Source organism: Hypomesus nipponensis, chromosome 3, assembly GCF_054491055.1.
Source record: "Hypomesus nipponensis isolate SF chromosome 3, ASM5449105v1, whole genome shotgun sequence".
In the NCBI taxonomy this organism is placed as follows: domain Eukaryota; kingdom Metazoa; phylum Chordata; class Actinopteri; order Osmeriformes; family Osmeridae; genus Hypomesus; species Hypomesus nipponensis.
The window spans coordinates 2,030,001-2,160,000 of NC_140363.1; the positions used below are offsets into that span (position 1 = coordinate 2,030,001).

Genomic DNA, 130,000 nt, shown 5'->3' on the forward strand with positions numbered 1-130,000 from the left:
GAGCCCCATGTCAGACAGCTCCTCCAGACCATTATCTCTGTTCCACAACCCTAATGAGCCGGGGGGGCCCGGCCCCCCAGCTTTGATCTGCCAGGGAGGGACTGGCCCTCCGGAGGGGCAGGAGGGGAGAGGGAGAGAGGAGAAGAGAGGGGAGGCGATAGAGGATAATGTCAAGCAGAGTGGAGCGGACCCAAGAGGGGATAGAATGAGAGAGAGAGAGAGAGAGAGAGAGAGAGAGAGAGAGAGAGAGAGAGAGAGAGTGAGAGAGAGTGAGAGAGAGAGAGAGAGAGAGAGAGAGAGAGAGAGAGAGAGAGAGAGAGAGAGAGAGAGAGAGAGAGAGAGAGAGAGAGAGAGAGAGAGAGAGAGAGAGAGAGAGAGAGAGAGAGAGAGAGAGAGAGAGAGAGAGAGAGAGAGAGAGAGAGAGAGAGAGAGAGAGAGAGAGAGAGAGAGAGAGAGAGAGAGAGAGAGAGAGAGAGAGAGAGAGAGAGAGAGAGAGAGAGAGAGAGAGAGAGAGAGAGAGAGAGAGAGAGAGAGAGAGAGAGAGGATGAATGGACGGCACAAACAGAAAGGAGGCCTTTAGTCCTGGCGGCAGACAGGAATGTGAGTCCCGGGAGGTGAAAAAGAACGAGATTTACCAGAAAAAAAGGGGGGGGGGGGGGGCGGGAAGGAGAAGAACCGGAACGCGGTGAGAAAAGAGCAAAGCGAAAAAAGCGAGAGAGCGAGCGGGGGATGCCGAAGGAGGGATGTAGAGACTGACCTTGAAGAGTTTGAGAGCCTCCGTCTGCAAGGCCTCAGAGGGGAGGGTGGTGAGGGGGGAGCCCAGACCCTTCTTACAGAAACACAAGGCCTCACTCCGCCACAGCGCACAGTCTGGGGAGGCAACACACACACATCCATAGATTCACACACACACACAAACACACACATCCATACACACACACATCCATAGATTCACACACACACATATATACATACACACATACACACAGGCACAAACGTACATGCACACACACACACACACATGTACACAAACACACACAAACACACGCACACATCCATAGATGCAAACAGGCACAAACATATATACACACATACACACAGGCACAAACGTACACGCACACACACACACGCGCGCACACATGCAGAAACAGTCAGATTGGGTTACGAACTCAAGTAGCACAACAGCTGAGAAATGGCCAAACAGACATACAGACGGGTCATAAACACTGTCTGCTGGCTGGATTAAGCCTTTAAGTGGTCAGTCCTGCTCGGAAATAACATTGTCAGCTACTGTCTAAATCTGCCGCCTTGGCTCCGGATAGTTCCGTTTACACAGACAGAGCAGTCATTAGTTAGTATACTGGTCTACTGGTCTGTCTACTGGACTACTGGTCTGTCTACTGGTCTACTGGTCTGTCAACTGGTCTGTCTACTGGTCTACTAGTCTGATGGACTACTAGTCTCTGTCTACTGGTTTACTAGTCTACTGGTCTGTACTCGTCCACTAGTCTGTCTACTGGTAAATGGTCACATGGTAAATAGATTGAATTTATTTGCACATTTTAGCAGCACAACCCAGGCACTTTACATATTTGCCTGTCATTCACTCACACACACACACACCGACAGCAGCAGAGCCGGTCTGTCCTGCCACGCAGGGCACTGGAGTATTGTGGAAGAAATTGCGATTTCCTGTGTGCTTACATTATTCACTAATCAATAGAACTAGTCATTGGATACTAGTTAGTATGTTCTCATGTAAGCTTGCTATTAATAAGAGTAGATTGTGTCTATGTGTCAGGGTTAATAGATGTTCGGGGTCAGGAGAAAGTGCTGGCTAAATGTTCCTTGTTATGGCTACAAGGAGAGCTCCAACTATGAACTCTCTAGGCTGAGTGGTCATGTGTTGGGAGCTGTGAATCTTTTCCTCTGAGACTGTTGTAAAGTCATTACTGCCTGACTGTCACTATCTATGTTTACATTCTTGTGCCCTATAAAAGATGGTCCTCCAGCCTTCAGGGCTGAGAGAGACATGATTGAGACCTAAGCCTGGTGTTGTGTTGTCATTTATGGTCAGAGGTCCGATTTTCTCTCCCAATCTGCAGATTGATAATACTTATTGAAATCCAGAACTCAACTGAACTTAGTCACTCCGTTTATGAAGAGACGGACAAAACACTTTCTTCATCAGTATCCATCAGGAGCAACACTGGCTCCAGCGTCTTGCTCAACACTGAAGGCACATGGCCAGGAGCAGGTGGGGACATGGAGTCACAAACCTCTCCATTAGTGGAGGAGCTTCTCTACCCCCTGCACCACAGACTGCCATGCCATGTTCACTGTTCTACTGGGCTATGGTCTAATAATATGCTGCTCTGTCTGCTGCTCCATTGGTCTGTTGGGCTGATTGACTACTGGCTGCTTGTGTCCTGTGGTGACAGGAAGCTTGATGGGAGAGGAGACACACCGGACCTGTCTGGCTGGGACAGGACACCTGTCCTGGAAGGAGTCTATTACATAGACCCATAGGTGTGTGTGTGTGTGTGACAGAAAGACAACATGGGGAGAGAGAGGGAGGGAGGGGGAGAGGGAGGGGGAGAGAGAGGGAGGGAGAGAAGGAGGGAGGGGGAGAGAGAGGGAGGGAGAGAGAGAAGGAGGGAGGGGGAGAGACAACAAGAGAAAGTGGGAGACAGACAGTGAGAGAGCGCATGAGACAGAGGGAGAGACAGCGATAGAGAGAGGGAGGGAGAGAGAGAGACAGCGATAGAGAGACAATGAGAGAGAGACAGCGAGAGAGTGAGGGAGAGAGAGAGACAGCGATAGAGAGACGGCGAGAGAGACGGTGAGAGACAGCGAGAGAGAGCGCGAGAGAGATCTGTGAGGACGTCTCACCTAGGTCTCCCTCTACGTCCAGCAGTTTGCCAATCAGCCTCTCGTACTCGGTGCCCACCTTGAAGCTGGCACTGCTGCCCGCTGCCACAGTCAGGTGGTACAGCCAAGTGTCCTGGCAGGAGAGAGAGAGTTAGTCTGGGTTAGTGTAGGGGGCCTGAGGTCAGCGTTAGGTGTGGGTACCTTCTCCTGCTTGGTGCCAATCAGCAGGTAGGTGGGGCTCTGCTCGCGGGGGTGGATCAGCACGGTGCGGTGGGAGGACAGGAAGCCCCGCCCCCCAGCCTCGTAGTCCTCATCAGAGTCACATGACCTGTCCACCTCCTCCACCACCGCGTCTCGCACACGCAGCTGGCCCAGAGGGAACTGGCACACACACACATACACACACACACACATCATTAGAAATGGCTGCTACAGCTCTGAGCTACATTGTATCAACCCTCAGGGTGAATAGAGACGCAGACAGGAGAGAGATGAACCTTGTCTTCCTGGTTGCGGTAGTAGTAGAAGATTCTGCCAACCAGGGAGCACCACACCAACTTGGAGTGACCATGCTTCACCTGAGAAACAGAGAGAGAGACAGAGAGAAAGAGAGAGACAGAGAGAGAGAGGGAGACAGAGAGAGAGAGAGAGACAGAGAGAGAGAGAGAGAGAGAGAGACAGAGAGAGAGAGGGAGACAGAGAGAAAGAGAGAGACAGAGAGAGAGAGGGAGACAGAGAGAGAGAGAGAGAGAGAGAGACAGAGAGAGAGAGAGAGAGAGAGAGAGAGAGAGACAGAGAGAGAGAGAGACAGAGAGAGAGAGAGAGAGAGAGAGAGAGAGAGAGAGAGAGAGAGAGAGAGAGAGAGAGAGAGAAGAGCAGAGAAACAAGGAAAACAAAGTCAGGGAAGCAGATACGCCATAATCATCAAAATTCCTTATTTAAGCACATGCAACTGTGTGTGTGTGTGTGTGTGTGTGTGTGCATCGGTCCGTTTGTGAGTGTGTGTGTGTGTGTGTACGCGTGTGTGTGTGTCTCCCAGGCAGGGTGGACAGGGTCAGCTGTGAGGAGAGGTGGAGAGTGGGATGTGATAGGACTCTGAGGTGTCATGTCACAGTGGAGATCAAAGGCAACAGGCTGGGGGGTGGGGGTGGGTGGGGTCATCACTCGGCGAGAGTGTGTGTGTGTGTCTCAGCCATCAGGACCACCTCACACACACCCTATGTGTGAGAGAGAGAAGGGAGAGAGAGAAGGGAGAGAAGAGTGGAGAGACGAGGGAAGGAGAGAGAGCGAGCGCAAAAGGAAGAAAGAGAGCAAAGGGGTGAGAAGGGTGAGTGAGAGAGGGGAGAGAGAGAGAGAGAGAAAGAGAGAGAGGGAGAGAGAGAGAGAGAGAGAGAGAGAGAGAGAGAGAGAGAGAGAGAGAGAGAGAGAGAGAGAGAGAGAGAGAGAGAGAGGGGAGAGAGAGGAGGCGAGCGGAAGAGGGAGAAAGACAGGAGGGAAGAGAGTACGGAAGGAGAGAAGAGAGAAAGCAACAGGAGGAAGTCAGGTGGCTGAGCGGTTAGGGAATCGGGCTGGTAATCAGAAGGTTGCTGGTTCTATTCCCTGCCGTGCCAAATGACGTTGTGTCCCTTGGCAAGGCACTTCACCCCACTTGTCTCGGGGGAATGTCCCTGTACTGTGAGTCGCTCTGGCCAAGAGCGTCTGCTAAATGACTAAATGTAAATGTGTGGAAGAGAGAGAGGATGAGGGAGAGAGCATATCACAGGCAGGGGGTTTGACTCCAGCATTCCAGCAGCCCTGACCCCAACACCCAGTTAACAGGCTGACCGGTGAACTCTGACCTTGGTCAGCCAGCCCTTCACAGCCGGCTTGGCCGTGGTCTCCATGGCGACGGGGCTGCTGGCCTGGACCTTGAGAATGTTCTGGAGAACCCGGATCCACTCCTCCAGGATGTTAGGAGAATCAGCCGTCAGGTAGAAGGTCTTCTTCTCAGAAATCAGCTGATGACAGAGCAGGGAGACGAGTCAGAACTGGGCGCTGAGAGATGACATCATAGGAGAGGAGAACCAGCTGGCTTTGGTGAACATTCCAGAACAGTCCTCTACTCAGGTGTGCCGAGTAACAAGACATGCTCTGACACACTTCCGAGTACATTTCGGAGTCGGGGTTTGTGTGTGTGTGAGGTGCGTATTTGTGTGTGTGTGTGCACGTGAATGTACGTATGTGTAGGTGCAAGTGTGTGTGTGCATGTGTGTGCATGTGTGTGTGCATGAATGTGTGAGTATATGTGTGTGCGCGAATGAGTGTGTGTGTGTGTGGTCTGTGTGTGTGGTGTGTGTGGTCGGTGTGTGTATGTGCTCGTGTCAGCCTCTTCCACCTGGAAGGTCTGGGCTCCTTCTCCGCGGGCGATACAACAGAAAGAGGTCAGCTCCATCTGTCCTTGAGGCTTCCTGATCACGTCACTCTGAACACACACACACACAACGTTACATTCCCGTCACACGACAACACGCTACGACAGTGCCGAGTGATAGCGTGGAGGTGCGAGCTCACAGGAGACTTGTAGTACAGGATCTCTCCGTTCCTCAGGACGAACCAGCGACGCTTCCAACCCTTCACCTGACTGCCCATCTTCAGCAGGTAGCCCGACTTCTCCAGCATCTCCTGGTCACACACACACACACACACAACAAAGTCTTCATAGCCACAGAACCAACACTCCTGGGAGTAAATGAGAGAAGAAAGAGAAGGAGAGAGGAGGAACGAAGGAGAGAGGAGGGAGGAGTGGAGAGGAGAGTGGAGAGAAGGAGAGAGGAGAGTGAAGGACAGAAGGAAAGTAGGAAAGAAAGGACAGAGAAGGAGAGGAGGAGAGAGAAGGAGAGAGCAGAGAGAAGGAGAGAGTAGGAGAGAGCAGAGAGAAGGAGAGAGCATAGAGAAGGGGACAGCAGAGAGAAGGAGAGAGCAGAGAGAAGGAGAGAGAAGGAGAGAGCAGAGAGAAGGAGAGAGTAGAGGAAAGGAGAAAGGAGAGAGAGCAGAGAGAAGGAGAGAGTAGGAGAGAGCAGAGAGAAGAAGAGAGCAGAGAGGAGAGAGAAGGAGAAAGGAGAGAGAAGGAGAGAGCAGTGAAAAGGAGAGAACAGAGAGGAGAGAGCAGACAGGAGAGAGGAGACACAAGGAGAGAGCAGAGAGCAGAGGGGAGAGAGAAGGAGAGAGCACAGAGGAAAGAGAAGGAGAGAGCAGAGAGAAAGAGAGAGCAGAGAGAAGGAGAAAGCAGGGAGCAGAGAGGAGGATCCTCACAGGGGCCGTGCTCTCGCAGGAGTAGGAGGATGTGCGCTGGACTTTGTGCTCTGGCTCAGAGTAGTCGCTGTCCAGAGAGTAGGCGTCCGGAGGGATGGCATAGTCACTCTCAGAGCTGACCGAGGACATGGACACCCCTGGAGGACCACGGGACAGCAGAAGAAGAACAAGCTGGATACACATCCTGTGACAACATACACACTCCACAGCCTGCCAACACATGACTGCTCATGTGTGTGTGTGTGTGTGTGTGTGTGTGTGTGTGTTTTCGGACCATAAAAACTGAACAGCACGGGGGTTGTTTTAGGATGAAAACGCTTCTACATTTAAACACATAACTTGGTCTAGTAGGGTTCAGAGTTTGTGTATTTACAGAGGAGCTTACCAGCCCTGCTCCTGGAGAGTTAACTTTCTGCAGGCCTTCACCCCAACCCCATCTGGAACTAACTTCATTCATCTTATCCACAGCAAGGTGAACTTGATAGAAGATAGAACTTCCGGAAAAAGTTGGAGAACCCTGATGTACTCTAACTCCCACGGCCCCCTCATCACCCCCCCCCCCACACACACACACCCATTACCCCTCTCCATGGCTTTCACAGACACCCCCCACCCCCTCCAGCTGATTGGAAGATGGGGGGAGGTAGATTGGAGCTGGAGCTGGCCCTGAGCAGCTTTCCAGGAACAAAGCTGAACTGGAACAGGAAGTTGAAGAGCTGCAGGGCTTCACTGGATCTCCTGAACCATTTAATTAGGCTTTGTTTTCACTGTGTGTCTCTCTTCCCTTCACGCCTTTCAGAGACCCCAGGGGCAATCAGACCCCTCACCCCCCATTTCCACCCCCACCCCTCCTAGTTACCCCTCCTCGTTACCCCTCTTGAAGGCCCAGGGGCTCGCGGCCCCTCATCTCTAGCCGCTACCCCCCCATCTCCACCCCCCCCCCTAGTCACCCCTCCTAGTCACCCCCCCAGTCACCCCTCCTAGTTACCCCTCCTAGTCACCCCTCCTAGTTACCCCCCCTAGTCACCCCTCCTAGTCACCCCTCCTAGTCACCCCCCCAGTCACCCCTCCTAGTCACCCCTCCTAGTTACCCCCCCTAGTCACCCCTCCTAGTCACCCCCCCTAGTCACCCCTCCTAGTTACCCTTCCTAGTCACCCCTCCTAGTTACCCCTCCTAGTCACCCCTCCTAGTCACCCCCCCTAGTCACCCCTCCTAGTCACCCCTCCTAGTCACCCCTCCTAGTCACCCCTCCTAGTCACCCCCCCAGTCACCCCTCCTAGTTACCCCTCCTAGTCACCCCTCCTAGTCACCCCGCCTAGTTACCCCTCCTAGTCACCCCTCCTAGTCACCCCTCCTAGTCACCCCCCCAGTCACCCCTCCTAGTTACCCCTCCTAGTTACCCCTCCTAGTCACCCCTCCTAGTCACCCCTCCTTGTCACCCCTCCTAGTTACCCCTCCTAGTTACCCCTCCTAGTCACCTCTCCTAGTTACCCCTCCTAGTCACCCCTCCTAGTCACCCCTCCTAGTCACCCCCCCTAGTCACCCCTCCTAGTCACCCCCCCTAGTCACCCCTCCTAGTCCCCCCCCCTAGTTACCCCTCTTGGCAGCACGGGGGCTGCCCGGGGTGCTGCCCTTCCTCTCAGGGCTGAGGGTGGAGGTCCGCAGGCTGGTCAGGGAGCCACTGTCGTCCTCCGACCCCGAGTCCTCGTCAGGCAGGGGAACGCTGCTGATCTGGGTGGCTTTCTGAGGCACACACACGCGCACGCACGCACGCACACACACACACGCACGCACACGTACACACACACACACACACACACACATAGGCATACGCATATAGGCACACACACAGACACAAACACAGAACAGATGTTCAGACATCCCTTGAGCATGATGCATGATGTGACATGGTAGTCTTGGTGGACAGTACTGACCCCTTTGAGTGTGGTATAAACAGGAACATTGATGTTCTTGTAGATCAGATTTGTGAGGGGACCTGTGGCTGGATACTGGGGCAAGCTGGACCCTGTAACACATACACATCAAAAATGTTATGGACACTTGTATTATGGAAAATGTATTATCAATTACATTTTTGGATTAATGAGTAAAATTCAGTCTTGGTTGGGTCACCACTAACAGCCTGTGAGACATCCAGTCAGCTGACAAGGTCCCTGTTCTCCCTCTGTGTCTCTGTGTCTCTCTGTCTCTCCGTCTCTCCGTCTCTCCGTCTCTCCGTCTCTCCGTCCCTCCGTCTCTGTCTCTCTGTCTCTCTGTCTCTCTGTCTCTCTGTCTCTCTGTCTCTCTGTCTCTCTGTCTCTCTGTCTCTCTGTCTCTCTCTACCCCAGCCCCCTCCCTCCCTCACTCCCTCTCCCTCCTCGCTCGTTCCACCACAGAGAGCAGGGGAAGGCAGCTCCTTCACCTGCCCAGGTGTCTGCAGCCTCAGGTGGGAGGAAGTGACATCAAACGCAGCGCTGACAGACCTCTCTGTGGGAGGAGCAGAGCGGCACCCTGCCCCCCACAGCTGAGCCAGCCCTGAGCGCACAGAGCAGGTTCCACACCGGCCTACAACATGTCACATCGCGCACGCTCAGCGGAAGTGACATCACGTCCTCCTCCGTGACCTCATGCAGGGTCGGGCTTCTGAACGGAAAGATGACTGATGGTGACTGCAGTCTGAGGCAAGAGGAAGTGACATCGTACCTCTTCCGGAGCCTCTCGTCCCCGGGCTGGCCTCGGACACGCGCATCCCTGACTTGGCCACGGCGTAGATACGGCTCTCCTGTTAGGGAGCAAGGCATTGTGGGATCTGTGGTCTGTGTGTGAGGGAGCGAGCGAGAGATGGAGTGTGTGCGTGTGTGTGTGAGTGCTGTGTTGGAGGTGAGCCCCAGTCTTACCCAGGAGGGGAAGCGGTGCAGGGGGGGAGTGGGGGGCTTCAGCAGCTCCACCTCCTCTGCCAGCCCCACGAAGGACACCCCATCCTGGGGGCTCGCCTCTGCCAGCACCCCCGCCCCCTCCACCACCCCCTCCATGCCGTCCGGGGGACCATCGATGTCCGTCTCCTCCAGGACGTGGCTGCAGGGCGGTGCTGGGGGGCAAGAGGAAGGGGCGCCGCGCAGAGGGGAGGGGGAGGAGGGCGAGGGGGAGGAGGGGGAGGAGGAGGGGGCCACGATGTCTATGTTGACGTTGAGGTGGTGCAGCCTGTCCAGGCTGGGCTGAGGCTGGCTGTAGTGCTTCTTCACCAGCTGAAGGCTGTCTCTGGGGGTGAGGGGGGTCCGCGCCTTGGGCAGGGTCATGCTGGCACCCGAGGCCAGGGCCAGGGGCTGGGGGCCCGGGTGGAAGGGGCGGGAGGCGGACGGGGAGCGGGACAGGAGGGGGCTCCGGGGCGTGGTGGTGGGGGTGCTGTCGGGGGTGCTGGGGCCCTGTGTCTCGTAGGCCGAGGAGGAGGAGGAGGAAGAGGAGGAGGATGAGGAGGAGGAAGAGGAGGAAGAGCGGAGGCGCTGGGAGCGGAACTTGCTGTTGAGTTCCTCCGAGGAGTGGTCTCTGTCGGCGCCTGAGGGGGGAGGGGCGGGGGCCCCTGGCAGGTCAGGGCCCCCGGGGGCCACAGGGCTACCCGGCCCGTCCCTGGCCCGGCTCTGGGGAGGCGGCTCTGACAGGGAGCCTGAGGCGTAGGCTGGGGGGTCAGCACGCTCAACGCCCGGCCTGGAGCCCTGCTCTGGACTCTTCACATCTGGAGAAGAAAGATGTTCCTCGGTTCTTTACATTCACAATGTGGTACGGAACATTCTGGAGTGCTACAGTTGACAGCCAGCAATTGTCATCCAGCAAACTGACATACAGACAGGTCCTCGACTTGAACAGTTGGAACGGTGCCCTTCTGACCCTTCTGCTGCCGGCCGCTTTGGAGAAAAGCACACGCTCATGAAACAAAATCAAAAGAAAGCTAGATAACTAGGGCTCAGACCTGCAGTGGAGGTGGGGGGGCCACTGGTGGGGGTGCAGGGGCCGGGCTGCCTCCAGGCCTCCTCCTGGGCCAGGGCTGGGGGCGTGCAGGGGGAGTGGGGCGGGCACAGAGGACTGGTGGTCACCGGGTGGGCATCGGCCCCATGGGAGGTGAGGGGCCCTGGGCTGTCCAGCAGGGCTAGGCAGGGAGAGGAGAGTTAGTACTTTGGATGGACCACTGACTGTGCGAGGAAGTGAGTTGAGGATGTTGAGGATGTTCACCTTGAACTTTGTCCCTCAGCACTGTGACCTGCTCAGCCTGCTTCAGGTTGGTCATCTTCAGCTGCTGGTTCTCCTGCTCCATCTGCCCACCAACACACACACACACACACACACACGTAGGCACAGACACACACCAACAAACATTAGCAATGGAGGAAGCTGTCTCCATTTTAGGGCTACAACTACCGAGTATTTGATTGGTTGATACAAGTATCAATCAGTAGTTACTGATTGTAATCATCTTTTGATACTGTACATGTACAATTCTTGTGTTTTTATACCAACTTTACATTACATTTACATTTATTCATTTAGCAGACGCTTTTATCCAAAGCGACTTCCAAGACAGAGCTTTACAAAGTGCATAGGTCGATGATCATAAACAAGGAGCCCCAAGCATGAAGCATACATTGTGAAAAGCAAATAAGTGCCAATGGGAAGAAGCACAAGAACATTTAGTTAAACAAGTTACAATTAAACAACATGAACCTCAAAAAGTGCAAGAGTGTACCTGTAGGAAAGCAAGCAACAATAATATAATTCACGAGTACAAGAAGTTAAATCAGTTACAACTAATCAACAAGAGCAACTAGTCCCTCAATAAGAGTCATTGTGTTCCTGAAGGAAACTGGACTCAGGTCCAGCAAGTCATTCCTAAGTACCGTTGTACTCCCGGAACAAGGGCGTCTTTAGCATTTTCCTGTGTCCCTGATGGAGGTGGGGAGGTGATTCCACCATTGGGGGGCCAGACAGGAGAAGAGCTTGGGTTGGGAGTAGGGATGGGCGTGGTTAATCGAATATCCGGATATCCTAATGTAAGTTAGTATTCAAATACTTTTTTCGAATACTTATGAGCGTAGTTTGATTAAAAAAAAAAAAAATATATTGAAAAACCGTCGCGTCATGTTGTGAATTCTAATAGTTGTGACGTTAGAAAATGATGAAAACCATCAAAAAAGGTAGGCTACGCCTGCGTTCTGCAGCGAGTCTCCTTTCATTTCATTTGGCGCTACAAGAAGCATAGTGTCCTGGCTAAGCAGTACCACGCAACAACCTCAGTTCCTGCAGTCTTTTCTACGCCGGCCTGCTCGTAAATCGACTCCGTACTAGCCTCTCCCCTGAGCATGTTTACATGCTAATTCTCCGGAATAAAAATGCGTATGGCTGATGCAGTTGTGGCTTATTTATTTTCTTACCAGTAGCCATGTAGAGCTAGCGTAATCGTCTGTTTATGTTCGCAATGTGTGGTGGCGCACCGTATCCTAGGATTCCGGTTCCAAGTTAATATCCAAGTTAATATGCAATATTTCTCCGTGTGTCTTTCGTTTTTATGGAGGATAGCCTACCCAATGTGTTTAATTTAGTCCAATGTAGCCTACTTTTTATTTCACATAATAATAGGCTAATCGCTTTTCCGCCAAATTAAGAGCCTACGTCTGAAGATGCAGCGTTTTTTCAAGTTCATTGTCTTTTCGTCATGTTAATAAATTGATCTTTCATTTGTTTTCTTTCTTTCAACCCTTATTTAATCTAATAGTTTAACAGTCCCAATTATTGCCAGAATGTGTGGTGGTTCATGTGTTTACTGTATGCTTTGCGTCACGTCAGGCTAATTACATAACGGAACCACATTAATAAAATAGATTATCCGGATATTCGAAAATAATTTCGGATACTATTCGAATAGTGAAATCAGTTCAAATCTCCATCCCTAGTTGGGAGTGGGTGCTCTTAAGCGATGGGACCACCAGGCGGTTCTCTGAAGAAGACCGTAGGTGGCGGGTGGGGGTGTAAGGCTGCAGGAGAGACTTGATCTGCTGCTGGCAGGTTGCGCATGCTGGGAGACCGGCGAGCAGCGAGTTGCAGTAGTCCAACTTGGAGAGGACAAGTGCTTGGACTAGCAGGTGGGTGGAACGCTCGGACAGGTATCTCCCGATCTTCCGGATGTTGTAGAGGATGAATCTACACAACCGGGAGACCGCAGCAATGTGGGCCGTGAGGGAGAGCTCGTCAACCAGGTTCCTGGCCGAGGATGAAGGGGTCACCGTCGCAGATCCCAGGGTGATTGAGAGATCGTGGGAGATGGAGGGTTTGGCCGGGATGATGAGGAGTTCTGTTCTAAGCCTGATGTTTCAGAGTGCATAAAGCTAAAACATAACATGAAACTGAGTCGAAGCGGTCCAGGTTTGTACGGCGTGTGTGGAACTGTACCTCTCTCAGCTTCACCGTGACCCAGTCTTTAATCTTGGCAGCCTTCTCTTCAATCACCTTGGCCTCCTGAGCCCTGGCTAAGACCTGCAGAAAACACCAAGAATCCTGCGGGATCACAACACAGCATTTCATGAACAGAAATGGACATCTGGACTCTTATCTGCCAGGAGCCTACCTGTTTATCCAGCTGAGTCTCCAGCCTCTTTATCACAACATCCTTTTCGTGCACCTGATTGGCCAGCTCCTGATACTTTCTGTACAAGGAGTTCTCTGATTCGCTGGTCTTCACATTGGAGGTTTTCAGCTTCTCCTCCATGACATGGACCTGGAACACATCATGTTTATTGTAGACTCAAATAGCACAGCCTAACTGTCTGCCATGAAAGAGAGAGAGGAGGGGGGAGCGGAGAGAGAAAGAGAGATAAACAGAGAGATGCACACAGAGACAGAGAGAGAAACACAGAGAGGGAGAGAAAGAGAGAGGTAAACAAAACGATGAGAAACAGAGGGAAAGAAAGAAGGATAAATACAGAGAGAGAGAGAGAGGGGGAAGGGGGGGACTGGAGTAGTGTTGTGTTGATGGGGCCAGTCTGTTAGAGGGAAGGCATCGTCAGCTGAGAAGCTGTGGGGAAAACATCACCTAATGAGCCCCTTGGAGCAGCACCTGGAACAGGCCGTAATGACTGTAAATGAGTGATTACCGCCAGCGGAACAATACAAAGAGTCGGTGAGAGGGAAAGGGGCGGGGAGGGTAGGGGGGGGGGAGGGAAGGGGGGGGGTGGTAGGGAGGGTCCTCATCCTCGGCCTCTGAGAGCAAAAAAAAACATTTTCAAACTCCTCGCCCTCTCTCCCACCCTCTCTCCCCTTCTCTCACACATAAGACTAAGGCCGAATCCCAATTCTCTGTCTTACCCCTACCCCTTAGTGTTGCGTGTTCACGTGAGAGTAAGGGGTGTCCCAATACTTGTTTTGATCGAGGGGTAGGCTTAAGCGGTAGGGGTACATACCCCATAAAACCAAGTGTTTTTGGCAGCTTACATGAAACCGAGGGGTATTTGAATACTGCGCAACCGGCAACAATGACGGCCAGTTTCTCCAGAGAGTCCCATAAATGTATATTAAAATGTGTATGTGAAGGTGACGGAGGTGGTTTTCTGCCAGGACTCTACCTGTTTCTCTGCTCTCTCTGCCCGCTGCTCCGCCTCCATCACTCTCTGCTCCAGCTCCTGCATCTGACCGGCGGGTACAAAAGAGGTAGCCATGGTTACTTGCACGGGTCAGTTAGCCCTGTATGGGGCCACTGGGAGTAGGGAGGGGTGGGGGGAGGGGGGTGGGGAGGTCGCGGGAAAAAAACTGAGTTACCCCCCCCCCCCAACCCTCCACCCCCTCTCCCCTCACCAACCTCCTTCACAATAGTTACATCTAATTACTATCTGGCTCTAACGCCGGCTCTGGTTCAAACAGGACACGTTCAGGCAAGACCATCCTGTAGGTTGACACACACAGCACACACACACTCTCTCTAATACCCTCTGACAATAGTTCTTAGAGGTCTTCTCCCTCCAAAGCCGTTTCAAAGGTAGGTGGAGCAAGAGGGAGTACAAGACAGAAGCAGAAACACAAGCAGAAGTTCCCAATGAGAAGGAGCCTGCTGAAGACTCAGAGAGAGACATCAGCAGGGAGAGGGCGTGGGGGAACCTGCCGGAGAGAGCTAGTTTACCAGGGTACATAGTTAGGTGACCAGGGTAGAGAGCTGGGTTAGCAGGATTTACATTTATTTATTTCACAGATGCTTTTATCCAAAGCGACTTCCAAGAGAGAGCTTTACAAAGTGCATAGGTCACTGATAATAACAACAAGATAGCCCCAAAGCATTGCGGTTAGCCAAAACAAGAAGCACACATTGTGAACAACCAAAAAATAAGTGCCAAAGGGAAGAACCATAAGAGCATGTAGTTAAGCAAGTTACAATTAAACAACATGAATCTCTAACTGCATGAATCTTCAGGCCACTGTAGCGAGTAGTACGCTGGGTGAGATAGCTAGAGTGATGGCTAGTGTCTGGTAAGAACAAATGTTTAACATTTTAGCACAATTCCAGAACCTAGAACTGACAGTTCGAACACTGGTCTAGCTAGCTAACAGCAGGGGAGGGGCCCTTTCACACTGTCGTTCTGATCTCACTTGACTAGAGAGACCCCACGATAGAAGAATACCGCTACCGCTGTGTTAGCACACCCCAGCATCTACACAAGGGTCCTAAAGACACGCACGCATGAACACACACGTACACGCACTCACTCAATCACTCACACACGCACACAAACACACCCAGCACAGTTTGACACGGGATGCCCTTTCTCGAGTGCAGTGACCCTGCTGGAAGGAGGACAAACACCCTAATGGATTCCCCTCTGCTCCAGAGAGAGCCATCTGAATTCCTTTGTTTTCACCCCTTTGTTGGTCGTTCGGTCTTCAGACGCCCTCTGCCAGCATCAACCGCTCCTTCAGTCCAAAGGCCACTGGTTCCTGGAATCCACCCGCACCAGTTGGACCCTAGCCCCCCCTCCGGCCAGATAAACCGCCATTAAAGATAGGGAGTGGTGTTGGGGGCAGGGGGTGGAAGTGTCTGGGAGGCGAGGGGATGGTGGACGAGTCGTCGGATGACTCCTCACCTCAAGGTCAAGAGCCTGCAGAATGACTCAAGCGCTTCACGCCACCGCTAGGCTGGAGAGGAGCAGACAGCTTCAGACGTCACGTGCCAGCTTTTATGAACAAATGCTGGGAGCAGGGGACAGAGTCTACATGGGTTACTCTAACAGGCCCAACGCGCCAACTGGACCTCATAATGTCTGTCAGCCGGGGGACAGCCTACACCACCATTCAAAACAAAAGGAAGGGAACAAAGAAAGGGAGGTGGGGGGGTTGTGTCAGAGGTGAAGGAGGTGTAGGCAGGAACCTGAGTCAGGCGATAGAGAGGTGAATGTCTTCAGACCCTAGCTGAAGCAGCAAGAGGGAGTATAAGTGTGTGTGTGTGTGTGTGTGGGGGGGGGGAGGGGTAGCTGTCCCCAGTTATTCTCTTGTTACGCTCAGCCCTAACAGGTGAGGTCACAGCCCTAGCCCCAGCTGGCCACCTATAAGCCCAACTATGTCAACCATCCAGCATGTGTTGATCTCCAGCGAGCTAGCCACTGTAGCACACTGGGCTAGAGCATTTTCATCTTTAGCCAGCTAGCTACCAGAAACATGATTGGTCTAAGGTTTCACCCAGCCACACACCAACCAACCACAAGATGCATCATGGCATTCTGATCTACACCATCAGCTCAGACAGCAAATTGTTGCTATGTTAACCAGCTTTTTGTTGGTGCAACCTTAACGCCAACATACTGTAGTGCAGGTAAAGGTATGGTAACGTGGTAACATCGTGCTCATGTATCCTGGAGTTCTCACACAGGGGTTACAAACTGTGGTGTCAGCCTGAGTCTCAGGTGAATGTCATTATCAGCAGGGGTCAGCAGGGGTCAGCAACAGACCTGGGAGAGGGGAGGTTCAGGTGGGACAGGGGAGGTTCAGGTGGGACAGGGGAGAGGGGAGGTGAGACAGGGGAGGTTCAGGTGGGACAGGGGAGGTTCAGGTGGGACAGGGGAGAGGGGAGGTTCAGGTGGGACAGGGGAGGTTCAGGTGGGACAGGGGAGAGGGGAGGTGGGACAGGGGAGATTCAGGTGGGACAGGGGAGGTTCAGGTGGGACAGGGGAGGTTCAGGTGGGACAGGGGAGAGGGGAGGTGAGACAGGGGAGGTTCAGGTGGGACAGGGGAGGTTCAGGTGGGACAAGGGAGGTTCAGGTGGGACAGGGGAGAGGGGAGGTGAGACAGGGGAGGTTCAGGTGGGACAGGGGAGGTTCAGGTGGGACAGGGGAGAGGGGAGGTGAAGGGCATGGGGGGTAAGAGGGGACCTGGATTTGAGGGGATGGTAGAGGAGAGATGGGGGGATAACAGTAGTGGAGAAGAGAGAGGGGAGGTGGAGGGTCAGTCGGAGGATGAGAGGGAGGGGAGAGGAGAGGAGAGAACGTGGATAGGAAGGGAGAGGCAGTGATAGTCTACAGGATTCCAGAGTTTCCAAACAGGCAGGAGCACAGATAAGAGAACATTCAGCAGCAGATCATCTCCTCCACACACAACAACCACAGACATACAAAACAAGAAACAGGAAGGAGAATAAAGTGTGTTTGATCCGGCACTGTGACTAGGATGCTCAGTAAATGACAAATTTAGCTTCACTTTCTCTACTCACCTACTGGAGTAAGACGTTTTAGATAAAAGTATGTCCTAATGACTCAAATGTGAAAGAAGTCCAAACCAGAATAACGTCACACCTGGCTCAAATTCAATGAACTAGGTCACATACACAGTATTACTTCCAATGCCATATACACAGTATTACATTTACATTTAGTTATTTAGCAGATGCTCTTATCCAGAGCAACTTACAGTAAGTACAGAGACATTCCCCCCCGAGGAAAGTAGGGTGAAGTGCCTTGTCCAAGGACACAACCTCATTTGGCACGGCGGGGAATCGATCCTGCAACCTGATTCAGATTACTAGCCCGACTCCCTCACCGCTCAGCCATCAGACTATTAGTATTACTACTAATACCATCTACAAAGCAGTACTACCTTTACACAGTAGTACTACTAGTGCAGTACACTAACAAGAAATCAAAAGAAGCTAAATTTAGCAGTACTACCTAGTATTGGAACAGATATTTGTAGAGGCCGTTGGTGTGTCTGTGGCTATAATCATTAACCCTGGGTCTGTGTCTGGTGATGGTTAGTCAACCTGGGGGTCAACCATTCATAGTTAATCCACAGGTCAAGACAGGACCACGGGGGAAACAGAGGGAGAGAGGGAGGGAGGGGGGAGGGAGGGAGGGAGGGAGGGAGGGAGGGAGGGAGGGAGGGAGGGAGGGAGGGAGGGAGGAAAGGAAGGAGGGAGGGAGGGAGGGAGGGAGGGAGGGAGGGAGGGAGGGAGGGAGGGAGGGAGGGAGGGAGGGAGGGAGGGAGGGAGGGAGGGAGGGAGGGAGGGAGGGAGGGAGGGCCCTCTCTGTTGGTTGGACTTTGCTCTAACTAAAGATTTCCACCCAAAACAAATGTAAAAGCTAGTTCTAGAGAAAAGGATCATTTGGAGTAAGTCAACTTTACTGTAAAATAAAAGAAGGTTCTATTCTACACATGGTAAGTGGGGCATCTTCTCTCTCTCTCCCCTGTCTCCCTTTCTACTCCCTTCTTTCCCTCTCTCTGCTGTTCACAGATTTAAGCCATGTCACAGACAACCACGTCAACCTTTTCATGTTTTTCCACACCAAAGTGGGTCAATGTGTAAAACACTCCTAACTTGGCAAGGAGGGAGAGGAGAAGCGTGAAGCAATCTTTCCAAACAGCAATAACATGACCAGTTCTCAGACACACCCCCCCTCTTACCCCCACGCTCATCTACCCCCTCCCACCCTCTCAGACACCCCTTCCCTCTCCCCATACTCAGCCGCCCCCTCCCACCCACAGCTCTTAGACCCCCCCCTCCCCGGCCTGAATACGATTTAAGATTAGAAACAACTGCAGTTAGCACAAACAACTTTAACTCTAACCAGGGCTAACTCCACCAGGACCTGGGATAAGTACCAGGACCTAGGATAACTCCACCAGGACCTAGGATAACTCAACCAGGACCTGGGATAACTCCACCAGGAACTGGGATAACTCCACCAGGACCTAGGATAACTCCACCAGGACCTGGGATAACTCCACCAGGACCTGGGATAACTCCACCAGGACCTAGGATAACTCCACCAGGACCTGGGATAACTCCACCAGGACCTAGGATAACTCCACCAGGACCTAGGATAACTCCACCAGGACCTGGGATAACTCCACCAGGACCTAGGATAACTCCACCAGGACCTAGGATAACTCCACCAGGACCTAGGATAACTCCACCAGGACCTGGGATAACTCCACCAGGACCTGGGCTGACTAAGAACCATCCACCCTGCCGTTCTTCCTAACAAAAACATCTCACTGTTCCTAGTTTTACTAGCCAATAAAGTTGAAACCCTGCATATGGAAAATAGCTTTTAGTTTTCCAAGCTGAAAGACACCCTGAAGAAGATGTGTTTTTGGTTTCGAAAATGTCCATAGATGCTTTTATTTTGAGAAATCAATTTGGTTATTAAGGAACTTTGACTAAATCTATCAAACATAGTGTAAGAGGATGTTAGAGACTCAACAATGGCAAGCCTCTCCCCCCCCCCCCCTTTCTCTCTCTTTCTCTCACTCTCTGTCTCTCGCTTGTCTCTGTTTCATGAAAGCACACCCTACTCAACCTTCTCACTCAAGTACTTCTTCTTACGAGTCAGCAGTTTCCTGCAGCGTCATGCAGGGCATCCAGCCAAGGCCTACTGTTAACCTGGAGCTGCAACACAGAACTCACTGCGGCATGACAGTCAACACACTGAGTCCTGAGAAGGAGAGTAGAAGGGAGGGGGAGGAGAGAGTGGGGGGAGGGATAAGGAGAGAGAGACGAGGGAAGGCAGGAGAGAGAGACAAGGAGGCCGAGAGAGATACTGAGAGGACAGGAGAGAGAGAGTGCTGCGGAGAGAAAGGGAGGGAGGGAAACACAGAAAGAAAGGAATAGAGAGGGAGAGCCAAAACGAGCGAGATACATATACAGAGAGAAAGAAAGAGACAAAGTGAGAGAAGGAGGGGGAGAGCGATAAAAAGGAGGGGAGGGAGATACTGAGACAAAGGAGGAGAAGGAGGGAAAAAGAGAAGGAGGGAGAGAGATATGAAGAGAAAGGGAGAGAGATACAGAGAGAAAAGAAGAGAGAGATAAAGGAAAGGAAAGAGAGAGATTCAGAGAGAACGAGAGAGAGAGAAAGAGAGAGAGAGACAGAGGGATAGAGGGAGGGAGGGAGGGAGGGAACGGGAGGAGGAGAGGTATCAGGGTTTGTGGGGGGAGGATTATGTGAATGTCTGGCTGCATAAACCCACCAGTCTATGTGATTGTGGCAAGAGAGAGACAGAGAGAGACAGAGAGAGAGAGAGAGAGAGAGAGAGAGAGAGGGAGAGACACAGAGAGAGACACAGAGAGAGACACAGAGAGAGACAGAGAGAGAGAGAGAGAGAGAGAGAGAGAGAGGGAGAGACACAGAGAGAGACACAGAGAGAGACACAGAGAGAGACAGAGAGAGAGAGAGAGAGAGAGAGAGAGAGAGGGAGAGACACAGAGAGAGACACAGAGAGAGACACAGAGAGAGACAGAGAGAGAGAGAGAGAGAGAGAGAGAGAGAGGGAGAGACACAGAGAGAGACACAGAGAGAGACACAGAGAGAGAGAGAGAGAGAGAGAGAGAGAGAGAGAGAGAGAGAGAGAGAGAGAGACCACTGAAGAGCCACTAAACCAGCCCGCCACATCATCACAGCGTCCACAGTGTGGAGGCCGGTTCCCACAGAGACTTTACAGTACTTCATGTTAGATACAGATCATAGATTTAGGTGCGGCGCAAATCATTCATGCGTGGCAGGTCAATGTCATGCCTCAGGGGCTGGCGTGCACGAGAAGGCCAGCTGGCCAAATCCCAAATGTGTGTGCAGCCAGACTGAGAGCATTTCCCACTTCCTCGATGGACTACATTACCCATCATGCCCCCTGGTCTCACCTTCTCTGCCAGGAGTTCGCGGATCTTCCCTGCTTGCAGACGGAATCTCAGCAGCTGCATCTCCAAGGCGATGCAACGCTTCTGCCAATCCACATTGCCCGCTCCGACGGCTCCCGCCCCTCCCCCGCTCTCCAGGACGTCTGCCATGGCGACCGCTGCTTGCACACCCCCTCAGACCTTTGGAACAGGAAGTTACACGCATTTACATTTACATGTATTCATTTAGCAGACACTTTTATCCAAAGCTTTACAAATGTGCATAGGTCAATGATCATAAACAAGGACATAGCCCCAAAAACCTTGTGGGTAGATAAAACATGACGCATACATTGTGAAAAGCAAAGCAAATAAGTGCCAATGGGAAGAAATATGCATGTAGTTAAACAAGCTACAATTAAACACAGCGTTTAACACACAGTTGGTCAAGCCAGACCAGAGCGCAGATTGACTACATTACCCATGATGCACACCCTTACAGCTAGTCAGACCAGAGCACAAACACACACCAGAGCACAGATATCTAGTCAGAAATGTGCTTAGACGAGATCATGAAACCATGGGTGATTTCAATGCAACATTACTGGTTTCATTTAAGGTGGTGAGATGATGGGTTGTGGTGAGACCACTTCCCATGAGTCAACATGGAGAAAATCAACAAATCCACAATGACTCCATCGTGACCCAGCTCAACGAGAGCTTTTTTTCTCTCTCTGAAAACACAGCTCGCTCACTCCCTCACACTCACACACACACACACACTCCGATCCCTAGTCCCTCTCATAGTCATCCAAAGCTCCCTCAGTCTACACACACACACACCAAACCCATCGCCCCCCCCGCCTCCCCGCACGGCCAGGCAATCCCTTCTTAATTACAGGGCAGGAGTGAAACGCGATCCAGAGCAGGACAATGATGTCTTTCTGCATGACAGTCCCATCAAGGCCCAAGCGGGGGGGAGACAGACAGACAGACAGACAGACAGACAGACAGACAGACAGACAGACAGACAGACAGACAGACAGACAGACAGACAGGGGGGAGGGGGGGGGGATGTGTGAGAGTGGAGAGAGTGAATGGGACCAGCGCTGGATGTGTGAGGCTGGGGCGGCCAGGGTTCTTTGTGTACCTGTGAGAGGTTGCCAGGCCGCCAGCTTGCTCAGCAGGATCCTCTCACTCACACAGGCCCCGCCCTGCTGAGGCCACACCCTCACACCCAGCCAGTCCTGCCTCTCACTCACACAGGCCCCGCCCTGCTGAGGCCACACCCCCACACCCAGCCAGTCCTGCAGCAGCGCAGCCATGAACTCAGAGTACAACATGATATCCTCCTGGTGATGGCTTTAATATTTGTAGTGATGGATAAATAACTATATAGATCTATAAACACCAAAATAATGCTACATTTCGTTTAAAAGTTGGATCGATATTTGCCCAGGTGTAGCGCAGCGGTGAGACAAACCCACATGCAGACAGGCAGACAGACAGGCAGACAGGCAGACAGGCAGAAAGACAGGCAGACAGGCAGACAGGCAGACAGGCAGACAGGCAGAAAGACAGGCAGACAGGCAGACAGGCAGACAGACAGACAGACAGACAGACAGACAGGCAGGCAGGCAGGCAGGCAGGCAGGCAGGCAGGCAGGCAGGCAGGCAGGCAGGCAGGCAGGCAGGCAGGCAGGCACTCAGGCACTCTGCCTGGAGATCTACAATTAGCCTGCTAATAAACCCATACTGGCAGGCTGATTACAGATGCCTCACAGCACAGGCTGGACTGGATGACCACGGGGACAGAGCAAGGGGCAAGAGGAGGAGATACCAGGAGGGGAAGGGGCAAGGGGCAAGAGGACCTGGACTATCCTGGACTATCTGACACTATCCTAAACAGTCCTAGGTTGGTCTGTCCTGATTTAACCTGGGTCGAGCCTACCCTTGCTTCCTCCCCTATAGGACTGTTTAGGATAGTGTCTGATAGTCCAGGATAGGGAAACCCAGGCCAAACCAAGGCCAAACCAGCTCAAACCCAGGCCAAATCCAGGGCTGCCCAAACCCAGGACCAGGCCGACCCCCCTTCAGAAGTAACAGCAGCTAAGACAGAGCGTAAACAAACCATTTGCTGGTTAAACACCTTCAGCGCCCCTGTGCTAATTCACCCCAGAAACCTCTCTTCAGACCCCTGGCTTGTTGACCTGTGAGGGGGAGTCACCTCACAACAGCCACCTCTACAAGCACCAGAGCAGCCATCGCAAAGACCGCAGAGGCTCGAGAAGCAACTCATGAGCTTCTGTCCACCAACAGCCGCACCTTCCGGCCCCTGGACTGAAAGCGTCGCGTCGTGTTTAACCCATTAAAAATACACGTTACTGGACTGTGAGAGTCAAAGGGCTAGAGTGTCTGGATTGTCATCTGACCTCAGGTGAAGTACGCAAATTACAAACAGATTATTCTTTCTCTCTCCTCTTCTCTCCTCTCAGTTTTTCTCCTCCATTCTCTTCTTATCTCTCCTCTCTCCTCTCCTCACCTCTCCTCTGTGTGAGCTTTGTAAATCAGAGTTATGACCTGGTGGTGACTTGGCGGGTTCAGGAGGAGGGCACCAAAACCAAGACAACAAACAGAGACTCACACCCTCAGAGCTGTGAACCCAGTAAGTGCAGGCCACCCAGCCTGCACCAGCACCAGGCAGGGACCAGGCAGGGGGCTAGGGCCCAGGTTTTAGCCCTGTATGGTGACTCTTCTCCAGGCAGCAAGCAGGGGACTAAGGGCCTACGTTCTAGTCCAGTATAGTGAAATAACCTACAGGCCCTCCCCTGGGCAGGAACCCAGCCCGGAAACTTCTCTCGTCAAGAGAACCCTGAGGTCACAGGAGACCTGGCTAGTTAAGCGACTCTGTACCTGAAGTAGGATAACATTGATCACTGAATAGACATTTGATACTGTGACCTGGAAGAATAGTTTTAATAAGCTGTCCCTTCAAAGTTACAGAATGTGTCAATGGGAACTATTCTTTTCCAACTATGGGGCTGGTGTGCAGCTGTGCGGCAGTGAGACAGCCAGGCCAGAGGGTGTGTGTGTTCTCCTGGTAGCAGTGAACACACACTGAACACAGCGCCTCAGTCTGAACACCCTGGATCACCACACACACACTTAAACACACACTGGGAAAAACACACACACTCCTAAAACAGACACTGCCACATGTTCACTCCTAATAGCTCACACACACACACTGCCAAACACACAATCCTGAACACACTCCTGAACACACACTCCCAATAACGCACGTGTAACCGGTGTGAACTGGTGAAACTCACTCCTCAGGTATGTAATGGGCCACCCCTGGCACTGAGGAGCTAGCTTTTCTTTAGCGTAGTTGGTAGTGGTTGCGTTTGGAAGTCGAGAGGTGGCAGGTTCGACTCCCCGTGGGGGTGAACATTGGCCAGATACCTCTGACAGAGCTTGCAAGACCACGTCCGTTCCATACCCGTTACACACGCTCATGAAAAGATACTCCCTGTCCATCATTCACACACACACATCCTTCCACCCACCACACACACACACACACACAGACAGACATCCACCCACCACACACACATCCTTCCACCCACCACACACACACATTCACCCTTCCACCCACATAAACACAGACACAGGCAGTTGAGCATGCAGCTGTGGTGATGTAAGTGATTAGGATATCTATGATATCACTCCTGCAGCAGAGGAATCTCCGCTGTTCTCGTCTCTCTGCAGATCCCCCTGGCGTCCCTGGAGCTTGGCATCTCCCCAGCCCACTCCAACCAGAGGACGCCATCAAACCTCAATCTGGGTCACTGTGTGTGTGTGTGGGGGGGGGGGGGGAGATGTGAAAGCATATGTATTTGAAAAACAAGACGTCAAGCGTGGTGTCCGTGTCAGATGTCCTATTCTCTGTCTGGCTCCACGGTGGAGGGATAGAGGAGGGCCCCCCCTAGCCCAGCGTCACATGCACTCTGGATTCAAGCACTGACTCACTGTTTTGGTCTCAGTGGCCCAATTTAAATGATCCTTTTAGAGAGAGAGAGAAAGAGGGGGGGGGGGGGGGGGAAGAGGTATCTCTCGCTCACTGAGTTTCGTGCCCTTTGACCTGCGTTTGAAGTGCTTATTACACATTATGTAAAAGGTTTCTAAGTAGGTTTATTCATATTAGCCATGTCAATTTAAATATTGGAACAGTATGAATATTGACTTCCAGTGATATGACTTAGCCTGAATAATACTGATGTTACGTAAAGTTATGCTGACAGACTTATCAGCAGTGATTTTGCTAATGGGTATATATCAATACATATGTCAACATATAAACATGCGTATCAACTATGGTTTATGTACTCAAAAATCTATTCTCCTTTTCTGGGTACTGACCCTCTGTCCTTTTATTCTCTGTCTCTTGTTCTCCTTAATGGTTTTGGTCCCTCCTCTCCTCTCTTCCTCTTCTTCCTCTCCTCTCTTCTCTGCTCTTCTCCCCTTGTCTCCTCTCCTCGCCTCCTCCCCCTCTCCCTCTCCTACCTTCCACCAGAGGAAGTCGAGTGAGTAGGGCAGGCTAATGACAAGCCTGTAAACTGACCACATCATCCTCCTCAGGCTTCAACACAGCTCCTGACATTCCTCTGCTGTGAGGTGGACCCATCTGTACACATCACCCCCCCCCCCACACACACACACACACACACACTCATTGCAGGCCCCCACTTAGACACTCACTGCACACCCCACACACACAGTTAGGCGCCAGACACACTCTCACACACAAACACACACTGCTAAACACCACATACTCTCTCTCTCTCTCTCTCTCTCTCTCTCTCTCTCTCTCTCTCTCTCTCTCACACACACACAGCCACACATACACACACACTGCCGGACATTACAGAGACACTGCTGCCCACTACTCACACACAGACACGTGTCTTGCCTCCACACACACACACACACACACACAGTCCTGGCCACTACAGACACACAGACACATTTCTTTCCACCACACATACACATACACACACACACACACACACACACTGCGGGTACACACACACTCACACTGTACTCCGGGGGTACAATACACACTTTACTCCACCACACACATACACTCTTGGCCACCCATACACACACTGTCGGCAACCACACACACTATTTCTCTCTCTCTCCAACTCTCTCTCTCTCACACACACTGCTGAGTCACCACACTCACACTGCATGCCTGGCCACCTCACAAGGACCAGCTAGAGGAGCCACCATGAGCAGCACACATGCTGAACTCTAAAGTAATAGACCCTCGAGTCACATAGGGTTAGGGTTGAGCCACTCTGTTTGAGTTATTTAGACAGTACTCATCTTATACAACGTAATTTTAGACAATATCAGTTCTCTTTAGAAGTTTAGGGTTAGAATACAGTATTAGACCGTTTTTGCCATATAGGGCCTACATCTATCAACCTCCGTAAATTAAATTAGCCATTATCAGACTGACATAGATATCTGAGATATCTGGTATTATTTGGTGGATATAAGTATTTTTTAGACTTAGAGCTTTTTATTTCTTACTGGATTGACTGGAAAAATACATAATACCGTATGCTATATCATGCAGGGTTTACTACTGTCAAACCTGATGGTCAGATTTACAACCCAGCTCAAACTATGGCTTTGCGGCTCATCATATAAAGGGCTGCAGTCGACAAATTCACAGACCGTACTATTATTGCAGTAATAGACCCTACAGGTGGACGAATAGACAGATACATAGACTGCCCCCCCAAACACACACACACACACACACACACACGCACACACACACACACACACACACAAACACTCCTTTCGAAACTGTATTCACAACTGTGGCTTTGTTTGATAATGATTTGCAGTGAGTTGCAACTTAATCGAACGGCTGTTTATCAGTGTCCACCAAACAAGCGTATAGCTAGGCGATTGCTTCTAAAATAAATTACGAAGTGTATAGTAAGTAAGTAAATACATATTCGAATAACTGCAACCATAAAGCTGGTTTCCACATTGTCCAAAAATGGTCACAAGGCACAGGTGTGCAAGACACCGGACTACCGACCGTAAAGCGACGGTCAGCAGAGCCGGAGCTCACATCCCAACCAAAATCCGCAGGACTCGGGTGGCACTTTTAGAGGTTTTACCTCAGAATTAACTACGAATATAGGCAACTTCTTTGGAGTTCATAACAGGCCATTGATGTGACTAAATAACAGAGCAAGAGTGAAGTCAACAGAGCATGTAGAGAACGAAAAAAAATCTTTACGCAGAACTCTTCATATAGTTTACCTTGTGACTTTGAAGTGAGCCTCTCAATAGTGTTTCTCGCCGCATGTAGTACACCTTCCCCGGCTAATCATATTCCGATTAGATCTCATTCATTGACTCTCTGCCTAAGTATGGAACTATATCACCTCCTCTAACTATTCATGCCTCGTCGTCCGGTTGTCCTTCCGTTTCTTTGGACTTGTCCGTAAAGTTGAGTGGACGGCCGCTGATCCCATTGACTCGGCTCATCCCATATTCCTTTAAAGGGGCAAACGTAGGATCAGATTTCGCCGGGAGTCAAGCCCCCTTGTGTAGGAATCCTGAATAGGACCTATTGCACCAGAGCTCAAATTTAAATTCCTAATCCAAAATTATTTGACAGTAACAATATTCGATTGTGCAAAATATATTTTTGCACTTTACCGTATTCATGTCAGAACCATTAATTCACGTTACAGACTATTTCATCTAACATGCACGACTACGTTTGAGTTCACAGTTTCTTAGTAACGGTTGGCTCAGTAGTGCCTAGTACAATTTTACAACGACAAAAAGTAGTTGGAGCATGGTGTGAAAGTTTGCAACTGTTAATGTATCCTTAGTTGGGCTGTAAAAGTTTTGTGAGGGGATAATGAGACTGAGTCTACCTACAAAACAGATCCTTTATATTCTCAGTTTGATAGAGAGACAAAGAGAGAGATAACGAGAAAGAGAGTTCATAAAGACTCATTGTCTCAAAATGAGAGAAATGTATACATTCAGAATTAATCTAATCAGAAAATGTGTCTGGTGACAAAATATCAGGTCAGGGACATACTGTGTGTGTGTGTGTTGGGGGGGGGGGGGGCAGGGGGGGGGGCGGGCTTGACTCGCTGCTTCATCTCGACTACACTCCCCCTACCTCCCCCATCGTCCCCTGTGACAAGAGCAACAGGAGACCTCCATCTGGAACACTTTACTGCATCTCCACGTTCATGCTGTTGCCTGTGAGATACACCCAAATAAATAATTCCCAGTTCAGCTGCCAGAGTAGAAAACACAAGTGGAACACGCACACGCCTGAAACCAGCCCCCACAGAGAAGAATAGGACACGCATGCTTTAATACTTACATACTCCGGGTTGGAACAGTCTGGTGTTTACATGAGTGTTTTATGAGTGTGTGTCTTTCTGTTCAACACAAAGTAATGGCCCACACCCGACAGTACACACATGCACACAGAAACACACACGCAAACACTCCCACATATACACACACACAATCAGCCCTAAAATCGAGTCCGCTGGGGTTTTTGACTGCAGCTGAAGCAGTACGTGGAGGACCAGCTCCGGTGAACAAAGGCTATGATGCCGCTCATGTGAAGGGAACGTGTCAAGGGTTCTAGCGGAACCTACAGCGTGGGGAATGTGTGTAGCTGTGGTTCTCGGTGTGTACACGGCCGTGTGTGTCTGCTGTAGCCTAATGTAGCCACTCCTGGGCTACCGTAAACACTCCCCACTCCCCCCCAGCACCCAGCCAACAGCCAGCCAACAGACAGCCAGCCAACAGACAGCCAGCCAACAGCCAGCCAGCCAACAGCCAGCCAGCCAACAGACAGCCAGCCAACAGCCAGCCAACAGACAGCCAGCCAACAGACAGCCAGCCAACAGCCAGCCAGCCAACAGCCATCCAGCCAACAGACAGCCAGCCAACAGACAGCCAGCCAACAGACAGCCAGCCAGCCAACAGACAGCTAGCCAACAGACAGCCAGCCAACAGACAGCCAGCCAGCCGCCTCTCCATCTCTCTCTTCCTCCTTCTCCCTGTCCTGCTCTCTCTCTCTTTTTCCATCTCTCTCTTTCTCACTCTCTCTCTCAGTCCAGTCCAGTCTAGGTACTGTACAGTTGCTATAATTCACCGGGCCTTTACAATTAAGGAGCACTTTTTGTGAGACTGTTCCAATGCCAGTGAGTGCGAGGTTCGTTTCTTTGGTTCAGACCCAGCGCTGTGGAGCTAGCGAAGGCACCAGTGGAGACTACTGTATGGGGGAGAGCAGGCTGGCTGTACATAGCTAGACTGGCCTGGCCCAGTATGGCCTTACACTGCACAATGAATCAGTGGCTCAGTGCTCCCAGTCAAAACAACTGGTGTCAGGACTACATGGTTGGCATGCCTGCTGTGCTACGGAGAGGCAGAGCCGGGCCAGGCTGGGGCGGGGGGTGGGGTGGGGGCGAGTCAGGAAGAGGGGGCTTACCATAAAGCCTGCTACACCAGGCCTCTCCCCCCTCCCCCTTGCTGGAGAGCTCTGTAGCTGCACTTTAGTCTCCGGTCCCAGTTGTCAAGCAGGTCAGCTTGACAACCAGCTGACAGGATGTGCATAAGGAGCAGCAAGCTCGTTCACCCGGATCCCACTGTGGACACATCCGTCCACGATGGATCCTTCCAATCTGAAGACCATCAGTAGAGACACAGCTCCAGACCCACTTGTCGACCAGCCGACTGGATGTGTAGATCCGAAGAGCAGCTCACATAGAGCAGAAAACCCATTCACTTAGCCTATTCTGTAGTCAACGAAACGTAAGTGACCCGGGATTGATTGTTTAGCTTGGGTTAACGCTACGAGGTAAGTGTTGCCATTGACGATTGATGACTCTGAAGGATACGTGACATGTCCTGCTGCAGAGCCTGGGGTCGTTCCTTCAGGGCAGTGTGACAGGGCCGGCGGAGCAGAGCAGTGTGACAGGGCCGGCGGAGCAGTGTGACAGGGCCGGCAGAGCAGTGTGACAGGGCTGGCGGAGCAGAGCAGTGTGACAGGGCCGGCGGAGCAGTGTGACAGGGCTGGCGGAGCAGAGCAGTGTGACAGGGCCGGCGGAGCAGAGCAGTGTGACAGGGCCGGCAGAGCAGTGTGACAGGGCCGGCGGAGCAGAGCAGTGTGACAGGGCCGGCGGAGCAGAGCAGTGTGACAGGGCCGGCGGAGCAGAGCAGTGTGACAGGGCCGGCAGAGCAGTGTGACAGGGCCGGCGGAGCAGAGCAGTGTGACAGGGCTGGCGGAGCAGAGCAGTGTGACAGGGCCGGCGGAGCAGAGCAGTGTGACAGGGCCGGCAGAGCAGTGTGACAGGGCCGGCAGAGCAGTGTGACAGGGCTGGCGGAGCAGAGCAGTGTGACAGGGCTGGCGGAGCAGAGCAGTGTGACAGGGCCGGCGGAGCAGAGCAGTGTGACAGGGCCGGCAGAGCAGTGTGACAGGGCCGGCAGAGCAGTGTGACAGGGCCGGCAGAGCAGTGTGACATGGCCGGCAGAGCAGAGCAGTGTGACAGGGCCGGCGGAGCAGTGTGACAGGGCCGGCGGAGCAGAGCAGTGTGACAGGGCCGGCGGAGCAGAGCAGTGTGACAGGGCCGGCGGAGCAGAGCAGTGTGACAGGGCCGGCGGAGCAGAGCAGTGTGACAGGGCCGGCGGAGCAGAGCGCTCGTTTTGGGGCCAGACGGTGTTGTCAGGCCAACCATAGGGCTGGTTTGCTCTCTGAAGTCTCCTGAACGGTTTACACACGCTTGGCTCGACTCTCTGGAACCACAGAGGGAGTGGAACATAACAGAAAAACTCCATATAAAAAGGAAAGAAGCCAAACTGACTTTAACAGCTACAGTGTGTGAAGAGTGCTGATGGGGACGTCTCGCCGGGCCTGGACAACAGTTGAGCTCCACACAAATGGGAGACAAGCATCTGTGATGTGGTTTTCTGGTGGAAAGTTTTTTTTCCACTGAGTTACAGTTATGGCTCCCCTAGACTTTCTCTACCTGTCTGCCTGCCTGTCTGCCTGCCTGTCTGTCTGTCTGTCTGTCTGTCTGTCTGTCTGTCTGTCTGTCTGTCTGTCTGTCTGTCTGTCTGTCTCTCTCTCTCTCTCTCTCTCTCTCTCTCTCTCTCTCTCTCTCTCTCTCTCTCTCTCTCTCTCTGTCTCTCTCTGTCTCTCTCTGTCTCTCTCTGTCTTTCTCTCTCTCTCTGTCTCTCTCTGTCTTTCTCTCTCTCTCTATCTCTCGCCCCCTCCCACCAGAACCACACAAGACAAAACTTCTCTCTCTGCCAGTCTCACACACACAACCCAAAAGCTGTCATTTGTATCAGGCATTACAGCAACAACGTTTTTAGCTGGCAACGTGGACATGTTCAAGATCTTCCGGCAGCAGGGAAATGTGTCGTGGCGGCTTAGATGGAAGACCTGCCCTGGTGGCAGTGGCTTTGGACCCAGACGCCGTGCTTGTCGCCACAGTGTGATCCCCAAACCACAGAGGCAGACTGATGGTTGTTTATCCCCTTTCCACAAACATGGCTTTCAAGACAGTCTTCATTTTCATAAATCCCATACAGCTTGTTGTGTGTGTGATGTGTTTGTGTGTGTGTGCGTGGCCGTGTGTGTCTGTGTGTGTCTTTTTGCTTTGTCTCCAGGTCTGCTCACTTGCTGATTACAGTGCAAGTATCTAAATTACAATGAAGCATCTTCTGGATGTGCTTTGTGGAGAGGTGCTTTGTGGGGAGCTACCGTACAGGAGATGGCCAGGGCCGGAGCTTTCCGTCAGACTGATTCACTTCAGACAGCCCCACCGCAACGCCTGGGTCAAGCTAGCGCGGTGGGCGGTTTGTTACAAACCATTGCTACAGACTCATTCCGTTCTAAACCGGGTGAAACTTTGACTCAATTGAACCAAATTGAATCGAATCGAATCAAACCCCTAAAACAGTTGTTGTTTATAGACTGTAAACACTACAAGAGGGAGAAAGAAAAGTGAAAGTGTCCGGTTGCACACTTCTCAGGCCCCAGGAGATCCCCATCTCTCACGGCCTCTTCCAGAGATACAACAGTGTGAAACCTCCCAACCGATCCTGAGGACAGATGAGATATGCCCAGAAGCCACACAGGGTGTTTACACTGGCAAATACCACAGCAATATCAAGAAGAAGGTAAACAATAGACAAAGGTGGGTGAGGGAGGGAGGATAGGGAGAGAAGAAGGGGAGAACAGAAGGAGAGAAAGAGAGGGAGCAAAGAGAGGGGAGAAGTGAATAGAAGTAGAGGAGAGAGGGGGAGAAATAGAGAAGAGGAAGAGGAGAGAAAGAGAGGGAGAGTCGAGGAGAGAGAGAGAGATATAGAGCCCTGAGATAAAACAGAGAAGAAGTAGGGCAGTTAAAAACACACTTAGTCTTTAGCTTCTTGGGAGGTGATCTCAGACAATGTGGTGGCCTGAAGGTGGGGAAGAGTGTGTGTGTGTGTGTCTATGTGAAGAGTGTGTGTGTTTGTGTCTATGTGGAAGAGTGTGTGTGTGTGTGTGTTTGTGTGTGTGTGTTTGTGTGTGTGTGTGTGCATATGTGCGTGTGTGTGTGTGTGCATATGTGCGTGTGTGTGTGTCTGATGGAAGAGTCCCTGTACAGGCCACAGAGTCGTGAGGAGTCAGGGAGGAGTCAGGGAGTAAGGGAGGGGGGCAGGGAGGAGTCAGGGAGAGGCATATCATCTCCTCATCCTCTCAGGGAGATGGTGGTGATGGCTTTAACCCATGAGAAGAAGGCGGAGCGGGCCTAAAAAACAGATCCCTGTCCAACTGAATGACAGAGAAACACAGTCTCTGGTGCATCGGAGAGATGTGTGTGTCTTGTGCATGTTGTGTGTCACTGTCTGTATGTGTGTGTACTGGTGTGCTTGTGTTTGTCGGTGTGTGTTTACGTGTGTGTGTGTAGTGTGTGCATGTGTGTGTGTGTGCGTGTATATGTGTGTGTGTGGTGTGTCCTTGACCTGTCTCTATAATTATTGGGTGTTTCCCAGTGAAGTCATGCTATGCCAAGGTTGACCACAAGACAAACCCTCTTATTTAACATCACCGTTAACGTTCAACTGCTGACAATGGATTTTTTGAAGCAAACACTGCCCTCTGCTGTTCAAATCATTACATTATGAGGATGTCAACATTTACATTTATTCATTTAGCAGGCACTTTTAGAAGAGACCTTTATAAAGTGCATAGGTCACTGATAACAAGATAGCCCCCAAAACATTGTGGGTAGCCAACCAAAATAAGTGCCAAAGGGAAGAACCATAAGGGCATGTAGTTGAGCAAGTTACAATTAAACAACATGAACCGCTATAAGTGCTAGTGTACCTGTAGAAAAACAACAACAATAAAAACAATATTAACCCTAACCCTCAACAAGGACAATTAGAAAAGTAACAGGGATTTAAAGGAAAATGCTCATTGATTGATTAATTGATTATGCCACTGCAGGTTATGATGAGTGTGATTTATGTGACACTGCCCTCACAGCTTTTATAATGGGCTACAGGTGCTGTGTAACCAGCCTGAACGAACCCCATAACAAATGGATTGAAAACCACACTCGCTGTAATAGACGATGCAGTCATAATATATATTTGTTCTTAGTTATCTTTATGAAGAGAGTTTCATCAGTTAGACCATTGCTATCACCATCACTACTGTGACACTCCATCCAATCACTTGGAGACTGCATTCTCCACGCTACACTCTTCTCTATAAATACATGTGACCAATTGATTGATTGATTCAATGATTGATGACCTGTCTGCAGGTTATGAGGAGTATCAGTTGGTGAGACGTTTCCATGACAACATATGCAACATGGGGACAACATTCCCCATAATGCACTCTGGCCCACAGGCTGTGGTGTCTGTATGGGTGTTACCACAGGTCCTGGAGAATCAGAGAGAGATTGCTACTCTTTCTCCAACCCCCAAGCGATCGTGATTCTTCGGAAGACAAACAGCTGGCCAGTCCGCAACATTTCTCAGGAAATCTCTTGCGCAGCCGATAAACTCAACAGCTTGTTGTGCATCAGCTGTTTAGGGTTGTCATACTCCTGGCTGACACAGTGACACGATCAGGAACACCACATCTTTACCAGGAACACATGCGTCTGGGGGTCTGAATCACAGCAACAAACACGCCACAGTCCATCTCTGCACCCCCCCCCGCCCCCACACCCCCCACTCCCTCGCCTTCAGAAAACACCCTCTTCCTGATTCCCTGCAGCAGATGCTGTCAGAGCTGCAGCTTTCTGACACAGACATGCTCACACTGTCTTTTGTGTTCTTCTCGTGTTTCGCTTTCATCTCGTCCTCCGCCAGTTCCTCATCAAGCGCAAAACACCTCAAGAAGAGACCACCCCCCCTCTCCCTCCACCCTTTAACCTGACCCATTAAAATGGAATCTGGAGAGATAAGGGGGGGAGATAGGAGGGAGAGGGAGGGCAAGGAGGGAGAGATAGGGGAGGCAGGGAGGGGCATCCTTCCCAGTCAGTTAGTGAGACGCTGAAACGTGAGAGAAAGAGACGTTTGACAGTTAACACCATAGAACGGCGTCGTCCGAGACGTCTCAAACCATCCCAACCGCCTGGAGGGAGGGAGGGGGGGGGGGCAAAGGCCATGACCCAGTATCGACCTCCCTGAGGGAAGGGTGTTCACATCCTACAAAGAAAGGAATTACACAAAGAACACTCTCTTCCTCCCTCTCTCGCTCTAGCTCTTTCTCTCTCTCCATCGAACACCTCCCCCCCTTCCTTCCTCCCTCCGCACTCCTAACCAGTGCCAGCTTTCATTGAGTAACGGACACTTTGATCAAAGACGAATTCCAGCTCTCTCTCTCTTTTCCACACTCAAGTAGAGTGGATGAATAGTTACTGGCTTTTCAGTTCCTGGTTGAAACATAATGACTACCCATGCTGTGTCAGTGGTTTGTGTGTTAAAGCATCCACTAACCGTGTTCACACACACACACGCACACGTACACACACACACACACACACTCTTCTGTGATCCTCTGGCAGGTGGTGTGAGGGCCAGGACTGCTGAAGACTGTTCAGGCCAGCTGTGGAGATCCCAGCCAACGGCTGAGCAGTGTTGAACTGGAAGGCTGGGGGACTGAAAGGCTGGGGGACTGGAGGGCTGGGGGACTAAAAGGCTGGGGGACTGGAGGGCTGGGGGACTGGAGGGCTGGGGGACTGGAGGGCTGGGGGACTGGAGGGCTGGGGGACTAAAAGGCTGGGGGACTGGAGGGCTGGGGGACTGGAGGGCTGGGGGACTGGAGGGCTGGGGGACTAAAAGGCTGGGGGACTGGAGGGCTGGGGGACTGGAGGGCTGGGGGACTAAAAGGCTGGGGGACTGGAGGGCTGGGGGACTGGAGGGCTGGGGGACTAAAAGGCTGGGAGACTGGAGGGCTGGGGGACTGGAGGGCTGGGGGACTGGAGGGCTGGGGGACTGGAGGGCTGGGGGACTGGAGGGCTGGGGGACTGGAGGGCTGGGGGACTGGAAGGCTGGGGGACTGGAGGGCTGGGGGACTGGAGGGCTGGGGGACTGGAGGGCTGGGGGACTGGAGGGCTGGGGGACTGAAAGGCTGGGGGACTGGAGGGCTGGGGGACTGGAGGGCTGGGGGACTGGAGGGCTGGGGGACTGAAAGGCTGGGGGACTGGAGGGCTGGGGGACTGGAAGGCTGGGGGACTGGAGGGCTGGGGGACTGGAGGGCTGGGGGACTGGAGGGCTGGGGGACTGGAGGGCTGGGGGACTGGAGGGCTGGGGGACTGGAAGGCTGGGGGACTGGAGGGCTGGGGGACTGGAGGGCTGGGGGACTGGAGGGCTGGGGGACTGGAGGGCTGGGGGACTGAAAGGCTGGGGGACTGGAGGGCTGGGGGACTGGAGGGCTGGGGGACTGGAGGGCTGGGGGACTGAAAGGCTGGGGGACTGGAGGGCTGGGGGACTGGAAGGCTGGGGGACTGGAGGGCTGGGGGACTGGAAGGCTGGGGGACTGGAGGGCTGGGGGACTGAAAGGCTGGGGGACTGGAGGGCTGGGGGACTGGAGGGCTGGGGGACTGGAGGGCTGGGGGACTGGAGGGCTGGGGGACTGAAAGGCTGGGGGACTGGAGGGCTGGGGGACTGGAGGGCTGGGGGACTGGAGGGCTGGGGGACTGAAAGGCTGGGGGACTGGAGGGCTGGGGGACTGGAAGGCTGGGGGACTGGAGGGCTGGGGGACTGGAAGGCTGGGGGACTGGAGGGCTGGGGGACTGGAGGGCTGGGGGACTGGAGGGCTGGGGGACTGGAGGGCTGGGGGACTGGAGGGCTGGGGGACTGGAAGGCTGGGGGACTGGAGGGCTGGGAGACTGGAGGGCTGGGGGACTGGAGGGCTGGGGGACTGAAAGGCTGGGGGACTGGAGGGCTGGGGGACTGGAAGGCTGGGGGACTGGAGGGCTGGGGGACTGGAGGGCTGGGGGACTGGAGGGCTGGGGGACTGGAGGGCTGGGGGACTGGAGGGCTGGGGGACTAAAAGGCTGGGGGACTGGAGGGCTGGGGGACTGAAAGGCTGGGGGACTGGAGGGCTGGGGGACTGGAGGGCTGGGGGACTGAAAGGCTGGGGGACTGGAGGGCTGGGGGACTGGAAGGCTGGGGGACTGGAGGGCTGGGGGACTGGAGGGCTGGGGGACTGGAGGGCTGGGGGACTGGAGGGCTGGGGGACTGGAAGGCTGGGGGACTGGAGGGCTGGGGGACTGGAGGGCTGGGGGACTGGAGGGCTGGGGGACTGGAGGGCTGGGGGACTGGAGGGCTGGGGGACTGGAGGGCTGGGGAACTGGACAATTGTGGAATTGGGGCCATACCATTTATTCCAATGCTGTATTCAGCTGAGGTCATTCAAATACTTTTTGTGAGCTTTATCATTGTATCGTCACAACAGAAATGAACGTGGGCTCCTTCTCTGAGACTACACGTCCACTCCAGTGACTCCTCTCTGTGCCATGGTGTTTCCAGATGGCAAACTGAGGCGGACAGCATGTGTGGCTCAGCAGATCGGATATTCTCCACACCAGCCGAGACTGATGTGGGAGTGTGGGGGACAATATGGTCTGGAGGAGAGCAGAGGAGAGCAATGGTGAGGAGAAGAGGGGAGGAGGGGATAGGAGAAGAGGGGAGGAGGGGATAGGAGGAGAGGGGAGGAGGGGAGAGGGGGTGAGGAGAAGAGGGGAGGAGGGGAGAGGGGGAGAGGGGAGGAGGGGAGAGGGGGAGAGGGGAGGAGGGGATAGGAGAAGAGGGGAGGAGGGGATAGGAGGAGAGGGGAGGAGGGGAGAGGGGGTGAGGAGAAGAGGGGAGGAGGGGAGAGGGGGAGAGGGGAGGAGGGGAGAGGGGGAGAGGGGAGGAGGGGATAGGAGAAGAGGGGAGGAGGGGATAGGAGGAGAGGGGAGGAGGGGGCGAGGGGAGGAGGGGAGAGGGGGAGAGGGGAGGAGGGGAGAGGGGGTGAGGAGAAGAGGGGAGGAGGGGAGAGGGGGAGAGGGGAGGAGGGGATAGGAGGAGAGCAGAGGAGGGGAGAGGGGGAGAGAAGAGGAGCAGGTGAACACATCTCTATGACACAGGCTGTAATGCATCCTGACTGACTGATGATCCAGAAAGCTCCCTGCCCCACAGTGGAAATGTAAAACATCCTGCTCTCACAACAACACCTACACACATCTGGCCTGCAGCTTCGCAACCCACTAATGGAAAGGGCAAGATTTTGTGTGTGTGTATGTGTGTGAGAATTAGTGTGTGCATTTTCATGGATGAGTGTATCCCTGTGTGTGTGTGTTTAGTGTATTTTCATATGTGCACGTTTCCCTGTGTATGTGTGTGTGTAACTCTGCATGTGTATTTATGTCTGTTAGAATGTGTGCGTACAGTACAGGTATGTGTGTTCAGTGCATGAGTGTGTCTATCACCGTGACAGTCAATGTTTTGGGTCCTGGTGATCTGCCTATGAGAAACAGTTGAGAAGGGAAATCATCCATATCAACGGCAGCTAAGTGACTTCACTTCAGAGACGACAGCCTGGTTCTGAGATCACTCATAAAACTGTCACTGTAGGAAAGCAACACAGTGTTGCTGCAATACCTGCTCTTGCCAGCAGGTGGCGCGGGTGCTCTGGAAGTGAGGGGAACATGGGAGACTGGATCGCTGTGATGACAGTAAATCCCTGCCGTGCAGGGACAGTCATTAGGGGCTGCACTGGGCTGGGCTGAGTTGTGGGAGCCCTGCTGGTCTGTACAGGGTCTTGAAAACGTGTTGCTGTACTGTACGCACACAGACACACACACAGCTAAATGCACACGCACCAACTTAAGCGCACGTGCACACTAACGCACACAGACACTTCCGGTGTTCGTCACACAGCACAGAAAATTGTGAATGAGAACATCTCTGGATCTCCATCCTGCCGATCAAACATCCTGAGGAACCGTATGGTACCGCGACAGCTCCCAGTGAAAGCCCTCCAGTCACCTGTGGCCCAGTGAGACAGGGAGTGGGACTGGCGGTGGCCTGGTCTCCCGTTTCAGTCATGGAGCAACATTGTTCTCCCTGTCACGTTCGATGCCCCAGAGACACCAGGCAGGAGTTATCCTAGGGAGAAAGAGAGAGGGAGAGAGAGAGAGAGGAGGAGAGGGAGTGTGTGAGAGAGAGAGGAGATCGAGAATGAAAGAGAACAGGAAGAGAGAGGAGAGGGAGAGAGTGAGAGAGAAAGAGGAGGAGAAAGGAGGAGAGAGGATAAATACTGTATGATACCATCTGGTAATACCAGCTGGGAAAGTCAAGGTGCTGTAAGCTGCAGTTACCTGTGGAGGAGAGAAGGAGAGGGGGAGGAGAGGAGAGGAAGAAAGTGTGGTAGGGAAGACCGGGCGAGGGAGGGAGTGAAAGAAAGAGGGACATGTCTTAAACTGGCATGCGTTGGAAACAATCCCTTTTTTTTCTTCATCTTTCTCTCACTCTCCAACGGGCAACCTCCCTTATTCTTCCCTTTTCCCCTCCACTGCCTGAATGAAAGAGTGCACAGGCTCAGGTTGTAATTACAGTAATGAAGGATTTTGCTGTACCTTTCCGCCCGTGTCATGTGTTTCCCCTCCTCCTCCTCACTCCCTGTTCCTGCTCAGCACTCTTTGTTTTCCGAAAGGAGATCCCCTGTTTGTGTGGAGATGGGAGTCCTTGTGCCTTTCCTCTTTGAAGTTATTTTCCCTGTGTGTGTTCTGTGTGTGTGTGTGTATTAGTGTGTGTGTGTGTGTGTCTGTTTTGGAATGTGTGTGTGTATGTTCATCATACACTTCATTGATGTCTGTGCTTTCCCTATTCTCTTTCTGTCTACTGTACCCCCCACAATCTCCCTCCCTCCCCCTTCCCCCTCCCCCCCTCCCTCTCAGGGTTGGGGGCAGGGGACAGACTGCTCCAGGGGTGTTGAGCTCTACCTGTCTGGAGAGGGGGGGTGGTGTTGATGGTGGGCAATCCCTTGAGTATCAGGGTCAGGAACTGGGGAACTTCCTGCCCACCCCCCCCCCCCCCCACCCCAAGAAATAACAGCAAGGTAAGGGGGGGATGAGAAATCATATGAAACCCAATGAGACTGACCTCCAACTCTGCACACGGTTCGCAGAGAGTTGAGCCAGAAATGGAACAGCTAGTTTCCCCCATAGCTGAGAAGCTGCAGCCATGCATGTTATCATACTGTACTGAACAAATCTGCGCTGACACACGCACACTCTGTCTCTCTCACACACACACACACTCACACTGCCAAACAATGTAACCACCTTATAACAGTATGGATGAGGGGCTTGGTTGAGGCCTACTGGTTCCTAGTAAGTGCATACAGAAAGTACTGTGTCTAGAAGGTACTAGCATGGAGTGTGTTAGGTTAGTGTACAGTGTGAGGTGTGGACTGTAAGGTGTAGACTGTGAGGTGTGAGTGTAGACTGTGAGGTGTGAGTGTAGAGTGTGAGGTGTAGAGTGTGAGGTGTAGACTGTGAGGTGGAGTGTGAGGTGTAGAGTGTGAGGTGTAGAGTGTGAGGTGTAGAGTGTGAGGTGTAGTGTGAGGTGTAGAGTGTGAGGTGTAGAGTGTGAGGTGTAGAGTGTAGAGTGTGAGGTGGAGTGTGAGGTGTAGAGTGTGAGGTGTAGAGTGTGAGGTGTAGAGTGTGAGGTGGAGTGTGAGGTGTAGAGTGTAGAGTGTGAGGTGTAGAGTGTGAGGTGTAGAGTGTAGAGTGTGAGGTGTAGAGTGTAGAGTGTGAGGTGTAGAGTGTGAGGTGTAGAGTGTGAGGTAGAGTGTGAGGTGTAGAGTGTGAGGTGTAGAGTGTAGAGTGTGAGGTGGAGTGTGAGGTGTAGTGTGAGGTGTAGAGTGTAGAGTGTGAGGTGTAGAGTGTGAGGTGTAGAGTGTGAGGTGTAGAGTGTAGAGTGTGAGGTGGAGTGTGAGGTGTAGAGTGTGAGGTGTAGTGTGAGGTGTAGAGTGTGAGGTGTAGAGTGTGAGGTGTAGAGTGTAGAGTGTGAGGTGGAGTGTGAGGTGTAGAGTGTGAGGTGTAGAGTGTGAGGTGTAGAGTGTAGAGTGTGAGGTGTCGAGTGTGAGGTGTAGAGTGTAGAGTGTGAGGTGTAGAGTGTGAGGTGTAGAGTGTGAGGTGTAGAGTGTAGAGTGTGAGGTGGAGTGTGAGGTGTAGAGTGTGAGGTGTAGAGTGTGAGGTGTAGAGTGTGAGGTGTAGAGTGTGAGGTGTAGAGTGTGAGGTAGAGTGTGAGGTGTAGAGTGTGAGGTGTAGAGTGTGAGGTGTAGAGTGTGAGGTGGAGTGTGAGGTGTAGAGTGTGAGGTGTAGTGTGAGGTGTAGAGTGTGAGGTGTAGAGTGTGAGGTGTAGAGTGTGAGGTGTAGTGTGAGGTGTAGAGTGTGAGGTGTAGAGTGTAGAGTGTGAGGTGGAGTGTGAGGTGTAGAGTGTGAGGTGTAGAGTGTGAGGTGTAGAGTGTGAGGTGGAGTGTGAGGTGTAGAGTGTAGAGTGTGAGGTGTAGAGTGTGAGGTGTAGAGTGTAGAGTGTGAGGTGTAGAGTGTGAGGTGTAGAGTGTGAGGTGTAGAGTGTAGAGTGTGAGGTGTAGAGTGTGAGGTGTAGAGTGTGAGGTGTAGAGTGTAGAGTGTGAGGTGTAGAGTGTGAAGTGTAGAGTGTGAGGTGTAGAGTGTAGAGTGTGAGGTGTAGAGTGTGAGGTGTAGAGTGTAGAGTGTGAGGTGTAGAGTGTGAGGTGTAGAGTGTGAGGTGTAGAGTGTAGAGTGTGAGGTGTAGAGTGTGAGGTAGAGTGTGAGGTGTAGAGTGTGAGGTGTAGAGTGTAGAGTGTGAGGTGGAGTGTGAGGTGTAGAGTGTGAGGTGTAGTGTGAGGTGTAGAGTGTAGAGTGTGAGGTGTAGAGTGTGAGGTGTAGAGTGTGAGGTGTAGAGTGTAGAGTGTGAGGTGGAGTGTGAGGTGTAGAGTGTGAGGTGTAGTGTGAGGTGTAGAGTGTGAGGTGTAGAGTGTGAGGTGTAGAGTGTGAGGTGTAGAGTGTAGAGTGTGAGGTGGAGTGTGAGGTGTAGAGTGTGAGGTGTAGAGTGTGAGGTGTAGAGTGTGAGGTGTAGAGTGTAAGGTGTCGAGTGTGAGGTGTAGAGTGTAGAGTGTGAGGTGTAGAGTGTGAGGTGTAGAGTGTGAGGTGTAGAGTGTGAGGTGGAGTGTGAGGTGTAGAGTGTGAGGTGTAGAGTGTGAGGTGTAGAGTGTGAGGTGTAGTGTGAGGTGTAGAGTGTGAGGTGTAGAGTGTGAGGTGTAGAGTGTAGAGTGTGAGGTGGAGTGTGAGGTGTAGAGTGTGAGGTGTAGAGTGTGAGGTGTAGAGTGTGAGGTGTAGTGTGAGGTGTAGAGTGTGAGGTGTAGAGTGTGAGGTGTAGAGTGTAGAGTGTGAGGTGGAGTGTGAGGTGTAGAGTGTGAGGTGTAGAGTGTGAGGTGTAGAGTGTGAGGTGGAGTGTGAGGTGTAGAGTGTGAGGTGTAGAGTGTGAGGTGTAGTGTGAGGTGTAGAGTGTGAGGTGTAGAGTGTGAGGTGTAGAGTGTAGAGTGTGAGGTGGAGTGTGAGGTGTAGAGTGTGAGGTGTAGAGTGTGAGGTGTAGAGTGTGAGGTGTAGTGTGAGGTGTAGAGTGTGAGGTGTAGAGTGTGAGGTGTAGAGTGTAGAGTGTGAGGTGGAGTGTGAGGTGTAGAGTGTGAGGTGTAGAGTGTGAGGTGTAGAGTGTGAGGTGGAGTGTGAGGTGTAGAGTGTAGAGTGTGAGGTGTAGAGTGTGAGGTGTAGAGTGTAGAGTGTGAGGTGTAGAGTGTGAGGTGTAGAGTGTGAGGTGTAGAGTGTAGAGTGTGAGGTGGAGTGTGAGGTGTAGAGTGTGAGGTGTAGTGTGAGGTGTAGAGTGTAGAGTGTGAGGTGTAGTGTGAGGTGTAGAGTGTGAGGTGTAGAGTGTGAGGTGTAGAGTGTGAGTTGTAGAGTATGAGGTGTAGAGTGTAGAGTGTGAGGTGGAGTGTGAGGTGTAGAGTGTGAGGTGTAGAGTGTGAGGTGTAGAGTGTGAGGTGTAGAGTGTAGACTGTGAGGTGTAGAGTGTGAGGTGTAGAGTGTAGAGTGTGAGGTGTAGAGTGTGAGGTGTAGAGTGTGAGGTGTAGAGTGTAGAGTGTGAGGTGTAGAGTGTCAGGGGTGTAGAGTGTAGAGTGTGAGGTGTAGAGTGTGAGGTGTAGAGTGTGAGGTGTAGAGTGTGAGGTGTAGAGTGTAGAGTGTGAGGTGGAGTGTGAGGTGTAGAGTGTGAGGTGTAGAGTGTGAGGTGTAGAGTGTGAGGTGTAGAGTGTAGAGTGTGAGGTGTAGAGTGTAGAGTGTGAGGTGTAGAGTGTAAGGTGTAGAGTGTAGAGTGTGAGGTGTAGAGTGAGGTGTAGAGTGTGAGGTGTAGAGTGTAGAGTGTGAGGTGTAGAGTGTGAGGTGTAGAGTGTAGAGTGTGAGGTGGAGTGTGAGGTGTAGAGTGTGAGGTGTAGAGTGTAGAGTGTGAGGTGGAGTGTGAGGTGTAGAGTGTAGAGTGTGAGGTGTAGAGTGTGAGGTGTAGAGTGTAAGGTGTAGAGTGTAAGGTGTAGAGTGTGAGGTGTAGAGTGTGAGGTGTAGAGTGTGAGGTGTAGAGTGTAGAGTGTGAGGTGTAGAGTGTGAGGTGTAAAGTGTGAGGTGTAGAGTGTAGAGTGTGAGGTGTAGAGTGTGAGGTGTAGAGTGTAAGGTGTAGAGTGTAAGGTGTAGAGTGTGAGGTGTAGAGTGTGAGGTGTAGAGTGTGAGGTGGAGTGTGAGGTGTAGAGTGTGAGGTGTAGAGTGTAGAGTGTGAGGTGTAGAGTGTAGAGTGTGAGGTGGAGTGTGAGGTGTAGAGTGTGAGGTGTAGAGTGTAGAGTGTGAGGTGTAGAGTGTAGAGTGTGAGGTGTAGAGTGTAAGGTGTAGAGTGTAAGGTGTAGAGTGTAGAGTGTGAGGTGTAGAGTGTGAGGTGTAGAGTGTGAGGTGTAAAGTGTAAGGTGTAGAGTGTGAGGTGTACAGTGTGAGGTGTAGAGTGTAGAGTGTGAGGTGTAGAGTGTAGACTGTGAGGTGTAGAGTGTGAGGTGTAGAGTGTAGAGTGTGAGGTGTAGAGTGTGAGGTGTAGAGTGTAGAGTGTGAGGTGTAGAGTGTCAGGGGTGTAGAGTGTAGAGTGTGAGGTGTAGAGTGTGAGGTGTAGAGTGTGAGGTGTAGAGTGTAGAGTGTGAGGTGTAGAGTGTGAGGTGTAGAGTGTGAGGTTTAGAATGTGAGGTGTAGAGTGTGAGGTGTAGAGTGTGAGGTGTAGAGTGTGAGGTGTAGAGTGTAGAGTGTGAGGTGTAGAGTGTGAGGTGTAGAGTGTGAGGTGTAGAGTGTGAGGTGTAGTGTGAGGTGTAGAGTGTAGAGTGTGAGGTGTAGAGTGTGAGGTGTAGAGTGTGAGGTGTAGAGTGTGAGGTGTAGAGTGTAGAGTGTGAGGTGGAGTGTGAGGTGTAGAGTGTGAGGTGTAGAGTGTGAGGTGTAGAGTGTGAGGTGTAGAGTGTGAGGTGTAGAGTGTAAGGTGTAGACTGTGAGGTGTAGAGTGTGATGTGTAGAGTGTGAGGTGTAGAGTGTAGAGTGTGAGGTGTAGAGTGTGAGGTGTAGAGTGTAGAGTGTGAGGTGTAGAGTGTAAGGTGTAGAGTGTAGAGTGTGAGGTGTAGAGTGTGAGGTGTAGAGTGTGAGGTGTAGAGTGTAGAGTGTGAGGTGTAGAGTGTAGAGTGTGAGGTGTAGAGTGTAGACTGTGAGGTGTAGAGTGTGAGGTGTAGAGTGTGAGGTGTAGAGTGTAGAGTGTGAGGTGTAGAGTGTAGAGTGTGAGGTGTAGAGTGTGAGGTGTAGAGTGTGAGGTGTAGAGTGTAAGGTGTAGAGTGTGAGGTGTAGAGTGTGAGGTGTAGAATGTGAGGTGTAGAGTGTGAGGTGTAGAGTGTAGAGTGTGAGGTGTAGAGTGTGAAGTGTAGAGTGTGAAGTGTAGAGTGTGAGGTGTAGAGTGTAGAGTGTGAGGTGTAGAGTGTGAGGTGTAGAGTGTAGAGTGTGAGGTGTAGAGTGTAAGGTGTAGAGTGTAGAGTGTGAGGTGTAGAGTGTGAGGTGTAGAGTGTGAGGTGTAGAGTGTGAGGTGTAGAGTGTAGAGTGTGAGGTGTAGAGTGTGAGGTGTAGAGTGTGAGGTGTAGAGTGTAGAGTGTAGAGTGTGAGGTGTAGAGTGTGAGGTGTAGAGTGTAGAGTGTGAGGTGTAGAGTGTGAGGTGTAGAGTGTAAGGTGTAGAGTGTAGAGTGTGAGGTGTAGAGTGTGAGGTGTAGAGTGTGAGGTGTAGTGTGAGGTGTAGAGTGTAGAGTGTGAGGTGTAGAGTGTGAGGTGTAGAGTGTAGAGTGTAGAGTGTGAGGTGTAGAGTGTGAGGTGTAGAGTGTGAGGTGTAGAGTGTGAGGTGTAGAGTGTAGAGTTTGAGGTGTAGAGTGTGAGGTGTAGAGTGTAAGGTGTAGAGTGTAGAGTGTGAGGTGTAGAGTGTGAGGTGTAGAGTGTGAGGTGTAGAGTGTGAGGTGTAGTGTGAGGTGTAGAGTGTGAGGTGTAGAGTGTGAGGTGGAGTGTGAGGTGTAGAGTGTGAGGTGTAGTGTGAGGTGTAGAGTGTGAGGTGTAGAGTGTAGAGTGTGAGGTGTAGAGTGTGAGGTGTAGAGTGTAGAGTGTGAGGTGTAGAGTGTAGAGTGTGAGGTGGAGTGTGAGGTGTAGAGTGTGAGGTGTAGAGTGTAGAGTGTGAGGTGGAGTGTGAGGTGTAGAGTGTGAGGTGTAGAGTGTAGAGTGTGAGGTGGAGTGTGAGGTGTAGAGTGTAGAGTGTGAGGTGTAGAGTGTGAGGTGTAGAGTGTGAGGTGTAGAGTGTGAGGTGTAGAGTGTAAGGTGTAGAGTGTAAGGTGTAGAGTGTGTGGTGGATTGTGAGGTGTAGAGTGTGAGGTGTAGTGTGAGGTGTAGAGTGTAGAGTGTGAGGTGTAGAGTGTGAGGTGTAGAGTGTAGAGTGTGAGGTGGAGTGTGAGGTGTAGAGTGTGAGGTGGAGTGTGAGGTGTAGAGTGTAGAGTGTGAGGTGTAGAGTGTGAGGTGTAGAGTGTAGAGTGTGAGGTGTAGAGTGTGAGGTGGAGTGTGAGGTGTAGAGTGTGAGGTGTAGAGTGTGAGGTGTAGAGTGTAGAGTGTGAGGTGTAGAGTGTGAGGTGTAGAGTGTGAGGTGTAGTGTGAGGTGTAGAGTGTGAGGTGTAGAGTGTGAGGTGTAGAGTGTGAGGTGTAGAGTGTGAGGTGTAGTGTGAGGTGTAGAGTGTGAGGTGTAGAGTGTGAGGTGTAGAGTGTAGAGTGTGAGGTGTAGAGTGTAGAGTGTGAGGTGTTGTGTCCTTGAGAAAAAAACAAGGCCCACAGTTTTGGGAGGCATTTTAGTATTTAGCCATCGATCCAGCATGCTGATATGCGTGATGCCACATATCAAGGGTATATATTAGGGGTGATATTAGGGGTATTATATTAGGGTGATGGAGGATGTGTGTGTGGGGGGTTGTGTAAGAATAGGTGGATGGATGGTGGATGTGTGTGCGCTGTAAGGATCCCAGTGGTTTTGGGGTGGAGGAAGGTGGAGATGATGGTGGGTTGAGGAAAAGCTGTGGGGAGGGAGGTGGAGAGGGCAGATGGGGGTGGTGTTACTGTCCCCTTATGCATTCTTGGAGCTTCTCCAGAAAAGCATGCGGCCAAAGCAGCCACCCTTCTTCTTCTTGATCAAAGATTTCTGAAAAACACAAAATATTAACCATCTAAGCAGTACACTAAGGAGCATGCAGGTTTACCTTTCGAAACAAAGCAACCCAATATGCACAACGGTACATTTTAAAAGGCTCAGTCCTCGTTCCATTGGACCCTGGACATGATTGAACTAACTCGGTTTGGGTCTCTTGTGCCTGACATGGGGTTGCAGCTTGACGCAGAAGTTGCTGTTGAAGATCCATGTGTCCTTGGCACTCTTTCAGCTCTTCTGCTTTCTCTATGAGCAGAGCTTCCAGTTCCGCTGATCTTTGGCAAGCCTGTTTCTGCAGAGACTCGATCTCTGCACACTTACAGATCAACTCCTTTCTGGTTTGGCACAAGTGTTCCTGAACTTCTTCCAGGGCCTTCTCCAAAACACTGCAATGCTTGTCTTTCTCCCTCAGGTCAATCTGCAGTTTGGTCATGGAGCCCGCCATCTTCATCAGGTTGAATCTGAATGCATCCAGTTCTTGCTCACCCCTTTTTGTGACCTGGAGGGCCTCCTTTTTCTCATTGGAGAGGATGAGGATGTTGTCATCCCTTTTGGCAATCTCAGCACAAAGGTTTTTCTCCAGGTTCAAAAGATTTGCTCTGGTCATGTTCCGTTTCATCTCCGCCCTGGTTCTGGCTGACCGGGCCGCACAGAGTTCAGCTTTAAGGGCAGAGATCTCCGTCTGGAACTTGACCCCCAGCTGAGCTGGACTGAGGACCAGGTTTCCCACCTCCAGCAGCTTGGCTGTGGTCCGTGTGAGACCCTGCTCAGAGATCTTCAGAGCTTCCGCTGCCTGGTTCTTCTGAGATCTCAGCTCCTGCCTCTCCTTCTCCCAGGCTCTGAGGTGAGAGGTCAAACGATCCTTCAGCATCTGCGTGGTCCTGCGGGCGTCCTGGAGGTTTGCCATGGCGACGCCGACCGCTGTTTCTGCTTCTGACTTGACAGCCACAGCCAGGGAGGTCTGGGTCTGAAGACTGATCGAGGCTTCGTCTTTGCCTGACAACAGGCCTACTAGTCTGTCGCGGTCCAGCTGGAATCTTCTCTCTTGGTCCTGCAGGTTGGTCTGAGCCAGCGCCAGGGCTTGTTCTGCCTGAAGGCGAGCCTGTCCTTCCATCTGGAGCTTCTGCTGAAGCCTGTCTATCGTCTCCTCAGCGGTCTGCCTGTCCGCCTTCATCATCTCCACCTCTTTGGCCATCTCCCTCTCTGAGGCTGTGGCCTCTCTGGCCTGCTTCTCCCAGTGCCTCACAGCCTCCCTCAGGCGACTCATGTTGGTCTTCCTCTTAGGTTTGCTCACAGCCTTGGAAGATGCCATTTCTGACTTGAGGTATTCTGCTTTGTCAGCAAGAACATGAGAAAGGCTTTCCCCATTGGCCTTTCATAAAATGGAGACAAATAATATAAATGTGTGGTGAATAATGAATAACTGCAATAATAGGATTTTGTAATGACAGTTGATTGGAATGGATTACACTAAACAAACAATAACTATCTTGACAGCCCTATCAGGTTTAGGTAACCCTACCTTGTCTTTTTTGTCTTCTTGATTCACTGTAAATTTATATCTACAAAGTTAATAATAAAAAAACTTGTTTTACTACAGAGGCAAAAATGACTGCTGTGCTACTAATGTGCTGAGAAAATGTTCGACTGTCACTGTGTTCAATTCTAAACATAATCATTATGACGCAGAACAATAGTCTGGAATGGAGGCCATTTTGAACATTGGTGGGGACATTTTTACCAAATCCTTATCGAATCATTCTACAAGTTTGCAAGTAGGCCTACTAGCTAGTATAGCTTAGACCCCAACTACGGCATAGTCTCCATTCAAGACAAATTAATGTCCGATAGCTAGCAAGCAGACAACTCCGTAGTTGTGTTCCAGACAGAGTTAATATAACTAGAGACAGCTACTTCTGTCTTCCAAGATGGCGTCCCCATTCATTTCTATGAAAAGTGCTCAGTGGCGCAGTGAGGCAAGCGAGAGCGCGAGACTGGACGCAGCCATCTTTCCACTTCCGTGTCTTCCGGTCTAGCTTTAAACAGTGGCTCTTTTTTTCCCTAGCTCCGAGACCTCATACATTTATATGGTTATGAGCAGAGCCTGTTTAAGGAGAGCCTTGCCACTCCCTATTAGGCCCCATTGTACCGAATTTGGTTGTAGTTCCACCAGAGTTCCACTGGGAGTGATCGCGAGCGAGTGCATGTTGAATGGGAGTCTATGGAGCTAAACGTCTAAATTTGTCTCTTTTGCCTGATTGTCGTTGAGAAATCTTCGATTTGATTGTAGTTTTTGCATGTTCAACATGGATTATAGGTCGAAAGTTGAATGAACGAGTACTTATGTCCTTTTGATTTCTTACAGGGTGAGTCGTTGTTGCCTATAACACGCTAGCATTCTGCTAATGAATGCTGATTGGTTAGTGAAGGACTGATACGACCAGAGCTCTTGCTTGATGGCATCCGAAGCGGAATCAGAATGTCAGAGCATTAGCAACATTAGCAACAACATTAGCAAGCCAAAACTCTTTCTAGCATGTGTATTGACTGGAAGAGCCTAACCTGTCAGCTGTGTTGTCGATGCCCTGAGAGAAAAAAGTAAGTGACCAGAGCTTGCCGTAAAGCAGTAGCTCTGGTCGTACGATGTGTATGACGTCAATTACATTTTCAAAAGCTTTTTAGAACAGAAAGGCGACTTTAAAAAAAATCTAACAGCCAGCAGTGTGTATTTTTTTTGCCTCCCCTTTCGAATTCAGAATTCAAATTACTAGACAAAAAATTATATCCTGAGAAAAGTGGATTTTGAGCGGTACCGCTCCATAGACCTCCATTCATTCTGCACTCGCTCGTTAGCGCCCTCACATGGAACTTCAACCAGTTCAGAACCCGGAAGTTTCCCAAGAGTGGCAGTTCTCTGTATATTAGACATTCTCTGTTACGAGCGTGTGGGCATTGCAGTTACAGAATCTATGGGCAGAATGGGGTACAAGTCCGTTAAGAATCAGACACATGATGCAAACTTAACGGAAATGTATTCTGTCACTGTATAGTATTCCTTTCACTTGTTTTTTAGGCTAAATGGCTAAATATAGGGCTATTCTAGATGAAACTCATCACATATGTTGCTTTTTTTCTTCGTGATATGAGTATGATTTACAACGCATTGTATCGGATGAAATAAACTGTTAACATGAACAGTCGTTGTTCTCGCCAGGCAAAGAAAGCTTAATAGTTATTTTGGTAACCGAAATATTCCATGATGCAGACTTACCATAGCTTACAACGATTTGCTAAACTTGTTACAACAAGGCAGGCAACTCAAGCCATTTCTCCCCGTGCTCATTCAATATAAGTCTATGGCTCATTCAGCTCTATGTAAATCGGCTATCGGCCAATGTGAACTATTGTGCTCGTGCCCTGTTAGTATCCGCAGGCACATTTGCAGGCAACTTTTCTTGACGTAAGCAAATAAATGGGCTGCTAATTTACCCATTTCGGATTGGTTTCAATCTTAGCAAAAATTTGGAAAAGTTATTCTATGAAAAAGCTAGTAGTATGAGCCAGGTTGGAAAATCGAACAAATATTATTGGGGGAGATAGTTTTGTAAATGTTGACTGGAGTTAATAGAATAAAAACGACAGGAAGAGTCGGAAACGTAACCGTAATGCAATACCACCTACATCCACCGGGGCCGTTGCTTCAAGCCGAGGGGCGAGGGGTGGGGGCTTGGTTCCAGAGCTAGCAAAGGCTAGGTTCACTTTAGAAACACTATAGCTACATTTTCACCAATAATATACAGGAGTGTCATATAATTAGATATGTTATCGTCTATTATTCATTCTATGTTAATGTATACCTTACAGGAGAAGCCTGCCAAAAAACCCATCATTAAATCTCTTCTCTCACAGTCTCGCTTCGACGCTCACCTGAGCAACTGTTAGCTGACAGGCTACACATTGTGACAAGCGCTCTCCTGCAACTCTGACTTTGAGTTAGCGTTATATTTGTGGAGCAGAAAATGTTAAAAGAATTCAAACAATATGTTTTTACTCACAATTATTGGTGGGCACAATAACATGTTTCCTGACATTGGTGGGGACATGTCCCTACCGGCCCGCCGTAAATTTAGGCCGACATAGAAAAACGAAAAGGCCAACATTTTGAAAAATAGCAAGTAGGCCTATGTAAATTATTAGTCGACAACAGGGAATCCTTGTCACCAAGCAGACAACGAAATGTTAGGCTAATCTTTGTCTAATGCGAGGCCTCAGTTTGTGTGCTCATATTTTCTCTCGCAGACATAATTGTTTATTAAATAAATCAAGCGTATATTAAAAAATATTAATTTTTTAAAGTAGCCTACATGTTTAATTTAGCATCTACTCTTACTTTCACGATGTCTTCATGTATCTGAGCTTTAAAGTCGAATGCTTGTCATTTATAAACAGTTGATTGCAATTATGACATCAATAATTATTGACTTAAGTCATCATGTTTCCATTGTGAATGAACGTTGACACAGTCAGACTGTTGCCTGAAGTCAATTAGCCTACCACAACCAAATAACTTATACTCTTTGCCACAACGTCCTGACCCATTAATATTTTTCAAATGTACTGTATGCATATATTCATATAGCCTACGTTAATGCTTCTAAAACCTGAATACGGTGACCATGTGAGAAGACTCAAGAGAAAACGTTTTAATATTAAAGACAACAATGGATTTAAGCTGCTCATTCAAACCATTTTGGTCTATTTGATGTAACAATTGAACTGTTTCCCATAATTAACTAAATGGTGGCAAATGCCATATAGGCTAATTTGTTCTGCCATAGTTTCATATTTCATAATACACCTAACGCATTTCTACATTCCTCATAATAGCTAGATCTCTCGAATACGATCTCTAAGGTTGATTTAAATGCTGTTGCTAAAGCAAAGCCTCTTTCACTGTCAGTCAGCCCTTTCCCCACCATGCTTTATAAGTTGCTCTCTCTCTCTCTCTCTCTCTCTCTCTCTCTCTCTCTCTCTCTCTCTCTCTCTCTCTCTCTCTCTCTCTCTCTCTCTCTCTCTCTCTCTCTCTCTCTACACACACACACACACACACACTCATATTCACACACATGCATGCTCTCACACACAAACGCACCCACACACGCACACTTATACACACACACACACACTCTTACACACAAACACACCCACAAACACACACACTTATACACACATACACACTCTCTCTCACTGCCATACACACTCGCACACAGACATTACTGTAACACACATCAACACACAAACACACACATAAACGGGGGCCAGCCAGTCACCCAACCAGTCCTTCAGTCAACCAGTCTTCCAGTCAGCCAGTCAGCCAATCAACCAGTCTTCCAGTCCACCAGTCAGCCAGTCAACAAGTCAGCCAGTCAACCAGTAATCCAGCCAACCAGTCATCCAGCCAGTCACCCAGCCAGCCAGTCAACCAGTCAACCAAAGGTCCCCCTAAATCCTCTCACGTTCTCTCTCCTCTCCCTTCTCTCTATCCCCCCTCCCCTTTCCAGCTCCATCCTCCCTTCCTCCCCCCTCTTCCCCCCCAGCTCCCCCCACTCCCGCCCCCCCCCCCCCCCCCCCCCCCAGCTCCACAGTGACCCGGGGAGAGCAAGGCGTGTATATCTGGCCCCCTTCAGGAGAGCTTCAGGCTCCGGAGAAAATAAATCTACTTCGGTTCATGGTGAGTTCAGCCAAGACACAACTCTCCACTATCTTTTCTTTCTTTCTTTTCCTCCCTCTGAGATGTCCCTGGTTCTTACTCTCTTTCTCTACTTTCCTCATTCTCTCAATTTCTCCATCCCCACCTCAAGTTCAGAATGCCATGTTTTAAAAAGGACCAACACCACACCAACACAAATACACACACACACACACACACACACACACACACTCACACCCACACTCTCACATACATACATAGCAACCCAAACACACACACCAACACACATGCATACACACACACTCACACCCACACACAGATGCATACAAACACACCAACACAAACACACACACCCAGTGTGTTGTCTCATGACCTCAGCGTTGACAGGGCTAAGCCTAGTCCGTAGCCACAGCCTCTCTGTTTATTGGAGATGGACTGACAGTGTTTGGATTGGAGAGAGGTAGGAAGGGAGGGTGAGGAAGTGGAAATGCGGAGGGTAGTAGAGGAATGGAGGGAGGGAGCAGTGTGGAGATAGAGAGGAGAAGAGGGATGGAGAGGTGGAGGGAGCAGGGTGGAGATAGAGGAGAGGAGGGATGGAGAGGTGGAGGGAGCAGGGTGGAGATAGAGGAGAGGAGGGATGGAGAGGTGGAGGGAGCAGGGTGGAGATAGAGGAGAGGAGGGATGGAGAGGTGGAGGGAGCAGAGTGGAGATAGAGGAGAGGAGGGATGAAGAGGTGGAGGGAGCAGGGTGGAGATAGAGGAGAGGAGGGATGGAGAAGTGGAGGGAGCAGGGTGGAGATAGAGGAGAGGAGGGATGGAGAGGTGGAGGGAGCAGGGTGGAGATAGAGGAGAGGAGGGATGGAGAGGTGGAGGGAGCAGGGTGGAGATAGAGGAGAGGAGGGATGGAGAGGTGGAGGGAGCAGGGTGGAGATAGAGGAGAGGAGGGATGAAAAGGTGGAGGGAGCAGGGTGGAGATAGAGGAGAGGAGGGATGGAGAGGTGGAGGGAGCAGGGTGGAGATAGAGGAGAGGAGGGATGGAGAAGTGGAGGGAGCAGGGTGGAGATAGAGGAGAGGAGGGATGGAGAGGTGGAGGGAGCAGGGTGGAGATAGAGGAGAGGAGGGATGGAGAGGTGGAGGGAGCAGGGTGGAGATAGAGGAGAGGAGGGATGGAGAGGTGGAGGGAGCAGGGTGGAGATAGAGGAGAGGAGGGATGGAGAGGTGGAGGGAGCAGGGTGGAGATAGAGGAGAGGAGGGATGGAGAGGTGGAGGGAGCAGGGTGGAGATAGAGGAGAGGAGGGATGGAGAGGTGGAGGGAGCAGTATGGCGGTCTAGCAGCCAGTGAGCGAGGATGCGCTGAAGAGTAGAGAAGAGGTGGGATAGAGTGAAGCCTGACGATGGAGTTCTTCCAGACGTCTAATTAAGATAGATGTCAAGACAAGGCCCGCCGGTACAAACACTGCATCCATCTCCCTGACCCCTGACCGGTGACCCCTGACCTGTGACCCCTGACCTGTGACCCCCAAGCCAGAAGAGCATGGCCCTGGCCAGCTGAGAAACAGCTTTGGCAGGACAGCTTCATCTGGCCTGCACAGCCCCCTGGATAATACCTCTCAGCCTGTCCAGATCATTTGCAGTTTCACTACCCAATTTGTGGAAAATATCAACTTTCAGTAAACAACTTGCAGACAAAGCCCTTATTGTGTTCACAGATCCACTCTCCCAGGAGCCGGGGAATGAGGTGACCCTATACCTCTCCATGTGGAAGGTATGCAAACAGGCTCTCCACACTCTCCTGTTCATATGACTCGGCTGTGTATGTGTGTGTATGTGTGTGTTTATGTGTGTGTGTGTGTGTGTGTGTGCATTAGGAGCTGGCTGGCCAGGGATTCCAAAGCGATCCTTCCAGGTTCGATGCTGCTGACAGCACCCTCCTCTTATCTCTCGTCTCTGAGATCCATCATTTAGTATTTACTGCACCCCCACCCACCCACCACACCCCACCCTCCCCGTTACCCCCCTTCCCCCACCCCGTGATCACCTGATCTTACCCAGACCTGCCTGACCATTATCCCATAGTGGGGGAGGGTGGGGGATGGGGAGAGTGGGGTAGGGTGGAGTGGGTGGGGTTGATCCATACAGGGAAGGGTAGGTGTGTTAGATTACACTAAGTCTGTAATTATATGGCCTCGAAAAACACACACACTCACATACACACAGTATCAGGGATGCACACACACCCACCCACACACACACACATGCTAGGATGCAGGCCACTCCTGAACGCACACACACACACACACAGGCAGCAAACATAACATGACATATTCCTACCCTATAACAGAATAACAAGACGAGGGGAACATCAACACGAGCACATGAAAAAGAGGTTTATGAAAACAGTGTGTGTTTGTCATCAGAGAGGACCAGAGAGACTCCAGGCTCCAGAGAACCAGAGAGGGACCCCTCCCGCCATCTCGGCCCCCACCGCAGGGGGGTGGAGCTGGGATAACAAGCAGGACCAGGCCGGGGGGGGATCTTCTTGTGATGACCACTCCTTTCAAGTTGAGTCTCAGGGAACTTGAATGCCTCTCTGTTCATTCTCTCTGCACCCTGACCCCTGTCCTTCAATGCACGCACACACACACACACACTCATGAAGGAATACACGCACGCGCACAAAGACATTGGAGTGCACACGCACACACACTTGCACACGCACGCACACAGACACGTGCAGGAACACGCACGCACGCACGCACACATATCTTCCCTCCGGCCTGCCCCGCCCAAGCCTTGTCCACTCACCAGGACAAGCCCCAGTCCTAATCAGGTCATTTCGAGCAGATCTTTGACTGTGCTGACAGAGACCCAGGCCCCTGATGTAGGCCCTTCTTAAGAGAAGGCTTCAGAGCAAACAGCCCCAGGGTGAAAGGTCACGGGTGCTGACCCCGGAGGGTGGGGCAGCGGAGGTGTCCGGCTGGGCCGTCGAGGGGGGAGGGGGGGGGGGTTAGCGGAGCGGGGGAGAGAGGGGGGGGGTGGGACCCTGCTGGTGGACCAGCTGAATAAACAGCCTGGAACAAGGGTCGGATTCAGACCCAGAGACACACACAATCAGCCAGGACCAACCAGAAACAGGGCCAGAAACAGGGCCAGAAACAGGACCAGGGCCAGGGTCAGGGCCAGGCACAATACACACACAATACAGACAGATAGGACAGCGTTGATTACACACAGACACACATACAAACATGTACACACACACGCACACACACACACACAGACAGACACACACACACAGCAGTCTTTTTGTCTTCCTCAGTACAAGAAGCTTGAGTCTGCAGTCTCTTAGACTCTCATTGTTATTCTTTATGGCCAGCTTCCAACGTTCTCTCTACCAGTCTGTGTTCTATATCTCAGTCTGTCTCTCCTAATCTGTGTTCTATATCCTAGTCTGTCTCTCCTAATCTGTGTTCTATATCCTAGTCTGTCTCTCCTAATCTGTGTTCTATATCCTAGTCTGTCTCTCCTAATCTGTGTTCTATATCCCAGTCTGTCTCTCCTAATCTGTGTTCTATATCCTAGTCTGTCTCTCCTAATCTGTGTTCTATATCCTAGTCTGTCTCTCCTAATCTGTGTTCTATATCCCAGTCTGTCTCTCCTAATCTGTGTTCTATATCCCAGTGTGTCTCTCCTAATCTGTGTTCTATATCCCAGTCTGTCTCTCCTAATCTGTGTTCTATATCCTAGTCTATCTTGCCCAGGCTGTCTCTCCCAGTCAGTTTGTCTCATCCAATCTATCTCTTCTATTCCTCTCTCAGTCTGTCTCTGCTAGTTTGTCTCTCTGTCTATTAACTGTCTGTCTGTCTGTCTGTTCTCTGTCTTCGACTGTGTGTTGAACTACTTTAGCCAAAAGGAACAACATGTTCTCAGCACTGAATTTATGTTTACCTCATCAGCTTCCAAACACACACACACACTCCCCGTGTACACACACACACACACTCACAATCTCCCCCATGTACACCGACACTCGTATACACATTCCGTCACATACACACACACCCATTTCCCTATGTCCACAGACACATAAACAGACCCCCCCCCCCCCCCCGCAGATTCATACAGAAACACACACACAGAAACACACACACAGAAACACAGACAGAACACACACAGACGCACTCCCTCACAAACACTGTCATAAAGTCATAAAGTCATAAAGCATCCCTGAATAAGTGGCCCTCTTACTGTAACAACACCCTGAGGGTTATGAGTCTCCAGAAACTTCCATATCTGGAAAACTCTACAGGAAGTGACTCTTCTTCAGCGCTCACAGGACGCACAGACCAAAGACAGCAAAACGAGTCATGTAATATCTGTTGAGTTCTCTGGATGCTGTAGACTTGACATCTTGACTTATCTTGAGAATATCACTGCACACGATTGTATCTTTGACAGATACAAAAAAAACTATGCAAGCCATGCGAGATACTTCCGTCTGCAATCCCAAACCAAACACAGCCACCCTAGTTCTGCAGAGGGCATGGGATTTGAAATCGGGTTTGCTCCAGTTCTGACAAAACGGCATCACTAGTAAGGGATAAACACACACACACACATATGCACACACACACATGCACACAAGGACCCTTGTTGGGGCCAGAGGGGGCACACGCTCTGATAATGAGGGCCATAGATGAAAGTGCAGGCCCTCACGTGAAAACAAACTCCCGCCCGGCCTGCGTTGTCTGGAGACTGACCCCTGTGACTCTCACTGGCCGCATTGTCCTCTGACCAATCTCCTTTGACAGCCTGTCACTCACCACCACGCGCGTGCACCCCTTGGCCAATCGCCGACCGCCCTCATGGCCTAACCCCGCCCCCTGGGTCCAGTTTCTGTAGATAAGGGGATTTCCCATACTCCTCAGGGTCAGGGTGTTGTCTAGTTTGCTTGTCGCTTCGCTGATTCAATAAGCCAGTCTTTGATGCTGAGAAACTCAGATCCGTAGTTGCCACAGGTGTATGTTTGATTTAAACTACAGGACAGGACACAGGGTGTGTCAGTGAGAGGCTATTGGAAGGAGGGCAAGGTATCAGTTTGTAGTGGAGTTTGTGAGACTGTGAGATAAAGAAAGTTAGACAGATGACAGAGACAGGGAGAGGGGGAGAGACAAAGATAAAGGGAGAAAGAGAGGTAGAAGGACAGTAAGAGGGATGGAGAGAGAGAGAGAGAGAGAGAGAGAGAGAGAGAGAGAGGAGAGGAAAGGAAGAGAGAGGGGGAAGGGGACAACTGCAATTTGTGAAAATCGTTGGTTGGCTGAGGAGGCGTGCCAGGGATCTATAGGTGTGTCAGAATGGCACAAAAGACAGGGAGGTGGCTGGGGGTGGGGTAGGGGGGGTGGGGTAGGGGGGATGGGGTGGGGTAGGGGGAGTGGGTCCTGTTTCAGGTCCTCCGAGGGCATTCCTGTCTGCGGTGTGCAGGATACAGGGAGGGGGCGGGGGGTGGAAAGGTGGCTGGGTGAGGCAAGGCTGGAGGGGGGAGGGGGGGAGGCGACTGAGTGTGTGTGTGTGTGGGGGGGGGGGGGGGACTGAGTGTGTGTGTGTGTGGGGGGGGGGACTGAGTGTGTGTGTGGGGGGTTACTATTGTATGTGAGTACTCACGTGTCCAGCAGAGAAAGGAGGGGTCAGTGACACACCCCCCATCTCTCTCTCCTCTGTGTGTCTTGCTCTCCGGGATCCTATACTTCCCACTGCACAGAGAGAAAGAGAGGGACACAGTAGGAGAGAAAGGTACAGAAAGGCAGAGAGAAGGAGAGATGGAAGAACAGAGAGTGACAGATGCTACATGCTACAGTGATACAGTCAACATTGACACTGTGATCTCATAAACGGACACAACAGTCAGTCTTTACCTGCTATGAAGCCCTTGCTCTCAGCTGTGTGCCTCTGGAGGGCCCACAGACAGACAGACAGACAGACAGACAGACAGACAGACAGACAGACAGACAGACAGACAGACAGACAGACAGACAGACAGACAGACAGACAGTGAACTTTATTGATCCCCGAGGGAGAACTGAACAGGAAAAACTGCAAACATGTCTGCTAGAACAAAGTGAGTTTGTAACAAAAAGGGGGAAGTCATAATTCCACAGAAACAAGTCAGATGAGGGCCTGCCCGGCACTCTCTGTGTCATGAGCGCCAACATCTTCAGACACCTGAGACCTGACACCACAGTCAATCTGTCACCCGTGTTTATGTCTGGGATGTGAAGGGGTGTCAGAGTAACACGCACACACACACACACACACACGCACACAGTCTGCCCTCAAGGATGTAGGTGTTGAAGACTGATGAGGCTGGGGGGTGGCACGAAGATAGGGGCAAGAGGGAGGGCGGCCGTGGGGGGGGGGGGGGGGGGGCGGGCGATCGGGCGGGTCAATGTATACACCTATAAACCACCCTCAGGAAACACAAGACTCGTGTTGTCTGAAGGAGATCCAGCAGGGAGAGAAAGAGGGAATGGACATGCACGGAGGTAAAGCAGGGCATGAGTCAACAGAGGTTATTGGATGGTGAGAAGATATTTAGGGTTTCATTGAGATTTGTTTCGATATGTGCGCACACACTGTGTTTCTGTCTGTTCCAGAGTGACTTGGAGTGAGTAAGTCCCTTTCTCTCTCTCTCTTTGTGTGTGTTTGTCTGTGTTTCTTAGAAAATGTCCGTGTGTGTGTCTGTGTGTCTTTGTGCACACGTCTCAGTGTGTATGTGTGTGTCTCTATGGGTGTAGGCATATATGTGTCTGTGTGTGTGTTCTCTCCAACCGTAGCTCCGCCAATGCTGTTCTCCATTCAGCCATTCGAACCCGAACCCCATCTCCACTGCACCCATCCAGCCGGCCACAGAGTCTCCCTCCCTGCCCCTGCACCCTCCTCCCTCCCAGCTACACTATGTCCACACAGGCACTACCATGGAGGGAAAATAGCCAAGCAGGGAGAAGAAAAGAGAGAATGGAGTAGAAAAGGAAAGAAAGGAAGAAAAGAAGGCAAGGGGGTGGACAAAAGCTGACCGGGCGGAGAGCAGCTTTCCCCAAGCTGTCGAGGTGCTGGCCGAGGGCCAGAGTAGAGGGTCAGAGCAGAGGGTCAGAGTAGAGGGTCAGAGTAGAGGGTCAGAGCAGAGGGTCAGAGTAGAGGGTCAGAGTAGAGGGTCAGAGCAGAGGGTCAGAGCAGAGGGTCAGAGTAGAGGGTCAGAGTAGAGGGTCAGAGCAGAGGGTCAGAGTAGAGGGTCAGAGTAGAGGGTCAGAGTAGAGGGCCAGAGCAGAGGGTCAGAGTAGAGGGTCAGAGTAGAGGGTCAGAGCAGAGGGTCAGAGTAGAGGGTCAGAGCAGAGGGTCAGAGTAGAGGGTCAGAGTAGAGGGCCAGAGCAGAGGGTCAGAGTAGAGGGTCAGAGTAGAGGGTCAGAGTAGAGGGTCAGAGCAGAGGGTCAGAGTAGAGGGTCAGAGTAGAGGGTCAGAGTAGAGGGTCAGAGCAGAGGGTCAGAGTAGAGGGTCAGAGTAGAGGGCCAGAGTAGAGACCATACAGTGCTGCGGATGTCCTGGTCTGTATAGAAATGTACTGAAGCACTGGCCTGAGAGGGGGATGGGTGACCAGGGAGGGAGGGGGATGGGGAGGAGAGGGAAAGAGTAAGTAAGGGGTGAAGTGTGCAGGGGGGCAGGTACAGCAAACTGCCCCCCCCCCTTCTCAACCCCACATGACTCAACAGTCCATGCTTCCTGCTTGATCTCCATCCTCCTTTTAAACGACCAAGGACTTGAGGAACATTGCATCTGAAGGTTACAATGTCCCCCCCCCCTCTCTGTCTCTCTCCTCCCCCTCCCCCCCACCATCCCCTCAAACTGCCTTCTCTGTTTCCCTTTCTCCAGTCCAGTATGTTCATTCACTCCATTGTGCTCTTCATTGCCTCCCCTCTCTCTCTCCCCTCTTCACAGCGAGTGGAGGTCAAGATGCAAACTGAAGGACAGCAGAAGAGAGAAAACCCAGGGGGCGGAGGGAGAAGGAGGAGGAGCAGGAGGAGGAGCAGGAGGAGCAGGAGGAGGAGGAGGAGGAGGAGGAGGAGGAGGAGGAGGAGGAGGAGGAGGAGGAGGAGGAGCAGGAGCAGGAGGAGGAGGAGGAGGAGCAGGAGGAGGAGGAGCAGGAGGAGGAGGAGGAGGAGCAGGAGGAGGAGGAGGAGCGGGAGCAGGAGCAGGAGGAGGAGCAGGAGGAGGAGGAGGAGGAGGAGAAGGAGGAGGAGGAGGAGGAGCAGGAGGAGGAGGAGGGAGAGAGGAGCACCCATCTAAGATCAAAGGGCCTGTCCCATTGTGAGGACAGTACAATGAAAGCTGTTGGGAGGGGGAGAGAGGTTGGCTGGCCAACTGACAGCTCCATGGGTTCAGGGGGTGCTGAAGGAAGTACATTACAGTACAGTGGAGCACATTAGGTTACAGTGAAGTACAGCACCAGTGGAGTACAACACTCTCCCTCCCACTCTCCCTCCCCCTCCCCCTCTCTCTCTCTCTCTCTCTCTCTCTCTCTCTCTCTCTCTCTCTCTCTCTCTCTCTCTCTCTCTCTCTCTCTCTCTCTCTCTCTCTCTCTCTCTCTCTCTCTCTCTCTCTTCTCTCTTTCTCTCTCCCTATGTACAGTCTATATCTGTCTCTTCTCTCAGAGCTATAGGGGGGAGAGAAAAAGAGAGAGAGCAAGCATCATCACACACAGAAGCCCAGTGGAGGGGGGGGGGGGCTGGTACCCACATGGTGCTGACAGACAGGCCTGTACCCGTCCCTGAACCCCCCCCAGAGAACCCCCAGTGAGCCGTGTGTTTACATCTGCGGCTGGGAGCTGGGATCTGGATCCCCCCTGCGTTCACACACCAGCCACGGAAACCTGCTCTTCTCAAACCCCCCCACCCTCGTCTCTCCAGGCCATGGCTCGCTCTCCCTCCTCCCCGCATTGTTTCACGGAACTTTTGTGCTTTTGTGGTTGTTGTTCAATGATTGCACCCTCCTTTATTCACCCTTTCTTTTTCCCCATGCTCTCTCCTCCTTCCCATAATCTCTCCCCCTCTCCCCCACTCTCTTCTTCCCTCCCTCCCCCCTTTACTGTCTCCCCTCCCTCTAACCTACTCTCACCTCCCTCTCCACTCTCTCTCTTCTCCCTGTCTCTCAAAGCTCCCACTCTTTCTCTTCCCTTTCCCCCTTTCCTCCGCCTCCCCTCGCTCCCCTTCTCCCGGTCTCTCCAAGCCGAGAGGGCTTATCAGGGGGGCTGGGGAGGGTTGCTGGAGGCCCAGAGGGGTGGAGAATGGAAGAGACAGGCACTTTCATGGCTGGGCTGGGGGGGGGCATCAGCCCCTGTGTGCCGTGCTGCTCTCCCTGTTAATCTGCAGTGACAGCTTCACTGTTTACCCAATCCCGGCAGGATCGTCACACGGGCGTGCCCGGCGCCACTCGCCCCCATTGACCTCTGACCCCTCCGCCTGCGCCCCGAAGGACACCTGTCGGAGGCCGGGAAGCCTGGTTGCCGTGGAGATTGAGAGAGCGCACGGGATTCTGGTTCACAGTTGGGAAAGCCAGGGAGGTGAACTCCTGACCCCTGGAGAGAGGTGCTTCACATCTGTAACATCTCACCCTCCACCCCCCTCCCCCGACCCTGCACACACCTAACACACATCCATACCTGACCTGACCTTACTACACACACCTAACACACACCTCTCCCTTCTCCCCCTACACACACACCTAACACACATCCATACCTGACCTGACCTTACTACACACACCTAACACACACCTCTCCCTTCTCCCCCTACACACACACCTAACACACATCCATACCTGACCTGACCTTACTATACACACACACACACCCCTGACACATCAATTCTCATCATCCATCTCCCACTGACAAGATTGAGACATAACCTAAACCTTCTGTAATGACATCTTCCATAATCAACCATATATAAATTTGACATCTGAGTTGAAAAGAACCATGACCTTCATGCATATAGACGCTTTCAGCGACTCCTTTTGTAGTGTGAACTTTCTGTCAAGAACAAACCTACAGGCACAAACACACACTAAGACACATAGACACACGCACACACTAAGACACATAGACACACGCACACACTAAGACACATACACACACACACACACTAAGACACATAGACACACACACACACTAAGACACATAGACACATGCACACACTAAGACACATAGACACATGCACACACTAAGACACATAGACACACGCACACACTAAGACACATAGACACACGCACACACTAAGACACATAGACACACGCACACACTAAGACACATAGACACACGCACACACTAAGACACATAGACACACGCACACACTAAGACACATAGACACACGCACACACTAAGACACATAGACACACGCACACACTAAGACACATAGACACACGCACACACTAAGACTCGTCATCCTCCTGCTCCCCTCACCTCCGACCCTGTTGACAACACACTGTCATCACCATCAGTTCTGCCCTAGGAGTCTAGCAGAGTGTGTGTGTGCACGCATGTGTGTGATTTTGTGTTCCTCTTAGCCTTCTTCAACAACCATTTGTCTTTCTTTTTGCCTTGGACTCTACAGATGGATGACCATGGCCAAAAGCTAAAATATTTAGCTTTTGATTTAGCTTTAGAGCATGATGTCCTTCCATTGATCCAGCCATGGCTATACATAGTAGCCCTTTAACATAGGGCCAGACGGCTGACCTCGTCAACAGGACATTACAAAACCAGGCCTCCTAAATGCCCCCCCAACCCAACAGGCCCCCTGCGAAACTCAGCCACACACAAACATCTGAAGAGTGTGTGGGAACAATACATTGGGTATTTTTTAAGACCTCTTTTCACTAATCACACACACACACACACACACCCTTCGCCTGCAGCTCTGGCCAGCCGCTTTCCACAAATCATATACAAATGTTTATGGCTTTTTCCACAAATTAAACAAATACAGAGAGGAGGGGATTGTATGGGAGAGGTGGGGGGGGGGGGATTGGAGAGAAGAGTGGGGTGGGGTGGGGTAGAGGGGGCAGAGAAGAGAAGTAGGGGAAGAGGAGAGGTGGGAGAGGGAGGGAAGAGGGGAAGAGGGGAAGAGGGGAAGAGGGGAAGAGGGGAGGAGAGGAGTATAGAGGTGGACGAGGAGGAGAGTTGGGCTGGTGGGGAGGAGAGGTGGAGTGGGGTGGAGAGATGGGGGGTGGGGGAGTGTGGGTGGAGAGATGAGGGGACATGGGATGGGTGGTGGGGGTGGAGGAGGGTGGAGGGTGGGGATGGAGGGTGGGGGTGGAGGAGGGTGGAGGGTGGGGATGGAGGGTGGGGGTGGAGGGTGGGGGTGGAGGGTGGGGGTGGAGGAGGGTGGGGGTGGAGGGTGGGGGTGGAGGGTGGGGATTGAGGGTGGGGGTGGAGGAGGGTGGGGGTGGAGGGTGGGGGTGGAGGAGGGTGGGGGTGGAGGGTGGGGGTGGAGGGTGGGGATTGAGGGTGGGGGTGGAGGAGGGTGGGGGTGGAGGGTGGGGGTGGAGGGTGGGGGTGGAGGAGGGTGGGGGTGGAGGAGGGTGGGGGTGGAGGGTGGGGGTGGAGGAGGGTGGGGGTGGAGGGCGCTGAGCAGGGCTATTTGGACCCCAAGTCAGGGCTGGGAGCCAGCAGCCACTCAGCGCTGCTTACAGTGTCCACCTCCCTGGAGAATAGCTGCATGGCCAGCTGGAAAACATTGACAGGGTCTGGGTCAGTGAGGAGAACGGCGGAGAGGAGGGGGGGAGCGTGGAAGACAGAGGGGAGAGAAGGAGGAGAGGAGGGGGGGAGCGTGGAAGACAGAGGGGAGAGAAGGAAGAGAGGAGGGGGGAGCGTGGAAGACAGAGGGGAGAGAAGGAGGAGAGGAGGGGGGGAGCGTGGAAGACAGAGCGGAGAGAAGGAGGAGAGGAGGGGGGGAGCGTGGAAGACAGAGCGGAGAGAAGGAGGAGAGGACAACCTGCAACAATCTCTTGCAAAAAGCTTGTTGCAGAGTGAGCCACCGAAACAAGTGAGAAATGTTTGTTATTCAACAGAGGTGCAGTCTTGTGTGACTTTTGGTGAGACTGACTCCCCTCCACTTGAATCACACCCTGCTTCAACCATAGAAAGCTCTCTCTCTGGTCCAGTTGACTAACTAACATAGCCAGCCCCTCTCCTGGTACAGAGGAATATCTAACTAACATAGCCAGCCCCTCTCCTGGTACAGAGGAATATCTAACTAACATAGCCAGCCCCTCTCCTGGTACAGAGGAATATCTAACTAACATAGTCATCCCCCCTGCTGTCTAACACAGAAACTGTTTTAAAGCCCTTCTGGAACAGTGGACTGTCTATCCAACGCATCAACAGTTGAAAACACACCATGGTCTGAGTCAGAGATGGCCTGACAACCCGCTTCTGTTAAAGTTTCTGCTGCCAGGGCAAATAGTATCTAAAATAGTATGAAAACAAGGAACTGGTTTTGAAATCTATGCAGTTTCCCAATCTGTCTTTCACAACCAGAGGGCTTTGTGGGTGTGGGTGTATGCATGTGTGTTTTGTGTGTCTGTGTCTGTCTGTCCGTGAATCAGTGTCAGGGTGTCAATGTGTGTGTGTGTGTGTGTGTGTGTGTATCTGTGTGTGAGTGAGTCAGTGCGTGGGTGTGCATGTGTGCGTGTGTGTGTGTATCTGTGTGTGAGTGAGTCAGTGCGTGGGTGTGGATGCGTGTGTATGTGCATGATGAAGTTGCAGTGATTAGAACGAGCAGTGCACTTGATTGAGCAGTGTTGTTGGTTAGAATCACACCAACCGGAGGACAAAGAAGAGGGACTAAGATGGAGAAAGTGTGTTTGTGTGTGTGTGTGTGTGTGTGTGTTTGCAGAGAGGGAGAAAGAGAAAGAGAGAGAAATTGAGAGAAAGGGAGAGAGATGTGTTCCTGTAAAGACCATGTTGAAATACTGAATAGAGAGGGTGCTGATTAACAACACCTTATCCAGCATCCCATGAAAACCTCCCGTGAAGTCACAGGGCAGTTTTACAACCAGAAATTACACCAGCCTCATTCACACTCCAATCACACAACACAATACACCACAACAAACTACAACACAACACATCGCACCACAACACAGTACAAGACAACACACCACAATAAACTGCAACACAACAATAATAATAATATTGTATTCCTTCAGCAGATGCTTTCATCCAAAGGGGTTCAGAGGAGGATCTGAACCTGCAACTTCTTGATCTGCTGTCGGATACTCACACTACTGAGCTGACAGCCATCCACAATCCACATGACCACAACTGCACAACATACCACAAGGAAAAAGAATTCCTCAAAAGAACATATAACGGTCACAGCACATCAGCACAAAATCCCACAACGCGACACAACTGTAAAGCACACAAACACACAACCGTACCACACAACCAGTAAAACAAGTAATTACCACATAAACAGAAAGACAATCAGACAACATTGCCCAACTGATGATTCACAAGTGCCAAGTAAACACAGAACCATCAGCGCTCAGTCACCAAAAGGCTTCTTCATAAGTCAGGCTTGAGCATGCTCGAAGCACTACGTCTGGAGTCTGAGTCAGCAGGTTGCTGAGCTTTCTAAAAACAGAACCATCCCTAAAAAGGTAGAGGTTTGTACAGGGCCTGACATCAACACTCTCCAATAAAACCACATGATGTCAACGCAATTTCTTTTACAGGAACAAGGGTCACTGTTTTACCCCAAGCATCATCTTTTCATACAAAAGGACTTAGTGGGGTCTGACTGAGCAGATCAACATGAAGGCTGGAGCCTTTTGGAACACTGGGATTGAACTGAAAACGACATTTGTGCGTAAAGCACTTCAATTTCTCCCAGCTCATTTCTCCTGTGGGAGAGTGAGATCTCTTTGACTGCTTCATCTGGTCACATGACCCTCATCCACGCCTCCTATTGGTAAACAAAAATCTGGTGACACGCTCATCTGGTCGGTGAACTCTTGACCCCACCGTGCACCGCTGTTGCCCTGGATACGCTCCTTGTCACGGGCTACAGGGTTTCGGTCATGCTGTCTTGTCCATGGTCATGGTCTTGGGGTTGTGGTCATGCTTCTAAGCTTCGGTTCAGATGTCATTTGGTCAAACACCTTGTCTAACCATGTTCTGTGATACAGCACACTGTAATATAGTGCAGCATACTTGTCAAGGTTACTGAGACAGTCATGTAGGACATAGTATTGAACAAAGTGATAATTTATTAATACTGTTAACAAATTATACTCAAGGATTCTTTTATAGAAACCACTGTAATACCAGGTACTATACTGGAAGTGTTACAGTAGAACCCATTAGAACTTACCTGGTACCATGCCTAAGGTGTCACAGTAGAACCCATTAGAACCTGCCTGGTACCATGCCTAAGGTGTTATAGTAGAACCCATTAGAACCTGCCTGGTACCATGCCTAAGGTGTTACAGTAGAACCCATTAGAACCTGCCTGGTACCAAACCTAAGAGAACCAGCCTGGTACCATGCCAAAGGTGTCACAGTAGAACCAATTAGAACCTGCCTGGTACCAGACCAGGTTCTGTGTGTTTCATCTTCACCAGCCTCATGTCTATGTTGTGACATGAGGTGTTCAAATCTGCAAATGTTATTCTAATCATACAAGCACGGCCTGTGATGCGGTTTGGGCTTCACTAGTCAAACATTTCCAGAGCGAAAGCCTAGCATTGCAAATCGTCCTCTTTTCCTCCAAATACTGCCTCAATCATTTCCAAACAGATGTTGAGTCCAGCTGTGTGGGAAAAGTTGATGTTAGAGACTCATAACTTCACTGTGCTTGTCTAAACCTTAACACAACACGTTTGAAAAGACATACCCCATTAAGTATGTCATTCTCACCCTCTTACACAACAACATGAGGAAGTCATATAATTATCTATGTCATAGAAGCCAGTTAGATCAAGTTCACGATCCCAGAACAGCGGTGTCAGGGCGATGCCCAACTTATGACAACACAACACACCAAAGCGAGAGGACAATTGATGAAATATGAATTCAAGAGGGCTGGTTTTTCTAACACTGATATCAGACTTCCTGTTCTGTGTCCCGGGACCTGACTCCCTTGCTCTGAATGCTGCATCGTCGCTCCAGAAGACAGTCCTGCTCAGCCATAGCTGTCCACCCTCAGCCATGCCAGCCAGAGCCAGAGCCATGCCCAGTGCCCTGAACCGCTGCACGTATGGAGGAAACTGCCTCAGCCAGAGAAATGAGATCCATCTAGGGGGAATATCCCAAAATAAACCCCCTCTGTTGTCTCATATCGGGCGGTGTACAAATAAGATATCTCCGCAGGCGCACTGCACCATGGGAAATGGTCAATCCACTTCTGTAAACATCGGCCAATGACTTCTGGCAGGCTGGCCGACCCTCTCTGGAGAGTGAGGGGTGGGGGTGGGGGGGGGAGGTTCTGCACAGGAATTCATAAATAAATCACTTTTCAGGGAGGATTAAATGTCCACGGCCCTGGGCCCCCCTCCCCTGTGAAAATAAACAGGACTGGGCAGAAATAGCCTAGTTGAAGCACCGCTACAGGAAATTAGTTTGACTTGTTGCTGTAATTTGGGACATTATTTTCACAGCATTTGCATTTGAGCCAGTCGCAATCCCTCTTCAACCCCAAGCCCCCCCCCCCCACCCCCCTCCTTCCATTCATACCCACTGTAGGAGATAGATTCAAAGCATCTCTTAATGAATCCTTTTTTTCCGTTTTTACAAGCACACAGGCACCGGCATGCTCCTCACTCTGAGAGAGCAGAGACATGAACAGGTCACAGCAGTGGAACGGTGGAGCTTAGAGAAGGCTGCTTTGTCTTCCAGCACAGCGTCTGTTAGCTGCCTGCTCATGTCATTAACACACTCCCAAAGGAAGTATTGGAGGACTATTTAAATCCACTTAAGATCGGCCCAGCCCTGGGCCTTCCCGTAACTAGGACAAACATAGAGGGGGTCTGACCTGTTCCTGAGGATGTTGGGCAGATTCGGGGCTGTGGGGGTTGGCCCAGGTGGGCTTGGTCCCTGGTCTATAACGTTTACTGTATAGCTAGCACTGTTGTGTGGTTGGTTGTTGCTGAGTGGAGAGAGCAAACCACAGGCAGGAGAAACGGGGAAACAACCATCTCTCTGTCTCCCTATCTGACCCCCATGACCTGACCTAAGGCCCAGTCAGTGTGGAGGCTAAGGGCTCGAATACTGGCTAGCTAAGAGACCAGATACAGGCTAGCTGAAGGACCAGGTACGGACCAGCTAAAATAACAGATACAAGCTAGCTAAGGGACCAGGTACAGACTAGCCAAGGGACCAGATACAGACTAGCTAAGGGACCAGGTACAGACTAGCTAAGGGACCAGGTATAGGCTAGCCAAGGGACCAGATACAGACTAGCTAAGGGACCAGGTACAGACTAGCTAAGGGACCAGGTATAGGCTAGCTAAGGGACCAGATACAGACTAGCTAAGGGACCAGGTACAGACTAGCTAAGGGACCAGATACAGACTAGCTAAGGGACCAGGTACAGACTAGCTAAGGGACCAGGTACAGAATAGCTAAGGGACCAGGTACAGGCTTGCTAAGGGACCAGATACAGGTTGCCTCCATGCTTTTAAGGCTGTATGAGTTGAACAGAAGCTTGCACATGACACACTTTTCTCTAGTAATGGCAGAGTCTGACGAGGTCAGTAGACAGGCAGTTGATTCGGTTTTTCTTGCCACATCACAGTAGTCATAACTCTAACATCATGTTCCTGTGTGGGCATAAAAAGGTTTTAAAGATCCGTGCAGTATGTGTGCTTGGAGATCATCAAAGCATGCAGAACATCTCGCCTCCTCCGCTCTCGCCTCAGAGCTGAAACATGCACAAAACACACAGTGAGACAGGAGACTGCACAAAGGGCTCCAAACCACCTTCAACATCCTGACTATGCCTACATACTCAACTGACACGCTCACACTCTCTCACACACATCCATACACACATACAGAAACACACACCCACTTCACAAACATACTGCACACTTACAAACACACTCACATAGACACATACATGCTCCCAAACACACATATGTACTCTCACACACACACACACACACACACACACACACACACACAGGTTAAAATACTCACATACACACACACACAAACATACACACATCAATCTGGTATGAACACATGCACACACACATACACAGCCATTGTTTGCACAGAGACTGGAGCAAATGAGAGCTACATGGGTGGTTATGAAATTGGCTTAAAAGTTATTTTACCTCCACTCAAAAAATAACCTTGTCTAATTCCATCTTGTGGTCTCACAATAAGTGGGTCTGGTGAGCTTAAGGGGCCTTTTGCTTTCCACTTTATGTGATATGACAGGAAATGACATCACTTCCTGTGGAAGGCCTAGTGGCAGCCAGGGGTCTGAGAGTGTGCTTGTTTATGTTTTCCTCACAGCCCAACAGCACAGCAGAAGGCCTCAGATTCAGTTAAGAAACACAATGAAAATTTACAAATGGTACGTGACAAACTTCCCCCCCGATATCTACAATCTCTCGAAATATCTGGTACTTTTTTGATGCTTCGTTTGAAGTCGCATGTGTGCATGTCTCTGTGTGTGTGTGTGCGGTTTATGTAAAAAAAAAGGCTTCCTCCCTCCAGTGTGAGAATCTGAACCAGTCCCGAACGCATACATCATCTGTGACCTGCAGTGTGTTAGTCATAGATTCAGCTCAGAGGGGCAGTTCTATGGGCGTTTGTGAAGCCCTCTGTGACATTGCTTGTAAAAAAGGGCTATGCAATTACATTTTGATTTGACGTGATTTGACTCAGATAAGCAGACGACAGTGTCCTCGGTTGACCAGAGCACCGGAATGGAGACATGTAAACACAAGGACAACACAGCAAAGCAAACCTGAGTGCACCCTTGTCATCACCGCATCCATTGTCAAGATCACGCAGAAAGCAAACCCACACTGCAGCGACGGCGACAGCAAATGGGAGGACAGCGGTGTTGGCCCACTAGACTCCGCCCCTTCAGGGGCCAGGTTGAGGTAATGACAGGGTATGAACCGGCAGTCTGTAAACAAGGTGACAGTTTGCCAATGGGGCCTGGAAAGCACCCAGCAACCCCCTGTAGACCTGGGGAACTGAGCTGGCCGTGTTCTGCTGATAAGCCGGGCCACTTATGGTCCTGGCTTATCTGTTTTAGTGAATCTGAGGCCGTACATACAGATAAGGGTATGATAAGATATAGACATGCTGTGTGATTGGGTGTGTGTGTCTGTGGGTGTGTGTCTGTATGTGTGGAAAGAAAGCGAGTGAGTGTGTGTGTTGGTGTTTGGGTGTGTGTGTGTGTGTGAGCGCACATTCTGTATGTGTGCGTGACACAACCCAGGAAAACGTTGACCAACAGAAACATTTAACATATCTAGCCGTCGGTCCCACACTGCACTCTGCACCCCGTCTGAACTGGTTTGGACCTTAGTTCTGTGAATCCCAGACCAGTGGCTCGTGATAGGGACCACAGTTAGTCAGAAGTACCATGGAAGGTCACAGTGACACCGATGAGAACTCCCCGGGGCAAAGTCTGTCGGCCCATCGTGGGCCACCCCTCTGCCTGTCCCTGGCCCACGCCCTGGAAGGACACAGGGCACCAGCTTGGACTCCTGCTAGCCTTACAGAGGGACGTGAGCACACAGGAAAGAGATGGGTGCTGTACATACAGCAAGACACAAACACACACCTAAATAGTAAATATACATGTACATTCGTTTATGCATGACTGTATGTAACTACAGTCCCACACAACCACACACACACACACACACACAACCACACACACACACACACACACACACGCACACACACACACAGCCTGTTAGCAGCTGTGGACCACAGATTCTAGCTGCAGATTAAGACCCCAAACACAGGAAGTGGGCTGAAGGGGGAGTTTTGTTAGCGACCTGAAATAGACGTTGAGATAGAAAGTCCCCTATGTTTGTGGCTTGGTTTTGAAGGTTATCTCAATGGGATTTTGAAATAATATACTTTCCGACTGAAAGTTCATCAAAGACTAAATACAAAATCAAATAATAAAACCAATATCATGTGATTGTAACCTTGCCTCTCTGACAAACTTTGTCACAACTGTTCTGTATGCTATCTTGGCTACATTCTACATGATCATATCCTTGTGTAACACTTAAAGACAACAACCAAAACTCATGTTAGAGTTATACTTTTATTAGAGAGGGAGAGAGAGATAAAGAAAGAAAGAAGGAAGGAAAGAAAGAGGAAAAAGCCAGGATAGTTTAATAACTTGTAAAGCTTGTGCGGCTTGTCTCTGTGATGGCATGTCTGTCTTCTACCCTCTTGGGTCTCTCTGTCCGTCACCCCACGAATCAGCCAATCAGTCTGCTCCCTGGAGTGTTTTCCCATCAGCCCCATGAGTGCCCCATAGTCACAAATGAGAACAAGGAACCAATGGGAGCAGGGTAAACAAGAAAGACCAATGGGAGCAGGGTAAATCAGGAAGTGTTAAACAGTCACAAGGTCATCGACCAGACCAACGCTCTCCGCACAGACTGTGAAATCTCTCGTCTCAGAGCCAGCACAGCACACAGCCTGCACACTGCTGTCTGCCTTCACTTAGTTTCAGCTGCAGTCTATATTTGTTCTGTCATAAACCAAAACATTTCCATGGGGTAAATGTTTGTCATGAAGATTTTCCCGTTGTCTTTGCTCTTATTGTAGCCAACACATCAGGCACCGACCTTGTCCTGTGAACATTTCGCAACTTCTCAGCACAACGCAACAGCAGAGATGTACAGTGTGCTGATTCGCTGACTGCCAAAGGATATCGATTCATCTGTCCCATGTGGACACCTTTTCCATCTCTGGTATGACTGTGGTGTTTCTGTAGAGGACACAGCCTACCCCAGGAGGAAAACAGCAGGCTATATACCCTGACTCTCTCCATTCCCCAACACACACACACTTGTTCACACACATTAACATACCCAGACACATACCCGTGCAGGCGCGCGCACACACACACACACACACATCGAGAGAGAGGGGGAGAAGTCATATTAGGGTCTCTATCATGTTGTTGATTTCCCTTACATAGCCCTAGAACTTCCATCTTCCAACTCTTTCTGCCCCTCCCCTCCCTTTCTGTCAACGCCCCTCAACCCTCCCTCCCCCTACCATCCCTCTCTCCCCTCCTTTCCATTTCCCTCCTTCTCTCTCTCCTCCTTCCCTCCTTCTCTCTCTCCCCTCCTATCCATTTCCCTTGCCTCTCTCTCCTCCTTCCCTCCTTCTCTCTCTCCCCTCCTATCCATTTCCCTTGCCTCTCTCTCCTCCTTCCCTCCTTCTCTCTCTCCCCTCCTATCCATTTCCCTTGCCTCTCTCTCCTCCTTCCCTCCTTCTCTCTCCCCTCCTATCCCCCTTCCCTGTTTCTTATCCATTCCCCTCCCCATACTCCCCCTGCCCTCCTATCCCACCCCGGCCCCTCGTCTCTTTCTCCAGACTCTCTCTCTCCACCCTCGCCTCCTCTTCCCCCTCCCCCTCCACCCCCCCCCCCTCCTCCATCCTCTGGGCCCTCATGCTGACAGCTGGCTCTGATTATGGCTGTGAAAAATGGGGCAGTCACGCCAGCAATCCCCCCTCCAGCATTCCAACAGCATGACTCTGCACTTTCTCCCTACTGGCGCTGTCTCTGCCTCTCTCGCTCTCTCCTTCTCTACCTCTCTCCCTCTCTCTCGCTCGCTCTCTCTTTGTCTAACTCTCTCTCTCTCTCTCTCTCTAACTCTCTCTCTCTCTCTCTCTCTCTTGCTCTCTCTTTCTCTACCTCTCTCTCTCTCTCTCTCGCTCTCTCCCTTCTTTCTTTTGCACTTAACGTCTGCCTACCCTGCCTTCTCATCTTCCGAGCAAACAGAGACAGATATGTATGGAGCGTGAAAGAGAGAGAGATGGAGGGGTGTTCTAGAGGTTTCTGTGTGTGTGGTAGGGAGGACCAGAAGTTTCTGTGGGTGCATAACGGTGTGCGAGATGAGGAGATGTGTGCATGTCAGAGTGCTGTGTGGTGAATGGAGTGCTGGTACGCGGGTACGCCTCCTTAAGAGGCTCTCTAAATCCCAACCCCCCCCATTCCCCCAAAGGACTATTGAATGCCTCTTTAACTCACAAAGGAAAGCTTGAAAACAAAGCAGGGCCGCACAAGAGCAAACACACTCCATCATAATCCAAAGCCATGATGCTTTCCTGCACATTATGAGTTCATAATGACTCCAGCATGATGGAGTCTTCACTGTTGTGGCACGTTCTGTTTTGTCCTATTTGTTTGCTCAACATCTCAGAGGAAACCGCTAAATATAGTCAACACTCTTTTTTATAAGCACATACAGTCTACAGGGATCAAGACCGAGTCTCCCACTCTGTAAACCCACGCAATAACCTGAACCCACATCTACCATTAGACCAAAGGGTTTTCAGTCACGGCCCAGCTTGACACTGGAAAAACTTGAACTCTCTTTTTGTCTCTCTCACATTCTGCCCGTCAACGTTTTTCTCTTTCCTTCTTTCTCCTCAATCTCCCTCTCTCCCTCCCCCCTCTGCCCCCCCAGAGCGCCCTCCCTCCCCCCTCCTCCCTCCGCTCCCATAGAGAAGAGACTGATGTTCATGTTGGTGTCCAGGCCTGTTCACGGAGGCCGACTGATGCCCTGTCTGACTCCACATAAACACAGAGAAGCAGAGTGATCCATTACACTGCTAGTTGAGCTCCTCCCTGAATCCTCCTTGCATTCATCCAGCTCCAAGCTCCTGCTGGAGCTCAGACACAATCAGGCCGGCTGGGATTTCACCTCAGGCCGAACAAATGATGACTACATCTTTCACACAAAATTAGGACTGCTGCCCCCCTCCTTTTCCCTCTCTCTTTCTTCCTCCTATTTCTCCCTCTCTCTCTTTCTCTGCCTCCCTCTGCCTCCCTCTGTCTCCCTCTGTCTCTCTCTGTCTCTAAGAACATTGATTTCAACACACTTTGTAAGCAAACACACGTTTCCTGTCATCTTTGCCAAAGTTTATGACCAGAGTTCAAAAAATCACAGCCTGCTAGCTGAGACCAGGACCTGGCGCAATCGCAGAGATGACAAACCTTATATCCTGTAGAACATCAGACTAAGAAAATAAACTCGAGCGTGTCTTATCTCCTGACAATCAGTAAGTCAAGAAAGAAAAAAACCTTAAACCAACAAGTGCCCTCACTTTCCTGTTTCTTTCCCCCCTCACATATCTTCAAACCAGTATTTAACCCAATGTGGGTGGACGCAACGAGCGCAAAGGATGACGCGACTTCTACAGTGATGTTTTGTGACAGAGCGGTACTGTATGCTTTGTGTCCCCCTTCCTGGCCTGACTCACATACAGCACAGCCCTGCCCACAGTGGAAGGTTCCCTGGTACATGTACAGTACTGGGGTTCCGCGCCCACGAACGTCTAGTCTCGCTTTCACGCGTCTCACATGCTGACTGACCTTTAACACTTTCCATCTTAGAATTGTTTTCCATTCATAATCCATTCATGTCCATTCATAATTTCATCGTTTTTTTTCTTTGTTTCATCGGTCTACATCTTTATAGACGTGCTTCTTTTCAACTCCTCACTGTTCCGGTGAGAAAGAACAGCTTTGACAACTCAGCCAAAGTTATCAAATGATATAGCATGCACAGAGGAGGAGGAGGGAGATGTGTAAGATGATGGAAACTGTGTTGTGGTCTGTGTAGGTCCGGAGAGAAAGTCTGAACTCCAGAGGGACTTCAGTTCCTGGAAACAATTGTCCAGGCCAGACGTGTGTCGGACCCGGACCAAAGCTTTATTAAAGCAAGGTGAATGATTGAGGTCACCATATTAAACGTATTAATAGCTCGTCCCCCCGTGGGCTCTCCGCTCATGTGGAACCCATTCGGTCTTCCTTCTCATAACATCCAAGAGTTTGATGTCGTTGGATCACACGGCCAGAGGGGCGGGGTCACGGGCGATGACGAGACGTCAGGCGGGGAAACGGCGCCGTGTTCACTTGCTCTCAGGACGCAGACACCGTTCTGCTCGCGAACGCGGTTGAAGAGCGGCTGCTCCTCGGCCGCGCCCAAGTGCATGAAGCCTGCCCTCCGCCAAACACCAGCAGCTCAGCCCCTCCCCAGGCCTGAGCCGCAAGGAACAACTCTACGGACACGGAGCCAGGAGATAAGAAGGCACGGAGACAACTGTGTCTGCTGTGGACCTACAACCTCACTAAGGTTGTAGCGGCCTGGTGGTTGACTGGCTAGAGATCAACCGTCCTCACTGACCATCCTCTCCCTGTCTTGGTCTACCGCTGTTGACTGTGCTCTTCCTCTTTGTCTGTGAGCGTGGGGTTGGAGGATTTGAGGTTTTGTAAAGTCACTTCGCTGAGGGTTGTGGAGTTTCACTGAGGAGAATGGAGGATTGTTTGGGTGTAGCTGGCAGTCCTTGGAGGGGTAGTGGTGGACGGGGCATGGCATTGGTAAATGTGTCCTTATTTATGAGTGGGGTGGGCCTGGGGGGGAGACGACAATAAAGTTACGTTTCTGGGAAAGTCATTCTATTTTACTAGTTTCTGCAGTGTATATAAGCACACAAGGCAAAAAAAAAGCAAACCAGAAAGTATTTAACAAGAGCAAAAAGCGTTTCCATATTGGGTTGTCACACAACAGCATCGTGCTGCGAAGACACAAACGGGTTGACAGAACGGTGTGGGCCGTCATTTGGGTCGGATCTGACATTAATGAAACTTGCTGGAAGGCCACAGAGCCAGAAGATTTGATTTGTTTATGCTGGCATTCTCTACTGAACAAAACAGACCTCTCAATGGAGCAAAAACTCCAGTCCAGTTTTCCTTCTCGCTTTACATAAGTTCTGACTTTGCGCGCGTCAAAACATCACACGCAACACACGGACCGGGGCAGGAGGAGGTCCAGGGATATGCTGATAGGCAGATAACAGGACTGACAGGGCACAGGAAGTGGTGCTCGCGGGCCGGTGGGTCCTGGCAGAGTGAACCAATGGCAGCTTAAGACATGGAAGGCAGACCAAATAGATGCATTCTTCAAACGTAGCCCAAAGGACTCCACACAGCTGCACTTTCCATCACTGCCAAGGAAAGAAGGAGGCTGAAAGAATGAGAGGGAAGAGAGAGAGAAGATAAGGAGAGACAGGAAAGAGAGAGAGAGGAGGGAGAGAAAGAGAGAGAAGAGAAGAGGAGAGAGAGGAAAGAGAGAGAAAAGTGGAGGGAAAGAAAAGAGAGAGAGAGAGAGAGAGAGAGAGAGAGAGAGAGAGAGAGAGAGAGAGAGAGAGAGAGAGAGAGAGAGAGAGAGAGACAAGGGGGGAAACAGTTGGGGGAGACGTGGGTGGACTGGACTGATCTCAGAGATTCAGAGATGCTGTTTAAGAGTGCTGGTTTCTTTTTGGAAACGGGCTGAAACTCCTTTTGGACATCAACCGTAGTTTTCGGAATATTATTGAGTTGATCCGTGCTTTGGCTGGAGCCAATTATTCCTTCACTCTAGGTCTTAAAACCATTTTCAACCCGTGATTGAAAGCAGATTTGTAAAACAATAATCAAAGAGGTAAAAACACTGATGTATTTTGGCTCCTTCGGCGAACATAAAAACAACAGTTTGACTCTTCTGCTGGTGCTCCCTGGGGTGTGGGGAAGGGGAGCGTGAGGGGGGAAGGGGAGGGTGAGGGGGGAAGGGGAGGGTGAGCGTGAGGGGGGAAGGGGAGGGTGAGCGTGAGGGGGGAAGGGGAGGGTGAGCGTGAGGGGGGAAGGGGAGGGTGAGGGGGGAAGGGGAGGGGGAGCGTGAGGGGGGAAGGGGAGGGGGAGGGGGGAAGGGGAGGGGGAGCGTGAGGGGGGAAGGGGAGGGTGAGCGTGAGGGAGGAAGGGGAGGGTGAGGGGGGAAGGGGAGGGGGAGCGTGAGGGGGGAAGGGGAGGGTGAGGGGGGAAGGGGAGGGGGAGCGTGAGGGGGGAAGGGGAGGGTGAGCGTGAGGGAGAAAGGGGAGGGGGAGGTCTGGCAGGGAAGCCTGCTGATCCTGATCCACGTAGCTCTGGTGTTCCTCACGGCCTCAGCATCAGAACTGAGGGGAGCAAGCTCACCAGATCCCCTCACTCTGGCCGACTCAGCGGACCAGGCACCGGAGGGAACAAGGTCAGCACGGAAACTCTTTCAATTTGACAACTTTTATTTTACACTTTCACTCAGACACCTGTTGCTCTATAAAGAGATGTTGCCTTTTAAAAAAAGATCTAGGAAGAGATCCGTGCAGGGCCCGGGGGTTTACCACAGAACACCACCCAGTACCGTCTCTGCTGGGGGCAGGAAGAAGCCAGCATCTCTCCATATAACCCACAGTGAGCTGAGAGCCCACACTCAGAGAGAGAGAGAGAGAGAGAGAGAGAGAGAGAGAGAGAGAGAGAGAGAGAGAGAGAGAGAGAGAGAGAGAGAGAGACAGAGAGAGAGAGAGAGACAGAGAGACAGAGAGAGAGAGAGAGAGAGAGAGAGAGAGAGAGAGAGAGAGAGAGAGAGAGAGAGAGAGAGAGAGAGGAGAGAGGAGAGAGACAGAGAGAGAGAGAGAGAGAGAGAGAGAGAGAGAGAGACAGAGACAGAGACAGAGACAGAGACAGAGACAGAAAGAGTGAGAGAGAGAGAGAGAGAGAGAGAGAAAGAGAGAAAGAGAGGGAGGGAGAGGGAGAGAGAGAGAAACCCACACAAAGTTACACACTCTTACTGTTACATACTCGTGCACTCTTAGTGTGCAACTGCCTGCTACAATTAGGAATCCACTGTAAGTTTGGAGTCTGAGCATGTGTGAAGTGACATAGGACAGATTTAAAAAATGACAGCAGAAGGTTTAGATTTACTGTGTATATTTAGGGTACAGTTCTAGAATGTAATCCCTGGAACTAAGTGCAGGGCTGAGTATGGAGACTGCTCAGCCAAACAACAGTGTCACACACAGATACCAGAGAGAGACCATAAACTATCTCTCAGCTGCAGACCTGGGTTGAGTCAAACATTTCACAGTTTTCTGCTCTGTAAAGCACTAACAGGCCCAACTTCATGAAACAAGCACACCCACTAACCCAAAACAGACTTCTAGTGATTCACACATAATCGACTGCCAATTCTCCTGATTGGAAAACCCATTTCCAGACACCAAACCGTGTCACAATAAACAATGCCTCCAACAACAGCATGTGAAGCTAAATCAACACCGAAAAGAAACGGTCAGTTACAGACCCAAATCAATACCTCTGCTATCTCACTGACCCACATCTGGTAGCCCAAGTGTGAGAATAGCAGCCTGGGTCTGTCGGTGTGTGGGTCTTGTGTGTTGGCCTGCCCTGGACACATGGAGGGTGTAACCCTAGTCCGGAGTGACCGCACAGGGGAGGTTGTGATGGCCAGGGGCCTGCAGTCTGGAGCCAGATGGGCCAGGGGAGGACGGAGGACGGCCGGCCGGAGAATGTACTGTGCCGTTCCTCCAGCCGGTCCAGCCTGACAGAGCTGATTGATTTCCCTGTGGCGAGTGAGGGGTGGAGGGGGGGCTCTCTGGTTTCAGGGACCGCAGTCTGGGTGCGACACCTGGACCTGGGGCAGGGCTGCCCCTGTAGAGGGGGGTGGTGGTGGGGGAGGGGGGTCGATCCGGGGCTGGTGAGCGCAGCACCTATCTCCGATCTCCGTCCCTATATCCTGACCTGGAACCTGAGAGGGACCATGTGTCCTTGATGAGCCGGGGGGGGGGGGGGGGGTTCACACGCATCGTCACAGCTCCGCAACCAGGACAGTTGTGACCCCGGGCGGGTGATTTGAGAGGTTTGACCCCGGCGTCCGTAGGGTACGACAACCCCCCCCCGCCTCCACCCACCCCCCCCCCCCTCGTGCGCCTTTCCGCTGAGGCTCGTGGGGTGGACGGGGGACTTCCTGTGCAGAAACACACAGGACAGGAAGTCGGCGAGGACCTTTCAACCTCAAATTCGCATGCACTCCTCAGGAGAACCCCGTGTCAGCGCAAACTATTTTTACAACTGTTCCTACCCAGCCTCCTCCTTCCAACCCTTCCTCCCTCCTCCTCCGCCCTCCTCCTCCCACTCCTCCTCTCCAACTATTTCTTATAGCTCTGAGAGTTTTTTTCTTCCTGTTGCATTGTCATAGCCCCTACCAGGACTATCTGTGTGTGCGTGCAGGGGATGATCAGATGGCCATACTGGAGAGAAAGAGTGGCCTTCCTTTACACTCGACGGTCGTTCTAGACAGTCGACGGACGTTCTGGAGCTTCTCTGGAAGGCTTCATGGGAACCTCTTCACTAAGAGCAGCTGGTGGTTGACCACTAAGCATGCTGTGGCCACTCTTTATGCTCAATTAATTCCTCTTTTGTTTATCTTCCCCCCTCTGCCCCTCTACCCCTCTCTCTTTCTCCCTCTGTCTCTCCCATCAGAACGTGGTAAACATCTCACATGACAGATGACGACCACACTGAACTGAACAGACACACACAGGAAGACACATGAATGGTGCAGAAGCGCGGGCATGTGGGGGGAAAGTAGACAAATACACAACCATTAAATGTAATAGCAATGATGTCTTACTATATCTTGCTATGTCTTACAGACACTTTTATCCAAGTAACATAAGGAGGGAGGTTTTGTTTTCATAAACACATGTTTACACTGTATTCATTTAGCAGACACTTTTATTGATAGTGACATAGAAATAGCGCATGTGTAAAGTACTGCACACAATCAAGGATCGTAAGTGCATTGCTCATACAATATTTCAGTGGTTCGAGTCAAGGAACAGACTGTTTTGTAATGGCTTTAATGTGGCCACTAAGGGTGTGAAATGCATTGGGCTTCATCACAATAACTACTACACACTAAACAGCAGTTTTGGTGTGCGTGAGTGTTGGACGACTTGTCGGTCTAGTTGACACAGCTGTGCTCATAAAGATCCTGGTTCTCTGTTTGATGCCTGATACAGGAAGCACCGCTGCACAACATGTGACCGAGAGTCCTCTAATATTCAACTCTGTGTTTTGAGTGTGTGTGTGTGTGTGGGGGGGGGGGGGGGGGGAGTACATCTTGGTCAGCAAACATGTCTTGGTTCCTGTTCTGACTATTGAGGTGGTCTTGCGAGTTTGCATCACCAGACCCGGATCTTACTCCAGTCCAGGGTCAGGGGATCCTCGTACCACGCGACAGAAGACCAGAGAAGGACCACAGAGTTAAACATGTCCCGTTAGACATGTTCATACGAACGAGAAGAGAAATGGAGAACCGCATTCACAGAATGAGGGACTTCGGAGGGGACAAAAAGGCCAAATGGAAAAAGCCCGCCCTCCGCAGGCCAGCGGGGGGATCTGCGAGCAGAGCAGCTGTCACCGCTCTGAAAGCAGCAGCATCTCCTCCTCAGTAAACATGGAGCTTGCGGTTCCTCCACGTCCTCTTTCATCTCACTTCAAAAGCCGCCAGTTTGGATTCCTCCCCCTCTCCTTCTCCATCCCAGCTCGCCATTATCAGTGACGCCAGGCCTCCAGCCCTGTCCTCCCCACTGTGGGAATCCCAGGACCAGACAGGAGGACTTCCAAACGGCCCTGGGGGTCTGGAGAGGAGTGTCTGCCTCCTCCAACAGGACTGAAAGAGCCTGGAGCCAGGCGAGGACAGCCTTGACCTTACAAAGCTAGGGGGGACTCTCTCATGCTTTCTCTCTCTCTCTCTCTCTCTCTCTCTCTCTCTCTCTCTCTCTCTCTCCATGCCTCTCTCTCTTTCTCTCTCCCTCTGTTTGAAAACTCTAAGATGATGTCACAGTGACATGCCAGAGGGAGTTCTGCCACAACTTCCAACAAAGGGCAAAGCCTTCACTGCAGTCAGCGCAGGGCCGGGCATCAGTAACGTGGGACTGTAGGAGCTGTAGGAGCTGGCCTGTGCCAGGAACCTCCTGGTCCGTCTGCCCGAGGTCGTCAACAACACAGAGCAAAACTAGTTGACTGGGAGTGTTGACTCTAAGTGACGCTCAGGGCACATGTGACGGTGTCCCCAGAGAGAGGGCCCGGGAGCTCTGAGCGAGGGAGGAAACAGGTGCCTCCTCTGGGGCCGGTGAGGGAGAGACAGGGACACCTGGTTCGCTTCAGGCTTCCAGGAAGGGCCTGAGGAAACCCAGGGAAGCCGTGTTTAAATCTTTCCTGTAACTATGCAAATGAGCACAAAGATGAATGTATCGTGTGTCATGGACAAGGCTTCGAGAATGGTCAATGGGCTCGCCAACGTGAATAGCTTCTCATGGAGCTTGAGTGACCTGTTGAGGGCTTTCACAGACAAGGCTGTGAGGGAGCGTCATGGGGATGAGAGATACAGTGACACTCCTCCCCCCCTCCTCACCCGCCAGCCCCACCGTTGACGGGCACTTTAGGGGGAGCCGAATCAATCGGATAAACGTAATCAATAAGCGATGGGCCTTTTGAATTTCGGTCGCAATCTTTCAGTAGCTCTGTCATTCCACTCTGTCGCCTGTAAAAAGACTGTGGGGGGTGTGTGGTGGGGGTGGAAGTGGGGTATCCACTTGTAAAAACTCCTTTAATGTTCTAACACACACCCTTCTCTTGACTGGATCCAAAATAACTCCAGTCCCTCCTCCTGACACACACCCCGAGGGCTGGAAGATTCTACATATGTTCTGTTTCCTCTGTCAAGCCCACAACTGAACTCAATAATAGCATTCAAAACAAAACGATTAACAACTCTGAGGAGGATCTATTAGCTTGAGACATAAGACTTGCACCCCCTGCATGACTCCTGAATCTGGAAACAGGAAAGGGGAATGTTTTGAACCTTTCTCCCTCCCTTTCTCTCTTACTTTCTATGTCCCTCTCCCTTCATCTCCTCGGGACACTGCATTGTAGTACTAAACCACCCCCACACCATAAATCTCCCCATCATGCCAACCCCCTCCTCCAAAACTCTTTAACAGCTTCTTTTCTTCTCCTCAAACTGGCTTTCTTTCCCTCCCTCCCTTCTTCTCCTTCTTCTGAAAGCAGCCTTGCCAGTGCCCCAGCACATGACCGACAGCCCCTGGCTCTGCAACTGCAGGAGCTGGCCCAGTGGCCACCACAATGGATTAGTGCAGCCTGGGTTACACGCACACACACACGCACACACACACACACACACAAACACTCTCTGCCTGGTTCATTTACGAGCAGGCCTGCCTGGCATTGTGAAGCTTGGAGGCTGAATCTGGTGAGATCACTGTGGTATCAGGTGTCTTCGGTAAAACCTTTACTGAAGATGACTAGAGCATATTCATCGGCCTATACTGGCTCTGCATTTTGCACCTTGGTCATTAGGTAGCCTGATTTGATGTAGCCTACAGCGTGTTCGTGTGTGGGGGAGAGAGAGAGAGAGAGAGAGAGAGAGAGAGAGAGAGAGAGAGAGAGAATGGGAGAGAAAGAGAGAGAAAGAGAGACTGTAATGATCAGATTTTTTTGTTCGTTAATGTCTTCACTTTTGGCGCTCACGTGAGCAGCTAATTTACTCCCTCACAACAACTACGGTTCGAACGCTTAAAACAGTTTATTTTGTATACTGAACCACACCCCATTGCAGACTGAGGAAGGGTTTAAAACTGCCTGTCTGAATCAGGAAAGTCCCACAAATTACGTTTAAGTCCGACAATTAAAGGTAAATTAATTACAGGGTTAGTGATCAATGAAAGAGCCCTGCGGATGGACAGCCTCAAAGCAGTGAACATTTCAGAACACACAGTGCTGCTTAGAAAAGTTAACTACTTAAAAAAATTACCAAAAACTACTCCGAGTATCCTAGTAGGCTACTAACACAACTCAACTTTAATGATCGATTTAAACTTTTTGGACGAATTCCCATAAAGTTATAACTGCACAGGAGGCTGGAAGCGCATCTCCGCGTGCGCTCTTTCAAGTTCGCACAATAATATTTCGAAAAAGTTGTGTTTCGGCTATCACACACTCCATATAACAGCGCGCCGGCCCAAACTTCAACTATCAAGCAAGCAAGTGGCGACCAGGGCAAGTTTTGCGAGGGTGAAAAAGTTCTGTACAAGGAACGCCCAGTGCCCAGCTAGCTCCTCCTGCTCGGGATTATAAAGGAAATGCACGAGGCTGTGGAGGGCAGAGGGGGTGTTCTGAAGGGATACAAGTATACAAATCAGATCTCACAAAACAGGAACTTCGATCCAGAAAGTAGGCTACGCTTTAGCTCCAACTTTTGATTTTATTTTCTACGGAGCCAAGATGACCACAGCGGTGGCGTCGCCTTTCTTCGACTTCAACGAAGTCATGAACAAGGTACAGAACTTTTGACATTGCTTGTAGTTTAAGTTTTTCTTAAACTAAGATAGCACCGTAGCTATAGCAACAGCAGTGCAGGAATTTGAAGGCGTTCAATTGATTTTTACATCGAAATACTTGGTGATGCGAGCGAGGCTACTCAAAACACATGGCTAAACATAACTTGGTTGACTATAAAATCAGAAAGGAGCAACTCTTAGAACTTTTTTATCTGGCCATGGTGGATATTGCTGATATCGAGTTGCATGGTGTTAGAGTGCATGGCTATGTGCTCGGGGCCTGCGGTGCGCGCGCCCATACATACTGAACTGAACTCCATTCAGTCTGTGGCCGGGGATTTGTCCAATTTTATTGGGAAAATATCTTTACTGTGTTTAACAAGTAGTCCACTATGTAATAATTTAAGTCATACTGATTTACACAGAAGTGTATAGCCTTCTATTTACTAGTTACTCACATTTCACAATTTTTTTCATTTCTGCCTGCTTGATAAGGCAACAATGAAGTCTTAAGCTTGTAGATTTGTAGACCTTGTGTTTGGCTCAGTAGCCTATCAGAAATGTAAACTTGGATTCATGCTCTGGTGAAGGGTCAGATACCTCGGTCTTGTATGATTTAGATGAACTAGAATTCCTGATCCTGCCTTTTCCCTCCATTTCATAGTGGGTTGTTCACACTGGCCTGTGCTTGCTGCGTTTCCTGTGTAGAAATGTAAACCAATGCTTGTGCGTTCCTCAGATTTCATTTGACACTTAAACGAATAGCAAGTTTTTTTGCCAAATGTCTCAAAGGTGTAAATGACCAGTAAGTACTAAGCTTTTATGTATAGCGATCCGTCATAATGGCTAGTCTGTATGTTACCTTGGGAGAAGGGTAGTTCTTTTTGTCAGTCCTCAGTCTAAAAACACGTGAAGGAATATCTTTGTAATTAAAAGTGAAGCGTTTCCTTTAGTCTGCAGCCCCCAAGGCTATCTTGACATGCTTTCATTATGTTCCAAAGCGATGCAGCTTCTTTGTAAGCAGCGCCAGCCTCGGTGCCCTCTCACGCGCTCCTGGGCTGCTTCTTACTGAGCAAGCCACACATTCCTCAGCAGGGCAGCCTGCCAGGCCAGCTGCTGCTCTGTAGGCCCGTATCCGCTCACGTTTAAACCCCAAAAAAACAACCAACACGGTTGGCCGTCCATCCAAGAACCACCCCCCCCGCTCGATGACAACATGGCTGATCTCGGAGTTCCATCCAAATGGGGAGTCATGCAGAATGCGGCCTAATGGGTTTTGTTTGTGTTTTTGTTTTTGCAGAACAACAAAATGCTAAACTTCAACAACAACATCCTGGGCGCCCCCCACCACCCGTTGTCTGTCCCTTGCCACGCTGGCGTGCCCGTGCCCCACTCCACCGGAGCCCTGCTGGACAGGAAGGCGGTGGGGACTCCCTCTGTGGGCGGAGTCTACCAGCGGCGCCACTCCGTCACGCTGCCCGGCTGCAGGTTCAACCAAAACCAGTTCCTGAACAGCCTGCATAGCGACCCGTCCTTGTTCGGAACCCAGGGCCTGGGCGGAACCGGCGGCGGCAAGGAGAATCGCATGAGGGACCGGTCCTTCTCAGAGACGGGCGAGCACCTCCTGAGCCGGTGCCTGGGCGGGCCGGCCAGCCCCACCAGCGGGGGGGGCAGCCAGGTGAACTCCAGCCGCTACAAGACGGAGCTGTGCCGGCCCTTCGAGGAGAACGGCGCCTGCAAGTACGGCGACAAGTGTCAGTTTGCCCACGGCATGCATGAGCTGCGCAGCCTGAGCCGACACCCCAAGTACAAGACGGAGCTCTGCCGCACCTTCCACACCATCGGCTTCTGCCCCTACGGCCCCCGCTGCCACTTCATCCACAACGCCGAGGAGCGCCGAGGGCCCCCGCCCCCTTCGTCCCCGCTGTCCTCCTCCAACCGGCTGGAGCGGCCCCGTCTGCAGCACAGCTACAGTTTCGCCGGCTTCCCCAGCTCCGGGGGCGCGAGGGACAGCCCCACCTCCGTCACCCCGCCGCCCATGTTCCCCCACGACGAGTTGCTGGAGTGGCCCAGCAGCAACCCCTTCACCTACCTGTTCGGAGCCAGCCTGGGGGGAGGTGGAGAGGGGAACACCCTGGGAACGGAGCCTGGCACCCCCGCGCCCCACTCCCCGTCCAACACCCCCTACTTCTCCAGGTCCATGTCCCCCCAGCCGTACGAGGGTCCGTCCAGCCCCCCGGACTCTCTGTCCGACCTGGAGGGCTACCAGAGCAGCTCTGGGGGCAGTCTGAGTGGCTCCGAGTCGCCCAGCCTGGACACCACCAGACGCCTCCCCATATTCAGCCGCCTGTCCATCTCTGATGACTGAACTGTGCCTGTTTGAACCTACGGCAGAAAGAGGACAATTTCCCCCCCCCCCACCACCACCACCACCCTCGCACCTCTCCTACCCCCGTTCCTTGGCCTTGCCCACCAGGTCGGCCCCGTTAGTGCCCAGGCAGAGAGGATAACGTTGAATTAAGGGAACTTGTTTCGAACACGGCGCGGTCTGATCTCTGTTCATCCTGCTCGCCGCTCTCACACAGGAACCTCTCACGTGTCTCAGTGCCACAAAAAAAAAAAAAAAAAAAAAAAGTGAGCGGAAATTGAACTGTGGGGGGGAAAACAAACAAACAAACAAAAAAAAAGATCTGTGACTCTTATGCCAGGTGCCACTTGCCGTTTATTTGTGTCTTTTTTTTCTTTTTTTCTTTTTTTTCTTGAATGTGTAGCAGTGCAAGTGGCTCATGGCACGGGGAGTGCGTTGCACTAAAAACCACACCCCCGGCCCCACCAACCTTGACATTACCACTTCCTGTGCGCTAGCTGGAAGGCGCTAAGGTAGCTGTATATCAACCATGGCCCTTTTTACAAGAATGAAAGAAAAAAAGGAACCACAGTTTGAAGTGCCTGGGCGGTTTGTGCATGTGCTAAGGTGAACGGACTACTGTTTGTGCTTGTTCTTTCTCGTAGCGTCTGTCATGGTTCTTTCTAGAACCCTGTCTTATGTAATAGTGGACTGAGAGTCTTCAGGAAGGACATTAACTGGATGTTGGTTAGCTTCCCTCGGGATCTTCCTCCTGGTCACTGGCTGTTTTGGGAAGGAAGTCTTGATGTCTAACTGGTTATTAAACCTCCAAGACACACACACACACACACACACACACACTTTCTCTCTTTCCTTTTTGTCTCCCCCCCTCCTCTTAACTCCATCTTCATCATGCCTATCCAGTGGGGAATTCCAGCATTCCCATGGTGCAGTAGGAAATCCTGCAACATGAGATCAGATCTCCAAGCTATCTTACTTTACTGTTGCTTCTTTAGAACATGCTTTGAGGAGCATTCAGTACTATTTACATATTTTTTCCTTTTTCTTTGGGTTATATTTTTTTTTTATTAATGTTGTTATTATTATTGTTTGGAAAAACTTTCAGAATGGAAGGTTTTGCTTGTCACTGCTTATTTAACTTATAAACATATTTATTGGTGATCATATGCTTCTTTTTGTTAATTGTTTTGTATTTATCTGAATCATGAAACGATAGAATATATTTTCTTTTATGTTAAATTATGATCTTCCATATGAATCTAAAGATTGTGAAGACGTTTTGTCAGTTTCCTTTTTTCACAGTTTAATATATTGTACTACGATGACGTTTGCAACCACACTTTGTCAAAATGAAACTTAATTTAAAGAAAAAAAAGTGCATAAAAAGATGTTTTGCGTTTTTGATTATTTATTGTAGAATATTTTGATTCTCTGCTCCCTGTTATTGGACTGCAATTCCAGCAACATTCTATCTGGCTCCTTTTCATTCCAGAACTCTCCATTTCTTAGTCCTCCCAAGATACTCTTGACGAAAACAGTACTTTACTGTTATTACAGTTTGTATTACAATGCTGGAAGTTAGGCTAACCTGATCGGGCAAGTTCTAATCTGTTACCAGAAAGACCCTATGTCTCTCGGATATTGAATCCTAGAAAGAGAGAAAACAACATGACTTTACAAATCTATGTTGCATAAATGACGTGATGACACTGGTGGCCAGATCAAGGGTCTAATCCCATTGGCCATCCCCTTGACAGGAAGCATTAGCTGTGACCAAATGGATTGAGGAAATAATTCAGTGTTTTGATGGGATGTTAAATGCACTGGTATGCCCCCTGTAACCGTGCCTTCAAAAGTGTCTTTGCTAAATACATTCCAGGTGGTTAAGGACTATCGGATATATCACAGTGGAGGGAAACAAATTATTTTTTAAAGTCTCTTGTTTCATGTTTCTTCAACGTTTGGTAAGAGGCAAACTGAATTCACACAAAGAAAGTAAACTGTTGAATGTATTTTTCCAGCCGTGGTTTTTCACTACAGACTTGTTTATGTGAATTTATATAAAAACTGATTTCTGTTTTGTAATGTTGATTGCAGTTAAGACCAATAAACCCTGTATTTTTGAAAACTTTAAATGGATCTTATTGTGTTATTCAATGATCTGTTAGTCTGTGAAAGAAAGTTATGTATATCTATGCATTCTCTTTGCCACAAACCACTGCAAGAAAAGGCACAAATGACAAAATGATCGGATGCTGCTTGTGGAGAAGTCAGTGGAAGAATGTGGAGGAGTAGTAGCAGCAGTTTTGGTAGCAACAACAGGAGCAGTATCAGTAGGAGTAGTAGTACTGGGTGCAGTATTAGTAGATGTACTGGGAGCAGGAGCAGTACTGGGAGCAGGAGCAGTAGTAGTAGAAGAAGTAGTAGTGCTTGGAGCCGTATTAGTATTTCTAGGAGCAGTATCAGTAGGAGTAGTAGTACTAAGAAACAGTATCAGTAGGAGTAGTACTTGGAGCAGTATCAGTAGGAGTAGTACTAGGAGCAGTATCAGTAGGAGTAGTAGTACTAGGAGCAGTATCAGTAGTAGTAGTACTGGGAGCAGTATCAGTAATAGTAGTACTGGGGGCAGTATCAGTAGTAGATGTACTGGGAGCAGGAGCAGTAGTAGTAGAAGAAGTAGTAGTGCTTGGAGCCATATCAGTAGGATTAGTATTTCTAGGAGCAGTATCAGTAGGAGGAGTAGTACTGGGAGCAGTATCAGTAGTAGTAGTACTGGGAGCAGTATCAGTAGTAGTAGTACTGGGAGCAGTATCAGTAGGAGTAGTAGTACTGGGAACAGTATCAGTAGTAGTAGTACTGGGAGCAGTATCAGTAGTAGTAGTACTGGGAGCAGTATCAGTAGGAGTAGTAGTACTGGGAGCAGTATCAGTAGGAGTAGTACTGGGAGCAGTATCAGTAGTAGTAGCACTACTGGGAACAGTATCAGTAGTAGTAGTACTGGGATCAATATCAGTAGTAGTAGTACTGGGAACAGTATCAGTAGTGGTAGTAGTACTGGGAGCAGTATCAGTAGGAGTAGTAGTACTGGGAGCAGTATCAGTAGTAGTAGTACTGGGAGCAGTATCAGTAGTAGTAGTAGTACTGGGAGCAGTATCAGTAGTAGTAGTACTGGGAGCAGTATCTGTAGTAGTAGTACTGAGAGCAGTATCAGTAGGAGTAGTAGTACTAGGAGCAGTATCAGTAATAGTAGTAGTACTGAGAGCAGTATCAGTAATAGTAGTACTACTGGGGGCAGTATCAGTAGTAGATGTACTGGGAGCAGGAGCAGTAGTAGTAGAAGAAGTAGTAGTGCTTGGAGCCATATCAGTAGGATTAGTATTTCTAGGAGCAGTATCAGTAGGATGAGTAGTACTGGGAGCAGTATCAGTAGTAGTAGTACTGGGAGCAGTATCAGTAGTAGTAGTACTGGGAGCAGTATCAGTAGGAGTAGTAGTACTGGGAACAGTATCAGTAGTAGTAGTACTGGGAGCAGTATCAGTAGTAGTAGTACTGGGAGCAGTATCAGTAGGAGTAGTAGTACTGGGAGCAGTATCAGTAGGAGTAGTACTGGGAGCAGTATCAGTAGTAGTAGTACTGGGAGCAGTATCAGTAGGAGTAGTAGTACTGGGAGCAGTATCAGTAGGAGTAGTACTGTGAGCAGTATCAGTAGTAGTAGCACTACTGGGAACAGTATCAGTAGTAGTAGTACTGGGATCAGTATCAGTAGTAGTAGTACTGGGAACAGTATCAGTAGTCGTAGTAGTACTGGGAGCAGTATCAGTAGGAGTAGTAGTACTGGGAGCAGTATCAGTAGTAGTAGTACTGGGAGCAGTATCAGTAGTAGTAGTAGTACTGGGAGCAGTATCAGTAGTAGTAGTACTGGGAGCAGTATCAGTAGTAGTAGTACTGGGAGCAGTATCAGTAGTAGTAGTACTGGGAGCAGTATCAGTAGTAGTAGTACTGGGAGCAGTATCAGTAGTAGTAGTACTGGGAGCAGTATCAGTAGTAGTAGTACTGAGAGCAGTATCAGTAGGAGTAGTACTGGGAGCAGTATCAGTAGTAGTAGTACTGGGAGCAGGAGCAGTAGTAGTAGTACTGGGAGCAGTATCAGTAGTAGTAGTACTGAGAGCAGTACCAGTAGTAGTAGTACTGGGAGCAGTATCAGTAGTAGTTGTACTGGGAGCAGTATCAGTAGTAGTAGTACTGGGAGCAGTATCAGTAGTAGTTGTACTGGGAGCAGTACCAGTAGTAGTAGTACTGGGAGCAGTATCAGTAGTAGTTGTACTGGGAGCAGTATCAGTAGTATCAGCAGAAGGTGTTGGGAGTTTCACCAAGCTGCAGTGTGACTGGTGGGCTGGAGTGTCCTGTCCTGTGGATCTGAGCTTTTGATTAAACACACTGATACGAGGGTCCAGAGTTTCTCCTCAAACACGAACCAGATCAATAGATCTGTGAGTGCACATAATCTGTGGTATGGTTCACTTGAGTACTGGGGCACAGGAAAGAGGATGTGCTACTGTACAGAAGAGCTACAATAGTTTAGGGCTAGCTTTGACTGCTGTTCCCCTCTCTGCACACCCCTCCCTCTGCTACCTGACTGAGGCTTCAGGTTCTGGCCTACTCCTCCAGTCTGCCGGTGTTTACATTCTCTCAGGTGACAGACATGAACCAATACTTTTCTCAGTTTCAGGCCTGTTGCCTCGGATAAATAGTCTTGGTCCTGTGCATCCTCTACCAACCCCATCTCCCCCACCACCACCCACCCCATCTGCCTCACCTCCATCTGCCTCACCTCTCGCACCTCCCTTCACCACCCCCATCTCTCCCACCTCCACAAAGATGCTGATGTGCAGGGTTCAGCCCATAAGAGTTGTGCCTGCTGTGGGTCTGTTCCTACTTTAGACCCAGGCTTCAGGAAGGCCTAATGCAGACTGCTAGACAGATGGTATAACACACCTATACAAACAAAGAGTTGCCCCACATCCCAAGGTCTTACAGCGCTGAATCATTAGCAGCTCACTATCTAGAAAGATGATAGGAGAAGTTCTTAGAATCAGTATTGACTCTTGTGGACGTGTGTTTCTGTGTGTTTCTGTGTCTGTCTGTATGTATGTATGTATGTATGTATATATGTATGTATGTATGTATGTATGTATGTATGTATGTATGTGTGTGTGTGTGTCTGTGTGTGTGTGTGTACATGTTTGTGTGTGTCTGTCTGTATGTGTGTGTGTCTGTCTGTATGTGTGTGTGTACATGTTTGTGTGTTTCTGTCTGAATGTGTGTGTGTCTGTCTGTATGTGTGTGTGTACATGTTTGTGTGTGTCTGTGTGTATGTGTGTGTGTGTGTGTGTATGCGGAAGCACAAACTGAAAATGTGTGGTGCCACAGAGAACACCCAGATGAGTACATCTTGTGCTCACCAACCATGCATTACGTCCGCACCTCATTCGAGGGAGCTTGCCTAAAGCGTGCGAGCACAGTGTGTGATCTGAAAGATGGCTGTTTCCTGTTTGTATGGTGCTCACAGCGACACATCTGTCCCATGTACCAGGAAGTGGTTTTCTAACCCTCCGATGACGCGGGGTGGAAGTCTTTCTCAAAGTCCTCCTGGCTGTCACAGCTTCTTTTTTTATTAGACTTTCCACAAGTTTCTGAAATGAAGGGGTTCTAGATTCTAGCTCCTTGTCTAGAGTACACGCTTGTCTCGCTCATTGCTGAAGATCATTTACTACAGAGCTGTTGAGCAAGAGTGTACAGCAAACAGACTTTGTTATTGCCCTACCAGGAGTGGTTTACCTCTGTTTGACAAAGGGGACAACAAACAAAGATGAATTTGCCAAGTCTGCAATTTCCCTTATCATGCCTGAACAAAGATGAGAATGACTGGGTGTGTGTGGGTGTGTGTGTGTGCGCACCTGTGTGTGAAAGTGCACATGTGTGTGTGTGTGTGTGTGTGCGCGCACCGGTGTGTGTGGAAGTGCATGTGGAAGTGTGTGTGGGTGTGCATGCAACAGGATCAGGGATGATTAAACACCTAACGAGGGGGAGGTCAAAGGTGAACGAGGGGTCGAGTTAGGGTCCATCCAGACACAGGTTCAGCTTCCTGTCAGGTCCAGGCTGAACACTCTGGGACTTTGTGATGGCAAACAGTCAGGAGCACAGAGGAGATTGTGGGAAAATCAACACAGAGCCCAGCTCTCTCTGGACTCTTTGCTCGCTGTTACATTTAGCTGTCTCTGCAGTTTTTGTCAGAACTATGGCAGCTAATGACTCACCTGGTTCTTTATCAGTGGCTGTGTGGCTCTAAGTGACAGAAGAAGACTGATTGCAGGTCAGTAAGCCAGCCGGCCGCTTCCCTCCCTGATCCTGTGGACTTAACCCAGTCTCTGATCTGACTGCTTTCACCTAGCATCCAGGCAGGCTAAAGGCCAAACACTCCCCTTACCTAGTCCTCACCATCCGGCTTCCAGGATCCAGTGTCACATGTTGTTTTCTTAAGGCTAAGTGGCGACCCTTGACCCGAAAAAGAAAAGGAGAGAGACAGAAAAGAAAACGTTTAGGATGAGGGGAAGAGCAGAGGTGAGGAGGATTTCAGAGGCGTTGGAGACATCTGTCTCACAGGTTGTGGAAATAACAAGCCCTTCCACTGTTCTGCCACAGAAACACAAACATGCTTGTCATGTTTGTTGTCCTCTAATGGCAGTGTGGTGATTGTATAACAATGCTCTGAGCTGGGCCCGGCTCAACCAGTGGCACAAGGAGATAAAGTTACCCAATCAGAGAACCTGGAAATGCAATCCCTGTATGTACCAGGTGGTTCTGGTCCAGTTCTGTAGCTCTCCAGAACCGAACTGGAACACACTTCCTGTCTTCTCTGGAACATGGTTGGCCAACAGTTGGAGGGTTTCCTTATTCCTTTGTTGTTCATCATATTTCTTTATATTTCGTCTAATCACTCCATAGAATGTATGATGCCTATGTTTTGTATAAATGTATGTGTGTCTGTGTGTGGGTGTGTGATGGGGTGGGGGTCCATGGGGACAAGTGTCCTATAACTCAAAGGCCAGGTGCAGAGACAGGTCACATGACCCGCACACACAGGGAGAGACAAAAGAGACATGTGACTCCCTCAGCCAATAAAAACACATGTAACATATAACATGATAGCATCTCTTAATTCCCCACAGAACGTTTGTGTGTGTGCCCATTTCAGTGCATGCGAGTGGATAAATAGGTTACTTTTTGTCATTCTGTGTGAATATCTTGTCAGTAATAGCAGATGCATTGGTTTCATGTCAAATTAAGGTCATCTTATGAAAGTAGCTGGTTTCTCTCAGATTTCTCGGTTTGTTTGCAAAGCGTTTTATAAAAACACTGAGGGTGAAAGAGAGATACTCTATTCTCAGTCCATCTACACAGTCAACAGACATCTTCCATTTATGAACACACACACCTTCTAGCCCATGACAGGCCTGACTCTTAGATGTGTCACATAAAATGTGTGTTAACAAGTGTTAGGAAGTGACGTCACAGATACATGATCAGAAAGGAAAATACACACGTAAATACCGGACCAGGTTACTCTAGTTACTACATCAAAACATTAAGATCTGATCAAAGAGACTCCTAATTCTGGATTTTTCACTTTTAATCAGTGAGTAGTTTGTGTGTGTATGTTTGTGAGTATGTGTGATATGTTTGTGTGTGAGTGAGATATGTTTTTGTGTGTGTGTGTTTATGAGTGAGTGTGATATGCTTGTGTGTGAGTGTGTGTGTGTGTTTGTGAATGAGTGTGTGGTATAGAGCAGCATGACCGGGGTTACCAGAATGTAATACCAGGAGATCTTGTCTGTCATCTAAACACAACTAAGGAAGATAATAAGCTGGAAGGAAGTAGTTGAGTTGGCACAGTTCCATGGAATACAGCTTGAAATGTGAGGCTGAGACACAGACAATCAGAACAAGCCATAAAAGCCAAACTGTAACCTGCCTACCTGAAGACAACACACACGCACACACACACACCCACAATTAAACCTCCCACAAATTCAAACACAGTTGTATCATTGCTTTGTTGAAGTTAAAATCTAGATATGGGAGCTTGGGACTGTTCATTCTGCTGGGCCACAAGATAAGAAAAAAACAGAGCTATCACACACACACACACACACACACACACACTGTCACACACACATGAACACTCACCATCACAAACTCACATACAATTCCACAGAGTCACCAAGACACAGACCTCACATTCACTCACAAGCACACACACACACAAACTCACTGACTAGAAGTGGAGAGATCCTAATGAAAGGTGCTCCTTATGGTTATGTTGACGCAGCATTTCCTCCAGGCGTATCGGTAGTCATGATTAAAGAATAATTGAGCTGTTAAACCACAGCTGAGATTGTTTAAATTAGTCCGCTTCTATTGTCTCAAGGCAATCTTCCATCAAGATAACAGAACCGTACCTGAAACCTGTCAAGCTGGCTTTTACACTAACCCCCAGGGTTCACCTGTTTTGGCACGCACACACACACACACACACACACACACACACATACATGCATACATGCGTGCACACACACACACACATACAAGTTCTGTATTCACAGTGTAGCTACCCATCTAGACCTTAGTGTGGGGCTCCAGCATGAGCTGTGCAGCTAGATGCACAGTCACAGACTGATGAGGACAGACACAAGTGTGTTATGTTTCCCTCCTGGGTAGATACCAGCTGAAACATTTCCCTGGCTCTGTGGGAAACAATGAATTAGTTGTACAGAGGGAGATCATCTGTGTTTCCAGTCAGGGATATCAGACTCTAATCCAAGAGAGAGAGAGCAGAGAGAGAGGAGAGAGAGAGAGGAGAGAGAAAGAGAGAGAGACTAGCAGCTCTACAGGAGACTGTGGCCCACAGGAAGACAGCACAATGAGGGGCCAGGGTGTTGTGTGTGTGTGTGTGTGTGTGTGTAGGTGAGTGTGTGTGGGAGTGTGTGTGTGCATGTGAGTGTGTGTGAGAGTGTGTGTCTGTGTGTGTGTATGTGAGTGTGTGTGAGAGTGTGTGTGCATGTGAGTATGTGTGAGAGTGTGTGTGGATGTGTGTGTGTGTGTGAGTGTGTGTGTGTGTGCGTGCGTGTATGTGAGTGTGTGTGTGCATGTGTGTGTGAGCGGAAGTGTGTGTGAGAGTGTATGTGTGTGTTTGTGTGTGTGAGTTATTGTGTGAATGTGTGTATGTGAATGTGTGTGTGTGTATCTAGTCTATAAATCTCTCACTAACTGCTTTCCCACCTGTGTCTTCTGGCTTCCCAGAAACACTCAGACAGCCTTGCTACTCTGACACAAACACCAGAAGTCCAGTACTGACCGTAAACATGACTGTAGCAAGAAATGGCCACAGTAACCCACACACACACGTGTACACACAATATACACACTCTCACACATGCGCAATCTGCACACACATTAATGCTCATCCAATTCCAATCTCCCAAAAGGAGATTGTGGTCCAAGCAATGACGTACTTTACCATCCTAGAGAGTGTCAAAGTCTTCAATAATCTGCTGACATTAACAGGAGCAGGGTGCTAGCAAGAGTTATAGTACCCAGTTACTTTACTGCTGCCCAGAAAATGTGGGCGGAATGGAGGATTTAGGTTGAAGCTAGGAAGGTGTGCAGTGTTTTGACGGTGTGTGTGAGTGTGTGTAATGCTGCTTACTCCATCCAGAAGGCTCCCAGACAGTGTCCTGGCCTGCTTCACTTCCTGTCTCTGTGTCTGGAGTCATGGCCTAGTCATCCAGCTAAGCAGCCAGTCAGCAAGTTAAGCAGCCAGCCAGCCAGTAAGCTATCCAGCCAGCCAGCCAGCTAAGCAGCCAGCCACCCAGTCAGCTATCCAGCCAGCCAGCCAGCTAAGCAGCCAGCCAGCCAGTAAGCTATCCAGCCAGCCAGCCAGCTAAGCAGCCAGCCACCCAGTCAGCTATCCAGCCAGCCAGCCAGCTAAGCAGCCAGCCAGCCAGTCAGCTATCCAGCCAGCCGGCCAGCTAAGCAGCCATCCAGTCAGCTATCCAGCCAGCTAGCCAGCTAGCCAGCTAGCCAGCTAGCCAGCTAGCCAGCCTAGCCCTCGGGCCCAGGGCCCCGATTTGACTTCCTCCTTTCCCTCTTTCCTCCCACCATCCCCATCTCTCTGAGTGCTTACAGCTGCAAGGACAGGGGGAGGAAGGGAGGGACCAGTGCTGGGAGACCGTAGAGAAGGGCTTTTATGCAGTCACATCTGGAGGGTTCCCAGAGAGCTCCATAAAGTGGAGAGACTAATGAAAGTCCTTCTCAGTTACACAATTGAGCTCTTCCCTGTGATTCAAGCTAGCCAGAGCTGCTTAAGATAGAAGAGGAGGGAAACATACAGCCCTCACAGACATTCATGTCTGGCACTCATAAAGACACCATCAACAACCAGGCTTCTGCTGCTACTGTCAGCGTGAGCTCGGCTAGCAGACCAGCATGACAAAACGTCAGTTGTACTAGCAGGCTAGCATGCCAGAACTTGTGCTAACATGTAAGTGTGACTAAATTAAGAGTGAGTAGTAGAGCTAATGCTGCTAGCAGTCTAGCATGGCTATACTTTTGAGCTAGCAAGCTTGCACGGCAGGGCTGTATTCCTGGTAGCTGGCTAGCAAAAACACAACATTAGTTATACAATTGTATAGGGCTCTCAAGTCTCACACATTCGCCGTGAGACTCATGCATTTCAACCATTTGTCACGCTCTCACGCAACACCTCATATGTCTCACACTGAGAAGTAAGGGACAACGTGTCCCGCTATGTACAATGAAGGGACAAGGAGTAGGCATACGGAGGTAAGTTTTCTGCTGAGTTGAGAGCTGTCTAGACTCTAGAGTGATACAGAGTTAAATGCCACCTAGCAGCCAAACACAGGCAGCCACCCCCCCCCCCCCAACTTGAGAGCCCTGATATACATGATGTTGTTACATTATTTAGATGTCCAGTGATGCATTATGACTGGCACAGAAAAGATCTGCCGTGAGGACAATCAGCTCTTTCTAGTCTTTTCTATCATTCTATCCTATTGATTTATGTTTTGTGGCTTCTAAAGAAAACAAGGGCCATGAGGAGTTAGATGTAGAGCCGTAGAGCTGGTGCCACTCCCAAATGAGCAGTTTGGTGTGTGTGAGTGTGTGGCTGCGCGTGTGCGTGGGTGTGAGTTTGTGTGAAAGGGAGTGTGGCATTTGAGGTGACCAGGTTCAGATTCAATTCAGTCTCCGGTATCCACTCCAGCTTTGATTTACCTTTCCCAGCAGAGGAGCAGGATGGGCCGGCAGAAGAGTGTCTTGAAATGAACACCTTGGTGAAACCTGCTGGTGTATAAGATATCCAAGGTGGGCCTCTCTCTGGAGCGCTGCCAAGCCTAGAACCATACCATCACCACACCACAGCACCACTGGGCGCTCCATTAATGTGGAACATGGCCGGGGGAGGGGGCTGGGCCACGATACATTACCTGCCAATTAGAGCGGGGCGGAGGGGGGGGGTGGGGGGGGTGGGAGGGGAAATGTGGACCATATGGAGGGCTGTGTGGGAGAGGCCACCTGACCCAGAGGCACTAGAACCTTCCATCAACACTCCCACAGGCAGGCTGGGTTCTCTGGGCCTGTTTGAAGTCTTACATAACCTATCCGCTACCACCCCTCCTACAGGCACACACACTTCCACCATCAGCAACCCTGCATGGACCAACTCTCTCACCGTCTCTCTCCATTGCTCTTTCAAATTCTCTCCATCTCACTCGTTCTTTTTCTCGCTCTCTTCCTCTCCTCCATCCATCTTTCTTGTCTTTTTTGGTCCTCTTTTCCCATCTCTCCTTCCTCTCGTTTACCCCTCTCTCTTCTCTGAACACAACCGCGGGTCCAAGCCAACACAAACACAGCTCAGATTCAGATCAATTGGAGGAGTTCTAGTGTAGCCATGGCAACAGGCCACAGTGCTGACAGACCACTGGAGAGGGTCTCCACGTGAGAGCATGAAGAACCAACACAGCTGTCCTGTAACTGGCATTTACCACGGTTACACACACAGAACACAGACTGAGAGGAGATGGCTGTACCACTGGGAAGCTGATCTGGTGTGGTCAAGTTTGGTCTGCTCCAGCCCCAGCTCCAGCCCCAGCTACAGCTACAGCCCCAGACCCAGACCCAGACCCAGACCCAGACCCAGACCCAGACCCAGACCCAGACCCAGACCCAGACCCAGACCCAGACCCAGACCCAGACCCAGACCCAGACCCAGCTCCAGCTCTCCAGCCCCAGCCCCAGCCCCAGCCCCAGCCCCAGCTCGAGCCCCAGCCCCAGCCCCAGCCCCAGCCCCAGCCCCAGCCCCAGCCCCAGCCCCAGCTCGAGCCCCAGCTCCAGTTCTTCCCAGCTCAGCAGCTGTCCCTTCAGGTCTGGTTCTGTGTCTTCTCTGGTTAGTGGACTGGAACAATGCAGGTCCCATTGTGACTCAGGGAATGAACTGCCCTCTCTCTCTCTCTCTCTCTCTCTCTCTCTCTCTCTCTCTCTCTCTCTCTCTCTCTCTCTCTCTGTCTCTCTCTCTCTCTCTGTCTCTCTCTCTCTCTCCTCTCTCTCTCTCGTCCCCTCTCTCTCTCCACCTCTTTCAATCTCTATCACCTCTATCTCTTCACCTCTTTTCACTTCTTTTCCATGTCTCTCGGCCATGTTCTTTCCCCACCTCTCTCCCTCCACCTTTCCCTCTCTCTGTATGGACGGGTGCCAGAACCACAGACCACAGGAGCCCAAACCCTCTGATACTGTCAGACCTCACAGCAATTAGACAGTAACCATGTCGGCTGCCAACACACACATGCACGCACACACACACACACACACACACACACCTGAAGGCATAGTGTCGCAAACCATCACACAAACTGCCTAACCCTAACCCCGAGTCAAACTGCTATCATCTATCATCAAGGACATACACGTAAGAGACACACACATGGAGAGGTGTGCCTACTAATGCTGAGTGTCAAAGGAGAGACGGGTTAGTGCGGAACAGAGGTATAGAGAGAGACAGGTTAGGAAGGAGCAGTGGTATAGAGACAGACAGTCAGGTTGGCGAAGGAGAGAGATTGACCGACAGGTTAGTGAGAAGCCGAGGTATAGAGACACAGACAGACAGGTTAAAGATGGAGAGACAGACAGACAGGTCAGAGGAGAGACATGGACACAGACAGGTTAGAAAAGGAGAGAGATCGACAAGTTTGACAAGGAGAGACAGACAGACAGACAGGTTAGTGAGGTTAGTGAGGAGCAGAGGTATGGAGACAGACAGACAGACAGACAGACAGACAGACAGACAGGTTAGATGGGGAGAGAAAGACAGACAGGTTAGATGGGGAGAGACAGACAGACAGGTTAGATGGGGAGAGACAGACAGACTAACAGGTTAGATGGGGAGAGACAGACAGACAGGTTAGATGGGGAGAGACAGACAGACAGGTTAGATGGGGAGAGACAGACAGACAGGTTGGATGAGGAGAGACAGACAGACAGGTTAGATGGGGAGAGACAGACAGACAGACAGACAGGTTAGATGGGGAGATGACCGCTGATCCCAGGTTCCAGGTAGACCGAGGCACAAACCTGCATCTTCACAGAACACGCACACACATATTTCTTCAGTTGAAATCTGCTGGTGATACAGTTTAGGGTATGGATCTGAAGAGCGTGCAGGAGGTCCACACCAGCCCTTACAGTATGTCTGTTTGCGTAACACTGAAAGCATAACCCACATATTCCACTGGCTTGAACAGACAGTTCCCTTCAGTTGTTTCTATGGGAAAGGCTTACAAGAGAAGGCCTCAGCCCTGAAGCTAGAGCTAAGGGAGACACATTTCATCTTTCAACATGGAGTTCTATTCCTGTCGTTCAGCCCCCTTGGGTTGAGTTCTGTTCATATTGTTTGTGTCTGCTTGATATCATGTTGCAATGTTATTGCTGTGCTCTCTCTTTCGCATTCGTGTTACTTGTTTATTTCATCTTTTTCTTTGTATGTTTTATGGTTGACATCCGCACTATGGTGTGTGTGTGTGTGTGTGTGCATGTCTGTGTGTGTGTGTGTGAGTGTGTGTGAGTTGAAGACTGTATGAGCTAAAGTGAATCACTGATCAAATCAGTGTGTGCATCTGGCGTAATATTTCATGCTTCCTCTCTCTCTCTCTCTCTCTCTCTCTCTCTCTCTCTCTCTCTCTCTCTCTCTCTCTCTCTCTCTCTCTCTCTCTCTCTGTCTCTCTCTCTCTCTGTCTCTGTCTGTCTCTCTCTGTCTCTCTCACACACACACACACACACACACATTCACACATTGAAAGCTTCTTGCACTCACTAACCTCGACTTGGAATGGAGTGGAAATGGTTTTGAGTTGGGGAACATTTCTGAGTGTGTTTTCCTGCCCTGAACACACACCAGATCACCTCTGCACCTCCAGCCTGTGTGCTGTCATGCAGGACCTTGGAACTATTGCATTTTCTATTGAAAGTGTTACGAGGCCCAGCCCCAACCTCCAGCCTCCAGGTCCAGCCTCAATGCTGTTACAGGCTCCAGGGCTCAGACAGGCTGTGGCAGGTCTGAGAGAACACATGGAAGGACCTCCTCTATTCCTGGGAGACAAGCCTCACAGAAAACCCTGGTGACAACCAGTCAGTCATGCGTACAGAGGTGTGTGCATTTCTGTGTGTGTGTGCGTGTGTGTGTGCGTGTGTGTGTGCGTGTGTGTGCGTGTGTGGATTTCTCTGATTGTGCAAGGTGGCCTTGCATCAGAGGCCCTCTGACAGGCTTGATAAGATGTGAGAGGCGATGCCCTGATCCTCTGAAGGTTCCGAGGCAGGCCCGGACACGCAGGTGGCTGCGGTGGCGGAGGGTTAGTCGCTCTTTCACTGTGACAACCCTGAACCGGCTCCAGGCACAGACCCACTCCCTGAACTGGCTCCAGGCACAGACCCACTCCCTGAACTGGCTCCAGGCACAGACCCACTTCCTGAACTGGCTCCAGGCACAGACCCACTCCCTGAACTGGCTCCAGGCACAGACCCACTCCCTGAACTCCACAGGCAGGTCGACGAACACAGAAGAACGCCTGATTACTTCAGTTGCTTTACACTGTGGGAAAAAGAGACAGGTTGCACAAGGTTTTGCCATGGAGATGATTTTGAACCAAGGAATAGGTGTGTGTGTGTACGCTTTTGTGTGCACTTGTGCCTGCCTGTCTCTCTCTCTTGGGGAACATACATCAGTGTTTGAGTGTGTGTCTTTGGCCAACCAATTTGTCTGTCAGCACTACCTGTGTGTCTATGTCTATCTGCAGTGTAAGCACATTTCCCTGACCTCAACCCCCCCCCCCCCGCCACCCCCCCCCACACACACACAGTGCGTAACCAAGTTGTATTGTCTGCAACTCCATCCTCTGCGTAAAACGCTGCCCACCAGTGCCATCGTAAGCGAGCTGGCCCGAGCAGTGAGTGAGAGAGGCGGTTGTTGCAGTCAGGGGACCCTTGGTTGGACCCCCGGTGTGCCAGTGAGGGAGGAAGTGCCAGTGAGGGAGGAAGTGACAGTGAGGGAGGAAGTGACAGTGAGGGAGGAAGTGACAGTGAGGGAGGAAGTGCCAGTGAGGGAGGAAGTGACAGTGAAGGAGGAAGTGACAGTGAGGGAGGAAGTGACAGTGAGGGAGGAAGTGCCAGTGAGGGAGGAAGTAACAGTGAGGGAGGAAGTGACAGTGAGGGAGGAAGTGCCAGTGAGGGAGGAAGTGACAGTGAAGGAGGAAGTGACAGTGAGGGAGGAAGTGACAGTGAGGGAGGAAGTGCCAGTGAGGGAGGAAGTAACAGTGAGGGAGGAAGTGACAGTGAGGGAGGAAGTGACAGTGAGGGAGGAAGTGACAGTGAGGGAGGAAGTGACAGTGAGGGAGGAAGTGAAAGTGAGGGAGGAAGTGACAGTGAGGGAGGAAGTGACAGTGAGGGAAGAAGTGAAAGTGAGGGAGGAAGTGCCAGTGAGGGAAGAAGCGACAGTGAGGGAGGAAGTGACAGTGAGGGAGGAAGTGACAGTGAGGGAGGAAGTGACAGTGAGGGAGGAAGTGCCAGTGAGGGAGGAAGTGACAGTGAAGGAGGAAGTGACAGTGAGGGAGGAAGTGACAGTGAGGGAGGAAGTGCCAGTGAGGGAGGAAGTAACAGTGAGGGAGGAAGTGACAGTGAGGGAGGAAGTGCCAGTGAGGGAGGAAGTGCCAGTGAGGGAGGAAGTGACAGTGAGGGAGGAAGTGCCAGTGAGGGAGGAAGTGACAGTGAGGGAAGAAGTGAAAGTGAGGGAGGAAGTGCCAGTGAGGGAGGAAGCGACAGTGAGGGAGGAAGTGCCAGTGAGGGAGGAAGTGACAGTGAGGGAGGAAGTGAAAGTGAGGGAGGAAGTGCCAGTGAGGGAGGAAGCGACAGTGAGGGAGGAAGTTACAGTGCCGAGTCCTGGCTACTTATGGTTTCTATACCGACATTTCTACAGCTTGTGTGAAGATAGAGATTGCTGTGATTGGAGATGTGTATGTAGATGTATGGTGTAAGGATGGGTGTCAACTTGATGGCTCTCACACCTCATTGTGTAACTTACTGTAGCATTGCTAGTCATATGTTTATAAGTAAGGGTCAAGAAGTGGTCTGATTGGTTGTTCTTATATATAAAAGGAATTGTAATGCATTGTTCTGTGGATTCTTGATCTCCTGAGACCTTTTCCTCTGCTCTGGCTTGTCCTTGTACTTGTTCTCCTTAACCTTCATTTTATAACATGTTTGTCTTGTAATTGATTTCATTCATTTTCATTTTAACCTTACTCTGACCATTCTTGCTATGATTTAACCCATAGAGTCAAATAACTGCAATTCCATTGGTATTTAAATAATTTAGTTCATGTTAATACATTCCCATCTTCCTTTAAACCATTGGGGAATTTGTTTTGGTTGGTTGGCCAACCAATATTTAACCCCCTACAATGGTATATAGATAGAGATGTAGATATAAATGTATGTAGATGGAGATGTATGTAAATATGGATGTATCTCTACATATATGTAGGTACTGTAGCAAACCAGGGGAGTCAGACCAGCCAATCCGGCCCCAAAGGCGGGTCCATCATCTTCAATTGGGGGAGGTGATAGAGGGAGTCTACCTGCCGGTCGAGGTGCTGCAGCCACTGGGCACATGGCACTGGTCACACCTGGAGCCCATCAGGCAATCAGGCCAGGGCTTAAAGGGGAGCCAGCCCAAGGCCGCAGGGGAGAGAGAGAACCAGAGAGACATCCCTGGAGGAGCGTTGCAACAAACCTTTCCCTCTGCTTTGACCCCCCCAGAATTACACTCCGTGAAGGACCACAGACCCTGGGCGGGAAGACCCCTGATTTAAAGTTTGTCTCACTACCCTTACCCTGAAACCCTTTAAGTAAAGACCAATTTATGTTAACCCCCTGCGTCTGAGTCCTGTTTTATTGTGTATCGGGCCTTCAAGTCCCCTGGGTTGCTACAGTACATGAAGATGTAAGTGTGGTGAGGTGTATGTGGATATAGATGTAGGTAGATACAGATGTATGCAGATGTGTATATATATGTAAGTAGATGGACATGTTGGTAGAGGAGAAATGAGAGGGCAAAACAGAGTGAGAGGAGGGAGAGAGAAAGAGGGGAGTGAGAGAGGAGAGAGAGGGTGTAGTGTAGGGGTTTGTTCTGTCAGAGAGAGAGAGAGAGAGAGAGAGAGCGCTGTTTTTCTAGATCCTGGGAGAACAAAGGTGTCTTTGTGAGTGCTGAGAGAGTGAAGTGGGTCCTGGGCTCAGGGAGTGGTGACCAGTGTACACTGACTGCATTCCTGCAATGAGATTACAAGACGCTTTTCGCATTTATACTCCTCCAGGAAACACACTTAACTCTTCCCTGCCCTCTTCTCTCTCTCTGTCACTCTCTCTCTCTTGCTCTCTCTGTCTCATTCGCTCTCTTTTTCTCATTCCGTCTCTTTTTCACTCTCTCTCTACCTCAGAATCTCTCTTTTTTCCTACTCTCACTGTATTTCTGTCTCTGTCTCTGCCTGCTCTCTCTCTCTTTTTTTCCCCATTCATTCCTCTCTCTCTCTTTCTTTCTCACCCCCCTCTTCTAGTCTCCCACCTCCCTCCAGCTACACACAAACTTTTCTCTTTCCCTCCTTGCGTCATGACATACTCAATGTGATTTCCCTCCTCTGTTCTCAGCCCATGGTGACCCCGCACACCAACTGGGGCATCCCTGTCCCATTAACCCCTCCCCCTCCCCCACCCCCGCCACCACGCCCCAGCCCCCGCCCCAGCCCCTGGCACACTGCTGCATTGTTCCAGCAGCAGTCCCAGTTGAGCTTCCCATAGCCATGGACAGCACTAAATATCTCATTTACCAAATAACATTTAGGTCCAGAAACTCCTGACTTGGCTTACCTCTGAGAGTCACAGTGAGAGAAGGAGGGAGGAGAGGGGGAGAGACGGAGGGAAGTGTGGAGGGTTTGTGGAGGTTGAGAGCAGAGGAGAGGAGTGCGTGGGTATGTGGAGTGGGAGATTGGGAAGGAGGGCGGGGGGGAATTGGAGAGAGAGGGAGAGAGGATGTACCTAAGGAAGTAGTGTGTGTGGAAAGAAACTGTACACCTTTCTTCTTTTCTTCTTTTCTCCACACAGCTTCCCTCGCTCCCTCCATCTCTGGCTCTGCTGCTGAAGTCTGGAAGTGTTCGTCCCAGCATCTCATGATCTGGAGAAAACATCTGAACTCAGCCCACCCCCCCACTCCACTCCTCTCTTCCCCCATCCTCTCTTCCCTTGTCCTTTGCTCTCCTCCATCATGCTTCCTCTCCTCCACACCCTTCTATTCCCTCCTTCCCCACCCTGTCATCTCCTCGGACCATAACAAGCACACTTTTCTCCTCTAAACCTGCTCTTTGATCCGCTCACTCACTTTGCCATCCGTTCGTCAGTATCACATTCCAACCACCAGCGCTGGTGTTTCGCGTTTCCCTCCGCAACGCTCCTTCAACCTCTCCTTCTGTCCTCCCATGCTTTGTTTAGAACAAACGCCTTTTTCACATGCCTCTTGCTTTTTTTAACCCCTTTATGTTTGACACTTGCATAGCTGCATAAACATATTTTATCAGGGGAGTGCTGGGGGGGCTTAATGTTGCGGGGCGGCAGGGACGTACTGGGAGTAAAAATAGGCCCTGGACTATCCTGGGCTGATCCAGACCGGCCCACCTGAACTGGCCCCCATACACGCCACCACAGCTGCCCTGCTAATGCAAGCATATTCTGTGTTCAATGTGATGCAAGTTTGGCCTTTATTTGAGCGCAAAATGTTGAGCTTTATGTAAAATAAACGTAGCCATTTTTCAATTGGTAAAACCTCGTCTAGTGAAGGTGATTTCTGTCTCTTCATTTTTCAGCCCCACCCTACGTTTCTTAACCTGGTTTTCCATCGGTCTTCTTCTCCCGGTGCTCCCGATGGCCAGTCTGCTACTGCGGGGCTGTGCCAGGGTGGTGGATTTTCAAGTCATATTTTAAATTCTCGTGCTGTCAGGGGTGCTGCAACACTCTCAGCACCCCTAGTTCCCACGGCCATGGACATTTGTGTTGTTTTTGTCAATCATTTTCCTCTGGTCAGGGAGAGAGAGAAAAAGACAGACGGACAGAACAGTGGAGAGGTGGAGGTGATGAGGGGTGGAGGTAGTGGTGTGTAGAAGTAGTGCGGGTGTGTGTGTGTTTGTGTGTATGTGTGTCTGGGGATAGTGTGTGTAGGTAGTTTGTGTGTGTGTGTGTGTGTGTGTGTGAAGGTAGCGCGTGGGTGTAGTGTAGGGGTTTGTTCTGTCAGTGAAAGGAGAGAGAGAGAAAGAGAAAGAGAAAGAGAAAGAGAGAGAGAGAGAGAGAGAGAAAGAGAGAGAGAGAGAGCAATAAAGAAAGAGAAGCAGTGGGAGTGGAATAGGGTAGAGGCGAGGGGGGGGGGGTGGAAGTTAGTCTGTATTCAACTCTTTTGGACCACATCAAAGTCAGGGCAGGCAATAGAATTCAAAGAGCCTATCAGCATTTGCACAAAGCTCCTCCTTCTACCTCCCCATACAACCCCCCCACCCAACACACACACCCTCTAACGTCCCCTAAACCATCTCCTCTCACTCCTGGATAACAGCAGGCCAGTCACGTCAACAGCCCCTCAGAACCCCCCCCTACCATCCCATGTCCAGGTGTCCACCTGTCTTTAGATCCATACTCTTTCTTTTCGTCTGCCAGTCTGTTTGTCTGTCTGTCTCCTCTGTCTGGCCGCATGTCTGTCTGAGCAGCACGAGGGAGCAGGAAGTGACGGGGCGTCTGCAGAGATCAAACCCAGACAAGGTGGTGGAGGTTGGTAAACATGTGGGTCAGAGGTCAGAAGTATCTCTCTATATTTAGGCGGCTTTAATCAAATTGAGGTATAGTGGTAAACAAAACAAACAGACTATCTCTATACTCTATAAGGGTTTCAAATGTATTAAAGAAATGCTGTCTGGTATTTCTGTAATGTTAGCAGTGTAGTTGAAAGTGCATCTCTGTTTCTACCTCACCTGTCGTACCTCTCTCTCTTTCTCTCTGTCTCTCTCTCTCTCTCTCTCTCTGGCTGTTTATCAATCCACGTTTTTTTCCGTTCTTGTGTCCTTACAAACTCGTTTGATGTCATCTTTTATTGCCAAAGTACGGTTCCAATCCAAAGAACACAAGTCACGAGAACGCCAAAAATACCCAGAAGTGTTCTTGTTCCGCCATTTTTATCAAGGACGCATCAGCTGGTGACTTGGTCAGCGAGAATGCATCTGATTTCCCAGAAGTCTCTGCGAGAACACACGCATCTCAAATCGTTCCCCGTCCTCAAGAACATTGTTCTCAAGAACGCAAGTACGTTCTTAGCGTTCTTCGGATTGATAAACAGCCTCTGTCCCTGTCTCTGTCTCTCTCCCCCTGTCTCTGTCTCTCTCTCCCTGTCTCTGTCTCTCTCTAACTCTCTAACTCTCCCTCCAGTGAGTAAAGTTGTTAGAGGGAGAGAAAGTCGGCAGGCCAGTGGAGACACTCTCCAGCGAGTCACTCAGCATACCTGTATTCATACCTGTTCACCAACACACAGCTGTCACGTCGGCACTGGTTTCCCCAGTCATTCCACCACAGCCCTCACACTGTACTGAGTACTAATCACCCTCACCTGTTCCTCATCAGCAAGCACCCCCAGTACTTCAGCACACACCTCAGTTACCCACTGTCCAGCCTTGAACATGGTAAAGGACTCCTGCACATACCTGCTCAACAAAACCACCGATAAACTACCGGTCACACTACACATCTGTCTTTGGGTCTGGTTCATGTTGCCGGCTGTCAGTCGGAGACACGCACACACATATTACTGTTGGCGTGTGCCACACATGCACACAACTCTCTCAGTCTGAAAGTCACTCTCTCAGTCTCTCAGTCCCTCAAACATAAAGGAGCAGAAGAAAAAAGATGAACTCTAGGTTGTGTAATGCTGGGTATTGTTTGAAATGATTCCTTCTGGGGTTCTAGCAATGTCAACTATGAACCGGGTTGTCTTGCGCTTGGTTCCCAGCAGTACCTTATTATTTGAGAGTGGAGAGTGGAGAGACAGGAGAGAATGGCACCTGGACAAACGAGGAAACACCTGGAAATCGGCTACAACCAGTCACAGTGGAAAACTGTGTCGTTTCCAAGAATAGCTACCACTCACAATGCGTAGAGCAGTGCATTCTGGGTGTGGGGCATATCGCATTAACAGAACCACCGTTGGCTGAAGAGTGCTTATCCCCAGGGTGTGAGTGTGTGTGTGTGTGTCCAACCTCCTTTTAGCCTGATGTGGCCTGGCTCCTTTAGGAGGTTCAAACCAGAGAACTATGAGTAAACAAACCAGACCAGACCAGACCAAATGTGATCTGGTCTTTGTTAGAACCCACCATACCAGAACACAGTCCCATCTGGAGGTTCATCTCTTACCTCACTTCCTCCTCTCTCCCTTGTCAACAGATTGTGAATACCGCTCTGCAGGTGAGACGTTGCAGTCGTTGCATCGTGTCTGCTGGCTGAGATGTGGTTACTTTGCACCAGGGCTGTGAAGTGTTATGGCTAAGCAAGCGAGGGTGGTTCATGCAGGTGACGCAAGACATAGGGCCTCACTGGCAGCGTGTCATATCACACAGTAGGGGCACACCTTCTTAGCAGGGCGGGCTATTTAATCAGAATATCAGATGGCTCCCTCACCAGGGAGGCGGGCTAGTAATCAGAAGGTCGCCGGATCGATTCCCCGCCATGCCAAATGATGTTGTGTCCTTGGGCAAGGCACTTCACCCTACTTGCCTCGGGGGGAATGTCCCTGTACTTAGTGTAAGTCGCTCTGGATAAGAGCGTCTGCTAAATGACTAAATGTAATGTAATTGAATATCGCTGAACTCTGCTTTGCTAGTGTGACACAGGGTGCTTTCTGTTTAATCTGCTGCCTCCGCCTCCCCTGCCTCCACCCTTGGTTCTGTGTTTCCTGTCGTGTCCAAATCAAATGTTACAATGATGTGTTGTACCGTGTGAATAAAGTATCAAGTATATACTATACTGAGCCCTCCTGCCTGAATCACATCTCTCAACCATTTCTCATGCAACACCTTGTATTTGAGTTGAGAGCTGTCTTCCAATAAACCTTGAAAGGCCTGCTTTGCATTCTGCCTGGTAAAATACAGACTGCTCTGAGCACCGAATTATTGTTAGAACTATAATGCACTTGAGACCCTTATTCCCCAGCTATGTACTTTCCGTATTCTCTATTTGTATGTCACATTGGATGAAGCCCTCTGCTAAAATCATTATTTCCCCTTACAGCACAGTAACCAGACTAAGAGTATGTTGAGAAACTTGGTGGAAAGCAGAGTTCTCCGTCTCTGTGTATCCATGGCGATGTGATCATAGCACCCTGGAGTGGCTAAGAGGCAGTGTTGGCCCCTGATAATCCCGTAACGAGGTTTTAGACTTTGATAATCCCAAATGAGAAGGATTACACCAGACTGTTCTTTGTCTTTCTTTCCTCATCCTACTCTCTCTCAAGCCCAAGGGGGGGTTGAGGTGGAGGGTTGACATCCAATTCTAGGGGAGGAGGTCACATTTTGAAGAACTGCAACAACCCCAATCCTTTGTTCCTACCGAGAGAAAGAGAGAGAGAGCGAGAGTGAGAGAGACAGAGAGAGAGAGAGAGAGAGAGAGAGAGAGAGAGAGAGAGAGAGAGAGAGAGAGAGAGAGAGAGAGAGAGAAAGAGAGAAAGAGAGAGAGAGGGAGAGAAGGAGAGAGAAGAGAGAGAGGGAGAGAAAGAGAGAGGGAGAGGAGAGAGAAGAAAGGGAGAGAGAGACCCACGCACACAAAGTGACATCCTCATACTCCTCCTCGCATGCATATGCTCCCAGTCAAGCACACCTACTGGGTAAGAACACCTGACACCTCAGCGACACCACCCAGGGTCTCACAACCTGCTCCCTGGCGTGTGAACCAACAAGCGTCAGCCCTCTTCACATGTCCATCATTGGATCATCATATCTAACCTGGATAACAGAGCAGACAGGATGGGAGGCCCTTAGACGGCGGGGTCCCACACCTCCGCTCGAGTCCACTGGTTGACTTCCAAAGAGGGGGCGGAGCACAGCTGAAAAGGGGGGCTTGCGAGGATTATGGCAGCCTGATCAATAACACTATTAAAGCCTAATGCATTCAGGAGAGGCTAACTCAGATTTGATTGTGGAGCGAGCCAGGACACTGCTGGACATCAAAGGGAGGCTTTGTGAAGAGAAAGCCAAATTAGGGCCTCTGACGCAGGATGGAAGTCATGAATACACACGCACACACACACACACACACACACACACGTACACACATAGATCACCCAGGACAACTGCCTTAACTGAAGGCTCCATTGAGCAGGGATTCAATCCTATTCATCATGTTCACTCTCCTTTCAGTGCAAATCCGCACCCACAGAAGGCCCACACTGGTTACATGCAATACACACACACACACACACACACACACGGGTTACACAGTTGCTGTTTGACACGTACACACCGAGTTAAATGCTGGTCAATAGGTCGACATGTCGACAGATGTCTGACCTCTATAACCTCCTCAAACACATCATCCACTTCTTCCATGATGCATTTCTTCTCTTTTTCATCACTGACTCAGCTCTCTTCAGAGGATTAGGATAGAGTTAACAGACCTGAACTGAACTGAACTGAACTTTAAACTAAACTAGACTTGGCTGGACAAGACTACACATGACTGGACTGAACAAGACCAGACCAGACCAGACCAGACCAGACCCAACTAGACTAGATTTCACTAAACTAGACTAGTCTAGACCAGAACAGGTGAGGCAAGTCCAGACCAGGCCAGACCAGTCCAGACCAGACCAGGCCAGACCAGACCAGTCCAGACCAGTCCAGACCAGACCAGGCCAAATCACATCACACCAACCACACCATGCCACGCCATACCAGACTCGACCAAACCAAACAAGACCAGACCGGACAATGACAGACCTATGATTGATTCAGAGATGACCCCACTGTAGTCACACACTGAGGAAAACTCCCTCAACTTTTCCCAGAACCAGGCTAATGCAATTATGTGACTTCATTCACACAGGAAGCAAAAGCTGCATGTACACAAACACACATTTTTACGTGCATTCCCCCTTCTGATCTAATTATACTTCTCATGTCCAATTACAGGCCTTCGCGTTACTTGACGTACATGCGGCCTGCACTGTTAAGCCACGCCTCTTCTCACCAGCTGTCCAGGTCAGGGTCACATGACCACTCGGGTCCAATGGTCTCTGCTGGGCGGGGCCCCCTATTAAAAACAACAGTTAACTTGATTAGAAAAATCTTCAACCACAACCTCCAAAATCCAGACTAAAAATAAAACTCTAACAGGTCCTTCACATTAAGCAGAGGATATTAGCTTACACCAGACCAGGGCTAGCACATCTGAGAAAATATTAAGTGAACTCCCCCGCAGCCTCCCCCCCCCCCAAGAAAAACTAAAAACTCCCTTCCCCACCGCCCCCACAAACCCTTTCCTACCCCCCCACCCCCCACCACCACCACACCCACCCCCACCCGCCACCACCCCTCCTACCGTTTTTTTTGTTTTTACGACGCCCCACTTCCTAATAAACGTTTGTGGCGTTTGGAATCCATTAAGAGCAATATCCCGCTTCTCATAACATCCTGACTCACACTGGGGGGAGGCGGAGGAGGAGATGGGGGGTGAGGACAGAGGGGGGGGCAGTGGGCAGGAGGGCCTCAAATTTCCATTTCTATTGAATGCAGACGGAGTGGATTTGGGGTGGAAGACGCTTGGGGGTGCTGAGGGGTGTGTGTGTGTGTGGGGGGGGGGGGCGGGGGGGCGGGGGGGGCTGAGCAACCAGGCAGACAGACAGGGTGGGGCTGGGAGGGAGGTCTGTGGAGCTTGAATGCAGCAGAGGGCAAGAGAGGGACTGGACAATTACGATGCGTCTTCTCTCTTCCGGACGTCTGTTTACATACTTTTCTTCAGTCCACTTTGGTTTGCTCCAGCGTCCCTTGCTCTCTCTGTGATCAAGGACATTTGCAAGCTGCAGAGCAGATCAGGGGAGTTCGAAAGCAAAACAGCTGTCCGAATGTCTGTTGGTAGAATACTATTGACATGACCATGACAGACTACAACTGGAGAGGAGAGAAGAGGAGAGGAGAGAGGAGGAGAGGAGAGAGGAGGAGAGGAGAGAGGAGGAGAGGAGAGAGGAGGAGAGGAGAGAAGAGGAGAGGAGAGAAGAGGAGAGGAGAGAGGAGGAGAGGAGAGAAGAGGAGAGGAGAGAGGAGGAGAGGAGAGAGGAGGCCAAAGACAGCACCTAGTAAACACTCCTGGCCCTCTATTCTCAACAATGCCTTTTCCTGTCGGGGAGCAACAACAAAGGCCCTTCCTGTCTGCATGCGCCTTTGCATGCGCCCTCACTTCCTGTTTGAGGCCTGGGATTGCAATCTCACTTCCTGTTTGAGGCCTAAGATGCGTGACACAGACACTTTTATCTTGTGGTCACCTGGCCTCTCTGACCCCACTCATCTCTGAACTATGACCTCTTACGCACAAACACACACTCAAACACGCGTTCACTCATAACCACACATAAATTCACACACACACACATGCCTTTACACATAACCACACTTGCACATATCTAACTCACACACTGTACTAATTTACCATAAACAACATTCCTTAAAGAAATGTTTTAGCTCCATGTCAGTTCTGTGTTTCAGCTCCCTATGTCAGCTCCCTGTGTCAGCTACATGTGTCAGCTCCCTGTGTCAGCTCCCTGTGTCAGCTCCATGTGTCAGCTACATGTGTCAGCACCCTGTGTCAGCTCCATGTCAGCTCCGTGTCAGCTCCCTGTGTCAGCTCCCTATGTCAGCTCCCTGTGTCAGCTCCCTGTGTCAGCTCCCTGTGTCAGCTCCATGTGTCAGCTACATGTGTCAGCTCCCTGTGTCAGCTCCATGTCAGCTCCCTGTGTCAGCTCCCTGTGTCAGCTCCCTATGTCAGCTCCCTGTCTCAGCTACCTGTGTCAGCTCCCTATGTCAGCTCCCTGTGTCAGCTACATGTGTCAGCTACATGTGTCAGCTCCCTGTGTCAGCTCCATGTCAGCTCCCTGTGTCAGCTCCCTGTGTCAGCTCCCTATGTCAGCTCCCTGTGTCAGCTACCTGTGTCAGCTCCATGTCAGCTCCCTGTGTCAGCTCCCTATGTCAGCTCCATGTGTCAGCTCCCTGTGTCAGCTCCCTGTGTCAGCTCCCTGTGTCAGCTCCCTATGTCAGCTCCCTGTCTCAGCTACCTGTGTCAGCTCCCTATGTCAGCTCCCTGTGTCAGCTCCCTGTGTCAGCTCCCTGTGTCAGCTACATGTGTCAGCTCCATGTCAGCTCCCTGTGTCAGCTCCATGTGTCAGCTCCATGTGTCAGCTCCCTGTGTCAGCTCCCTGTGTCAGCTCCATGTCAGCTCCCTGTGTCAGCTCCCTGTGTCAGCTCCATGTCAGCTCCCTGTGTCAGCTCCCTCTGTCAGCTCCCTGTGTCAGCTCCATGTCAGCTCCCTGTGTCAGCTCCATGTCAGCTCCCTGTGTCAGCTCCATGTGTCAGCTATATGTGTCAGCTCCCTGTGTCAGCTCCCTATGTCAGCTCCCTGTGTCAGCTCCATGTGTCAGCTCCCTGTGTCAGCTCCATGTGTCAGCTCCCTGTGTCAGCTCCATGTCAGCTCCCTGTGTCAGCTCCCTCTGTCAGCTCCCTGTGTCAGCTCCATGTCAGCTCCCTGTGTCAGCTCCCTGTGTCAGCTCCATGTCAGCTCCCTGTGTCAGCTCCATGTGTCAGCTCCCTGTGTCAGCTCCATGTGTCAGCTCCCTGTGTCAGCTCCCTGTGTCAGCTCCCTGTGTCAGCTCCATGTCAGCTTATTTTGTCTATCCCAACATCTGCCCCAGTGTCGGCTCCGAGTGTCAGCTTCAAGTTTCTGACCCCTGGCGTGTGTGGATGACACAGAAAGTATTCCCTGCTAAATAAGGACCATACTGACGTTGCTGCACTGCACTCCATTATGGTCTGTGCATGGGAGGGGGGGGGGACAAGGGCCATAAAACAAAAGAGAAAAAGGAGAACAGAGGGTTGTGGGAGAACAGATTGTCGCATGGGGTGTTGGGAGTGTTTGAGGAAGGGAGAGAGAGGGGAAAGGAGAGATCGGTAGTTGAAAAAGAATGAAAAAGGGAGAGAGAGAGAGAGAAAGAAAGAAATATAGTGAGAAATAGGAGGAGAGATAGAGAGAGAAAGGGAGAGGGAGACTTGGGGGCCAGATGTGTGAGGAATGTTCTGGCTGCCTCAGTGCATGGGGGGCTGGGGGCTGGGGGGGGGGTGCGGGGGCTGAGTTACAACGCCTGCAGGTCGTTAAAGAGCTGTCAAGCCTTCAGTGCTCCACTGTGTATTTCACATCATCCCACCAGCAGGACCAACAGCCTCAACACTCTCTCTCTCTCTCTTTCTCTCTTTCTTGCTCTCTCTCTCCCTCTCTCTCACTGGCTGCTTGGCTGGATGCATCTCAGATCCAACCCCTTCTAAATCACCACAGCACCACAATATGCTGGGAAGACCCTCGCCGATTCCCACAATGCACCTGGACCTGCGTCACAGCTGGAGGGTCTCGAAACCACACCGTCCCCCATCTGCCTCCCTCTCCGATCGAGATGCCTGCCTCTCTCTTCCTCTCTCTTCCTTTCCCTCCTCCTCTCCCTCTCTTTCCTACCACAGATTCCAAGCGTGGTGTAGATGGGTAGGCCAGAACAGCTGGACCTGACTCGGCATCTACTGATCTGACCACCCCCCCAGACCTGACCACAATCCCTTCTTCTGAGTGTGTGTGTGTGTGTGTGTGTGTGTGTGTGTAGGAGCGCAGCTCTGTTCAGGCAGAGCCGGAGTCGGAGGTTGTTTGTTCAGCTGCTGAGGGCTTCAGAGAGAAGCACAGGGAGGCCATGGGGAGATCATACCTTCCATTCATCAGGAGAGAGGGAGCGAGGGAAGAGAGAGTGGGGGGGGGGAAGAGAGAAAGAGGGAGACACACACACACACTCCCCTACTGTCTCATTCACATTCTCTTTGCTGGCTGCTCATGTTTGACAGGAGTGCTGTGTCAGATTTGACACGCTGGACCACTGATTGGAGCACAGGCTGAGAAGATGGAACTATGATGACTTTTCTGCCTGGTTTCTACAGTTTCCAGCTCAAGGCGTGATTCACCCAAGCTTCCTCTGAGGCTCCTCTCCTCTTCTACCTCCGACCACAGGAGGCTGAGTACAGACCAGGAAGCCCATGACTGAGTCGTACACACACACAGACACACACACACGCAGCATCAAGAACAGCTGTGACCGCTGCTGATTCTTCATAATGTCAGCATAGCAGAGGGTGCAGAGGTTCTTCTACTCCCATTAAAGTGTGTTTGGGGAGAAATATTTGGACATAATCAGGTTTCCCATCTCCGCCAGGCTGCTCTGAGCCTTGGTGCGGACAAACGGCGGAGCGAAGGAGAAGAAAAACAAGAAAAGGGCGGGAAAACCCACATGGAGGGGTTGTTTTGAGAGCCCACTCGTTTATTACCCTCGATATTCGGAGGCTGAAATTTCAGCCTCTCTGGGAGGAGAAACTTGACCTGGTGGTCCAGCTGTCCACAGGCTGCCTCCGTCCACCACACACAGTTCTCATCCATCCCTCCCTCCCTCATTCCATCCCTCCCTCCTACTCTCCATCCCTCTTCTACTGTCTCGTCTCTCACAACCAGGTAATCAATAGGAACAGAACACCCAAACACAGCAGCCCTGAGAGGGATCTGTTTGCCTCCAAACTCAGACACAAAGTCTGGGGGTTTTTTTCCTGAAAGAGCTGTTGCGACATGCTGAACCTCCAAACAAATCTGTCACAGTCTGGGAGAGTCTGTCCCTGTCTCTGTTTATGTCTGTCTCTGTCCCTGTCCCTGTCCCTGTCCCTGTTCCTGTTCCTGTCCCTGTCCCTGTCCCTGTCCCTGTCCCTGTCCCTGTCCCTGTCCCTGTCTCTGTCCCTGTCCCTGTCCCTGTCCCTGTCCCTGTCCCTGTCCCTGTCCCTGTCCCTGTCTCTGTCTCTGTCCCTGTCCCTGTCCCTGTCCCTGTCCCTGTCCCTGTCCCTGTCCCTGTCTCTGTCTCTGTCTCTGTCCCTGTCCCTGTCCCTGTCCCTGTCCCTGTCCCTGTCCCTGTCCCTGTCCGTGTCCCTGTCCCTGTCCCTGTCCCTGTCCCTGTCCCTGTCCCTGTCCCTGTCCCTGTCCCTGTCCCTGTCCCTGTCTCTGTCCCTGTCCCTGTCCCTGTCTCTGTCTCTGTCCCTGTCCCTGTCCCTGTCCCTGTCCCTGTCTCTGTCTCTGTCTCTGTCCCTGTCCCTGTCCCTGTCTCTGTTGCTGTCTTCTGTTTATCTCTTACTCTTTCTCTGTCCCTTTTTCTGTCTCTGTCTCTGTCTTTCTCTGTCCCTGTCTGTCTTCTGTCCGACTTCAAGTCGTTTCAGTAAAATACTTTATCACTCTTTGAGGTTGCACTTGAGTGGAACTTATCATTCTGGTCAGTCCATTCCTGAGTCTCAACAGTTGATCTGTTCTATGAGACAGCAGTCAGAATACAGAGCACCACTCCACACACACCAGGCCAGAGGCCAGGAAGAGGCCTATTAACAGGGTTGCAATAAAATGTCTCATTAAAAGAGAGGAACACAAAAGCATAAACTCTCTCTCTCTTCCTCCTCACCTCCCCCTCATAGTCACACTCTCTCTCTCTCTTCCCCTCTCTTTTTCTCTGTCTCTCACTTTCTCCTCCTCCTCCTCATTGAAGGACCCGGGGCTTCAACCAGAACACAGTGGTTTTATTATCAGGCAGTTAAACGGACACCCGAGGCAGCCTCGCCTCTGTCACACACTGGGAATTAAGGACCCAGTGCTGGACAATGACTAGCTGTCTCTCTCCGGCTCTGCTCCCAATCTCTCTTGTCGACAGAGACCTAGGAGGGGAATGAGGAGGAGGAGGGTGGAAAAGGAAGTGCAAGAGGAAGAGGAGGAGAGTGGGGAGGGGACCACTGCATGGCCCTGAGAGAGGTGCTGTTTGGATCCAAACTCAGACGCAAACTCTGGATAAAGGAGGAAGAGGAGGAGAACAATGTGGAGCCCTGTTTGTGCAGTAGAGGGGCATGAAGCTGAACAGGGTATGGACGCGAGCAAATGTTTCGGCTTTGGCTTTTGGTGGGAAGGCCCTTTAAAGAGCTTCTCTTGAAGATGCTGGCAGTGGCCTGGAGAGCTGCTTCACTGACACAGCTCCTCATTAGTCAGGAGTCTAGGACACACCCCCTGGCTCCACCCACACTGCCTGGTACAGGAAGTGCTCCCCGGAGCAGGAAGTGGAGACCAGAGTATGATCAGGGACTTAGGAGCAAGGCCACAGCATTCAAGATTGAACTTTGTCTGTCCACATCTGCTTTCCACCGGCATGAGGTGTGTGCATGTCTGGTGTGTGTTTGTCTGGTACGAGTGTGTGTGTGTGTGTGTGTGCGATACAAGTGTGTGTGATACAAGTGTGTCTGTGTGTGTCTGTGTCTGGTACAAGTGTGTGCGCATGTGTGTGTGCGTGTCAGTGTGTGTGGGTGTTTGTGTGTGTGAAACAAGTGCGTGTGTATGTGTGCGCGCCAGGCTGTGGTGGTAATGATTCAGGTTTTCCATGAAACTGCAGAGGGGAGCTGGCCGGCCAGGCAGCCAGCCACAGGAGGCATGTTCCGGGTTAAGAGGAGCTCGGGAGAGGGTAGAACATCCATAAACTGTGCTGAGAGCCCAATATAAAACATCCTGTAATTTACACGTCTTCTTTTCCCACCTCGTATGCATACGAAGCTTGCTGTGTTTCAAAACTGCCACGGTAATTGCAGGAGAGAATTAGCGTGCAGGGTAGATTTGAAACGAGCAACACAGAGCAGAGCAGTGGGTTAGAGTCGAGTAGGCTGGCATTATTAGTAGTCTCTTGTATCCATGAGACACACAGACAGACCAGGCCAGGCCCAAGCCGAGCAGAGCAGACCGTTTGGACTGAACAGAACCAGGCTGGGGAGCCTCCATTCTCACGCCATGTAGGCCTGTCCCCAGGCCTGTCCTAGTGGGCTTTGGTACCAGCAGTTCCTGGCACAGCCCGCTCTATTGAGCTCTCATGAAAGTAGGTCACGGCAAAGCTCAAGCTGGACGTACGCAAGGAAAAGAAAAGAAACAAGGAGATGACCTGAGCCGGAGGCAGAAGATACCAGAGGCCTCCTGCCCGTCTGCCTGCCTGTCTGCCAACCTTTCAACCTTTCAACCTGTCTTCCTGCCGGCTCTACTTGCCTGTCTAGCTGTTTGCCTGCCAGCACGCCTGGATGTCTACTTGTCTGTTTTTGTGCCTGCCTGTCTGCCTGCCTTCTTTCTACCTGTCTTTCTGTCAGTCTGTCTGCGAGCCCTTGGCGTATGTCTAACAGATGTCTGGAGCGAGGGGGGGTGGAGTCAGATGCAGGAGGCAGGAGGCAGCCAGAGGTGTCTTGTATCTGAGGAGTGATTAACCAAATGACATAACATAACTCTCCAGGAGGCTGAACCAGACATAGAGCACTCTCTTCAGGTGACCTCTGGAGCAGGGGGGTGAAGAGGGGTGGGGGAGAGGGGGGTGAAGAGGGAGGTAGAGAGCGGGTCAACTCGAGGGTCCTCCTGGGATTGACAGAGACATGAACACAGCTGTTCTGTCTTCTCCAGGTAAACGGCTACTGTGTTGTAACGGTTCATCCTCTCATCAAAGAACAATGCACACACACACTCACACACACACATATCTTATCGATGCAAACACTCGCACATGCACATCTTCCTGGGGACCAGGGATGTTTGGGGATTTTCAGATTCTGATTATTTTATCACTTTCACAATCTCAGAAAACGTGAAAAATACGAGCTAAATAATTGCAGGGATCTGTCCCAAGCTACCTAGTTGGATAGTTATAGTTAGTTATATAAAGGATTGGCAGCACTGGTTAGCTTACCAGGTCCTTCTTGGTCCTATTTTAACAAACATGAAAGTCACTTCACTTGAAAAATCCCTTTGATTTGCATTCACAAAAAAGAAACACACATTTTCATGAAACACAAATAAAGGTCAGGCTTGTTCACTTCCACTTTCCATCCAAATACTGATCCAGAGGATTTTTGGGTAAACAGATACAGATAATGGCATCTCTGTACACCCTTACTAGGGACAGACAACTGAAAAACACACATAGGTGCACACACAGACACAAGATGTTGAAACACACTTTCACTTCCTCAGGCTGATGGGGTTGATAAAAAGTTCCCCTTCATGAAAGGTTCTAAGAATATAAAGCCACCTAGAAGCGATGACCTCAGATATAGCTATCTGTCTACAAGTGCTGTTGGGTTTTGTGGCAAAACATTTAAATGTCACTTTCATTGTGAGTTTTGATACACACCATGAAAGACAGACAGAGTCAACAGAGGCAACTGAATGTCTAAGAAGGTGACAATGTGAGTGTGTGTGTGTGTGTGTGTGTTTGTGTTTGTGTACCAGTGTGGACAAGCATGTTCCCAATCTGCTCTAACAGTGAGAACTTTTTTTATAGACCTTTACTTCATTGATTCAAAAAACATACACCCTATAAACACATCTAAATGGACTTTTTGGACATTTTTTTAAATAAATACTATTAACCAATACATTTTTCAGTAGCCTAACTTTTTAACATGGTTTTTGTGTCCAGAAAATGGAGGATAGATTGATGGATTTAGGTTGGTTTTGCCATTGTAGGCTACTATTAACTATAATGTAGCTATGATAATTATACTGGGATCATTTAGATTGAGATGTAGCATCAGCCTAAACATTTGATATCACAAACTTCCATATATTCATAAGTTTAACGCAGCTATGTTTGTAAATTCTGAAATCATTGTTCATCATTGTTTAATGCATAAAACCTTTTTTATATTTAAGTTATTTTTTAATAAATGTATATTTTGAACTGATAGTGTTAATAGGGTTAACTGATTGCGGCATCACACCAGAAAGTCAGTGGTGAATCATCGTTTTCTCGTTGGGTCAGTGTTTCAGGAACGTCTGGTTAAGCACCAACACGTGCTAAGCCTGACAGTTAGCCTGCCCTGGACCAGGCTAGTTTTGAAGCATAGTTTCCATAGTAACTGAGTTCGAACTACATTGAGCTGGCTTCATAGAACCAAATTAACTGGAAATGACTCTAACTGACAAAAGCCTGGCTTATTTGGTAAAGTTGTTTTATGGAACAGGGCCCTGAACATCAACAGCTCTCCACAACAGCCCTTACAGCCCTCCACAACAACAACAGTGTTCCTAACAACAGCCCCAACAGCCCTCCACAACAACAACAGTGTTCCTAACAACAGCCCCAACAGCCCTCCACAACAACAAGTGTTCATAAGAACAGCCCCAACAGCCCTCCACATCAACAACAGTGTTCCTAACAACAGCCCCAACAGCCCTCCACAACAACAAGTGTTCATAAGAACAGCCCCAACAGCCCTCCACATCAACAACAGTGTTCCTAACAACAGTCCTCCACAACAACAACAGTGTTCTTAAAAACAGCCCCAAAAGCTCAGCCTCCATTACAACAGCCCTCAAACCGACAGCCCTTGGACTCTGGATCTGCCTCAGAGAAGAAGTGAAAGGAGAAGTTGACTTGACAGCAGGGGAAGTTAAAGGAAGTGATAGTGCCTTTATCCGCTCCAGATCCTCTTCACTGGCAGGACCCAGGGTCAGAACAAGGACAGTGGGGGATAAAGTCTGATAACGCAACTTGTTTTGTGCCTCACGTACGGACCAGAGTTGCCCATCCGGGTGGAGTTTGTCTCCCATGGAGAAGGACTTGTTTATTTTTTTATTGGGGGGGGATTGTGTAACTTTTAGTTAAATGCGTTGCAGGGCTTTAACTTACTATTCGTTTCCGAATTTGTAAATTGTATGCATCTCAACCCTGCAACTCTCAGTGGTTACCACAACACACACATACACACAAACAGGCACAAACATATGAGTACGCACACACACACACACACACACACAAAAACACGCACAAACAAATAAATGTTCACAGACACACAAAGACACTTCCCAAAACAAAAAATCATAATCACACACACACACACACACATGCACACATACAAACACAAAGAGACGTTTGAAACAAAGAAACACACCCACACACAAAAGAGAAAGGTAATAAGTGATTATGGCTCCAATCTGATTGGGCGTTGTCATCGCCAGCACTGGAGAGAATAATAAAGAGGAGTGACACAAACCTATGTCATCTTTTCACTCATGTGAAAGACAAAACCAATGAAAAGGTACAAAGACAGAGAGAAAGAGGGACTAGAAGGAGAGAGAGGGAGAGAAAAGCCGCTTGTGATTCTCTGTAACCCACAATGCATTCACACAGCTTCTTGGGGGCTCCCTCACTCCTGGCAACCAGAAGTCTCTGTGAAAGAATCCAAGAAGCCTTCAGCCACAGTGATGGAGGGAGGAGGGAGGGGGAGAGAGGGGGAGAGAGGGGGGAGGGGGGGGACCACTGTTGCTCCTGGCAACCAGAGCAGATTGGATTCCGTAGGTCTTGGGACAGGTCTCCAGTCTCCATGTTGCTCTACCCCCTGCCCCTGCCTCTCCCCTGCCTCTCCCCTGCCTCTCCCCTGCCTCTCCCCTGTGCCTGCCTCTCCCCTGACCCTGGTTCTCAACCTGCCTTTCACCTGCCTCTTTATTGAGTCTGCCTCTACATTTCCCTTACATCGGCTCTTCCTCTCCCATACCTCTTTACATTTACATTTAGTCATTTAGCAGACACTCTTCCCTGCCTCTCTTCTCTCCTGCCTCTCCCCTGCTTATCACCTGCCTCTCCCCTGCCTCTCTCTGTGTATATGTGTGTGTGTGTGTGTGTCTGAGGCAGAGAGAGAAAGAGAGATAGAGTAAAGCGAGATGAGAGGGAGGGAGGAAGACAGAGAGAGGGTACAGTGGAGAACAGTGGGGAAATGGAGTACAGTAGAGAGACATTTGATAGAGGAAAGAGAAAAGGCGAGGGAGAGAGAGAGAGGCAGGGAGATAGAAAGAGGCGGGAAAGAAAGGAGAGAGAGAATGAGCCTATTCAGCCAATCCAATGTTCACAGACAGAGATCAAGTTCATTAGCAGTCAGACGGACTCCATCGTCTGCTGCAGCTCCTCACTCTGTTTCACTCTCACACACAACCACACACACACACACACAACCACACACACACACACAACCACACACACACACAAAAATGCAAGTCTGTATGTTTTCTATCTTTCACACACACACACACACACACACACACACACACACCAATTCCCTTTGCAGTCTTTGTCTCTGTCTAATGCACACGCTCACACACAAAAATATGCAAGCCTGTCTGTCTCTCTCATTCCTACAGACACCAAAATCCCCCACACACACACTGTTCCTGAAACCAAACCATGTAGAAATGTTGCTGGTTCCTCTAATGGATGGTGGAGGTTGTGATTTGTCTCGCCGTTCTCTCCCCCCATAGGCCTGGCCGGCCTCTGAGTCTATAAACACCAGAGGTTGGTCCCAAACACTTCTCTTTGGTTTGGCCCCTTCACTCCTCGTCAGACCTCCTTTCCCTCTCCCTTCCTGCCATGGCTGCAAGAGACAGGACCTCGCAGAAAGAACCTGATAGTCGTGGAACCCTCCAAGATCTCCGCGCTGGAATGCAATTCTGCTGCGCTGCACTTTTCACCATTTCCGAGGAATGATGCTCCCCCATCCTCCCCCCCCCCCGACCCCAAAGCCCTACACGATCACCTTCCCAAGTTTGTTAGACGTGCACACCTACCGCACACAGGCAAGAACTCCCAGAGCTCACTGCACAGACACACACAGACATGAAGACACACCACTCACCAGCACGCACACACACACACACACACTGCTGAACATACACACACAAACGTGCACACACCGCCAACACACACTTTAACCACAAGTGGACTAAGCACTTTTATTCAGAAATATGACAGCTTTGGCCAGACTCTTTTCTACCTCTTAAAACAGATTTGATCTTGTGTTTCTAAAAACACAAGAAAAGTTCACTTGATAACCACCCTCATCCCACAGACAGGTCACCCCACCCCCACCCCCCAAGTCCTAGACAGCAGCCCAAAGACAGACTTACTCTCGGAGGCATCAGTTGAAGGTTCTGGAAGGGGAGAGGATGGTTCTGGAGGTGGAGGGTGGTTGGAGACAAGGAGGGAGTTTTTGCGAGACGAGGGACGTTCTGGAGATGGAGGAGAAGGTTCTTGGGGAGGGAGGAGAATGTTTCAGAGGGGGAGGGGGCCTTTGAAGGGGGAGAAGAAGGTTCTGGGGAGGTGGAGGGAGGTTCTACAGGGGGAGAGAGTTTTGCGGGAGGAGGGAGGTTCCGGGGGGAGAGGAGAAGGTTCTGGATGGGGAGAGAGGTACTGGAGTTGGAGGAAAAGGTTATGGAAGGAGTGAGGAAAAATTGAAAGAAAGAAAGAAAGAAAGAATGAAAGAAAGAAAATGTTGAGAATAATGGAACCGAACTACAGAAGAGACTGGAGATGACAGAGCATGTTTTGGAGTGTGTGTGATGATTTGGTCCAAAGTGAAGCTTTTTGTGGAAGTGTGTTTGTTATGGTGACACACAGTGGTGTGAGTGTGTGTGTGTGTGTGTGTGTGTGTATGTGTGTGTGTGTGTCTGAGAGAAAGACAAAGAGAGAGGGACAGTGTAAGAAAAACTGTGTGACAGAGAAAGAGACAGAGTAAATGAGCAACAGAGAACAGAGTGAGAAACTGACAGGGTAAAAGGCAGAAAGATGGAGAGAGAGAGAGAGAGAGAGAGAGACAGAGAGAGACACAGATAGACACAGAGAGAGAGAGGGAGAGAGAGAGAGAGACAGAGAGAGACAGAGAGAGAGACAGAGGGAGAGAGAGAGAGAGAGAGACAGAGAGAGACAGAGAGAGACAGAGAGAGAGAGAGACAGAGAGAGACACAGAGAGAGAGAGAGAGAGAGAGAGAGAGAGAGAGAGAGAGAGAGAGAGAGAGAGAGACAGAGAGAGACAGAGAGAGACAGAGAGAGACAGAGAGAGAGAAAGTGAGGGTACCTTCACTCCCTCTGGGAGCTCCTACATTGCCCCCTAGTGGTGCACTATCCAGCAAGGAAATTAGGAACAAAAACACACAAACACACTCATGATCGCACCCAAACCCCCTCTTATGTCCGCACTCAAACACATGTACTGTTCCCACACACCAACACACAGACTTTTGCTCTCTTCAACTCTTTCCCCAGGTGGACTGATAATGCTACTTATTAAGATATTTAAAAAAATGATGAACTTTCAACTTTCCAGTATTAATCAGAATTACAAGATCATTTAAAATAACTTCATAGCTAAACACCCAGAGCCCTACAGAGAGAGCTGTTGAATGTGAAGAGGTCTGTGGCATGGCTGCTGTACTGGACACAGCTCGTCGTCTTGGGGTTGGCCGAGTGTGTGTGTGTGTCCCAGAAGACTTTCCTTTAGGCCTATTAGCAGGTTATGGACCCTGGCCACAGCAGGAGAATATAATGGCCTCATTCACTCTACAGCCAGCCAGCCAAGCAGCCAACCAACCAACCAACCAATCATCCAACAAACTAGCCAGCCAGCCAGCCAGCCAGAAAACCAGCCAACCTATTAACCAGACATCCAGACAACAAGACAGCCTGCCAGAAGTGAGCCGGCTGCTCAAGCAGTTAGCTGCATTGTAAAATATTTAAAGACAGCATTACACGTGCATTTGTGTGTGTGGGAGGGTGTGTGTGCAGGGGAGGGTTGTGTGTGGGGGGGAGGGTGTGTGTGTGGGTGTGTGTGTGTGTGTGTGTGTGTGTGGGAGGGAGGGGGGGTGGCTGGTGGTTCCAACTCTCCTGTCGGGACACTTTGGTACGGAACAGGGTTTACATCGGGACACAACTGGTCCCAATACTTGCTACCCCCCCCAACCCCCCAGCCTCTAACCCCCAGCCTCTAACCCCCAGCCTCTAACCCCCAGCCTTTAACCCCCAGCCTCTCACCCCCAGCCTCTAACCCCCAGCCTCTCACCCCCAGCCTCTAACCCCCAGCCTCTCACCCCCAGCCTCTAACCCCCAGCCTCTCACCCCCAGCCTCTCACCCCCAGCCTCCAACCCCCGACCTCTCACCCCCAGCCTCTAACCCCCAGCCTCTAACCCCCAGCCTCCAACTCCCAACCTCTCACCCCCAGCCTCTAACCCCCAGCCTCTAACCCCCAGCTTCTAACCCCCAGCCTCTAACCCCCAGCCTCCAACCCCCGACCTCTCACCCCCAGCCTTTAACCCCCAGCCTCTAACCCCCAGCCTCTAACCCCCAGCCTCTAACCCCCAGCCTCTAACCCCCAGCCTTTAACCCCCAGCCTCTCACCCCCAGCCTCTCACCCCCAGCCTCTAACCCCCAGCCTCTAACCCCCAGCCTCTAACCCCCAGCCTCTAACCCCCAGCCCATCCAGAGAAAGTGTGTGTACTGGCGGCCTCAGTGGAAAAAATCTGTCAGCAGTCCCAGACCCCTGCTCTCTCTCTTGGGTGTCCCAGTGGCGTGCTGGGCTCTGAGGACAGGAGGACTGGCTGACTAGAATACCTGCTGGAGCTGTGTGTGTGTGTGTGTGTGTGTGTGTGGGAGGGGGGGGGTGGGTGGGGGGTGGTTGACACGTAACACAGAACATGATTGGAGTCTGCACCGCAACATGTACGGACTACAACAACCTTGCTGTCATTCAACACAGTTCCAAGGAACAGAAATTATGATGAATCACAGTCCTACCCACTCACTCACACTCACACACATAGCCACAACAATGACAGATAAAGAGGTAAGGGAATTTGACTTTCACAGATACTGTCTAGGTGCCCTGGTCAAACTAAAGCTGAGTATATGAGTATATGAATATGAGTCAAACACACACACACACACACTACTGTCAAAGATAAATAGTGACTCAGTACCCACAACCCACTGTCTGTGACAGTCATCCAGGTAGTTCTGTGGCAGTCAGACAGAGACAGGGGGGGGGGGAGGGAGGGAGTCTCTCCTCCTGTCTTTCTTCTCACCTCTCCTCCTCTTATCTTATCAGCTGAAGCAGAGCGTTGTCCTTATCTCTGACTTTACAGCTCCTGTACTCAACATCTGCTCGAGACACCCATACACAAGCACTGCTATCACCCTGCCTCCTCCTTCTGCTGCATGGCTGGCTGGCTGGCTGGCTTACTGACTGGTTGGCTCCTAATCAACCAAGGAGGAAACGTGCTGAACTTCTCCAAATTGAGTTGTGTTTGGCCTACATTATTTCTAAAACGGATCCAGGTGAATGTGTGTGTGTGGTGTATGTGTGTGTTTGTGTGTATGTGCTGATGAAGAGATACTCCCCAGATTTGATCTAACGCATGTACACTGGGACGTGTGCGTGTGTGCTTGTGTGTGTGTTCTTGACAGTGCGTACCTTGGACTGTATGGAAGCTCCTGGCTGTTGACCCATGATATGTTTCAAGACCAAATGGCCCACATTTACAACCATTCAAACGAATACAGAGATAGTGACAGATAAACAGCCTGAGACAGAGAGACAGAAACAGAACGAGAAAGAGACAGAGGTGTAAAAAGAGTGTTACAAAGAGACAAAGAGAGATACAGTGTCACTGGAAGTTGGTGAACTCACAGTGGTTGAAACCCAGACATTCACTGACAGCCATCAGTACAAGGCTAGGCCCCACACGCCGTGTACAACACACACAGTCACACAGAGTCACACACACACACTCACATACACACACACACACACACATGCGCCACGTACGACACACACAGTCACACAGAGTCACACACACACACTCACATACACACACACACACACACATGCGCCACGTACGACACACACAGTCACACACACTCACATACACACACACACACACATACACACACACACACACACATGCGCCACGTACGACACACACAGTCACACAGAGTCACACACACACACTCACATACACACACACACACACATGCGCCACGTACGACACACACAGTCACACAGAGTCACACACACACACTCACATACACACACACACACACACACATGCGCCACGCACGACACACACAGTCACAGACACACACAAAAACACACACACACACACTCAGTCAGTCTCACAGCGATCGTTGCAGGGTGTCCCAGGTTAAGAAGGATCCAGATGGAGGGGGGGGGGGGACATTCCTGAGAGAACTGAGAGCTGGTGGGCAGGGCCGTGTGTCTGGGTGGTCGTCTGGTGCATCGTGGGACGAGCAGGGGGCAGAGGGGACGAGCAGGGGGCAGAGGGGGACCAAGTGTGGGGCGAGGAGCCCACATGTGGAGCCACATGAAAGAGAAGCGGGCAGCGTGAGGAGACACGCCCGGGGTGGCAGTCTGTCCCGGCTGCAGGGGTCACGCCCAGGGCCGGACCCAGCCAGATCACTGCAGCTCAAACGACTCCGATCCCTCCAAACACACCCACACACACACACCGACACCCCCCCCCCACACACACACACACACACACACCCCACACACACACACACACACACACACCCCCCACACACACCTCGACACAGAGATCTGTGTCAGACTCAGTCAGGCTGTGACATCTAGACCAGAGCGGCGTGGCACATCAACAGCACTGCTGGGGTCTGTGTGTGTGTGTGTGTGTGTGCGTGTGTGTGTGCACACGTGTGTGACTGTGGGAGTGTATGTGCATGCATGTGTGTGTGGCTGCATGGGTGTGTGTGTGTGTGTGTGATCTGTAACTGGGGAAGAACAAGGTCAGGGAGGAACATGACACACCTGCTAACTCCCCCTAGTTTCTGCGACACCATCCAGCCCTGCAGTGACAAAGCCCTGAGAACCTGAAATACCAGTTTACCCAACCTACTTTTCTCTGTGTGTGTGTGTGTGTCTGTTTGAAAAGTTAACAGTCAAAGCAAACACAGAGAAGAAAGATATACTGTCCCACAAAGCTTTAATGATAGTGTGTTTGTGTAACTGTGTGTGTGTCTGGTATGATTGTGTGTGTGTGTGTGTGTGTGTGTGACTAAAGCTATCCGTCAGGTGAGGTAATGACTAAGAGAGGTCAAGCATGGCTCAGCAGAGACAAAGATGGATCCCTTGAGTGGTGTTTCCCCAGTTACATCACACTGTCTGCCAGCCTGCCGATTGGCCTCCGGCCAATCAGAGAGCAGCCCGGACTGTCGCCAGGTAGGGTCAAAGGGAGCCATGGGAGGGGCCTGCAAGGATGATGGACGGGGATTAATAGAATGATTATGGCTGTTACCTGGAACTCCCTGGCACTGATCCTCACATCACTGACAGGGTGGAGCACTGTCAAGTCTTTCTCTCTCTCTTTCTCTCTCTTTTTCTCTCTCTTTCTCTCTCTCTCTCTCTCTCTCTCTCTTTCTCCCTCTCTTTCCCCACCAGCCTGTTTTCCTTGGACGCTTCCTGTCTTCCTCTTGATTTCAACATGCTTTATTGGCATGAATGTTCAGGTTATACAATGTTGCCTCAGCAGTCCACAGTGAAGGGACAACACATGGAATCGCTACACAACTATTTTCTTTGTGTGTTTGAAGACAATATGCAGAAAGGGTATAGCAGCCAGACCACTTCCACTGCCGCAGTCACCTGTGAGTAATCCTTCATCTCTCCCTAACCTACTGACACACACACACACACACACACACACAGACTGTTCTATAGTCTTTTGCTGGTGTGCAAAGCTGCTGCCAGTACTACTTCCTTCATGACAAGGGAGATTTGTAGAGGGGGATGGGGAGAGCAGACATGATGTAAAATAACTTAACTGCTTCATAAAAAGTGGGGGGGGGGGTGTGTGGGGGTGACGGGGGGTGCTCCCCTGGGGGCCAGCCACGAGCTGGGGGCCACTGTCGTACTGTCGTACTACACAAACCAAACCCCAGCGAGCGAGCGAGCAGGCGGGAGGGCGGGCGGGCGGGCGCCGTGCCAAAGCCAACAAGGCCCACGCCGGCGAACGCCGTTTCCCTCCTCTCAATGATGTTCTTCACTGTTTCACCATTTTAATGGACAGAACCCACGGCCCAGCCTCTCCCAACGCCCCGGCCTCCAATAACCCCCTGTTCTCTGAGGCTCCCCCCCCCCTCGAGCCTGGAGGACCAGCGATGCTCACACTGCTGAGGATGAGGACGATGATGGAGTTTCCTCCCCGGGGAACACAACCGATGACAGTACTGGCAGCTCAGCGCTGGCCTCGCTCCAACTCAATACACTGGCAAGCAGGGGGGGGGGAGACCCAGGGATACAGAGACAGGGAGACAGGTGGGAGAGAGAGAGAGAGAGAGAGAGAGAGAGAGAGAGAGAGAGAGAGACAGAGAGACAGAGAGAGAGAGAGAGAGAGAGAGAGAGAGAGAGAGAGAGAGAGAGAGAGAGAGAGAGAGAGAGAGAGAGAGAGAGACAGAGAGAGAGAGAGAGAGAGAGAGAGAGAGAGAGAGAGAGACAGAGAGAGAGAGAGAGAGAGAGAGAGAGAGAGAGAGAGAGAGAGAGAGAGAGACAGAGAGAGAGAGAGAGTGAGAGAGAGAGACAGAGAGACAGAGAGAGAGAGAGACAGAGAGAGAGGCGTGAGAGACCCACAGAGACAGAGAGAGGTGGGGGGGGGGAGAGAGACACTCAGATAGACAGAGAATGATAGGTGGAGAGGAGAGATGGGCAGGGAGGTGGAGAGAGAGACAGAGAGAGAGAGAGAGAGACAGAGAGACAGAGAGACAGAGAGACAGAGAGAGAGAGAGAGACACTCAGAGGTGTTGGTGGAGAGAGAGAGAGATGTGTCGACCCTCCAGGCGACTAGTACTGGACACCAGCAGTGATGAGGGAAGAGGCCACAGTCGTGGGCCTCGCACGGCCGCCCGCCAGGCCTCCCGTCCCAGTTTCTGTAAATAAACGGGGAGGCTTACAGAGCAGGTCTCTGCTGGGAGGAAACCAGTCTGTTTACCTTCGCTCTCAAATGAGACCTTTTATACAGACCCAAATGGCTGAACAAACAAAGAGGATGAATGTCTCGCATATTTCACGCGCCGACGTCATCTCCAAGCACACCTGCATCAACAGAGGCCTACCTCGGGGACTACAACAACCCCCCACGTCTGACTACAACTACCATCTACCCCTTGGGTGTTTTCACTGCTCTCTTCATGGGATGATATATGGATGGATGGGGGAATGGATAGATGGATGAATGGATAGATGGGTGGATGGAGGAATGGAGGAAGAGAGGGATGGATGGATTTACGGATGAATGGATGGGTGGATGGAAGGAAGGGTCAAGAGAAAGAGCAGTCTGAGGCAGAGAGAGAAAGACAAAGAATAGAAACAGTTGGAGGGTTAGAAAACCTGGCTGCCAGCCAGACAGCAGTCAGTCAAACAGTCGCCACGGTGTTCTGATGTTCCTCACGTCGCCTGCCTCCCAGCTTAGACAGTCTGTGTGGAAAACACCAACACTTACTTTAGCGGTCAGACCTTCTCACACTGTCGGAAAACATGAGTTCGACCCCCACCCACCTCCTGAACCAACCAATGACGATGTGCTGCTGGAACTGGAATGTCCAATAGCTGCGAAGGACTGAGCGTATGTGTACACGTGAGTGTGTGTGTGCGAGTGTGTGTGCGTGTGTGTGTGTATGCGTGTATCCAGTGGACTGTGAAAAGCGCACAGTTTGGGAAAACAGGCGTGGGGGGGGAGATACAGAAGGGGAGGGAAGAAAGGGGAGAGAGGGAGAGAGGGAGAGAGGGGAGAGAGGGGAGAGAGGGAGA

At 50.6% G+C, this 130,000-nt stretch overlaps 4 protein-coding genes across 6 annotated transcripts in view; 2 read left to right on the top strand and 2 right to left on the bottom strand.

The window, feature by feature from the left end:
* plekhh1 (pleckstrin homology domain containing, family H (with MyTH4 domain) member 1) overlaps window positions 1-26,847 on the bottom strand; it is a 38,062-nt gene extending 11,215 nt beyond the window's left edge. The window contains exons 1-19 of one of the 3 annotated variants that reach the window (XM_084683936.1): window positions 26,640-26,847; window positions 20,314-20,490; window positions 13,769-13,831; window positions 12,775-12,924; window positions 12,600-12,683; window positions 10,389-10,470; window positions 10,129-10,305; window positions 9,062-9,894; window positions 8,868-8,946; window positions 8,099-8,190; window positions 7,760-7,907; window positions 6,164-6,300; window positions 5,423-5,533; window positions 5,247-5,333; window positions 4,711-4,869; window positions 3,370-3,450; window positions 3,074-3,253; window positions 2,894-3,005; window positions 759-871 (exon numbers count right to left, since the gene is read on the bottom strand). In XM_084683936.1, coding sequence (XP_084540062.1) covers window positions 759-871; window positions 2,894-3,005; window positions 3,074-3,253; window positions 3,370-3,450; window positions 4,711-4,869; window positions 5,247-5,333; window positions 5,423-5,533; window positions 6,164-6,300; window positions 7,760-7,907; window positions 8,099-8,190; window positions 8,868-8,946; window positions 9,062-9,894; window positions 10,129-10,305; window positions 10,389-10,470; window positions 12,600-12,683; window positions 12,775-12,924; window positions 13,769-13,831; window positions 20,314-20,460 — 2,835 coding nt within the window. In that variant the 5' untranslated portion in view covers window positions 20,461-20,490; window positions 26,640-26,847. Of the gene's footprint in view, window positions 1-758; window positions 872-2,893; window positions 3,006-3,073; window positions 3,254-3,369; window positions 3,451-4,710; window positions 4,870-5,246; window positions 5,334-5,422; window positions 5,534-6,163; window positions 6,301-7,759; window positions 7,908-8,098; window positions 8,191-8,867; window positions 8,947-9,061; window positions 9,895-10,002; window positions 10,107-10,128; window positions 10,306-10,388; window positions 10,471-12,599; window positions 12,684-12,774; window positions 12,925-13,768; window positions 13,832-20,313; window positions 20,491-26,639 lie in introns of those variants that run through there. The other 2 variants (XM_084683928.1, XM_084683945.1) reach the window with 2 other exon arrangements.
* Window positions 26,848-45,397: 18,550 nt separating this feature from the next.
* LOC146299112 (uncharacterized) lies at window positions 45,398-65,867 on the bottom strand. Its single transcript, XM_084683009.1, has 6 exons — window positions 65,858-65,867; window positions 64,730-64,803; window positions 60,870-60,958; window positions 47,248-47,287; window positions 45,865-47,097; window positions 45,398-45,719 (listed from the first exon to the last, which is right to left on the bottom strand). The coding sequence occupies exons 1-6, from the start codon at window positions 65,865-65,867 to the stop codon at window positions 45,645-45,647; spliced, it is 1,521 nt and encodes a 506-aa protein (XP_084539135.1). The 3' UTR covers window positions 45,398-45,644.
* Window positions 65,868-82,758: 16,891 nt separating this feature from the next.
* On the top strand, window positions 82,759-86,708 carry zfp36l1a (ZFP36 like 1 zinc finger CCCH-type a). The gene is made up of 2 exons (XM_084683970.1): window positions 82,759-82,948; window positions 84,251-86,708. The coding sequence occupies exons 1-2, from the start codon at window positions 82,895-82,897 to the stop codon at window positions 85,316-85,318; spliced, it is 1,122 nt and encodes a 373-aa protein (XP_084540096.1). The 5' UTR covers window positions 82,759-82,894; the 3' UTR covers window positions 85,319-86,708.
* Window positions 86,709-87,685: 977 nt separating this feature from the next.
* LOC146299114 (uncharacterized) lies at window positions 87,686-113,046 on the top strand. The gene is made up of 6 exons (XM_084683023.1): window positions 87,686-87,723; window positions 88,524-89,176; window positions 111,834-111,902; window positions 112,036-112,095; window positions 112,305-112,440; window positions 112,926-113,046. The coding sequence occupies exons 1-6, from the start codon at window positions 87,686-87,688 to the stop codon at window positions 113,044-113,046; spliced, it is 1,077 nt and encodes a 358-aa protein (XP_084539149.1).
* Window positions 113,047-130,000: the final 16,954 nt, after the last annotated feature.

Coding starts and splice junctions, on each gene's coding strand:
- LOC146299112 (XM_084683009.1), bottom strand. Junction 47,288..60,869: donor GACGATCCTGCCGGGATTGG/GTAAACAGTGAA, acceptor TTAACTTTGTAG/ATATAAATTTACAGTGAATC. Junction 47,098..47,247: donor AAGAAGACAAAAAAGACAAG/GTAGGGTTACCT, acceptor ATTTTATGAAAG/GCCAATGGGGAAAGCCTTTC.
- LOC146299114 (XM_084683023.1), top strand. CDS start 87,686: ATGTACTGGGAGCAGGAGCAGTACTGGGAGCAGGAGCA. Junction 111,903..112,035: donor GCTCCGTGTCAGCTCCCTGT/GTCAGCTCCCTA, acceptor TCCCTGTGTCAG/CTCCCTATGTCAGCTCCCTG. Junction 112,096..112,304: donor TCCCTATGTCAGCTCCCTGT/GTCAGCTACATG, acceptor TCCCTGTGTCAG/CTCCCTATGTCAGCTCCCTG.
- zfp36l1a (XM_084683970.1), top strand. CDS start 82,895: ATGACCACAGCGGTGGCGTCGCCTTTCTTCGACTTCAACGAAGTCATG. Junction 82,949..84,250: donor TCAACGAAGTCATGAACAAG/GTACAGAACTTT, acceptor TTGTTTTTGCAG/AACAACAAAATGCTAAACTT.